Source organism: Lonchura striata, chromosome 19 (genome assembly GCF_046129695.1).
Source record: "Lonchura striata isolate bLonStr1 chromosome 19, bLonStr1.mat, whole genome shotgun sequence".
Taxonomy (NCBI): Eukaryota; Metazoa; Chordata; class Aves; order Passeriformes; family Estrildidae; genus Lonchura; species Lonchura striata.
In genome coordinates, this window is record NC_134621.1 from 11294478 (window position 1) to 11415548 (window position 121071).

Genomic DNA, 121071 nt, shown 5'->3' on the forward strand with positions numbered 1-121071 from the left:
CCTGCCGCCTGTCCCCTGCGTGTCCCCCGTGCCCTGCGGGTTCCGGGCTCAGCGAGCGCGGCCGCAGCAGCCTCGGCTCTCCCGGGAGGCTGCCGGGGAGCGCAGGCACAGGGAGGAGCCGGAATGACGGAGGAAACGAGGAGTGGGTGGGAGAACAAAGCGCTGCGGACGCTGTGCCGGGCCTGGGAAGATGGAGGCGCCGAGTGGGAATGAGGGATGCAGGGAGGCTCCGGCTGCTGCACGAGGGGAAGGGGCAGCGGGGCTGGCACTGGCACTGACACATCCCTGCTGCCATCCCGGGGACTAGGGAGGGCTCCGCAGCAAACCCAACCTCTGCCGTGCCCCATGGGGCATGGGGGAGCAGAGCTGTGTGTGCTGGGGGAGCCCCAAAACGCGCCGGGTCCCCCTCGCTGCCGGGCTGGGCACAGCCCGAGCCCTGTCCCTCCTCACCTGCCCCAGCGCCTGTTTCACGAGTGAGTAATGCTGAATTACAGCGCTAAGGAGCTCTCTGGGGATCCTTCGGAATAACAGGAATAGTTTATGCGATTTGCATAATTGGTATGATGGGATTTTGCATCACGTTGCTGAGCTCGGGGAAGCGTCCGGGGCAGAGCCGAGGAGCTGCTGGGGGCTCTGGGCACCCCGGGGGGCTGTGGGCACCGTCGGGTGCTGCCTCCCCCCAGCCCAGCCCTGCCTGGGAAGGACCAGCGAGTCACAGAGAGGTGGCAGAAGTGACAGGTTCGTGTCCCGCTGCCATCCCCTGCCCGTGTCACCCCTTCTGTCCCTCAAGCTGGCACTGGGCTGGTCACAGCCCCACAGCCCCCTCGGGCACGTTTGCCTGTCCCATTGCCACTTCTGATGGCCTTGGCTGCCCATCCCAGCTCCGGGAAGCAGCAAAACGCCGGATCTCGGGCCTGAAGGATGCGGTGCCAAATTTCCCCCTGCTCCTGTTCAGTCCCAAGGCCACCCAGCTCCCTGCAAGGCATCTCCAGCCTTTCCGCGGGGACGCGGCTCCTCCTGCTTCAAAGCACAGCCCAGCCCGGGGAGTGCTCTGCTCTCATTTCCTCTCTCGCTAATTAATCACGGAGCCAGCCCCGGAGCAGCCTGGCACGGCTCTGCCGAGCTGCCTGAGTGGCAGCCAGGGGCAGGGGACACAGGCTGGGGACACCCATCACGCGGCAGCGCTGGCCCTCGGGGACACCGGCGTGGCCACGGCTTCACCCACGACTTGAGGAGCCGCATTCCACGGCAGGGCAGGGCAGGGCAGCAAAACGGTGACACAGGGACAAGTGCCACCTCCCAGTGCTCCTTCCACCCACCCAGCGCGGGTCCCGCGTCCCCCAAGAGGAGGAATTCTGGCTCCAGCGTCACAGCTGGCCCTGCCGAGCATCCCGGCCCTGCCGAGCATCCCAGCCCTGCCGAGGCATCCCAGCCCTGCCGAGCAGCGGCAGCTCCCGTCTGGCACCGGGAGCCACCAAAGGTCACATTCCCGGCCGCGGCCGCGCCGCGCTCGGACAGACCCGCTTTGTTCCCAGCGCTGCTCTAATTAGGGAATTGCGCTGATTTTTTTTTCCCCCCTCACAGTTGAACTATCAAAACTTGGGTTTGTTCCCTGCCAAAGCCTCTTCTACTCTGCTGGTGACTCAGCGTGACACCCGGGCACTGAAAGTACAGAGAGGGAAAGGGAAGGAGGCAGGGGTTGGCTCCCAGGGTGTCCCAGTGGGCAGCTGGGATGGGGAGTTGGCACGGCAGGGTTTGGGTGCAGAATGCAGCACCCCGGCAGTGCCCCCAAATGTGGGAAGCACCTGAACCCCTGGAACCCCACACAGGGCAGGGCAAGCTCAGGGTGTGGATAATGAAGAGGAGGAAGATGAAAGATCCACCAAACTGTGCCTGGTTCTGAGTCAGGGTTTGCCAGGGAGGGTGGGGGACAAGGGACACTGTGAGTTCATTCCCCTGGGGTGGGAGCTGAGGGCTGCTGAGGGGGGACAGCGAGAGCCCCCAGGGCCTCTGAGCCCCTCGTGCCAAAAAGCAGCAGGGCCCAGATGAGAGGTCACAGATCCAACAGCTCCGGGGTTCTCAGCTCTGTTTTGTTTTTCCACGGGTGTTCCAGGAAACATCGGAGGCAGCGGAGCATGACAGCGTGTCAGGGTGCAGCCGTGTCGGGGTGCAGCTGTTTTGGGGCTGTGCAGCTGTCCTGGGGTGGGCTGGCAGCCCCCCTCCCTCCCCGGCAGCGCTGCCATCCAGCTGTGTTGGCATAGAAACTGCCAGGGCTCTGCCACCACCTCTGGTTACACAATTCCCTGAAAGCCCAGGGAAGAGGCTGCTGAGGAGGGGAGGCAGCTGCCGGCCTTTGCCCCAATCCAGCTTCGTGTCAGCTGTGGGCACACCGAGGGGGTGGGGGTGGCCGGGCAGAGCTCAGCCCCAGGGAGCAGTGCTGGTGCCCAGCTGCCTCCTGGACAGCAGGGAGAGGAGTCTGTGTAAAGGCACTGCTGCTTGCATAACGCTGGCTGGAATCCCTGCTCCCCCAGTCTCAGACCTCGCTCGGGGTGGGGGACGAAGGCTCTGCAGGCAGCGCTGCCAGCTGGGCACATCCCATGGGATGGGGCAGTGTCCCCACGGAACAGGGACCGTCCCTCTGTGGGGAGCAGGGAAGGGGCAACAACATCTCCCAGCAGAGCTCCTCGTTTCTCCTTCCCCCTGCACGGGAATCCCACAGTGCCACAGCAACTGCTGGGAATAGCACTGAGATCCAGGAGGAGTGACTGCTCCTGGGAATGCTGCGTTCCCTGTCACTGTCATGCATGCTGTGCCTGCCCTGGCAGGTTTGCCCTGGACATTGTCCAGTGGCCAGAACTTCTCCAGAGCCTCAGCACAGGGGCCAGGGCCGTGCCAGGGCTGTGCCAGGGCCGTGCCAGGGCCGTGCCAGGTCTGGGGCTCCGGGGAGGGCTCCGGGCGCTGCAGGGGCAGCCGAGGCAGGAGCCTGAGGTTTGTTCCTCTTCTCCAGGGTTTAATTAACAACGAGCAGCGCTGCCTCCACGCTCCTCTCACTCAACATCTGGCCAACTCAAACACAGCTGGAAGAGCTCTGTGCGCAGCCCTCCCGGCAGGAGCTGGCTCCCACCCCGCTGCCACAGCTGAGGGGCACGGGGAGTGCTAATTAAACACTCCCAGCTCGGCACAGCTGCTTTCCCAGGGCCCAGCAGCACGGGCTGGGGGGGCTGAGCCACCCGAGGGTCCGGCTGGTGCAGGCAGGGGGGTCGGGGGCATCCCGCTGCTCCCAGCAGCAGGAGAGAGGTAAATCCAGAGTAAATCCAGAATAACGAGGGAGCAGCTGCTGTCCAGAGGCTCAGGAACAGCCCAGGTGGGGCCTCAGCCTGCACCAGGTGGAGCAGGGGGTGTCCCCAGTCCCTGTGCCCATTCCAAAGCAGGGACAGTCACACACAGGGGCTCGGTGGTGGCTGGACAACTCCACAGGGATGGAAGCACCAAGTCCTACAGAGGGAGGCAAAATGGGATGGGACAGTGTGGTCCCTCAGGAGGGAGCCACTGGTCCATGTGAGCCCTGAGTCTGGGCATGGATCAGCTTGACAATTCCAGAGTAATTCTTACAAATCCCCTAATTTGGCCTTGCGGTAAACCCAGGGAGAGGAGGGAAGTGGCCGAGGCTCTCAAGAATCCCAGCTACACCAGGGCCGTGCCAGGACTGTCCCAGCACTGTCACCTCCCGGGGCCATCCAGGCAAACAGTGCCAAACAGGGCTCTGTGTGTCACACACGGAGCCAGCTCTGACATTTCCTGCCCACATCTCTCCCAGGAGCAGGGAGCAAGGAGGGCAGGGAGGAGGAAGGCAACTCCTGCTCATCTAAAACACTCCCTGTGCAAACACGAGGCTGGAAGAGAGTCGGAGGAGCCACTGGAGCCACTTTATTGTCACAGCCCAGCACAGAGGTCACAGCCCACTCCCGGCCCTTCCTCCCGAGGAGACCCGGCAGGAGCTGTTGGGGCAGGGATTAGCAGAGGAAGCTGCGGCCCGATCTGCTCCCAACTTTCCTGCTGGATCACTAAATGGCTTCTCCACTGTGGCAGCAACGAATGGAAGGAGCTGCATTAACCCCTTCAGCACCAGCCCCGCTCCCTGCAGCCCCCGGGACCCGGCCTGGCACAGCATCCCTGGGGAGGGCTGGCTCATCTCTCCTGCTGCCAGGACGTTCAGCAGAGGGGAAACCTGAGCACAGGGACTGCAGCACACCCTCCTCAGGCCTCTCCCGTGGCGATGCCAAGCCCAGGGAAGGGTTTTCTCAAAGCAGCAGCAGTGGAAGCTGCACTCCTAGGACAGATCCCTTCCTGGGTGTGCCCCCCAGATAAACCAGGGGCACGTTCAGCAGCCCAGCACCGGCTGGCACCGGGCTGAAGGGGCCCTGAAGGAAAAGCACTGCCCAGAAATGCTCCTGCCAGCGCGGCACCGGTGAATCCAAGGCTCTCTCTGGTGGGAACAGGCTGCGTTGCAGCACAGCCGGGCTGAGCAGAGACAATGAACCGCCGGAAGAAGAGCAGGACCCTGTCCTGGGAGGGCTGGGAGCAGGAGCTGGCTGTCCCCACGGCAGCTGGGGTGACCAGAGACACGGCCCTGGGACCATCCAATGCCCTGGCCAGCTCCAGAGGCAGCAGCTGCTTTGCCAGCACTGTGCTGGTGTCAAACACAGGGCCAGGCACTGTGGGGTTGGTATGGAACATTAGTGAGGGCACAGCAGTGGGAGTGGAAATGGGGTGCTTCCAAAGCACTCACTGCCTTGGGGACACATGAGGAGGACGAGGATGCCCTGGCCAGTCTTTGGAGCACAACAGAGAGGACATGGAGCACACAACTCCACCCAGAGCTGCTGCTGGCCCAGCAGCACGGGGGAGCTCCCCAGTCCCTGGGATTGCTTTTTGTCTAGCACCAGATCCCACAAACCCAACGACAGCCCCACAAAGTCTCCAAAGGACCCTCTGGTCCTTCTGCTGTTGCAGAAATGCAGATTGAGGGTTGTGGCTTCAAGAACATAAAAAGTAAAGATCTGCAGTGTCCTGAAGAGCATCTGCAAGCTGGTGGGTGAGCTCGTTCCAAGAGCACCCAAATCTGCCACCACCTGGCTGCCAGCAGCGTTCCAGACCCTTCAGCATCCGAGTGAGTCCTCAGAGGGGTTGGGGCTCCCTGGAGCTGCTCCCAGAGCACTTTGGAGTGGCAATTTCTGGAGCTTCAGTCCCCGTGTCTGGAGCAGCACGAGCCCAAGGAAACGTGTCCGAGTCCCCGAGGAAATGTCCGGCAGGAGCTCTGGAGCAGAGTCCGTGGGATCCATCCATCCATCCCAGGCAGAGGAGAACTCTGATGCTGGAGCAGAGCCCACGAGGGACCAATCCTGGCTCCTGACACAGGCAGGAGCTCCGTGCTGGCATGGCAGGAGATTTCTGCAGCCCAGGGCCGCTCGGCTCTGCAGGGCTCCGGGGCCAGGGCTGAACCATGCCCAGCCCCTCAGCTCACAGCAGGTCAGGCTTTGCTGGGCCACAGCCACTGCAGCAGGAGCAGGGCTGAGCAGCCAGGCTGAGCCTGGCCCAAACCAAACCCCCTGGGGCTGGTTCTGCACGAGCCAGAGCTCCAGCCCAAGTGCAGCAGGACAGGGACACAGCAACCCCTGCACAGATGGAACCAGGAGAGAGAAGGGACAGAGGGACACGGACACCACAGTGCTTCACAGGGCTTGTGCTCACCCAGCCCATGCCCAGCACAAACATGGTCACTCTGAGCATGGCATTTCCTGGGATTTGGCCAGAGCAAAGGCAGACTGACCACCAGAATCAAACCTACAGAGAAAAATTTGGCTTTGGATGATTTAGAGTTGCTGTTTAATCCCGAGACAGCGCAGCTGAGTGAGTTTGGAATTTAAGTTACAAAAAAAGAAAGCACTAGAAAACAATCTTGATACAAGAGCGATAATCAGCTGAGGTTCCCCACCCTGTGCAGGGAATCCTGCTCCACAATCCACCCAGCACAGCTGGGATGCTGCCAAGGCATTGCCTGTTCCCAGCACACTGGGAGGCAAAACTGTCCAGGGTGAAAGTTTGGTGGGGGAATCCCCAGCACTGGGAATTAAGATGCTGCCACCAGCTCTGGCTTTGGCCTGTTCTTGATGGGTGACACTTCTGTGGAAGGAAAAGAAACTTGTTACAGAATCAGAGAATACAAATATCATGCAGCCTGAGGAGGATCCAGGGCTCAGAGTCCATTCTGCAGGGCAGCAAATGCTTGCACAGATAAGAGAAATTGGTTATAAATAATCCCACATTCCCATGAGGAAATGCTCCTTTTTCACAGCACTGAAGGACTACAGACTTTCTGAACATGCCCAGCCCAGGGCAGGAGCAGGGCCAGCTCTGCCCTCACCCCTGGGCTGTGTTTTGTTTGGCCTCAGTGCTGACATCTGAGCCCTGTTTAGGAGTAAACAAGCTCCAAGGAAACCCACATCCAAGATTGCTCCTGGGCAGATTCCACACAGGGAAATGGCTTCTTCCAGCTCCTCTTTGCACAAGCAGGGAGGTTCAGCTCCTGTGAGTGACAGCTCAGGGCTCTGCTGTCCTGGGAGAGGAGTCATCACCAGTCTGAGTTTTCAGCTCCTTATCACAAGACACCTAATGAATCCCAGTGGGCTCCTTCCCTGCCAGGCAGGGCCACCAGGGCCTGCTAGGTCACCTTCTTGGTCAGCTCTCCCACTTCCCAGCTCCATTCCCACACAAATCCATCCACTGAGGCTTCAGATCACTCAGGAACACCCAGGGAGCTTCAGCTGTGGAGCTCATGCTCTGTCAATCCTGGAACTGTGTGACTCCAGTGATGCTCATCCAGCTGCTTCCAAATCACTGGGAAGTGAGGTGGGAAGAGCTCCAAGTCATTTCCCAAGGAAATCCAGTGTTGTCAGGGTGAATCCAGCATCCACAAAATACCCGTCCCTGTGCTGTGACAACGGGACCAGCTGGGGCTGTAGGAGGAAGCCTTGCCTGGCTCAGGCAAGGGAGGAATTCCTCATGGAGGTGTCTCAGGGCAGGAGGTTGCCTCAGAGCAGGTACAGGATGTGACAAGAACAGCAGGGGCTGCACAGGGAGCTCCCCAAGGCAATGACCAGATGCCAATGGAACAGTGAGCGGAGCCTTGGGTCCTCCTGGAACGAGGGCTCAGCTGGGCCTGTCCCCACTCCAGGAGCTGCTGTCCCCTCCCATTTCCCAAGGCACTGACACTGGGAGAGGGCCTCAGAGCCCTGCATGGCACAGGAGCACCAGAGGCCAAAGCTGTGCAAGGAGAACATACCTGGGATCTTCTCCGGGAGCGGCTCCGAAGGAACTTCTGGAAGCTCCAACTGTTCCTGCGAGGACATTAAAGACAAAGTGTCACACGTGCCACAGAGCACAGCTGTGGGCAAACACCAGGGTGGCAATGTCCCAGATTTGCCCCCAGACTGAGCTCTGAGAGTAGCAAAAAGGCACTTTAACTGCTATTAAAAACAGCTTCCTAAGAATGTGGATTTTAACCACAAGAACATCAACCCCACCTGAGTAATAGCATTTAATTCTTCTAGAATGGCATCTTCATCCTCCTCAGTCAGGCTGCCAGCCAGGAGCTCGTCTATTTGCTGTGGGAGAGAGGGAAGGACATTACATCCCAGCCTGGTGGCTCTGGGATGCAGCACCCACCCCAGCAGCTCTGTGGTGCTGCTCCCAGCTCCTCGTGCACGCACCCTCTGGTACTCCACAGCATCCTGGGTTTCTCCTATTATTCTTTCCACTTCTTCTATGGACATAACCTGAAGGGCAGAGCCAAAATCCAGGTGTGGGAGGGGGCAGGGAGGCAGCTCCAGCCAGGCCCCTCTGAAGTGCCCCAGCCACAGGTACCTGGTGCATTTTGTTCAGACACTCATTGCCTATTTTCAGGCCCTCGATGACCTTCATTTCAATCTGGGTGAATTCAATGTCCTGGACCTGCAGTGGCAAGGAGAAGGAGAAAAGCCTGTCACACTTTGGCCAGGCACTGGCACAGGCTGCCCTGTGAACCCTGCAGGGATTTAACAGAAATAGGGGACAGTGGGAGTGATGGGGAGCAACTGGGCTCAGAGGGCTCTTCCCACCTCAATAATTCCATGGCTGCCATTCTTAGGCAGACACAGGCTGCCAGCACCACCAGAGAAGCTGCAAGGAGGAATCAGTGGAGCCCTTGCTGTCCTGTCAGTGGCACCAGCAGCAGAAAACATCCACACAAAAAGCTCAGCACAGGCAGCTGCACCAGCAGGTCCGACAGCCCCTGAGGTGATTTCACCGGATCTTCCAGCTGCCAGTGCCAGCCGAGACCTCCCCAAACCTAAACACATCCAGTTCTGAAATGACAGGGCTGACACAAGGCAGTGCAGCCATCCCCAGTGTGAGTAACATTCCAGCAATTTCCAAACCACACCTTTAGCAGGAAACCTGCAGGTTCCAGACACACCACTCCATGTCTCCAGGGAAAATCGTGGCACATGCACAATTTTGGAGATGTTTGCCCTTGGACAGAGGGCTGAACACCTGCCAGAACCTGCCAGCTGGAATGGAATGGAATTCCAGGACATCCCAGGGGAGCCCCAGCCCAGAACACCCCCAGGCCTGGCTCACCATCCGCTCCAGGTTGCTGATCTGGTTCTCTGTTTTATCCAGCAGCTGCTCCTGGTACCGTTTCTTCTTCAGCAGGAGCATGGCTTTCCTGAGGGACACACACAGGGATGAAGTAACTGAAGCCTAAAGGAGCCCCATCAAAGCCACACTTGTCCTGTGCTTCTGCTAAAAGGGGACAACTTGTGTGCAGCTGAACTGAGCCAGGACCTGCTCCTGTGAAGAGCAAGGATGAGCAAACTGGGAATTGGGAATAAATGCTGCCCTGGGAGGCGCTGAGGCCCTGGCACAGGGTGCCCAGAGCAGCTGTGGCTGCCCCTGGATCCCTGGCAGTGCCCAAGGCCAGGCTGGACAGGGCTGGGAGCAGCCTGGGACAGTGGAGGGGTCCCTGCCATGGCAGGGGTGGAATGGGATGGGCTTTAAGGTCCCTCCCAACCCAAAGCATTCCGGGATTCCGATCCGCACAGTGCAGCGGCGTTTCCCTCCCGGTGACACCCTGGCACTGCCGCCCCGCTCGGCCCCGGCTGACCCCTGCCCCTCACTCTTTCTTGCCGTCCCGGAGCAGCTGCCGGGCCAGCGCCCGCTCCCGCTCCAGCCCCAGGCTCAGCCGCTTCTGGTACTGCCGGAGCTTGTCCCGCTGCTGCTTCAGTTGCTGCGGGACAGACGGACACGGGGACAGAGAAGGGGACGGACAGGGGGACAGGCAAGGGTCACAGCTCAGCCCTGACAGCTCCAGCGGCCCTCAAGCAGCGCCGCTCCCCCGCCCGCTCTGTCCCCGCCGTGTCACCGGCGGCACCGGGGGTCGCTCAGCCCCAGCACGGCCGGTCCGTCCCCCCGGCTCCCCGGCACGGCCCGGTCCGGTCCGCCCTCACCAGCACGGCCCGGTACCGCTCACCAGCCCGGTCCGTCCCGCTCACCAGCCCGGTCCGGTCCGCCCTCACCAGCCCGGCCCGGTCCCGCTCACCAGCCCGGCCCGGTCCCGCTCACCAGCCCGGTCCGGTCCGCCCTCACCAGCCCGGCCCGGTCCCGCTCCCCGGCACGGTCCGTCCCGCTCACCAGCACGGCCCGGTCCCGCTCACCAGCCCGGTCCGGTCCGCCCTCACCAGCCCGGTCCGGTCCGCCCTCACCAGCCCGGTCCGTCCCGCTCACCAGCACGGTCCCGCTCACCCCTCACCAGCCCGGCCCGGTCCCGCTCACCAGCCCGGTCCGTCCCGCTCCCCCCTCACCAGCACGGCCCGGTCCTGCTCCGTGACGCGGCTCCGCCGTTTCCGCCCGAACAGGTTCCCCATGGCCGCTCCAGCCCGGCCCGGCCCGGCCCGGCCCGCCCCCGACGGCGGCCGCGAGGGGCCCGGCCCCGCACCGCGCGCAGCGAGCGCGGCAGCGCCGCTGGGGGGCGCGCTGGGGACGGGAATAGCGGGAATGGGAACGCATGAAAATACCGGGAATGGCGATAAAAATATCGGGAATGGGGTTAATAATACCGGCAGTGGGGTTAATAATACCGGCAATGGAGATAAAAGTATCGGGAATAGGGGTAATTACATCGGAAATAGGGATAATGATATCGGGAATGGGAATTAAAATATCGGGAATGGGGATAATAATGTCGGGAATGGAAATAAAAATATCGGGAAGAGGGTTAATGATATCGGGAATGGGAATAAAAATATCGGGAATGGGGATAATAATATCGGGAATGAGGATAATAATATTGGGAATGGGAATAAAAATATCGGGAATGGGGATAATAATATCGGGAATAAAGATAAAATAGGGAATGGGGATAATAATATCGGGAATGGGAATGACATAGGGAATAGGAATAACTGGGAATGGGGATAATAATACAGGGAATAGGAATAACTGGGAATGGGGATAATCTGGAATGGGAATGATAATAGAGGGTATGGGGATAACGCAGGCAGTGGGATACAGGGAATAGGGAATGGCAGGTATGGCAGGGAGGCTGTAGGGGTTGGGGGTTACGGGGACATCACCGATTCATTCCCAGAGGGATGGAATCGTCCGGGGTGGAAGAGCCCCCAGGCCTGGCAGTGCCAGGATCCACGGATCCATCGGGGCTGCAGCCAGAGCTCCAGGGCTGCACCTGCCCCTCGGGATTGGCATTCCTGCTGCTCCACCGGGCTGGCATCTGTCACCAACACCCCCTGGGACCGGCCAGACCCCGAGCCCTGCACCCCAAATCCCCCCTGGCTCCTCCCCGGGCCACAGCTGCCCCCGGCCCCACAGAAGGATCCTCACACCAGGAAGTGTTTCTGCATTTATTATTAACCATTTATTTGTCTGTAATCGTTTTACTCTCACATTACAATCATGTGGGGGGGTTTTATATATTTTTGTTTTAAACTTTATTTTTGTAAAATAAATAGAGCTAAGTGAACTTTTAAGGTAGGACGCTCTCCAGATCCTTGGTTAAACTCTGTGATCCCATGATTGAATCTCTGCATCAGACCTGTGGAAGCACAGCCCACACACGCTCAGGTGAAAGCCCAACAGCCCAAATTCCTTAAAATCCCCCGTCCTCGACGCGGGGCTGCACTGGAGCCAGGCAGGAGCAGCAGCTCCCACCACGCCAGGAATGTCCTGTTCCTTTCACAAACTCACTGATACGAGTTAAAAATCTATTGTTTTTGAAGCTGTGAGTGTTAAGGGGTTATGTGAGATCCCAACCTTTGGTTCCACCCCAACGGGCAGCCTGGGAGTGGGTCGGGAAGAGGCACAGCTCTGTTAGACCATAATTAACTTTGGGTAACTTAGAAGTGGGTTTTTAGGTAGTTTTTAAGTTTAAAGCCTTTGATTCATTATCCTGGGATGTGATCCCTGACAGGGACGGTGCTTAGGGCACCCGACATGGGCTCCACCACCGTGGCTTGGGGACCTCCCAGGGCAGGGTCCCCACCAGCTGTGGCACCTCGGGGTGGCCCCGGTGCCTCAGCACAGGGGAACAGGGTGCCAGGGGCAGCAGCAGCAGGGTGGGCACGGGGCAGAGGTGCAGCCACGGCCAGCACAGGGACAGGGGGGCTCTGAGCCCTTCCCTCATCGTGCTCTTTGCTGGAGCCTGCAGAGCCCGTGGCACAGGCTGGAGGAACACTGGGAATTCCTGCAGTGAGTTCTGCACCTCTAGAAGGAAGCCTGTCCTTCGGCTGTGCTCTCCCTTCCCACACCCATCTCCAGCCCCAGAATGGCTCCCAGGGGACAAAACATTCATTATTCAGATGTGGAAGGTGCAGAAGATGGAGCAGGAGAGCTGGGATGAGGGTGCTTTGCTCAGAGCTGCCTTCCTCCTCCTCCTCCTCCTCCTCAGCCACTCTCCGTGCCCAGGTGCTTCCGTGCCTGGTTCCACAGGGGCAGCTCCAAGTCCCAAATCCTGGCCTCTCCTGGGTGCACAGCAGCTGTGGGGAGCACCCAGAGCCCGGGCTGGGCCCTGGGCAGAGCTCCGTGCCTCGAGCTCCCGGTGGCACAGGGACAGTGGCAGCAGGAGGGGCAGTGCCTGAGGTGCCCCCAGCTCCCCACTGGCACTGTGGGCTTGGGTGGAACGTGGTGACACCAGTGACGTGCTCCAGGCTGGTTGGAGATCTTCGTTCTCTTTCTTCCCTTGCCTTCCTCACACGCAGCTCTGTGGTGTGGGACATCCTGCCCTGTTTTTGTCATCTCCCTGAGCCCCTTCACACAGGATCCCTGCCTGCCCAGGCCACCAGCTCCCCGTCTGTCCTTGTTTCCAGTGGAGAGGAGGCTGCAGGGAGGGAGGAGGAGGAGGTTCATGCAGAGGAGACGCTGCCCTGCCTCTCTGGCAGCCACACTCGGGTCATGCTGCCCTGGCCCAGGAATTGGGTTTGGCACAGGGGTGGCAGCAGCTGGAGGGTCCCGTGGAGCTGTTGGTGAGTCCTGACAGTCCTTGAAGAACCCACACTGCAGCAAAACAAGGAACAAAGACTAAAACAAGACCCTTCTCAAGGGCGTTACCTCATCCAAGTCCTTCCAAGCTCAGGAGCCGTGTTTCTGACAGAGAAGCCAACCACTGGAAACAAAAATAAGTGTTCCTTTTCTGTAGCTTTTAGAGGATATAGCTGGAAAACAAAACAAAACAAAACCAGGAGATTGTCTCTTCCCCTTGTCAAACCCATCAGTAGCTAAGTCAGAAGAACAAATGTTCAAGTTATGGGGTGCAGCAGCAGCCAACACGAAACATTCAAGTCGATGATTTCTCTATGTACAGGGAGGCCCTGCCCTGAGCCGCTCCGGGCGGGCGCCGTCATCTGATCCTCTTCTCCACCGAGTACACCGAGATGTAGAAGTCATTGCTGCCGACGGCCAGGTGGGGCTGCGGGAGAGCACAGCGACAAACAGGCACAGTCACACTCAGCCGGGCTGGGACAGCCCCCTGAGGCCACCCACAACCACCTGTGACCATCCCCACCGGCTCTGTCCAGCCCTTCCTTGGACACCTCCAGGGATGGGCGCTCCCTGGGCAGTTCCAAGGCCTGAGCTCCCTTTCCATGGGGAAATTCCTGCTGCTGCCCACCCTGAGCTCCCCTGGCCCAGCCTGAGGCCATTCCCTCTCCTCCTGTCCCTGTTCCCTGGAGCAGACCCTGACCCCCCGGCTGTCCCCTCCTGTCACAGGTTGTGCAGAGGCACAAGGTCCCCCTGAGCCTCCTTTGCTCCAGGCTCAGCCCCTTCCCAGCTCCCTCAGGAGTTCTCCAGCCCCTTCCCAGCTCCCTCAGCCGCTGCTCCTGTGACCAGCTCCAAAGTCCAGGTGTGGAGCAGTGACAGGCACAGGTGACAGTGACATTCAGCAGGGACACCCAGCTGCTCCACAGCTCTGCAGGAGTTATAGGCCCATTTCAGCTACAGGGAAAAATTATGGGCACTATTAGTTGCCAACTGCCAACATAATTTCTCTAAATGACTGCAATTCTTCTCGTTAGGAGCCATGCCTGGGCTGAAAATGAGCATTTCCTGCAGTGAGGGGACCTGGCCCCATGGACAGGGCTTTGCTTTGCTTGTTTAAAGAACAAACTACTCTTCCCATTACATATTAAATACCTGTCAGCTGATCTGCAGGTTTCTTAAATAACTCTTGTAACTCCCTCCAGTTTTCCCATCCATTCATTGTTTTCTCAGGCTTTCCATCTCCTCCATTTATTCTCCTCCCTGGGTGAGCAAAGTCCACTACCCAGATGGGACCTCCCTCCTCCCTGAGCAACAACCAGATTCCCTGTGTAACCACTGCAGAGCCCCTCAGCTGTGACAGACTCCAAAATCTCCTTTTGCTCTGCCTCATTCCAGCTGTGACAGACTCCAAAATCTCCCTTTGCTTCTCCTCATTCCAGCTGTGACAGACTCCAAAATCTCCTTTTGCTCTGCCTCATTCCAGCTGTGACAGACTCCAAAATCTCCCTTTGCTTCTCCTCATTCCAGCTGTGACAGACTCCAAAATCTCCTTTTGCTCTGCCTCATTCCAGCTGTAACAGACTCCAAAATCTCCTTTTGTTCTGCCTTATTCCAGCTGTGAAAGAACTCCAAAATCTCCTTTTGCTCTGCCTCATTCCAGCCTGTATCAACTCGTGCCTTTAATTTTTGCAGCTCTCCCATTTTCCTGGCGTGCACTTTTTGCCTGCACAGCACCAGCCTGATGTGAGAGCAGCCCCAGCGAGCCACGGCTGGGAGTGAAGAAGCACAGGAATTTTGGGAGTGTGAGCCTGCAGCGCTCCTGGCACCAAGGCCAGCTCCTGTGCCGGGGAAGGGCTGGGAGGATGGAGCTGCAGCTCAGCTGGAAGGGCTCAGGAGCCGGAACCCTGCGGAGCTGGGCTGGGACTCAGCTCGGAGCACCGGGCTGGGACCGCTCCCCTCCGCCCTGGGGGGGTCTCTGTGGCAGCCCCAGTGCAGCAGGGATACAGACCCAGTGAGGATGGAAGGCCAGGCAGCTGATGGCTCCCACTCGCTGTCCCATGAAGCCGTCGTAGTATTTGATGTTGTTGATCAGCTCCCCGTTCCCATTGTAGATGGCAGTGAACTGGTTCATGGAGCCACTGGAAGGGAAGGGGCAGAACATGGAGTCACTGGGAATGCTGGGAGGGGACAAAATTGCTGCTGCAGCCCCTGGCTGAGCTGTGTGTGAGTGCAGCCACATCACACAGTGGGAGAGCATTAACTGGTGGCCAGAACCATATGGGTCTCAGATTCAGTCAAAGAAAGAAACTGAGAATTTCTAGCCTGGGAAAGAGTTGGAAAAGAATGTAAATAATTCTTTATCTCTCTTGTTTTTCACATTGTTTATAGTTAAGTTCTATCACTGTGCATCAAGCACTGTACACCAATGCTGTGGCTTGTTTTCACTTCAGGACCAACTCCATTGGTCCTCATGAAGCTCTGTATAAAAGAGCGGTGTATTTTGAATAAACTGGACTTTTACTCTCAGCAGCTTCTGATCAGAGTCTCTTCATTCCCGTCCTGCCTCGACAGCGACAGAACCACAGTGAGCTGTGGTCACCTGGGACAGGGAGACACGGAGAGCTGATGCCCAAACACACCCAGTGCACCCCAAACAAGCTCCAGCCCATGTGGCTGTGGAGCAGCTCCTAGTCCCCACACAGATCCCAGAAACACAGACACTGAACAGGGACCCAGTGTCCAGGGCTCACTGATGGATAAAAAAGGGATAGAGCTCCTGAGCAGCAAACACAGGAAAGAAGTTGCACTGCTGGGGTGGGGTAAAAACAGTAGAGTCAACACCACCCCATGAATGATGTCTGTGGAGACAAATCATCCTCTCCAGGGATCATGGAATCATGGAATGGTTGGGGTTGAGAGAGACCCTAAAGCCCAGCTTGTTCCACCCCCTGCCATGGCAGGGACACCTTCCATTCTCCCAGGCTGCTCCAAGCCACAACCAACCTGGCCTGGAACACTTCCAGGGATCCAGGGGCAGCCACAGCTTCTCTGGGCACCTGTGCCACGGCTTCCCCACCCTCCCAGGAAGAATTTCTCCCCAGTCTCCCATGTAATCCTGCCCTCTGGCAGTGGGAAGCCGTTCCCCCTCATCCCGGCATGCCAGGCCCTGCTCCCTCCCTCTGATGCCCCTGGTGCCTCCTGCGGGCTCACTCCAGAGCCCCCTGTGCTGCAGGGAGGGCAGCAGGACTCACCATGCAAAGAGGTTGGCCTGGGGGTGGATGTCGAGGGCCGTGAGCCCCTTGACGATCTGCAGCACCTTCATGGACTCGGGCATGCGGGGGTCGAAGAACCGCACGTCACCGTTGACGCTGCCAAAACAGAGCCACGGGCTCAGCCCCACCCCAGAGCCCAGGAAATGCAGCTGTAGGGCTGCCCAGGAGCCAGCCCCTCCATGGGCACTGGGACAGGGAGCACACACGGCTGAGCTCCCACCAGCACCACGATTTCGTCCCACCCACAGCACGTTCTGTGGTGAGGGAACAGCTGGGAGTGATCCCACACTGCTGATCAATCACTGCTGATCCCAAATTTCTGATCCCTCACTGCTGATCTCACAGTGTGGATCCCACAGTGTTGATCAATCACTGCTGATCCCAAATTTCTGATCCCTCACTGCTGATCTCACACAGCCTCTCACGCCCAGCCCATTGCTGAGTGTGCCCTTCCAGTCCTGGCACACCCAATACACCCAGCCCCAAATTCCTGCTGCTTTGCACAGTAGGAAATGGCCTTGGAAACCCGCAAGCAGAGGGGATGTGCTGGTGCCATCCTTTACCCCAGGTGTCTGGACACCAGGATCTCACTGTGTCCTGTCATTTGTTTTCCTTGAATTTTGCTGCCAGCTGAAACAGAGGGAACTGGGATAAACTGGGAGTTCCTCAGCTCCACAGCCTGAGCTCCTCTAGAAAGAACCCAGACCTTTTGAAGCCCAAAATTCCCTCAGAGCTGAGCAGCCCCCAGGCTGGAAGGGCTCTGAGGAGAGGGCACTACCCTGAGGAGAGGGCCCTCAGCTCTGGGCACAGGGACCTGACCCCTGGAGCTGCTTATGGAGAGGAAGATTAAAAACTCCAATATGGGAGCTCGACAAATCTGGCAGCTGTATCACATAATCCTCTGTTTGAAAATCTTAATACATTTTTGCTGGCCCATCCCCCGTCTCAGGAATGTTCTGAATCCTAGAAAATTATGTTTTGTTTCCATTTTCTAATCAAGAGAAAGAGGCTCTTTGTGTGCAAACGGTGGCTTTGTGACAATAAATTCTGTTCTGCTGTTCCTTAATGGCCAAACAGTACCTGCTGCTCTGGCTGCAGTATTTACCAGGCAGCAGGGATGGATTTAGGGAATTGCACAGGAATCCTGCCCAGGAACGTGCCTGCCACATGCACCATCCACCTTCCTCCTCTCGCTGTCTCCCAGATGTTCCCAGGGAGATGTTGGCAGTGAAACCCCCACCAGAGGATATTCCACAGGCAGCTCCTGCTCGCCTCCCTTCCCCTCACACACCTGGGGATCCCAGCACCTTGTTCAGCCCAAACCACACCAGCAGCCTTCCAAGGAGAGCTCCTCATCCCTTCTGCCTCCTCTCCACCGAGTCTGGAGCAGGAGTTAATTACCGAAGCAAGTGTCAAACTCCAGAGCTTTGCTGAACAGCAGGGCCAGAATTTGGAGGGGAAATCAAACTGTGAGCGTGGCAAGCAGCCCCAGGAGAGCAAACCCCTGTACCTGACGCTCATGATGTTGCCCTCGGGGTGCTTCTGCAGGTAGGCCTTCACCACCCAGGCCGTGTGCTCCCGGTAGGTCATGACGCGGCTGGGGACAAAGGGGACAAAGGGGACAAAGGGCCACGGGTGAGGCGAGGTGAGCAGCACAGGCAGGCCCCGGGCCGGGCAGGACGGGAGTTACCATTCACTGAGGGCCATCCTCCTGTCGAAGACGCGGATGGAGCCGTCGCCCAGCCCCGCCACGATCAGCGAGCGGTGGGAGTCGCAGGACAGGCTGGTGACACAGCTGTCAGCTCCCGTGGGAATGTCCTGGGGGACACACACACACACACACACCCCACCAGTGCCGTGCTGCTCACAGCTCTGCTGAGATTGGGTGACAACAGGCAGTGGTTATTGAGGGACACCTCCTTTTATAGGGGTTTTATAGTGCTGGAACACTCGATCGGTCGGGTTTCTAACACTGCTTGGCTCACTGGCTGCTACATGCCTGCATGAACGGGACTGGCTGGGCCTTCTTGCTTGACTTCCAACCTAACCTATCATCGTCTTACCTGGGGACTCGTTTGCTTCTATTTTTTAATGAACTAGGCTGGGAGTTGGGGTCTGTCGTGGCCAATTTTATCTGTTCAGCTTACAGTCCAGCTGTAGCTGTGACACACCATGGCCTGGCTTCAAGGGCACTTCACTCAGGGCCCTGAACCACGGTCCTGCCCCAGCCTCATCCCCATCCCCATCCTCACACCGAGCAGGGTGAGGCAGCTCCCATGCCCCTGGTCCCTACCAGGGACACTCTGGCTCCTGGCACAGCCCCAGAGCAGGCCAGGCAGTGCTGTGCCTCCTCCTGTCCCTGCTGTGGCATGTGTGACAGGGACACCCAGAGCCTCTCATGAGAGACGTGTGCAGGGAAAGGGACATGGAAAAGGCAGCTGGAGCTGCAGGGACAGCTGTACTGGGAACACACTGGGCAGCCACACTGCCACTTCCCCCCTTTTACTTCTGGAGGCAAAGGAATTGCTCAGAATAATCCCTGTGCCTGCTGGGAGGAGAAGCACTTTGTTAAAACCAGCAAAAAGAGCTGAGCAGCGCTGCAAAAGCAGGAGTGACAGTGATGGAATGGTCTGGGTTGGGAGGGACCCCAAAGCCCTCCTCATTGCAGCCCTGCCGTGGGCACCTCCCACAGCCCAGGCTGCTCCAGGCCCTGTGCAGGAGCTGCAGGAGCTCATTCCACACCTCGGTCCTGCTTTTGCCTCGGTGCAGGTCCAACCCTGGAGCTGCTGCTCCAGCCTGAGCTGAGCAGGGAGAGGCACCAGGCCTGGGGCTGCTGCAGCCTCTGCCCACCCCCAGCTCCTCCTTTGAAGCAGCAACACTCGGCAGAAGTGCAAATGAGGCACTTGTTCCTCCAGCTCCAGCCCAGAGGTGTGGGTTTCTGTAGTTCAAAGAGGGAGGCACCTTTATCTGCCTCGATTATTGCTGCTCTTTGTGCTGATTCTCACTTTCCCAGTTACTGAGTCAGGAAGTTCCAATCACTTGAATTTCAACACCCAATCTTTGCAATTAAAAAAAGAAACAACATGTTTTTAGATACTTTCGGTGCAATCATTAATCATCATCATTTAAAAAGATTTTCGCCTCCTGAATTTTGCCGCTCCCTAATTTGCATAGAAAAAATAATATGTGAAAGTAATTAAGATGAACAGAGGCTTAATTATCCTGCATCGCAGGGTCAAAGTGTCGCAATTAATGTTCATCCAAGGGTAATTAATTTCGAGAAGCTTTGAAAACTCCGCTTCCTTTTTATTCCAGCATGGTGCCTCCCTTCTCACCGACCACCTGCTTCTCCTTGGAATTTCTGAGAAACTCCCACGTGATTGTGGCTGACATGGGCTCTGGCAGGGCCTTTCCCCCTCCCACGGCACAGGGAGGTGTGTGTGCTTTCACAGCCTTTACAGTGCTCCAGTTACCTGTTAAAGTGAAATCCAACTGTGTCCCGGAGCCTGTCCCTGCATCCCGGAGCCCTCCTCTGCATCCCAGAGCCTGTCCCTGCATCCCGGAGCCTGTCTCTGCATCCCAGAGCCTGCCCCTGCATCCCAGAACCTGCCCCTGCATCCCAGAGCCTCCCTTTGCATCCCAGAGCCTGCCCCTGCATCCCGGAGCCCTCCTCTGCATCCCAGAGCCTGCCCCTGCATCCCAGAGCCTGCCCCTGCATCCCAGAGTCTGTCCCTGCATCCCAGAGTCTGTCCCTGCATCCCAGAGCCTGTCCCTGCATCCCAGAGGCTGCCCCTGCATCCCAGAGCCTGTCCCTGCATCCCAGTCTGCCTTCACATCCCAGAGGCTGCCCCTGCATCCCAGAGCCTGTCTCTGCATCCCAGAGCCTGCCTGCACATCCCAGAGCCTGCCCCTGCATCCCAGAGCCTGTCCCTGCATCCCAGAGCCTGTCTCTGCATCCCAGAGCCTGTCTCTGCATCCCAGAGCCTGCCCCTGCATCCCAGAGCCTGCCTTCACATCCCAGAGTCTGTCCCTGCATCCCAGGGGCTGCCCCTGCATCCCAGAGCCTGTCGCTGCATCCCAGTCTGCCTTCACATCCCAGAGCCTGCCCCTGCATCCCAGAGCCTGCCTGCACATCCCAGAGCCTCCCTCTGCATCCCAGAGCCTGCCCCTGCATCCCAGAGCCTGCCCCTGCATCCCAGAGCCTGCCTTCACATCCCAGAGCCTGCCTTCACATCCCAGAGCCTGCCTGCACATCCCAGAGCCTCCCTCTGCATCCCAGAGCCTGCCTTCACATCCCAGAGCCTGCCCCTGCATCCCAGAGCCTGCCCCTGCATCCCAGAGCCTGCCTGCACATCCCAGAGCCTGCCTCTGCATCCCAGTTCCCACCTTTGGATCCCACAGCCTCAGCTTCCCCAAACATTGGTGCCCACCCAGAACAGCACAGCAGCTCGCAGCAGAGCCCTGACACACTCCCTGAGTGTCTGCATGGTTTTATTGGCCTGGGAACGTGACCTGGGCCAGGGAAGCAGGGAAGCAGGGGCCCCAGGAGCTGGCAGCTCCTCACACAGCAGTCCCAGGTGCTTTGGGGCTCTGGAGGGAAAGGTGCTGGGACAAGCAGGCAGGTGTTACCTGTACTTTCATCTCCCGATCCGTGTCCCAGATCCGGATTATCCTCACGTCTCCCGAGGTCATCAGGAGCCCAGTTTCTTGTTCCCAGTCCACCACCATCCCTGCTCCTGAGACACACCAAGGCAGGGGTGCCAATCAGTGCCAGCACGGGCAGAGCTGCACTCCTTGGAGCATCAGCTCTCCTGACTTTGTGTTCCAGACACTGTCAGCGCCAGAGGAAATGTAAAATTACACACACAGCCTCCAGGTGGGACTGAATCAGCTGCTCCTGGATCTGAGTCCAAACACTGCTTTGCCCCCTGGTGTGAGTGCTGAGAGAAGCCAGCACAGCAGGTCCCTGTGGGAGGGGAGCACAACTTCCAGGAACTGTCAGGGGCCACAGCAGTGCCCAGCACATCATGAGAACATTAAATGCTGACTGAAGAGACCCAGCTGGTGCCACCTCATGCAGCAAGACCTGAGAGCTCCTGGACTGATTCCTCCTTCTGAGAGAAGGATGTGGGAGATGTTCCTGGGCAAGGAACAGCCAAGTCAGGGCTGCAATAGAGTGAATTTAACAGCTGGTGGGAGCACAAACCAGTTTGCTGCATGACTGTGATGAGGGGAACACCCTGCAGTGACAGCAGCTCAAAGAGCTGCTCACCCTCACAAGAGCTTCTGCTCCTCATCCCTGAGGGCACAGACCAGTCTCCAGGGGAAGTTCAGCACAAGGTCCCATCCACGCTGCTTTAAAAATACAAAAAAAACCCCGGGGGCACCACAGGAGGGAACCAGAGAAGAACTCCAGGCTTGGTGTCTGCTTCCAGGAGGGCAGGGACAGCAGCAGAATTCCTGTCTCAGAGCAGCATCCCAGCCTCTCAGAGCAGTTGTCCAGTGTCTCCTCCATGCCAGACCGAGTCTCTGGTGCTGAGCAGTGTTTCATAACCACACAGAACTGGAGTCAGAGCCCTCTGCAATGCATCAGGACTGCAGCTCCTGCCCCGAGCACTCTCAGTGCCTTCAGCACCATCCCTGTGTCTCCACTCCAAGCACAATGTGCTTGTCCACGAGGTAAAAACGTGCATTTGTCTGGATTTGCTGCCAGGAATCATCCCCAGCAGGAAATCTAAGTCTGCCCCAACATCTCTTTTGTCACCAAAGGGCCACAAGTACCTTGTACCAGAACATCCACGGTTACAGAGCACAAAGGAAGCAGCAGACACATCCTATCAACACCGAGTTCTCCCCCTGCATGATGGAATGACCTTGTTTTGCACAGCTGCAGAGGAAACATTCTGCCCCTCTCCCCTTCCTGAGCATCACATCCGAGCTGATTCCTGGTCCTGCCACGTCCATGGAGGAGGTCACTGATGTTTACTGACAGTCCCTCACCTCACTGCAGGAAACTGGGAACCCTGGGCTGACCTGGGAGCCTGGATCCTTAGTCAGACAGATTGTTCCTTCAGACTGGCAGCTCGTAGGGCTGGAGAGCCAGGCAAACAAGCAGGCAGAGATGGAGATGATAAACAGCACTGAAGTGTTTGCATTTGTCATCTCTTTAGGGCCCCTGTGACAGGATAAACCTGGCAGCTGAGATGGATCTGGCCATTTCCATCCCCCATGGAGCTCAGCAGGCAAAGAGCTCCCAGGCAGCTCCAAAGCTCCCAGTTTCCCAGGAACATTCCCCAGCTTGAAGAAAAGGTTTCTTTCTGACCAGCACCAAGTCCTGTCCAGCTGTGGTTCCAGGGGCTGTTCTGTGGAGGGGCACAGGGAAGGTGAGTTTGGGGGCAGAGCTGGCATTCTTGGTGCGCCCATCAGGAGTTTGTCACTGAGGATATTCAGCAAGGACACCTAGATGGGCAGGGAAAGTCTCACTGAGGGAAGAGGCTCCAGAGGGATTACACAAAGGTTGCCACAAGAGACAAGCAGATAGAAAGGACAAGGGCTCACTCCCAGCCAGGCTAGAAAAAAAGAGGGAGATGATCACAGAATCCTGGAATGGTTTGGGCTGGAAGGGACCTGAAGAACCACCTCATTCCACCCCTGCCATGGCAGGGACACCTCCCACTACCCCAGGTAGCTCCAACCTATCCACCCTGGCCTTGGACACTTCCAGGGATGGTGCTGGCTATGGTGTGACTCGAGACCTTGCAGTTCCTGCCTTTCTTATTAAAAACCTGCATAGTTCAGCTCAGGGATTACTGCTGCTCCCTGGAAGAGGCAAGAGCAGGATCTGGATCATCCCAAAGCAAGGATCTGACCGGAGGTGGTGGGTCCTGGCTGCAAAGGTGCCTGTGCTGAGCCCTGGGCTAGGGCTCTGCTCCTGCTGCACCCCTGCATCCCCTGGCCAAAAAGGGGATGCAACTGGGAGTGCTGAACCAGGATTTCAGAATTCCAACCTGTCTGAAGAGCAGAAAAGCCCTCATACATAAATGTCAGTCACTTGGAAGTGTGTGAGGGGAAGGAAAGCTTCCTCTGACTGCGAAATGTTCCATCCAGAGCTGGCACTCACAGTATGGAATGAGACAGAAATAGCTGAACTATTTCTATGTACAAGCATGGCAGAGATGATCCAAGATTGGCTCATGTTTCCATGCTCAACTCAGAGCATTTTGGGATGAGGAGTGAACGTGGGATTGAATACTAATGATCATTTCCTTTTTAATTAACAGAGGTCCTACTCCAGGATGTTACAACTGAGCCTTGCAGCCCACCCACAGGGCTTTGGCTCCTGGGCTTGGCACCTGAGCTGCTCCCCAGCCCCTCCTGCCCCCAGGTGCTGCTCTGAGCACCTGAGCTGCTCCTCACTCAGCCCCTCCTGCCCCCAGGTGCTGCTCTGAGCACCTGCACAGCCCCAGAGCTGGCTCTGCCTGACCTGTCACACCTCCTGAGAGGAGCACACAGGGACAGAGCTGGCACAGCCCCTGGCACAGGGCAGTGCTGGAATGCTGGGGCTCCCAGAATCCATGAGCTGCAGGAACCAGCCCTGCACTGCTGCAATGCATCAGGAGCTAAGAGCACAATTTTCCCCTAAGAGATATTATGTTCTTAGATAATGAGCAGCAAATCTTCCACAGCTCAGGGAAAGGAATTTTTAAATGTCTGTGGTGGAGGTGCCGTTTTTTGGTTTGGAGTAGTTTTTTTTTGTTTGTTTTTGAGACTTTTAAAGCCAGCACTGGCACATCTGTATGGCTGAGTTTATCCACACCAGCAGCTGCTCCTGAAGGTAGAACTTTCCCCGGCTGTTCCCTCAGGATTGCCTCTGAGCCAGAGATATTTGCCTGGATGGGACAATTGCATGGATGGACAAATTCCAGTACTGCTGTGGTGAGAGCAGCTGCATTCCCAACATCTGCCTTGCCCTGTAATGCCATGGAAGGTGGCCAGGCTGTCCTTGGCATTTCAGTGGAATCAGGAATACCTCCATGGAACACAATACAAAAGCATCCTGGACTCCGACTGATCATTTTTTAATCATGGGCCCTCCTGGTTGAGCAGTGAAGCACATCCCTGCTTTAATTTCCAGGAAGCAGTGGGAGGGTTGGATGACCTCACTCATCATTAATTTCTACAACATCCTCTCAAAAAGTGTCACCCTCCTCCTGCCAAGGACTCTGCAGTGAGGGACAGCAGGAGCTGGGATGCTGGGAATTCAATTAAAAGAACACAAACCCCTGGAGCTGCCATTTCTCCAGTGACTTTATTGCCATCAGATAATCTGACCAGAGCTGATGTGGGCTCCTGGGAGGTGTGGGAAGCCTCCCTGCCCTTGCCTCTGGCCCTTGCTCTCCAGGATGAGCCTGAGGCTGGAGCCTGGAGCAGCTCCTGGTGCAGGCTGGAGCTGTCCCCTGCTCCAAGCCCCATCCAGCCCAGCCTGGGACACTTCCAGGGCTGGGGCAGTATCCAAGCACTGCTGATGTGCTTTGCTGCCAGGAGAGCACCAGTTCCATACATTTTTTACAGCTCTCCAGAGGGAAGGGGGAATGCTGGTGCTGCCTTTGTCACCAGGAGAGCAGAGGCAGCTGGAGAAGGTTTTCACGGACCTGCCCTGCCCTGAGCAGGGGCTGCTCTGGCCTGACAAGCAGCAGCATCAATCAGCACTGGGATTCCCTGAAGCTGCTCCTGCCCAGGGATTCCCTGCAGCCAAGCCCTGCTAATTTTAGCCTTGGCTGGGGGATTCCACAGCCAGGCAGCAGCAGCAGCCACACATCAGCTCTGCTCGCTCCTGCCCCAGCTCCCACAGCCACAGGGATCTGCTGAACTCCACTAACGAGCTCTGAATCAGCCCCTGCCAGGAGCCTGGGTGATTAATCAGTACAGACACAGCCAGCTCTGATCAGTCAGCAAATATCAATAATTGATGAACATCCTGAGGTGACACCTCCACCACGAGCAGCCCAGATGGGCCCCGGGATGCCCTGACACATCAACCATCTGCTCCCCACCCCCGTGGGACAGGAGTCAGGATCCAGAGCCTCACAGACCCTGCAGATCCTCTGGGAGAAGCCTGGGGACTTCCTTCAGCTCCCCTCCATGCAGCAGAGTGGAATTTGTGACATTTATTAGAGTCCCAGAATCCCAGAAGGATTTGGGTTGGGCACAGCCCATCCAGTGCCACCCCTGCTGTGGCAGGGACACCTTCCCCTGTCCCAGGCTGCTCCCAGCCGTGCCCAGCCTGGCCTTGGGCATTTCCAGGGATCCAGGGGCAGCCACAGCTGCTCTGGGCACCCTGTGCCAGGGCCTCACACCCTCACAGAGAAGAATTACCCCCATGGATCCAACCTACATTTCCCCTCTTTCCTCTCTGGCTTATCTCTGCCAAGAGCCCACGATTCTGAGCCTGCTGGGAAAGAGTCCCCAGCGTCTCCTTTCCACAGGATCTCTACAGCCCAGGTGTGTTACAAAGAAACCCCAGCCAAACCCACAGCTTTATGCTGCCTCCATTTGGAACCTCCCTCTCAAACCCTTCTGCCCAGGGATGCTTTGAAATGCCCCTGGAAAAGAAAGACTCCCAAATGCCCCACCTCCTGTGGCTGAGGGAGCTCTGAGAGGCTGACAGGAAGATTCCCTTAGCCCAGCAGAGCCTGTGCCTGCCCAGGGAGCACAGATCCCTCCCTGCACTCCTCACGGCTGTGCCGGGCACAGACAGGGCATGGCAGAGCTGGAGGCAAAGCTTCCCAGGAGCCACAGGGACCCAGAGATCCCTCAAACCACACCAAACCCCCAACCAACCACCCCGAGGAGCTCCTGCCCACCCCCCTGGGCACGGGGAACAGGAGCAGCACTCACCTCCCTGCTTGCTTCTGTCCAGATAGATGGACACCCTTCGGGCCAGACCTGTGGGGAGACAGGGATCAGGGTGTGCTGCTCAGGGTCAGTGGCCAGCCACAGCAAAACCCAGCTTAAAGCAGGGACTAGAAGCAGCAACTCCAATGGAGAGATGTGAAAGAAGCAGCAGCACCCAGAGCAGCACATGCCTCCCTCAGTCACTGCTGCACAGCATTTTTGGGAGGGCAGCAGCCTGTGTGCAGCACAGGGTTGACAGCTCTGCAGGGACCAGGAGCCCTCCTGTCCCAGCTGGGCCCTGCTCTCAGCACAGCCAGGACAGACAGACAGACAGACATCCAAGGAGCTCCTGGGATCTGCACAAATCCGTGGGAGCTCGGGGCTCCTGCCACGGATCGGGGTTTGTGTGCCCACAGCTGGGAGGGCAGGCAGGGAACCAGCTGTGCCAGCTGTGCCAGCTGAGCTCTGCCCTCCCAGTGGAAATGTGCAAGCTCTGAGCCTGCCCTGGGCTGCTCCCCCTCCCAGGCAGCTCCTGAGGAGTCACTGTCCATCTCAGACAACCCAGGGCTGCTTCCTAAGCTTCCCAAGGATGTGTTTAGGTATTACATATTCCTCTCTCCTTCCCTAAGTGTGGAAATGGCCCTGAAAGTCAAGTTCTGGCTGTTCTCAAGTGCAGTTCAGAGGTGAGTGTGACATTATGACACAGGGGAAAAGCTGGGAGAGGAGGGAAGGAAATCAATAGTGGGAGCAAACAAACTCCAGTAAAACTCCTGAGCTCTGCAGCTTCAAAATGCATCCTCAGTTCTGTGAGCCAGTGCTGGACCACAGCTGTGGTCTTGGCAGCAGATGACTCTGAAGACTCTCATCTCCACGGGGACTTGCTCCACTTAGCTCTTTTGAAGTGGCTACATTTATTTCTCTCTCCACAAACAGATCTGTCCTTCTCTGCTGCCCAATCTGCTGGGAAGGTGGAAGGCAAAGAAAACAGCCCCCAGACTGCTTCAGTCCACAAGGGAAAGAAAAGGCCAAGGGGAAAAAAAAAAATCGCAATCCTAAAGAGAACAGATTTGAAAATTTCCCCAGTCCTGTTTTGGCAAATGGAACCACCCAGCTCTCAGAGCTCTCTCAGCTGTGTCAGACACTGAAAATCCTTTCTGGGTGTTAAGTCCTGTCCAGAGTGAGGCACGAGCAGCAGAGGCTCTGCCCTGGCACAGTGCACATGGAAGGGAAGGCAGGACAGTGGGACTGGGCTGGGGGAGTTCCAGTCCAGCACCCTCCCTGCCCAGGACCAGAGCCACGGCAGCCTGGGGTCATTCCCAGCTCCAAGGAACCAGATCCTGAATCCAGGGATGGGAAACATCACCCAGCAGCCAGGAAAGCTGCTGTCTGCTGCACAGACCTACAGAGTGACAGCACGAAGGGCGACTTGTCACCACTCCTGGGCTCGTTGTGCCCAAGCAGGGCCAGGCCCTGCCTGCTCACAGCAGCCCCTCCTGCTCCTGCTGCCACCTTGGAAAGGGCAGGTTCTGCCATTTGCACAGCAGGCTCTGAATTCCAGCAGCTCCTCATCAGTCCTGGGCAGAGCCTCAAACACAGCCCCTATTCCCTGAGACACGGGGAGGGGTTAGGGGAAAGCAACACCCACGAGGCAGCCCCAGGAAATCCAATGAATAGCTGAAAGAGCTGTGTCAGGCTCCTGGGATGAGCCACATCAGCTCAGAAATGAGAACTGTCAGCTTTTAAGGTCAGGATGAATGATGATGGTCATCTCATCTGACCTCCTGCACAGCACGGGCCAGGCAGCCTCATCCAGCACTTCCTCATCAATCCCACAAAGTGCTGATTGAGCCACAGCACACACAGGAAAACCTGCAGCCTTGATTAGAAATATTCAAGTGACAGAGAATTGCCATTAGAGCATTAGCACCTGATGGGGTCTGGGAAGGAGGGAACATCCACCTCCTGGAATGCTGCAAACCTCCTCTAATATCCTAAAACCTCCCTTAATATCCCAAAACCTCCTTTAACATCCCAAAACCTCCTTTAACATCCCAAAACCTCCTTTAACATCCCAAAACCTCCTTTAACATCCTAAAACTTCCTGTAATGGCCTAAAACAGATTTCAGGGTTACACAAACTGGTTTTCTGGCTTCATCCCATGTGTGGCTGAATGCCAATGCTCCTTTTTACACCCTTTTCTGCCCAGCTTTCCTAACATTCCAAGCAGGCCAATGTCTCACTGTGCTGTCCTTCTGCATGTGCCAGGTTTAGACCACATGTTCCTCTGCCACCTCCTGACCCACAATAAACAGGGAAGAACAAGAGCCAAAATTGGAACTGGGGCTAAAGGAGGTCACAGGTGCCACCCACAACGCTGCTCAAAGGCTGATTTTCACCTTCCCCATAAAAACCTCAGTGGAACCCACCTCGTGTGGTTGGTAGCATGTCTGACAGCCCCTGCCAGGCTGTCACCATCTCCGGGTTCTTCTCCAGGTCTGCAAAGTTCTTCCACACTCTGATGGCACCATCGTCTTGGGGAGCACAGAGAGAGAACACAAAGCAAAGTCACTGCTGGTGCAGCTCCTGCAGCTCCTTGTGCACGAGGAACAAGAGGAGAAGCAGAACTGAAATCACACAGACCCCAAATCCCAGAATGTCACTTGAACACTTTCTGTTGGAGTTGTTTTCCCTCTCTAATTTACATCCATGAAACCTAAGGCTTTGTTCTACTGGAGCTGTTCGGGAAGAGCTTTTCTCCTTCCTTGAACAACAGCTGACATTCAATGTCTCTCCATTTCCTTGACATTAATTTTCTCCAGGATTCATCTCTGGATTGGTGCCGAGGGCCACACAAGTACCCACTCAACACAAAACAGCCCCACGGAGGCAGCAGCATCAAAGCCCAGCCCATCAGCAGCAAACCTTTCAAGAACATTGTGTATTTTTTTCAATTTGCTCCCCATCTGTGAAACTTTTGTGCTAAGAATCAATAAATTGAAAGAAATATGTCCTAAAGGCTTTCTCAGCTCCCCTTCCCCCTCCCTTAATTACACCCAACCTGTACAGTTGAGCAGGAAGCTGGAGAAGCTGTTGAAAACACTCTGAGTGCCAGGTTTGGAATGGTTCCTTGGGAGAGGAGCAGATCTGACTCACAGCTTTACAGACCAGAGACTGGGCAAGATCTCCTCATGCGGGCCCCTGCTCAGGTGAGATATGGACTAAAGAGAAATTCAGAACCACCTGAGGGGTTTGGTGCTGAGGCTGAGCCCTGCCTGCTCTACGTGGACACAGCACAAGGAGCAGAACTGCAGCTCCTGTATTTTGGCTGCTGCACAATTTCAGCTCTGGAAGCAGCTTTACCCAACTGAAATCACCTTTCCCCAGGTGTGCCACAGGAGGGGGTGACCACAACCTTGCAATGACAAGCAAAGACTCAGATGGGAATAGCTTCAGCAAGTGTTGGGCTGGTCAGTCCTTGGAAAGTCTACCTCAGAGATTTCAGTATTGCCAGGTAGAAGCTGCAAGGCTGAGCCTGGAAATGCCTCCTGAGCTGAGAGCAGGCAGCTCAGTGCAGGGGGGGAGATTGGGCTGGGACCAATCCATGGAGGGGAGAGAACAGGGTCCAGATCAGCTCACCTGGACTGGCACTGTGCCCAGGCTCCCCTGGTGGGACAAAGTGTCCTTTACCTGTGGCAGTGAGCAGCAGGGAGCAGTCCTGGCCGTTCAGGTACTCCATGGCCGTGATCCGCGTGTACCGAGGGTTCCCGTTGTGGAAATAGTCCAGCTTTTCCCCTTTCTCCCAGTCCCAAAAACTGTGGGAGGAAGAAACAGCATGTGAGCTTTCAGTTCTCTGTGCCAGCTGTACAGAGAGGCACTCGTTACCCAGTTTGGGATTTCTCCTTTGGAGCCTGGCATCATTTGATTAATAACACATCATGGAATCATGGAATGGTTTGGATTACAACGACCTCAAAGCCCATCCAGTGCCACCCCTGCTATGGCAGGGACACCTCCACTGTCCCAGAGTGTTCCCAGCCCTGTCCAGCCGGCCTTGGGCATGGCCAGGGATCCAGGGGCAGCCACAGCTGCTCTGGGCACCTGTGCCAGCGCCTGCCCACCCTCACAGGGCAGGATTTCAACACCTCCACCTGCTGAGAGAGAGCCACGACAGGGGCCCAACTGTCCTGCTGTGAGCCCCAGGTCCCCAGCCCTCACCAGACACTGTCCCTGAGCCCCAGGTCCCCAGCCCTCACCAGACACTGTCCCTGAGCCCCAGGTCCCCATCCCTCACCAGATGTTGTCCTGCTGTGAGCCCCAGGTCCCCATCCCTCACCAGATGCTGTCCTTGTCAGCCACGGCGATGCAGGGGGTGAAGGGGTGGAACTTCACCACGGAGGGCACGCCCGGGTTCCTGTTGAGGAAGATCTGATCGTCCAGCCGGGAAATGCCTGCGGGGACAGCAGCCAGCTCAGCCCACACCCGATGTCCCCAGGGATGGACAGCCCCGGCTTCCCAGTGCCACCAGCTCCCACCAGGACAGCCCAGCCCTTCCCTCCTTCCAGGGGTTTCTCAGACCCCCGCAGCTGTCTCAGGTCTTGAGGTACAAACCAAAAACTGTGGAGACAAACCCTTCATCCTTCACACTGGCAAGCAAGGAGAGCAAGCCCAGCCACACCCAGGGAATTGCCAGTTTGTATCGAGGGAAAACACAACACTATTTCTTCAAAATATAAAAATGCCTTATTTTTCCAGTTTAAAATACAGTGTTTCACTATAGCCTGTGGATTATTTATTTAACCTTCCATTTGAGTTCCCTTAAATTTTAGGTTAATTTGCAAATGAAAAGTGTATTTTCCATGGAGACCTTAAAATGATAGGTAAAGACTTTTTCCATCTTGTCTTCAGAGCAGTTTGCTATTCACAAACTGTGTTGGGACCCCAACACTGCTGGGTTCTGGCACTCTCTGAATTCATCACACAAACCCCTAAACCCAGGAGACATCCATTCAACCCGAGCTTGTTTTAGAATGCATCCACTGAATCTAATTTTCATTAAAAGCTTGTAAGTCTATTTTAATTCTTTTTAATATTTCACGTTTTCATTATTTTTTTAATGAATAGTGGCATTTCAGTCACTCGGGTCAAGCAACCAAATATGAACACTGTCTAGAAAGAGATTTAACTTCTCCAGGCAAGCATGAAAAATCCGCTTCTTTGTATTCCATCAGATCTCCCAGGCCATCTCCTGGGCTCCAGGATCATTTCTGTACTTCTCTGGTTGATGACATTCTGCAGTGTCCCAGCGTGAAGCTCCACACTGCACTGACAAGAGCAGCATCCCCGTGACAGGGCTGAGCCCTGGGCACTTTTCCTTCAGCACACTGGGATCTCCAGCCCTGTGTACCTCCAAAAGCATCCCTGGGAGGAGCAGCCCCCACCCCTGGCCTGCTCCTGGGAATGCCACGGGGAGGACACCAGGAGCTCCTGGAACTTTGGCTCCCCAGCCTCTGCTGCCAACGAGCAGGGAAAAACTGGGGAATGCAAATTCCTTGGGAAGCTTCATTAGGTTCCACTTTATTCGAATAAATTCCTGTGCTGAGAGAATTCCAGCCCCAAGCTGCCTCGGAGAGCCCCAGAGATTCAACTCTAGGTTCCTGGGGAGCTCCCACTGATGCAGCACAGACCTGAGGCACGCTGGGAGCAGCACACACAACCCACAGGCACAAATATCCTAAATAGATGGGGTACAAGGAGTAAACCAGAACGTGAGAGACCTCCCGGAGGTGTCTGCTGAGCTGGGGGGACAGGTCCAGCAGCTCCATGGTCTGCCATGACCACGGGTGTCCCACAAACTCTGAGCCTGCAGCTCTGGATTTGACCCTCCAGCATTCCACCTTCCATTCCCTTAAAAGTACAGGCTGAGCAGGTGACCACAGCCAGCAGCTGAGAGCAGAGAGGTGGGGGAGCAGCAGGGAAACACCTGCAACTGCAGGGAAGCACTTGCAGCAGCAGCAGCAGCAGTGAAACTGCAGCAGGGAAACACCTGCAGCAGCTGCAACAGGGAAACACCTGCAGTAGCAGCAGGGAAGCACTTGCAGCAGCAGGGAAACACTTGCAGCAGCAGGGAAATGTCTGCAGCTGCAGCAGGGAAGCACCTGCCCTGCACTAGCAGGGAACAGATACCAGTGTGAAGGGCAGCCCGGGGTCACCACTAATTGGGGTCATGGCTAATTGGGGCTCCACAGCACGGTGCAGAGCATGGGCAGCACTCACCCTTCTGGATGATCTTCTGGGCCTGTTTCCTGACACGGGCGTTGCGCAGGAAGCGCCACTCCCGCTCCTTGCGGATCTGGCTCTCCAGGTCGTGCTCCTCAGGGATCTGCCAGGACAGGAACACACACAAACAGGACCAGTGACCCCCAGAAGTGCAGGAGTTGGCCGAGTGATGCCCCAGTGTCCGTGGCTCCTGTCCCCTGTGCACGCTGCGGGCCTGATCTCGGTACAACACAGATTTCTCTCTTTGCTCTCCTCAGCTGAGAAGCATCACGTAGCAACTGAGATCAAAGAGGGAGCACAGCCCTGGTACAGCCAGCTCAGAAATCTTTCTTTTCCTGCTAATCAAGGCCTGCTGGCCGAGCAGGGCATGGCTACATTCCCAGATCCCTGGGATGGTCAGGTTTCCACCACCGTTTACCAGGAACAGCCTTGTTTTGGTTCCCTGGTCTGAAAATGATGCCCCTGTGTCACCTGGCTTTGATTATACAAAAAATTCACCCTGAAATTGGAGAGTGGCCCTGCAATCACAGCCACTCTGAGCCATTTGATGATATTTATTCACACCCCACAGCTCCAGGTTTCAGCACACCATGGCTCCCCTACAAAACCTGTGCTCCAGGCACAAGGCCAACCCCAGAGCTGCTCCCACCATGGCTATTCCCACCTTATTCAGAACACAGGATCAAAAGGAATAAACTCCTGAGATCTCACCCCAAACCATAGCAGGAGCTATATATGAGGTGTTTTTCATACTTAAAAAATTATCCAAGGCTCCCTTGATGCAGAACCATCCTTGGATCAATTAAAGATCTGAACTACAAGGAAACTGAGCTACAGCTTCCTTCAATGCTTATTGTTCTAAAGAGCAACTCTTGGAGAAGGAAGACAAATTCCCCACAAAAAACCCCTGTTTTTCCCTGAATAAGAAAGCCCTTAAATCATCTGTTACTATTACAAACACTGCCTTCAAACATTGCTATCATTTGGAAAATAGCTGTTACTGAGTTGGACTTCTGCTTCTGTAAAATAAATAAAAAAATAAGAGGCCCACCCTCCACCTTTCCTCCTAGCAAAGAAAAAAGCACTTTATTTCAGCACAACACCTATTAGACAAGCAATGACAAACGACCCCTAATGAAAAGCAATAAACAAACCTGAGCTAAAATACATCAGAGGAATTTGTGAGGGGAGAGATGACACCTACACCTTAATGAAAACCCAGCTTCTCTGGGAAGAAATTAAAGAAAGCCCAAGGAAGAGCCCTTGGACCACCAGTGCAGGGTCAGACCAGGCAGGTAAAGGCTGTCCTGGCCCTCACACCCACCCACCTGTGTGGCTCTGGGGATCATCCTGCCAGGAGGGAGGGAGGATCTATGAAAACACAAAGCCCAGCTCTGCTCCCTCCCTTGCAGGATGGGGACCATGACAGGTCCTTCCAGGGTTTCTCCCAGCCAGGGAGCAGCTGAACCCTCCCAGCAGAGTTTTCCTTCTCTGACCTGGGTCTCTCCCTCTCCCCGTGGTGGTGGGTGCCAGGAGGGGAGCAGGGCGCCCTTGGCACGAGGCTCCAGAGGTGAATCCAGCTCTCCCTGGTTACCTGCAGCACCTGCAGGGCCCCACTCCTCTCCCAGGACTTCAACCCAGGGCCAAGGCACAGCGCAGCAGCCCCAGCAGGGATTTATCAGGGAGGGCTGCTTATGTAATTCTCACCTTCCAGGATCCTTCCCAGCTCCTGCCTGCATGTTCTGCCAGCCCTGGAAACAACAGATGCTGGCTCCCGCTCTCCTTGACTCAGGACTTCCTGACAGCTGGCACCGAGGCTTTCCTGCGCCCCGTGGCTCCCAGAACAGCCCTGAGCCACGAGGGACTGCAGGAAGAGGAAAAGCTTCTGCAGAGACCAGAGCTGGGCTGGGGAGCTGCTTCTCCTGGCACACGGAGAATTTACAGTGCAGTGTTTTTCTTTCTCCGTTTATTTGATTAGATAATCAATAAATCAAACCTGGAGTGATGGCTTGAAACGGAACCCCTGATTTACACTGAAAATTAATCCCTCAGTCTTTCCAGTGAAAGCATTCTCAGGGCAAGGTCCATGAAGCAAAACTAAATTCATAAATTAAATATGACTAAGATGCACTCACAGTCATTTTATGTTTATTCATTACAGGAACAGTTGTCTTGTCTTTCCCTGTTTATGAAGGCAGGCAGCAGCTCCAAAGGAACGGCTGGAATTAAGCACCAATGTCATTTTTCCATCAGTACTTGGTACACTTCACTCTTTGCCTTTTTCATGAGGCTGAAGCTCCCAAAAGGCAGCCACCACCAGCCAGGACTGTTCCCTGTTGCTGCAGGAACAGGGACTCCATGGAAACTCAGGCAGCACCCGAGCTGTCAGTCCTGACTTCCAGCCAAGAAACCTCAGAGAAAGTTCTCACAGAGACTTCTCCAGTCCCCTGCACAAACACCAGCCAGCCCAATCCCAAAGTCACCTACAATTCCCTGTTAGGACAGGATAACACCTGCAGAAAACTCCCTCTCCTTGGCCTTCCAATGCTGCTTTGCAGAAGTATCAGGGAGATCAATTCTCTCCCTCGTGTGATCAGAAAACACAGATTTTGTTCTCTTCAAGCTTCACCCAGGAATTCACCAGCTGGAATTCCCAGCCCCAGGTGATCAGGGAGCTCCTCCAGATCCGGGGCTGTGCCCTTCTCCTGCTCCCTGGGACACACAGAGCACCCTGGGACTGCAGAAACCCCCCCTCCCCATGCCTCCCCTCCCTGGCTCTGTGAATTAGTACAGGAATGTTCCACGTTTATTTATTGCCTCTCCTCAAGCAAATTAGTCTATTTTATGTGCAGGAAGTAGTAGTAAAGCCACTCCCCCACAAAGCTCCCCGTGTCCCCACGGCTCCTGCCCGTGCCTGGCTGCCTACTCTGATTTATTTTATTAATAAAGGCCCCCCTCTTCCCTGGGAAGAGGTTTTCTTAGGGAGCAGACAAATGATTTTAATAAGAACTAAGAGCTCAAACATCATCTTCCTCCTCTTGTGCTCTGGTCTGGGCTTGAATCAAGACTCTGAAGCTCATCTTGAGGAGAAAAAGCCCTGGTGGAAGCTTGGCCAGGCAGCCCTGCTCCACATCCCAGATGTGCCCTAAGGAATTGCTCGGTGGTTTCAGCAGCAAGGGAATTTCACAGCAGCTGAGAAAGTGTCAGGCAATGGTTCACTGGTGATTCCCTCTGGAAATCAAGAGCCTGCCCTGCTCTGATATCCTCAAGCTTGGGCAATTATCTCACCCCAGCACCTGAACATTCCATGATGAGGCAGCACTAAAACCACACCATTTCCTCATTATCTCAGCAGCAGGGCTTGAACACAAACATCCCTTGTTAACGGAGCCTGGGCATCGTCCCTGCCCTCCAAGAGATGGAGCTCTGTGTCCTGACACCTTTGGGCTCTCTGAGACTCCCAGAGCACCTGAAAGCTGCCTTTAATGAGGGAGATTTACTGCTCCTTCTGTTTCATACTTAAACATGAAACCTGAGCTTTGGCTAAAACATTCTGGGAATTTAACGGCTAAAACATTCTGGGAATTTAACAGCTTCTCTTTCCAGTCACTGATATCTTTGCCCATCTCTTAAGAGCTCTGGCTTGAGTTTTTCCTGGAAGGAGGTTTCAGTTTCTTTCTCACTTCACATAGAGACAATTGTTACCCAAACAAGTCACTTCTGAAGAGACCTGGAGGCAAATTTGTCATTACCACCCTTATTGTTCGCTGTAACACAACTTCTTAATTTTTTTTAAACTTTTAACCCCAACAATAATGCTTCGAGACTCTGTAAGTTAAAGGTGTCTGTGCTGGAAGCAGAGCACAGCTCCCAAATCCCACCTGAGGCCAGCGGGGCAGAGGGTCTGTCCTGCTGGCCTTCCCCAGGGCAGCCTCCCCCCACCACCTCTCTGCCTCTTTTACCACAGCCAAGAGATTCAGCTGGAATGTCAGAAAGAAAATAGCATCCCTCTTTCTCCAGCCTCTCACTGCCCTTTCTGGGAAAAAGGGCCTTCATTATTCCATTGATTTATTTAAAAAACCAATTCATTTTGGCTAAAATGCAATTTGCTATATGCAGAGAAGCATAACATTTCAGGTAGAATAACTCTGTGATGCAACCAGGCAAAACTGGGGGGATCTGATACAGAACCTCTCCTCATTCCTTTTTTTTGTGGCTTGTGCTCCATGGGGAGCTGAGCTTTTCCCCTGGGCTCTGCCTGTCCCACCCTTACTGACCCTTGTGCTCCCTCTGGTCACTCTTAGTGACAGCAGCAGCACGATGTAGGGATTTGCCTCCCCAGGGAAGGAAGGGAGGAAGGGCTGGCAGGGCTCAGCCCAGCTGGGTTACCTTCATGACGGGTTGGGCGAAGTACTTGGCGCTCCAGTCGCAGAAGCCGGTCTGCACCGCGGCCGAGATGAAGCTCTTGTGTCCCACAGCATCATCACCATCATCAGCTGTCTGTGGGGAAGGGACAGGGGTCACCCTGCAGGTCCAGGGACACCCCAGGGACACCCCCAAACCCTCAACCACGCTGCTCAGGACAGGGAACGCCGCGCACCCGCCTTTGGGATCGGGGTTATGGTTGCTCCTTGGAAAGGTGCACGTTCCCTCAGCTGCAGGGATCTGGGCTGGGGCAGCCCCATGGCACCTCAGAGAGGTGCCAGCAGGAGTTTTGTCCCGAGGATGTGGTGTGGGGAGCAGTGAGGATGACTCAGGATCCAGACACAGCTCGTGCCAAGGTGGATGAGTGTCTGTCACACAGCACAGGACACCCCAAGGGAAAAGGGAAAAGCTGCTCCACTCCCTCAGCTTTCAGAAATGCAATCCTGGTGCTGCCAAACCCCAGAGAAGGGAAGGTGTCCTCCTTGTGATCACAGCTGTCCCTTGTCCCTGCTCTGCTAGGGCTGGAGAGCAGCCCCAAGGGTCACGGATCTGACTCTGCGTTGTCACTCAGGCACACAAATCTTTACAGAGGAGTAAGCCATGGATCTGATTAGACACATTGCTTAGTGGCAGAAGTGAATAATGCCCTATCAAAAGCTGTAAAACACAATTTATCCTGAAGAAAATAAATTAATCAATTTTTATTTGGCTGGTTAGAGGCAGCCAAATCTGGATTAGCAGCAGCTGGAAGCAAACGAGGGATGCACAGAAATAAACCACAACCAACAGAAAGTGGGACAAACCCCAGTGGGGAGAAGCTGTCAGAGCAGCCTCCTTACCTGTTCTGGGCCTTTGTCAAACATTTTCCTTGTCCTGGGGAACTGGTGGGAGTGGGGGGTGTACTGGACCCCCACGCTGGTGGCGCTGGGGCGCACGGACGCCAGGTCCCGGCTCACCGGCTGCTTGGGCACCTCGTTGGTCAGGCTGGAGCTGCTCGTGCTCGTGGTTGGAGGGGAGCCTCTGAGGGACAGAACAGGGGACAGGCTTTGGGCATCGCTGCACGTGAGATTTGCTGTGCATTATGTTCTTTTCACTTTGTTTCTTTCTCACAAGATTTGTGCTCTGCTGTGGTGCCTCCTCTGCAGAAACATCACAGTTCCCATGTCCCCTCCAAAGGCCAAACCCACCCCAAACCAAGTTACTGAAGTCTGACTGTGCCAACTCCAGGCTGAGGGGATGAACCTCAATGTTCTGGGAATCTGTGATGCTGACCTAAGTCACTCTGACCAGGGACTGCATTCACGGGGGGACTGAAGCTTCAAACCGTTTGAATTTCAACTGTTCCAACTTGGAATCTTCCTGGTGCACACTGGGTATGGGAGCAGCAGATCTAACATGTGGTATTTGCTCTTGCAGAGCTGTTTTGGGAAATAATCCCATTTTCAGCCCCCAGCTTTGCCCCCAGCACTCTCTGTTTCCCTGCTGTTCAGGTAGGGTGTTTTGTCCATCAGTTAACCCCAGCTTTTATCAGCTCAAAGTGCAGCAGGCACAGCTCTGACGTCAGTGGGAATTTGGGCATCACAGCTCAAGAAAGGTAAAAGCAGCCAAGCACCAGCTCTTCCTCTGAGTTCAGCTGGATACCCAGTGGGCTTGTTACTCTTTGCCCTAAAGGAACACAGGAAGAAACTCCCCACCTCTTCCCAGAGCTTTCCTTCCTGGACACCTCACCGCTGCAGACAGCCACATTCCCCATCCCGCAGTTCCCTGGACTGCGGCCGGGCAGGGAGCACCCACCCCACCCACAGAAGGTGCTGGAAGGCCGGGCTGCACTTACCCCACTTGGTGGATGTGCATCCCCTTGTTGGTGGGGCTGGCAGGGGCCGACTGGGTCAGCGAGGAGGTGTCCAGGATGCGCTGGGGGCGAGCGTTGACCGTGGCCTGGGGAGAACACAGGGAGCCTGAGCAGCTGGCACGGCCCTGCAGGGCCAGCCAGGGCAGGGAGGGAGCTCTCTAGGGCTGGGGGGCAAAACAAAGCCCCCGGGCTGCTCCCAACACCAGCTGCTTCCACTGCTGGCTCCGGCAGGAGCACTTACCCCAGAGAGCCTTTGCTGCCTGCAGGGAGGTGGCTGCTGCCAGGACCTGCCCCAGCACCCCAAACACAGGGCAGGGGGCCAGGCTGGGCTCCCCTCAGTGCTCCCCACAGCCACCAGCCTTTCCCTCACACCTCACGACCGAGTCCTGCAGCTCCCACCATGACCACAAATGATAAAGTACATTCTGAGCCAGGAGGAAAGGAGGCTCAGGAGGAACCTGGCTCTGCTCAACCCCCGGACAGGAGGGAGCAGCTGGGCTCTGCTCCCAGGAGACAACAGGACAAGAGGAAATGGCCTCAAGTTGTGCCAGGGGAGGGTCAGGTTGGATATTGGGGAGAAATTCTTCATGGAAAGGGCTGTCAGACATCGGTACAGGCTACCCAGGGCAGTGGTGGAGTACCCAGCCCTGGAGGGATTTAACAGCCACATGGATGTGGCACTTGGGGACATGGGTCAGTGGTGGCCCTGGCAGTGCTGGGGGAATGGTTGGACTGGATGGGCACACAGGGCTTTTCCAGCCTGAATGATTCTGTGATTCAGCCTCAAGCCTTCCATTAAAAACACCTGGACAAAGCAACCTGGGCTGAAGCAAACTTTCCCCTTTAAGACTTTGATTTCAGGAAGTCTCTAGAGGCCAACACTGAACGCTGGGTCCTTGCTGTTTGTTTTGGTGCTCACAAAAAGCAGGTCTGGGCATTTTCCAAGGCTCAGGCCGGGAAGGAGAACTGCACCATTGCCATCTGCATCATAAACATCAATCCCAAGGCAGCCGCAGCCTGGGTGAGGCCCAGCAGTGCCTAATGAGCCCAGGGAACAGAGCAGCAGCAGATTCCCTGCAGGAAGGCTGCACGCCTGGGCAGCCCACACACCGGCTGCTCACACCCAGCACAGCCCCAGAGCCCTTCTGGAGAAACAGATCCACAGCCCTGGCTCCAGAAAAAAAACCCAAGCAGGACACTCTGGTCTCGTTTGATAACAGCAATCACAGAATCACAGAACACTGGGCTTGGAAGGGACCTCTGGAGATCACCCAGGTCAACCCCTCTGCCAAGGCAGGGCCACCTGGAGCAAGTGACACAGGAACGTGTCCAGGGGCTTTGGAATATCTCCAGAGGGGCTGGGTCGGATGGGACATTGAGAAGAAATTCTCCTCTGTGAGGGTGGGCAGGCCCTGGCACAGCGTGCCCAGAGCAGTTGTGGCTGCCCCTGGATCCCTGGCAGTGCCCAAGGCCAGGTTGGAGACTGGGGCTTGGAGCAGCCTGGGACAGTGGAAGGTGTCCCTGCCATGGCAGGGGTGGAATGGGATGAGCTTTAAGGTCCCTTCCCACCCAAGCCATTCCATGGTTCTGCAATCTTTAGTCCCCCAGCACCCTCCAGATGTGGAAGCCCATGGGTTTGCCCAGCTGTTCCCACTGAAGCCCCCAGCCCCAGCCAGGTCCCCCAGACCTGAGCTGTGTTCTGCTCGGCTCTGCCAATGGAAGAAAACCTCAGCTGGCTCAGCTCCAAAATGAAGCCTCTCCTTCACTGAATTTTACAGTAATCAAACCAAAATATTAAACCCCTGGAACATTTGAGTGTTTTACATCACCTGAGGCAGTATTTTTGTTTAAGCAAGAAAAACAATTTTTGTTTGCATTCACTGATAAAATTCAGCCTGAGTGAGCAGTGCTTGCACACAGCGGGGAGGAGCAGTGCCCACGTCCAGTGCCCCTTTCTACATCCAACAAGCTCCAGCAGCACGAAGGAAAGGTCTCAGGACACAGTTAGCAAGGATTTACTTGTCACTGATTAGCATCAGACACTGCCAGCTCCTGCCTGAGCTCCCACAGAGCCTCGAGCTCTCGTGGTCCTGCGGCAGCGCCCACAGCACGGCCGGAACGGGACTAGGAATGACCAGAGCAGGATCTGAGCCTTACAGCCCACTGTGCTGGCCAATTCACAGGCTGGGGGATTTGTGTTTTGGGGGTTTTCTTTTCATCAGAAAGCCTTGTTAGAAGCCACCCAAGGCACCCAAGGCAGGTGGTGCTGGCCAAAGCAAAGCCTCCAGACATGCGCAGCAAGGCACGACCACAGGAGTGAACGCTTTCCTTGTGGGTCTCGGGGCTAAGGCAAAGAAGAACAAATCACTTTTGTTCACTGAAGCATCCCCAGATCAATGTTCCTCGTCAATGGGAATGCTTCCTGTTTTCCAAACCTGTTGGAAGAGCTGTTGCCTTAGGAAGCAGGGGCAGAGCAGCTGGCCCAGCTGTGCAGTGTGAGATGCATGAGACCCATAGCCTGAGCTTTGGGACTCGGGTCAGCACCAGCACAGCCAGGCCCAAACTTGTGAGAGTCAACACAGAATTCCCACCACCAGCCCCAGCATTCCCTAGGGATGTGACAACAGAATGATCACAGCTCCTGTTGGCAGAGCAGCCTCGATACCAATATCAACACCAACCCACCTCCCCACTGGCCAGGGAGCAATTCTTGAAAACACATTTCTGCCAGGAAAAACAGATCTGGTTCCTCCTTATATCCCTTTTAACAGTAGGAGCAACATTCATTTTGCAAAGAACCTTCCAAACACAGAACTGAAACAGTTTCATGCATCTAGAGCAGAGAGAGGGAAATCTTCCACCTTTTCCTTTCCTTCTTGCCCTCATTTGGCATCTCCAGCCTGTCATTTGTTGTATCCCTGTCTCAGCAGGGAAGGGCTGAGCTTGCTGCCCCCATTGCCAAGAGAATTCTCTGTCCCAAACCCAGCTCCTACCACTCACAGGCATGTGCACTTCGAACAAATCAGAGTTCAAGTCAGTAACTATGGTCTCAAGAGAAAGTGTGATTTCAAAGCAGAGATCTCTGAGGCATTAAGATGGCAGTGCACAATGCTGGCATCTCTTACTGCAGCTCCAGCTCCGCAGCCCCAGGCTGAGGATCTGGGATTATTCCCTGGAAAGGCCCAGTAAGAGTTCCCATTGCAATGGCTCATGGTCTGGATGCTTGAGAGGCCAGAAAGGTTCACACAGAGCTTTCTGTGCCCAGCCAGGGGACGCACGGGGTGAGAAGATGCCCTGGGGTGGCCTGGCCCGGGCAGGGGGAAGCTGCTGCCCCAGGGTGGCACCTCCAGGGACATCTTGTCACCCCCAGGATGAGATGGGATGAGGATGGAGGTTTAGGCACCCAGCCTGGGCTGGGGTGAGGAGTGGCAGGGGTCTGCATGCTGACTCACATGTACTAGTTCACCTGGGTTGGAGAGCCGTTGTGGCTTCAGTCTGCAGGCCAGTCCCACTTGCATTATCTAAATCAGTTTGCAAACGGATAATTTAATGAAGGATACTTAAGGTTTATCCCAGGGACTGATCTAGACAAGTAGACCTCTAAACTGGACCTACTGTCCAAGGTCTGCACCTCATTTATAACCTTAAAACAATCCCGGCCCCTCCCCCATTTATTCATTTTACCTGATCAGAGTTCAGAGCAGAGTTTATCATCGTGAAGCATTAAAAGCTCCTTCTGCAAAAGGCAGAGCCCTCCAACAGACCCATCCAGGTCAGTCTGCCTAAGCCTTGCCTAAGCATGAAAAAATCCACACCTGCACACCTGGCAGGCACAGGTGAGCAGGGACAGGCACATACCTTGTAGGCAATGCTGTTGAGAACCTTCATGGCCAGGTCGGACACGTCGGGATAGGGGTCAGCAGCCAGATGAAGGAGGACTCTCCAAATTTGGGTATAAACACTGTTGAAACTCACACCTAGAAAAATAAAAACCACAACAAACCCAAAGCCCTGCAGCACATGACAATCCATCAACTCCGATTCTTTGATCTGATGTGAGAAAATTCATTAGAACTCCAAACAACCTGATGACATCTCAGGGAACATCAAGAGAGGAGCTCAAAAACATCCCACATGGGCATTTTGTCTCCCTTTTGCCTGTCTGTGAACTCTGCAAGGGCTTGTGAAATCAAAGTGGGAGGAAGCAAAATAAATTAAAGACGCCCTAAATCATCTCCAGTCAAACTTCTGCTTTTCCAGGCTCCTGAAGCAAATCACCTGGAAAAGCCAAGTGGATAATGTCTGGGTTTCCTAAGCTGAAATACTTAATGGTATAAACCCACAGTTACTGCCCTATACTGTTGTGGTTATTTTGATTGGATTGTCCAGGGGTTTGTACACTCTACAAGTTTACTAAATGTTTAAAGCAAAGCTTTAGGAGTTGAGCCCTTAGGAAGCAGCGAGTCCAACTCAGTCTTTCCTATTGACATTTGTATCAATTCCTCCAATTTGTTATTTAATGAGCACATCAGCTGTTCGGTATTTCGGCAGAAGGGACTGACAGATTCAAAGTACTAATCAAATTAATAAGCATTTGCAACAACTGACAAAATTCTGTGAACATTTTATTTTGCTGCTTTTGGGCGAGAATTTGTTATTCTGCCTCCGAGCCCTGCCGGTGTCTGTTCGTGCAACGCCCGGTTGGGAGTGGAGCCATTTGGACAATGTTAAAGTGGTTGCACTAACAACAAAAAAAGAGCTAAAATAGAGATTTCAGATGAGTCACAATCAGTGCTAAATGACAGATCAAGCTGTTACTTCTTTCTCTCCTGTGTTTCTGGAGGCATCTAAATATAAAGTTGGGAGGAAAGGGCCCCTTGGTCACCAAGCAGCTCCTCACCTGGCAGAGCTACACCTGATCTCTAAACCAGCAGAGCAGGCTGGGACAGAGCAGTTCTGAGCTCTGGCTGAGGGCAGCAAGGAGCTCCAGGAGCCTGCAGGCTGCCCTTGGGGTGCTGGGCTGAAAGGAGAACCTTCTCCTGCCCCAAGTGCCCAGAGTGTGACAAATCACTGCACAGGGCCAAGGCAGCCCCCATTCCCCAACCCCTCCCTCTCACCCCACCTGCAATAACAGAGGGTCTCTCTCTCTCCTGGCAACCAGAGGATGTTCCAAGTGATGTCTGCTTAAATTTGCACCTGGGAATCTCACAAGGGAACACCTGGACCGTGCTGTTCGTGTGCTGGGGGTGACCCATGCAGATGCTGCAGCTGATCCCAACCTTCCCAAGGCAGGCCAGGGACAAACCAGAGAATCCCACAGTGCTTGGGCTGGACCCTAAAGTCCCTCCTGTTCCACACCCTGCCATGGGCAGGGACACCTTCCACTGTCCCAGGTTATTCCAACCTGGCCTTGGACACTTCCAAAGATCCAGGGGCAGCCACAGCTGCTCTGGGCCCCCTGTGCTAGGGCCTTACACCCTCACAGGGAAGAATTCCTCCCCAGTATCCAATGTAACCCTGTCCTCTGGCAGTAGGAAGCCATTCCCCCTTGTCCTGGCACTCCAGGTCCTTGTGTAAATCCCCTCCCCAGTTCTCCTGGAGCCTCTTTAAGCACTGGCAAGGCTGTAAAACCTCTAACAACATAAATTGTTATAAGACTGTAAATTGTAAAGCGTGTAAACATATGTTTATGTAATATTGTATTATATTTATATAATACTGCAAATTTGCAAAGGCTGTAAATATATAACAATGTTAAATCCTGGAAGCTTGTATTACCAAGGAAAGAAAAACTGGAGGGGGAAGGATAAAGAAAAAAAGGAGAGAGGCAAAGTGCTACAAGATGTGGGAGGAAAAAAACTCTCAGCTCGTGAAGCAGCAGCCAGGTAATGTCTGAGGTGTGCCCAGAGCTGTGCCCAGAGCTCTGCCTCCCACACTCCAGCCTGTTACATAAGGGCCGGTGGGAAATCTGGATGCCTTCAATTCTTTAAAACCCTTGAAAGAGAGTAAAAGGAAAGGGAGAGGAGGAAGAGTGAGGGGGGCACTCAGCTGATTTCCCAGGGGCCCTGACAACCACCTCAATCACGAAGGAAGAAACCCAATGACATTTTTATACATCTAAGTGTCAGGGAAAAACCAAATTCTAAGCAGAACTGTGCCAGTGCAATTCCCCCTTCACCTGGCAGCCTTTGAGGAGAACACAGGGAATTTCTCCAAAGGCACCTGGGGCTCTGGGCTGGTGCTTCCAGGGCTGCTCTTTCCTGCTGCCACTGCCCCACTCTCAGTGCAGGAGTGACACAACTGACACAGCTCTCTGTCAGACCCTGAGCTCCAGTCCCTGGGATAAGGGGAGCACAGGGGTGGCAGGAGGAGCAGCAGCTCCATTTCACCTTTAGGGCTGCAGTGCCCAAACTGTCCCCAAGATGCAAACCAGGAGCCGAGCAGGGGCTGGGCACTAATGGAAGCAGACAGATCTGTAATTAGTCATGGACTCCCAGTCAGTTCAGTGCACCTTGCAGGGTGGACTCATGCTTACAAAACAATCCCTGCCTGCTAAGAATGTCAAAAATAAATTGCCTGCCTTTCCCCGAGTTTGGTTTTCCCTGCTCACATGGTGGTCAGCTCACCTGTGAGCCCTGAGGATGGGCCAGGCTCCAGCAGCTCCAGGGAGAGCCACAGTGGATGCAAACCCAACTGCTGGTGGCTTTATTTATTCCCTTTGATTTGCCAGGCTGGGACAGGGTTTCTTTCCAATCCCCTGGAAAAATCACTGCAGTGATTTGAAGCCCCACAGATGGGGCAGTTCCACTTCCCACTGGCACCACAGCAAAACCAGAGCAAGGGCTGCTCCCTGCTCCCCTGGCCCTGAGCCAGCTCCTGGGGAGGGACTGAGACCTCAGATGGGCACGGAGGGACAGGCAGTGGGACCCTCACGCAGGGCACACAGGGACAGGGAATGCAGCTGAAATATTCCAGGCTGAACAGCCCCAAGGACTTGGGGAGCTGCCTCCGCTCAGTGCCAACCACAGCTGCTCAATGTGCATGCCACAAACCTCTCCTCCTGCCAGAAGGAACCCTGGGTGAAGGGGACACCCCAAATCCCCACAGCTCCCTGAGCCCTCCTGGGGCCCTGCAGGGCTCACCCCAACCCCTCGGGAGAGCTGGAGCTCCCTGTCCTTCCACACGAGCCAGGAGCAGCTCAGCAGAAGGAATTCCTCAGGGCAGGCACCTCTGGGCCACAGCTGCCACCACCACCAGGGACATTGCCCCCTCTGAGCAGCCCTTGCAGCAAGTTCCCATTCCCAAACCCCACCCAAATCCCTGGATTTTGCTGCTGTGCCTGTTCCCAGTTACACACACTGCTGCTGACCACCTCTTTCTCATTATCTCGGTGCATTAACACAGAGTAGGAGGCTCCCCAGCCCCAGAGCTCTGCTTCCTGCACCTCACTGTCCACCTCCACCTCTGCTCTCCTCACCCTGGCTGCAGCAACCTCCGCCATCACTGGGACTCTGAGGCACATCCTGGGAAATGGCAAACAGTTCTCCACCCCCTGCCTCTCCTGCTGGAAAAGACAACAATTCCCCAGCATATCATCGCTCAAAGATTTATTTTCCTCCTTCTTTGATCACTCCTTAAGATAATCTTTCCAGCGAAGCTCTCTGTAGGACAAAGGCTTTCATCGTGCAGTTTGGATATGAATAATCAGCCTCGAGGTATGCAAACCCCCATCTTAATTCCATCCCTTTTTCCTATCTTAAAACTGAACATTTCCAGGACACCAAGATTAATGAGTGGCTGTATGGAAAAGCAGCAAGGCTCAGCTTCCCTTCCAAAATGATGTCTTTGTTGACTAACCACAAACTGCCTCTTGCCAGCTGGAAAAGTGGGCCAGAAATAAATGTCTCTCCTGGTACTGGCCTGTCTGGCCAAGGAGCAGCTGCCAGAGAACACAGAGATCAGCTGAGAGCGTGTGTTGTTGCATTTGGGGAGCCATAATGGGGACATTTGGCCCACAGCTAGCTAAGGAACTGCTTGTAAAATGGGAGGAGGAGGAATGGAGAGGTTCTCCTCAAGTTTTTGGGAAGAAGTACATTGTATGATGCCTCAGTGCCAATGTAGAGACTGATCCAGAACAACCCCTCACATGCCAAGTTCCTAAAACTGCCAGAGAGGAACAAAGACCTGAGCACCAGCAAGTTGTGACTGCCCCTGGATCCCTGGAAGTGCCCAAGTACCCACACTGGAGCACCCTGGGGTAGTGGAAGGTGTCCCTGCCCATGGCAGGGGTGGCACTGGATGGGCTTTAGGGTCCCTCCCAACCCAAACATTCTGGAATTCTGTGATCAGTGAATCAGCTTAGGACAGGATGCAGAGCACAGAACACAAACTGTGGCTGAAAATTTCTCCTTTCCCTCTTACAGACCAGATTTCTGCTTCACTTGGAATCTCCCCACATGCCCCAAACACCTTTTCCATTGCTCTGGCTGTCTCAGGTGCTTAGCAGAGGCGTTACTGCAGAGCCAGAGCCCCATTTCCTCTTTCAGAAGACACAGCAGAGCACAGCATTCCCTCAGCCACAGGTCTCTGCCCCACTGGGCTCCCTCAGTTCCCCTGCTGCAGCAGCTTAAGGCACGTCAGGACATGAAGGAACAGGGTGAGCCCGGGCTGCAGAGCTCTGGGGGTGGCTGGGGCTGGTGCCATCTCTCCTGGGGGAGCAGGAGACAGGTCTGGAGGATGGTGATGCTTCAGAAGGAATGAGAAAAGCCTGGCTTGCAGCAGGCAAATGGGGAGGTAATGGGATTCTGTGCGAGTCATGAATTTTAAACACTTCTCTAAGCTCTGCATTTCCAGCTGGGTCTGAGCTCTTTGATGGATCAGGAATGAGGGAAGCCTTGGAGAGCTGATCTTTCTTTCCAAAGTTCCCCTCACCACCTCCAGCTCCTCTCCAGAGCCTTTTCCAGCTGTGCTGCACAGCTCTTGTGAGACACATACCAGCCATCAAGCAGACACCAGTGGAATTAGGAAAACTCAAGTCCTAGCTCAAGATGGAGAGAAATTTCCTAACATCCCTGCCATGCTTCAGAAGATTCAATGTCATTACTGATAATCAAAAGCAAATTAACTGATCAAGTTCCTAATGAACTCATGATTTTAAACTGCCACAGGGGCTCAGTAATTACAATCCCTGAATCTTTCAACTTGGGAGAGCCAAATCACCATTAATTCTCCTAGAAAACAGAGCAGAGAAAATGTTTCTTTGGTCAAGGCAGTTCTATCACCCAGGTGATTCCTCCCTCTTTGCACTGATTTGTGAAAATATGGGCCCATTTACTGACTACAGAGGAAATACAGAGACTTCCCCCAGCATTTCCCCATGCATGCTGCTTTCCCTGGAAGGAGGCCATTCCAAAAGCCAGGTCCTTCTGCATGGTGCCTGTGATGCTGTGCCAAAATGGCTCAGATTGTTTGAAAAGCTACTGGTAGTTTAAAGCCAAGCTGTTGTGGCCCCCACATTTTTGTGCCTGAATTCCTAACAGGATTTCAGTGCAGCTTAGACCTGGAGCCAGCAGCTCCCACTGCCATCCCTCCGCTGGAGTGACCCAGCCACACACAGCAGGGAGAGCAATCTGTCAGAGCCAGGATCCCAACCTTCCCCACAGGCAAGAGGGGCCCCAGGGCAGGGCAGGAGGGCTGTGCTCACCTATGAGGGAGTTGAGGGAGGAGTAGGAGCTGACTCGTCTCATCTTGTCGATGGTCTCAAAGGACAGGATGTACTCCTCGTTCTCGGGGCTGCCCAGAGTGCTGCTGGCACTGCTGCTTGTGCTCAGGTTCCCAGGGGAAAAAGCCACAGAGCTTCCAGCTGCCAGGACACAAAAGCAGATGCTGGAACAAGGACTGGCGAGAGAACAATTTTCACCCAGAAAAAAACACCCCTTTTCTAAATCCTGACACACTCAGGGAAGGAAACCCTCTTACCCAGGGGGCAAAGCCACAATTCCCCTTTTTAATACTGAATGATTAAACACAGAACAAGCAAAAGATTGAGTTCAAAATCCACTTATGCTTGGAAGCTGGAAGGCACATTTTTAGTCCCCAAACACTCAGAAAAATCAATGCTAATGACCAGAAAATTGCAACTAATTATGAGGGGGCTCCTCATCCAAGCTCCTCCTTGGAGCTGGACAATTTGGGCTGGAGCCCCAGTTCCAGCCTGTGCAGTGGCGTTTCCTGGCTGGCACAAGGGACATGAAGTGTCTTACACTCCTCGTTGAGGCTGAGGTTCTGCAGGGACTTGTTGAGGCTCCTGGCGGTGGTGACGGCGCGGATGTTGCCGTAGGAGCTGACGGAGCGCAGCCGCGGCGTGCAGGGCCCGTCCCGCACCGGGGTCAGGCTCCCGCCCTCTGCCAGGCAAGAGGCAGCAGTCATGGCTGGGGCCAAACCCAGCCACAGCGCCTGGGTTATGGCCCAGCAAACGAGTCATTAAAACACCAGCGACATGAACTGAGCCTGCCATTCTCTGTCAGCCTAAAAGGGGACACGCTACAGCAGCGGATCCGGCATGGATCCCGTGGCTCTGCTGTCCACGTCAGGAGTTTGGGACATCCAACAAGGCCAGGTGAGCCCGGCCTTGCCAGTGCCTCCCAGGGGCCCTGGTGACTCCTCTGTGCAGGTGGTGCTGGGCCACTGCCCAGCCCCAGTGCCAGGACAGCCTGAGGCAGCGTTGGCCAGCTCCTCTCTGCTGCTGCAGCTTGTCAAATCCTCCTGGATTTGCTCATCATCAGGAGCTATGAAAATTCTGGTTTCCTGACCAAATTTCAGGCCTGATTTCAAGTCATATTTCACCCTGAGCACACACAGTCCCACAGGCTCAGAAGAGCTGCTGTTTCCCAGCAGAGTGGCTGCACTGTGGTGGGGGGCCAATGCTTCCAGAGCGTCCCACTTCAGGGTTCTTTTGGATCAGGAAAAGCCCTGTAGAACTGCATGCAGTGTTTATTTCCTGCAGCAAATGGGGAACAGCTCATTTTCCAATATGATTCAGTTATTCAGAGGACAAGGAGACCAAACCACTCTGTGCAGAGACAGCACATGGTCTTGTCTCCAAGATCCTCCTGTTATCCTTCAAGATCTCCACTGCAGTTTACATCTAAAGAAAAGGTGAGGTCAGAGACATCTTCACCAGGACATTTCATTCCTCACATAAAGCCACAGACACAACAAAAGGGATGGGGCCACAGGCTCAGAGCACACAGCTCTTCCCTTCCTTGTCTGGCCCTCACAGCAGCAGGGCTGGTTCACGGTGTGCTGGAGCTCTCACCAGGTCAACGTGACACTGAACATTCACGTGTGATTCCAGACGGGAGAAAGACAATGAGCTTGTGGGCTGCCTGGACCTTCAGCCTCAAGCTGAAGGGAATCCCTCTGAATGGGCAGGAGGCTCCTGGTGAGCTGCAGCCAAGGCTTAGGTGGAGACTCAGTGCAGGATGGATTTCTCCAGTGTAACATCTCACAGGGCTGAACAGACACCAGATGTCCCCTCCTTGTCACCCACCATGCCACAACAGGGCTCTTTAATAAATCCCCACCAGCGAGAAGCTCACTGCATTGGGAAAACTCCTTAAATAATTCCCAAGTACTTTCAGGCCCTCCATCTCCTGCCCAGCCAAAGCCAAGCCCCCACCTGGAGCAGCTGGAGAAGGGAGAGGGTAATTCTTCTCCTCTTCTATGAACTGCAAGGCCACGGTGCAGAAATTGCTCTCGTACTGAACCACTAGGTGACTCAGGGCCACCACCAGCTCCTGGGGAAAGAGCACAAGAAACATCTCATGGGTACACAGTGAGAAACAAGGGACTGAAGGCAAGCACTGACCAATATTACTGGGTGGCCATACAGGGTGGTAATTCTCCCTCAATTTAAGGGGTGAACTGCAGAAAGCCAGAGGTCTCTGTCTCACACTTAATTCCTCACAAGCCTTTCCTACCTGGAAAGGCTTCCTCCCTTTGGAGCAGCCTGCTCTAGTGAGAGGTGTCCCTGCCTAAGACATCAGGGGCTGGAATGAGATGAGCTTTAAGGTCCCTTCCAACCCATCTTGGGGTTCTGTGGCTGATTCTGACAGTCTGTCAGACTGATGCAGTGCCACAGGCAGCCCTGACCTGGCCCAGCCCACAGGATATGTGTAGTTCCCCAAGAGCCAGGGGCTGTGCCAGGGCTGGGGGCTCTCAGCCCCCCGTGGCACAGTTGGACCCTCCTGGCACTGCCCAGCCCCGCACAGAGCTCAGCCCCTCCAGGAGACACCTCCTGCCTGGCCCCTGGGAGCTCAGACAGGAGACAGAGCTGCCTTTGGCTGCCGTCTCTGCTCAGGGACTGATCTCCCAAGGAGAGATTTATGAATCTCACAGAGCATTCCGTGTGACACGCAGCTCTCTCCTGAATTAAACTGATTAAATGCTGGAACGAGACAACAGAAATGAATCTTCGCAATGCCGGTGACAACTGCCAGGGTGTTGATGTTCCAGTAAAGTAAACACAAACATTAGGACACTTCAGAACAGCACTCAAAAACAATCCAGAATGTCAAAAACCATTTAATGTACTATTGATGTACGACAGTGCCTCAGAAACTGTAACTCTCCCAAAGCTGAAGAGCTACTCTGGAGCAGCCTGCGGGGTTCTAAAGGCAGGGAGGCCTTTTCACGGAGCAGAGCTCCCTCACTCCCTGCACAGGCTGTGGCTCAGGGCAGCAGGGACAGGCCCAGAGCACAGCCCAGCCCCTCACCTTGCGCACCATGGGGCTGCCATCGTTGATGAGCTGGGCCAGCATCATGGCCACGTTGTGGTCGATGGTGGTCGAGTGGTCCGTGCGCTCCGCCGAGTTGCCCACGAAGGTGCCCAGAGCAAAGACTGCAGCACAGCGAACCTGGGGACACAAACAGCCCTGGCTGTCCCCTCTGCTGCCACGGGGGAGTCATTTATCATTTATCCCCACAAACAGCAGTGCTGCAAACCTGAGCTGCTGGGTCAGGTGAGCCCGTGGGGAGCAACAACCCCAGCAGCCTCAGCAAACTGAGTTCCAAGCATTCACAGATGCAGGATATGTTAAATTTCCCAGAATACTCAGTGACCTTCCCATGGGTGACTCTTCCAGTTGGTGTTGCCTTGAATATTAATTAACAGGAATAGGGTACATGCAGCTCCTGTTGGCATGTGGATCTTTTACAGGAGTGATGACTACAGTCTTCAGGCTTATGGGATGGTAGTTGATGGAAAAAACGAGAAAAATGAGGCAAAACTTTGGAAAGCCACCCCACCTCTGCAGAAACATTCATCAAAAAATTGGGAGGATGGGGCCAGGGACAACAAGAGGAGGATGCAGGACAGAGACCGGATGTGGAGGGGGATCTCATCTCTAATCTCTGCACGTTATCAGAGCTGTTTATGTCAGCTCAATTCTCCCAGGGTGTGTGCTGGGTCTGATGGGCTCTGTCAGTCACTGCCAGGCCCTGCACAATCCCTCCTCTCCTGGGAGTGTCAGCACAGCCAATTAAAGATATGTTTTCTCAATGAGCAGGGGGAGTGGAGTTTTCATACTTGGACAAAACGATTAGAGGGTTTTTTTGCAAAACACAGTGAGTTTTGAGACCACATTTTTAACAACTTCTGATATATGCAAGGGAAGTAAAAGCTGTGGCACTGCAGTGCCCAGGTCCCAGGGGCTCGGGGTTCTATGAACTCCCTCTGCATTTCTTTGGAAGCTCCCCTTGTAGGGTTTGTTTCATTTGCATCACCTTGAAGAAACAGCAGCAAGATCTTTCTCTGAACCAGACACAAACACAAAGCTCTAGAAAGCCCTGCTCTGCAGGAACTTCAGTCCTCCTGCCAATCTGAGTGGCGTTCACCAAAAGAGTTGGAGCTTTACCTCTGGGATTGGATCTGAGAGGAGGCTGTAGAGCTTCTCATGGGCGCTGTCTCTCACTCCACACCACCTGGCTGAGTCGAAGTTCTGCCAGATCCTCCCCAGACAAATGGCCACCCACTGCCTGAGGAGAGGGTGGGGATCGTTCAGCTGCTCCAGGCAGATTGCTATCAGGTTCCCCTGCAGACAGGCTTCCTGCAACACAAACCAAGCCTTTTGTTTGGGATGACAGCTTCCCACCTCATCCCCACAGAAGGAGACTATTTCTGAAGGAGTCAGGAAGCCAAGAGAAAATAATCGTTCTGTGGTTCCAGACTGATTTCGTTACAGAATACCGGCAGCATGAAGGGAAAGGCAGCTAGAGTTGATAAAGCAGTTGAGCATTAGAATGCTTTCTGTAATGCATAAAGCTTAGTTTTCCCTCTTTGGAAACACTCCTTGCACCTGTCAGAACCCCAAGGTTTATGGCTCAAGCCACAGACCATTCCCAGCCATCAGGCTCCCACTGGACAGCACCAGGAACTCTTTCTGTGCCAGTGGCTGTGAAGGGACCCTTGTCCTTGTCCCCCACTGCCAGGTGCTGGGTACAGAATGTCTCTCACATCTCCAGGACAATTCTTCTCTTAATCCACACAGAAATAACAAAAACCAGTATCCCAGTTCTGTTTCCAAGTCCAGTTTTGGGCTTAGTGCAAGCCAGGGCACTTGCACCAAAGCAAAGGCACGAGGCAGAGAGAGGTGGAGAGGATGAAGGGAAAGGACTGCTGGGACTCACCTGCCCAGTGTTGTAGTTGTTGACAATCACGGCCAGGATGAACGCTGTCATTGTCCTGTGCTCAGCCTGAAAACAACACAGACTGAGGTTACCTGGCAACAGGGCAGGGAACAGCCACAGCCCACCCTGAAACAGGGCATCATCCCCAGAGCAGGTTGTGCCATGGTGAAAGAATGAGAAAATTCCCACTTTCTTTCCCCTTTCTTGGCACCAGGCCTGTTACACCTCAGGCACTTCCCCAGCTCCCAAGCAGTTCTGGGGAGACCCCCAAACACCCTTATGGGAACCCAGCTGCTGCAGAGAGAATTGCCAAAGCTGTGGGGCAATTCCCTGCTCCAGCAGCCATCCTGGAGCCCGAGCTCCCACCCTCAGAGACTGCTTTCAGAACCCCAAAGGAGTTGTAAAGCCTTGGCTGTGTGGCTGCTGTGTCACACAGCTCAGCAGGGGCTCTGCCCAGCACAGCACCGGGTGCCACTGCAGGGGGAGGCACCCAACAGCAGCACACCAGCAAAAACAAGGCAAGCAAATGCTAGAGTCTGAATAAATGTGACTTGTCCTTACTGGCATGTAAGGATCTGCCAGGACTGAGAGGAAATACTTGTGCCCATTGTCCTTCACCAGGTCAGCCTGGCACGACTGAAAAAGACAAGAAAACCACAATGAGAACCACAACACACACATTTGTCCCTCCAGTGACATAGAAACCTTTCATTTCTTAACCATTTTTCTCCCACCTGGTTTTCATTTGAGAAGCCAAATAAAGCTCAAGCCCTTCCTGGGGGCTGAAACCAGACAGCCCCAAGGGCCAGGGCAGGGAAGCCTCTGCCACTCCCACAGTGCCACAAACAGCAGGAAATGTGAGCTCCTGCTGTGGGGAAGAGTCAAAGGAGCCACCTCTGTGCACATTAAACCTCCCCAGTAATTTCTGTCTCCTACTAGAGCCAGCCCAGGCTGCAGAGCTCTGGGGAGCTCAGGGCAGGCTCCTGGGCTGGCCTCAGTGGGGAGCTCAGGGCTCTGCTGACACACCAGCCCAGGCTCCAGGCTGATGTTCTGGGGTCACTCCGAGAGGATCCACGTGGAGAAAGTGAAAATGGAAGAGAGGAAACCCCGAGTTGGCATCAGCTCCCTGTGGCACGGGACAGAATCATACATTTTTGATCAAGAGGAGAAGGTGAAGGAGGGAACTAATTGCTGAAAGGGGAGGGGGGGATGGCAAGGCAGAGATGCAAGGGAATATTTTAGTGCTGAAGAGAGTGAGGCTGCTGCTTTTGGCAGAGCCAGGAGCAGAGGGCCTGGATGGCTGCCAGGCTGCAGCTACAAGAGAGAGGCTTCCCTGACTCCTGCTCACCCCAGGCTCCTCTCAGAGCCTTCCAGTGTCAGCACTTTGTGTTCCCCACGCAGGACCAGCCCCTGGACAGCAGCACAGGGACTGCCCAGGCCACCCTGCTGCTCTGCCTCTGCTGCCAGCTCCTGGGGCTCAGGAGGGAGGGAGGGTCACAGAGCCTCCCCTGAGCCCCTCCCAGCAGGGAACACACGGGAACCCAGCAGCACTGACACCTCCTCCTCCTCCTCAGGGAATAAACAGCTCCTCTGGGAGTAGGAACACAGCGTGACCCAGCCATGCTGCAGGCTTGGTGTGCAAGTTCAGAGTAACAGAAAATATTCTGTTTGCAAGGAGCTGCTGCCCGTTCCCTCCCTCAGCAGCGTCCACAGCACTTCCCCCTCCTCCCTCCCACTCCCACCATGTGCTGGTGGAATGAGTGAGTGAAACAGCACAAAGAAACCCAAACCCACCATTTGAGAGGTTTTTTTTTGTTTTGTTTTGCTGTAAAGCTCAGCCTGCAAACAAGTGAGGCAATGCCAGAGCATGGGAGGAAAGGTGTGAGGGGCATGACACCACATGGGAGTCACACCTGAGCCCCTGGCACACACCTGGGGCTGAGGCACCAGCCTCGGGTGCACCACAAATGAGCTTTTCCAGAGGAGCTCCAAGATGAATAGTTTTCATTTTCTTTGCTTTCCCAAATCCTCTTAGGCTTGTTAATGAAAATTCTTGTTAATGAAAATATTGTTATAAAACTAAACCTGACAGTGCTAGATCAACATAAGGAAAACCTTCATGAATTCAGTGCTATGCTCCATACTGAAATGCAGGAGAGATACAAAAATAAACCCCAAAGAGGAAAGATCCAACATCCGCAGCAGTTCAGACAGTCTACATGGACTTGCAATTGTGCCTGAATTAATGTGTGCACCTCTCCTAATAATTTTACAGTGCTCAACTAATTGCACCCACAAACCACTGAGTCAGAGATACGACTCTACAAATTTATCTGCAATTACTTACCAGCTTCATTATTTATTTGAAAGCCCAGCAAGCAGAGCTCTGGCTGAGGCAGTGCCCTGCTGGGGCAGGAATACTCACACTGTCCACTGCCAGGATCTTGGCCCAGATGAACACAAGGAGAGGTCTCAGCTCACGGGCTGAGCTCTGCAGGAGCTTCAGCACATAGGGGAAAATGCCAACAGAAAGGGCCTGGGAGGGAGAGAACAAATCCTTGTCAGTAAAACCCTGGGAGCAAACCCCCCAAGGCAGCTGAGTCCCCCAGCAGGGCCCAGGATGCAGCATTTTTACAGGCACAGCTGAGAAATCTGGTAGGAAATAATTTCCCATGTTTTCAGTAAAGAGGGGATCCCTGTGTGTTTGTTGTTATTTTAATCTTGAATGGCACCAGGTATTTCCAGACTCATTTGGTCCATGGAGAGCCTGAGTTAATCCAGCACCAGCTTCCTCTCCTCACAGCCTGGGGCAGTTTTATGCTCCATATCCTCACTTCCCTCAGCTCAGCTGGCTCTCCCAGCTAAACACGTCACAAAGTTCAGGAATTCCAGCCTTCCCACTAGAAATTAACAGGTCTCTCCAGGAAGAGGTAAAGCAAACCACTACAAAGTCCCATCATTGAGCTGCTCCACAACCAGCTGGTGCTTCATCTTCATCACTTATCATCAAACAGCTTCATTTATGGGACTGCTTTAAACTGCTCCTCTGTTTAATTCTTATTTATGCTCCACACTGTGCTGCCACTTTCCAAACTGCAGAATGCAGCTGCTGCTTGCTCAGAAGAGCTTGTAAAATCCAAACACCAAACGGATAAAGGAGAAGAAAATGATGCAGCCAGTAAGCTCAAAGAACACATAATAAATGCATATGCTTTTTTGGGCTATTTATTTTATATGACAAACCTTCTTACCTGCCCCAGATATTTCCTCCTGGTTTGTCCCTTGCATTATTTCACACTTAACTATTGGCAAGGAGCTCCCTTTGGTGTACTGGGAAGGAACAGGGGGATGGATGTGACAAACACAAACCCGTGTGACAGCGCTCACACGAGCGCACCACCCCGGTCACCTGTCAGATGTGTGGCTGATCCTCCCCAGCTCCCTGCCCTCAGCCACCAGCTGCATTTACCACCCCTGCCGAGGCAGGAGGGAGGCTTGGAGCCCACGTGCAGCCCCCACGCACCAGACTGACAGCCCAGGGCCCCAGGTCCAGGAACCTCCCCAGCAGATCCAGCGCTCGCAGCCGGTGCACCTGGCTCAGCAGCACCTGCAGGGCAGAGGGATGGCGTTACTGGGGTTTCTGGAGCTACTGGGGCTAATGGGGTTTCTGGGGCTACTGGGGTTACTGGAGTTTCTGGGGCTACTGGGGTTTCTGGGGCTACTGGGGTTACTGGAGTTTCTGGGGCTACTGGGGTTTCTGGGGCTACTGGGGTTTCTGGGGCTACTGGGGCTACTAGAATTTCTGGGGTTACTGGGGTTCCTGGGGCTACTGGGGCTACTAGAATTTCTGGGGCTACTGGGGTTCCTGGGGCTACTGGGGTTTCTGGGGCTACTGGCCAGGGAAAACTCCTCCTGTGCTTGCAGGGCCACTGCCAAAGCCTGGCAGCTGGGAATGCTCTTTGTGGAGCAATCCCCAAGGATCCCAGCTGCCTTTCCCAGCCCGGCTGGCGGTGGTTCCTGCAGCAGGACCCAAAGGACAGCGCCAGCCCAGCCTCCCACTGCTCCCAACAGCTCAGGAGCACAGGAAGAGGCTTTGCTTTCCTTGGCAAATCAATAGCAGACACTTAAGAGGGAGCAAAAGGTCATGTTGGTCGTTAATAAAAATCTCATTAAAATGGAGTCTGACAACGCTAATGAGGTGGTGCTTTACTGGCTTATACCTACCCTGGTGTGAAATATTAACAGATAGACTTGCAGTTCTTAATCTCCTTAACAGATGTAAGATATTGGAATGCAACGTTTAATCCTCAGTTTAAATTGAGGAACATCCTTCAGTGTGGATCTTGGGGAAAGAGACTCCTTGATTTACCTCCCCATTTCCATCCCCTTCTCAGTGTGTTTGCATGCTGCATATTGAAATTAGATTATTTTTCATGTTTAATAATGAAGAATAACTAAATTACTTGGCTCACATCTCACACTCCGGATGACTGGTACTGGATACTGAGGTGGTGCAGGAAAAGTCCAGAAGAAAGCAGGGGGATGTGATAACTACTGCTATGGGTTCACTCTGAATATCAGAGCTCAGATCTCAGGACAGATCATAAGATAAAGGATTTTGGTCATCCTGCCCTAGTTGGCACCAGCCTATTCCATCAACCAGCCCAGGAATAACAAGGGCAGCTATTTGGGATTACAGCAGGAGCAGAGAGCAGGGCAGGTGAGGCTGGAGCAGGGCTGGGGCAGAGCAGGAGCTGGCAGAGGCAAGAGGCACAGATGTGGCACAGCTGGGACCCGCCAGCCTGCAGAGAAACCAAGGAACTCCAAACTCTGCCAAGAAAGGGAACTAATTGGAAAGGCTGTCTGGGTGAAGATCAACCCCAGCTCCTCACTTCGCCCTCCCACAGCACATTCCCCTAAAGCACTCTGTGTCTGACTGGGAAAGCTCTGGTTTGCCATTGTCCACCCCAAACAAAGCCCTTGGTCTCGCAGGATTTCCCACTCCCAGCTCCCCACTGGATCTGCACAACACCCTGGGCCCAGGCTGAGACATGTTCCAGAGCCTGGGGTGAGGATGGGGGGCAGTTCCTTTATTCCTTCATTCCATTATTCCTCCTGGTGGAATGACGGAGGTGCTCGTGTGCCACCCCACGCACGCAGCCCTGCGTCACCAGCTGCGTCCCTCACCATTCCCAGGCAGAAAATGGGCAGTTAATTACATCCACACATGCAAATTGGGGATGAGCCAGGACACAGGGGGATCACTGACATGTCACAGTCTGTATTTTAGCAGGCAGCTCCTCACAAAGGCAGGATGAGGTCAGGGCCTGCAGTGATCTGTGCACAGGAGATCCCACAGAGTGAGTCTGACAGGGATCAAGGCTGGCCAGGCTGTGTGTGCTGCTGCTTTCTGATGGCTTCTCTCCCTGGGGTCTGAAAACAGACCAGAGAGGGTCTGAAACTCCCTCCCTTCCTGCCCTGGATCATCTGGGCTTGGATTCTCAGGATGCTCAGACCTGTTACCAACCCATCTTATTCCACTGTACAATTAATATGCTATAATTATAACAACAATTACGCTGTCCCGGCTCGGATTTGCTCCAGGCAGGAACACAGGTTCCTTTGCCAGGTGACCTCTCAGTTCCACTGCAGTCACGCTTCTGCAGAGCCTGCTGGTGCCAAACAATCCATTGGAAAGCAGCAAAGTTGGAGCTGGAGCAAAATCCTGCCTGCTTCCATGGCAGTGACAGAGACAAACCACACATCTGCTTATCCACCTCATCTCTCAAGGCTTGGGAGACTCAGGAAATTAAAATCTGGTCTTGCAGAGATGGATGGTGCTGTCAGTCACACACCCAGCTGACAGGGAAGGGGAGTCTCCTCACAAATCCCTGTACAAGAGACATTCCTTAAAAAAAAAGGCTTTAAATTGTGCTACCCACAGGTCCCTGGGCTGGGGTTTGTATTTCTGTCAGCACAAACTGCAGGGGAGGGGAGGCCAGAGCAGGCTCCAGATGACAGCTGCAATCCTGGCCCTGCCATAGAACACTGCCTGAAACACCAAGTTCTGCTTCCCCTGGATTTCCTCTCCTTCCAACACGAGACCTCTGCCTCGTCTGAGCAGTGCCTGCAGAACCCCCACCCTGCAGGTCTGCAGAGACCTGGCTGTGAGTTCCTGCAGCAAGACTTCAGCCCCACATTAAAGGGAGCACTTCCCAGGCTGTACCAGACGGATAAAAGACATTTCCAAACAATTTATGCTGCAGTAACTTCCCCTTTCTGAAAATGTGAAGATAAAAGTCTCTGCCTGACAGAGCTGGGACACAGAAGAGATGTCAGAGGAGGGACAATGAAGATGTGCTGCTCTCAGAGTGGCAGCAGAGCCACACATGGACCAGAGCCATGGGATGGGGCAGGAAAAGCACTTTGGGTTCATCCACGTGGGTCTGGTGAACACACAACCAGCTCTCATTTATCCTGGAGAAGCCCCTGGTATTTATGTTCCCAAAGGCCATCGGGGTGGCAGCTCGAGGCTGAGGGGGCAGGAGACATGGACATATGGCAGGGAGAGGCAGGGACGCCCCTGGAAGGGACACAGAGAGGCATGGACCCTCCTGACATGGGCAGGGACAGGCAGGAACACCCCTGACACAGACAGGGACACCCTGGCATTGGCAGGGAGAGGCAGGGACACACCTGGAAGGAACACAGAAAGGCATGGACCCTCCTGGCATGGACAGGGAGAGGCAGGGACACCCCTGGCAGGGACAGGGAGAGGCAGGGACACCCCTGGCAGGGACAGGGACCCCCCTGGCAGGGACAGGAGCCAGCACTGACCTGCAGGACGATGGGCAGCTGCTCCGGGGGGTTGCGGTTCTCCACGCCCATGGTCAGCCACACCTGGAAGGCCGTGAGCTGCTCGGCGAAGAAGGGGCTGTGCTGGGGGAGCAAAGTGGGAATGCAGGCATGGCTTTAGCACCAAGGAGTGAAGGCAGGAGTTCTGACACCTATGGACCTCACTGTTCCCTGAAGCCGTGGTTTGTAACTGATACATGTTAGCTTGGGGTTTTCTGCATGCACAAAAACTTCCCAAAGGCTGGGCAGACACATGTTCCTTTAAATGTGTTGGGAAGAAAAGAAGGAAAGAGCAGAGAAAGAGGAAAAGTGAGCACAGAAGGTCTTAGGGAAGTGTGACTGCTCTGCCCAGAGCAGCAGATGGAGCAGCAGTGGATTTATCAGCTCTGCAGAGGCCATTTCACTCCTGCAGCAGCGCTTGGAGCTGCCTCTGCCCTGTCCAGAGACACAACCCAGGTGCAATGAAAGTCAATCCCTCGTGTCATCCATCACCCTGAGGATATGCTGCCAACTCAGGGTGAGAATGCACTGACCAAAGCACACGGCAGCTTCCAGGTAGAAATCCACAGAGAAACAGAAATCAGTGGAGAAGGAGGAGGGAAGGGATGGAGGAGGGAGAGAGACCCAGCCCAAACCCATCCCTGCAGGAGCAGCGGGAGCCCCCAGGCCCTCCTCCATCAGGTTACTGTGCTTTCCAGCTCCGAGCAGGCAAGAACACCTGGGAGTAGCCAGGAGAGGTTTGTGATGTGCTGCTGAGACCCCCCCAGCCCCGAGGGTGTGCCCAGGGCTGTGCCCAGGGCAGGCTGCACTGCCAGCCCCCAGCAGGTCCCTGTGCCTCACCCGGGTGCTCCCCAGCCCTGCCAAGCTGCCAGTGGCCACAGTGACCACAGGGACTGTCCCCTGTCCCTTTCCTGCCTCCCTGGCCAGCACCAGCCAACCCCCACCCAGGCAGGAATCTGGCTGTACTCTAGCTCCCAGCCCCAGCTGTACACTGAGGCTCAACCTGCCTCCATTGCAGCCCAAATCCTCAATAAACCACATTTGTCAGGCTTGAAAACCAGCCTGTAAATTGTTCCCAGCCTAGCCTGAATCGATCTCCAGCTGAGAATGGTCACTCTTCTTCGCTGACCTCCTGTCTGATCCCAGCAAGTCTGTGCCTCCTCCCACCCCAAAACACTCAGAAATCTCCTGAATTTCAGCTCACTTGACAGAGAATGCCCAGCTGAGGGTTAACACTAATAAAAAAATCCTCCAATGACATTGTTAGAGACTGAAAGTAAAAATGAACGTAAGCCAGGAGAGAAAAATAGTATTTTTTACGTTCTAAAGCAGAGCACAGAGTGAGGAAAGCAAGGGGTGGGAGGATAAAGGCCTCAGGGCATCCTGATCAACACCCAGTCTGGCAGGAGCCCACAGTTCTCCTCCTGCACTCAGGGCTTTGGAGACAACCTGTAATTACAGCCAGAAAACCTTGGGAAGTTTTGGAAATTAATATAAATAAACTGCAAGAATGCTACTGAAAAGTAGAAAGACATCAGGGTGGAACAGGGACATGAGCTTGTACAGTAATTATTATTTAAAGGTTTCACATCATGAAATGTCAAAGGAATATTAAGAAAAATCCATTCTGAATAAAGGAATTTAAACTAAATATAATATTAAATTTTTTTCTTTTTTGCTCTCCGAGATTAAATAAAGCAGAAAACCCCCCAGTGACTCCTATTAACAACACTAAGCTTAAGAGAACTCTCTGGACACACCCTCAAACTCTATTTTAAATTTGAACAGAACTCTAATAAGAGATAACTTTCACATTGAGGCTTTTAATTTCAAAAACTGTGCTGCATGTTGGGCCCTTTTGGGTAACAGCACCTGGTCAAGTTTGAGTGCTGTGGAACGTTCTGAGTTCTCAGGCACTGCTTCTAAGTGCCAGGAGCTTCCTGCTCACCCCACCTGGGGGCTGGAACATGCAGCAGGGAAGAGCTTAAACTTGATTTTTGTCTGTTCCTCTAAGGGAGAATCACAGAATTCCAGACTGGTTTGGCTTGGAAGGGGCCTTAAAGCCCATCCAGTGCCACCCCTGCCATGGGCAGGGACACCTTCCACTGTCCCTGGGTGCTCCAGCCTCCAGGGATCCAGGGGCAGCCACAGCTTCTCTGGGCACCCTGTGCCAGCCACTTACAGTTTTTCCCAAACATAAACTCTCAAACTGCACCAGCAGAAGTGGTGAGCTGAACTGGGGTGTCAGAGAATGGCTGGAGCTGGGCCCACGTGTCAGGACAGCCCCCAACTCACCCTGAAGGCGGTTCCTTCCTCGATGATGGTGGGTAGCTGGGAGAGGCAAATGTCAACAGCAAGGTCCCAGGCTTGCCTGCAAGAAGGGAGAGAGGGAAGAGAAGGCTTTACAAGTTGGCATAAGGAACAGCAAGGGAAATTGAAATCCTGACCATCCAGGAATGTGGACAGTGTTGTCTGGTTTAGAAGTGCTCGATATTCCCTGGTTCCAGGGAGAAATGGGAAAAACACCTAAAGAAATTTCTGCAGCACTGGAGAATGTCAGCCCACAGGGCCTTTGAGGTATGTTTTACTATGCAGAAGTAGAATGGTTCAGAGACCAGAGACAACTGCTCTGATTTTGGCTGCCCACAAAAGGATTCTGAGGGTCACTCACTGCAGCAGCACACAGGGAAGATGCTGAGCTCTACACAGTAATTTCAGATAAGCAGCACTAATACTGCTACAAAAATGCCCAAAGCAGCCCTGCGAGGTCAGCTCTCAAAGGGTTTAAGTGTTATCAGAAAGAACAAACAAAAAATTTTAAAAGAGATTTGAGTAGATTAAAATGAAATCTCTTTTTGACGCTTCTAAAGACAGGCTGTTGGAAACCACCAGAGCCAACGTCACCCAAACCATTCAAACCTCTGCCAACCTTCTCAGCCTTCCAAAACAAAAACCACCAACATGAAACCTTAACCTTCCTGCTCTCCACAACCAAGGGCTGTTCATTAATGTCAGCTGTGGAAGAGGCTCTGCTCAAGCCAAATACTTCAAATGCTTCTCCAACCATTCCAAAGCAGCCCTGAAACGATTCTCCAGCCTTTCCAAACCACCCAAAATGCTGCTTCTGCTGTGTCTGTGGAAAACACAAATCCTCCAGCCAATAGGACATCAGCAACCTAAGTAAAACTCCTCTACTTCCAATCACTGCAGCAGCTGCTCCCTCCTTAGAGCCTCGGGGTTACACACAGGTTACACACAGGTAACTCACTGTGCTGGCTGAACAGACAATGGCATTAAACTCGTGTTAAAATAAATACAAGATTCAAACCAAGCCACAAATGAATGGGAAAGGAATAAACCCTGGAGGGTGGGGAGAGGGAGAGCAGGGAAAACACTGTCACAGTGCTGGTGACAGTGATGGCTGGGAGGAGGAGGAGCAGTGATTGACAGCTTTAATATCCCAAAGGGAACGGGAAAGGTGGGCACACCATGGATGTGCTGCCGAAATCCCATCACACAAACAAGAGATAAATCTGGGAGCAGCAGGGACCCAGGATGGGAGGAGCTGCATCCCACCAGTGATTTATGAAAGCCAAGCCAGAGATCAGTGCACCCCCTCAGCAGAGACTGCTGCCTGCAAAATGCTCTGCAAGATTTGTGTTCACTGCATTTGGGACACAAAGGGCTCAACATCTTTCTTCCCTCCCTCCTCACTGCTCTATTCCCATAACTCCAGGCCCTCCACCCTGACAGGGTGACACAGTGATGTATCCACAGGGTGACAACCCTGTGAAACACCCCAGGACTTCAGCTGAGTTATGCTATGAAAGAAGGTGTTAAAGAGGATTATTTTTTAATATTACCTTGAACTAATTGCACAAAGTTAAAAGCTCTCCTTAGCAGGAAGACTGACAGGAAGTTTAAAAAAAGGGATTTTCTTTATCCCAAAGCCAAGACAGCACCACAAAAGGAATGGTCTGTGGAGGGAACCCCCCCTCAGCCCAATACCCTTTCATTACACCAGGACTGTCTGAATGTTTAATAATTTAACACAAACTCATCAGCTGCCTCTTTGCTTCCCGGAGGTGCTGCAAAGTTTGGACTTCAAGCAAAGAACAGAAGGCAGAGTCCCAGCCCTGCTCAGGGACTGGTTTATTGCCCAAACCCACGAAGTGCCAGGCAGTGGAAGCCCCCAGAACCACTGAGAGAGCAGAAACTCAGCCCAGTTAGAGCCTGTCTGTCTGCACCCACGGGTACCCATTAGCTGGCAGCTCGTGGAGGCTGATTTTCTTACACTCAAATTTCTGGGGCTGACTCAATGTCTAATGCTTTTAACTCTGTCCTTTTTTTAAAAAAAAAATGTATTCTTGACATCTTTCAATGCTCTCTTTCCCCCTGGGAGTAGTGGGTATTACCTGGCACCACACAAGTACAGGAACAGGAGTGTCCCTGCCTGGAGGAGCAGCTGGAGGGAGGCTGAAGCCCCCGCTCAGTCCTGGGGCAGCTCCTCCTTCTGAACCTCATTTCTGGGGCCACTAAATATTTCCCAGCCCCTGGGGTCTGTTGGCCAAGACATTCCCCATTAGCTCTGGCAGTCCAGTGCCAGCCATGCCCTGTGTGAGCACATCCCCAGATGCCAGCCCCAGCCCACCTGTGTGGCAGCCACCCTGTCACCTCCCTAAGCTGCTTTAGGGCACAGTTGGGAAGCTGCTCAGACACAGCTATTTTTAAAAACTAGTTATTGCTATGAATATGTGACAAAGTCTGAAATCCTTTTCTTCTCCCAGCACGTCCCCCTGGTCCAGCCACAAGTTAGGGCACAGGCTTTGCTATTTCTGTCCCACAGCAAAGTCGCCTAGTCCGATAATGGGACTTGGAGATGGTAAGACTAACACATAGACACAAAAAATATCTGGTTACTGTGTAATCTGACCTAATCTAATCCTTCAAACGTCAAACAGCTCCAAATACCTCTTCAAACAATCACTTTCTTCTTGCAGAGCCCCTGAGTGCTTGGGTGCAGCTCCAGCAGCCTCATTTCCCCGAGGGATGGCTGGGCAGCCCTGATCCATCCTGCACCCTCCTGTGCTGCTCCACCTGGAATTGCCTTGCTGCATTATGGTTTTGTTTCCAGCTCCAATCTCCAGCTCCCTGTATTTGCAGTACATTATGACTCCTTTCAACCCAAATTTCATGGCCTGCAAACACACCACAGTGTTTCTATTAGGGATGGGTTGTAGCTCTTCCAAAGCATAATTAAGGCTCTTGGGGTTTAATATATGACCTGTGTTAGGAAATATTTCCAAACACATTATGAGGTCTTTTCAGAGGCCGTGAATAAAAGCAGCTGGCACCAGCAGTAATGCACAAACCCTAATCCATCACAGCAGAGATCAAGGTGCTGACAGAGCTCTGTGCTCAGGCACAATAGACAGAGCCACTCGCAGCTGAACAGCACAGCCAATCAATGGATATTAATATTAATGTTAATATTAATCCTGCATTAGAGCACTGCCTGCAGCAGCCAAGACCTTGCAGAGAGAGGCACCACACAGACACAGACAGCCCCTGCCCCAGGGGAAGGGGCTGAGCAGGCAGAACTCAGCAAGCCAATAAAAGTAGGAAAGCCAGAAATAACCTGTCAGATCCTCTCCAAGGGACACGGCCACAGAGATCAGCTCTCCTGACTCCAAACCACATTTCCCTGCTTGGTGAAGGGAGAAGACTGACAGCTCCTGGGTTAAATATCCCCTCAAAAAATGGAAATTCTCACTTTTCTTCAAGTTCCAGCTAAAATCTGTAAAATACTGTAATCTCCCAAAGGAATTGGCCAGAACACCAACTTGAAAGGTTAAGTTTTAAAAAAGGCAGAGCAGCTCCTACCTCTAGCAGCCTCAGCACTTGTGTTACACCTGTGCCAGATCCCAGCTAAGAGGCAGCCCAGTGTGGCCTGGGGAACTCTCCACAGCAGAGATGGGGCAAGCAGAGGAGACAGAGCACAGGTTGATTTTGTGCTCCAGAAGGGGCAGTGGGAATCATCCAGGAGGCAAAAATTGGTGCTCAAGGTGAGGGACTGTTTGCAGGGCTGCTCCCACCACGTGCAGATCTTGCCACAGCAGCCAGACTCACTCCCCAAAACACTGTCTGGGGATCAAAAATCTGGGAAAAGTCTGCATAAATCACCCATCAGAAAACTCAGCTGGGTCAGCCAGAGCCACAGACCTTGGTTCCACAGGAGCCCCACAACCCCCTGGCTGGAGTTTCATCCTTTCCAGCACGCTGTGGCCAAATCCCCTGCCCTTATCTCATCACCCAGCTCATCTGAACTGGAAAATGGGTCTGCAGGTTTCAGAAAAGGCATCCATTAGAAATTCCTGAGTGAAAGGTGACAGACAAGTAATTATTTTTAGAAAAAATTTAAACGAGCCCTAAATTAGTTTCTAAATCTGTCATTACTAAAAGTTTCTAATAACCACTGAGCCACCTCGGACAAAAGTGGAATTTTCCCCTTTGCTGGATTTGCTGCAAACTGCACGTTTTTTGGAGGGCACTGAATAAAGTGTGTCAATTCCCTGCTCCCTTGCTCTCTACCTCACCAATGTTTAGGATTCACATGGAAAAGATCTCCTTGTGTGCCTGTTCTTATGGAATTTCTTCTGGTATATCCTAAAAAGCAGCAGCAAAGGTGCTGTGCTTTGAGGGGCTTCACAAAGGTGTCTCCAGCACCATCCTGCAGCTTCCCAAAGGAATTTCCAGCACCACTCTGCTCCAGAACCACAATATGAGCACAGAAAATGTGTTTCTAGACCCCGTTGTACTGCCATGTGAGTCTGAGAGGGATAAAAAGTGGGATCCAGGAGTTCCCAGTTTCATTCCTGTGGCTCAACCCAGGGATGGCAGCACCAACTCCAGGTCACATTCCCATAGGAAACCAGAAACACAGGCTTTTAATAGGCTGGCAATAAGAATGAATAATGTCCCTGTAAGGAACAGAAAATATAGATTTTTAATATGCTGGCAAAAAAACAAGCCATAAATAACTCCAGAAATTTACTTGTTTAATTCTGAAGCTCTTGCAACACCGTGTCCTACCCTCCTGCACTTGCAAAGTGCAGCTGATGTCTGGAGCTCTGCCATGGCCAGCAGCAGCTCAGAGTCACCACGGGTGGCTTTTCCAGCTCTGCCCTGACAAGTGTCCCAGCCCTGGGTGACACTGACAGAACAGATCATCCCATTCACAAATGCCCAAAGCAGTTTTCCTCAGAAGCTGCTGATCCAAAGCACTCAGGGTCACTGTTTGCCATGTCCCAGCACTCAGAATGTTCAGCTGCTGGCAGCTCCAGCCAAAGGCTCCCCAGTTTCCTCCAGGATTTTCAATAATTAAAGCAGCTTTGTGGGACCAGCAAATGCCTCCTCATTGTTTGCCTGCACATGCAAAGGCTCCTGGGCCTCCCTGTTGCCAGCCTGGCCCCTATGCCTGCAGAAACCATGCCATGGAATCATAGAATGTTTGGTTGGAAGGGACCTTAAAGCTCAGCTGATGCTCCCACTGTCCCAGGCTGCTCTGAGAATCTGAGCTCATCAGTGCTGCTGTCAGTGCTACACTCATTCATCATCACCCTCTACGTTCACCTTCCTCCACATTTTTATGGAGCAAACCCATTAAAAAGCTCCTGGAAATGCAGGCAGGCTGAGCCCCCTCAGCTGCCTTTACCTGTCACTCCCTCAGCCTTTGGCAAGGCTCTGTTCTGTCCCCCAGGAGCCCCCTCAGTGTCACTGCCCCCCTCTGTACTTGGCCTCATTTGCTGCTGCTCTATTAATCACAGTGAGCAAGAAAATAAAAGCCAGAATTTTTGTTATTACTGTTATTATTATTTTTTTACTATAATTGTTCGTGGGACATTGGTTTGATAGGCAGAACTGCATTTAAGAGCTTTTTGATAACTGTTCCCCCTCCATTGCCATTAATCATCTTAAAAGCGACAGTAAAAGTAGAGGAACTCTACAGCAGGAATTTCTTCTACTTCAGCAACACAAGTTAAGGATCTTTCCCCACTCCACAAAATCCCTGGGAAGCAGCTTTGCCCTGGGAAAACAAAGGCAGCAGATGACCCATTTCTCTGGTATTTGGAGTGAAAGGTGCCAGGGCTGGTGTGGAGCTGCTGCACCACAGAATTACAGGAAAATTGTGAGTGCCCAGAGCAGAAGCAGCTTTGGGGATGGGCTTTAGGCTGCCACAAGCTGTTCCATTCTGATCCACTGACTGGAGCAGGGAAGCTCTGCACAGATTCCATGGAACCGTGGCACGGCTGGGGCTGGAGGGGACCCTAAAGCATCACCACCCCCACCACGGGCAGGGACACTGCCACCATCCCAGGGTGCTGCAGACCCCTGGGGACACCTCCAGGGACCCAGGGAAGTCCCAGCAGCCCAGGGGACCCAGCATGGCAGCCCTGGGGCTCCCAGCACTCACCACATGGCGTGCATGTAGGTGGGGGGCAGCCGGGGACTGCTGACGGGGGTGCAGTTGTAGGACCTCATGATCCTCTCTGCCAGCAGAAAGTTCCGGAACAAGCTGGCCACCAGCAGGTCCTGCCGGAAGAGCTTCTGGAAAAGATCTGCCAAGACATTGCAGGAGTCACCACGGGCACGTTTCAGCACCTCAGGTATTGTGAAAAGGGTTTAGGACATAAAACCATGTTAACATTTTGTTCCACTGACGAGGAATTCCCAGCAGCTCTGCAGGGACGTGATGACAACCAGGAAAGGGAAATTCTGCCTGCAGAGCTCCCTCAGACACCATGGCTGCTCCATTCTACCTTAACACAGTTAAACACTTTCTACCTTGGGCTCTTTTTTGCCTTTTCTGGATCAAACCTCCCTTTTGGTGTCTCATTTCAGCTCATCCTGACTAAGTTTTTGGAAAATTATGGAGGGAGAACAGGACCTCTGTGTACTGTTTAATCAAGAACTATCCATCTGTTAACTGGCAGTGTGATGTGCTCATGAGAAGCCAAAATGAATCCTAAAAGATAGCAAATGTGCTCTCTTCTACAGGGCAGAGAAGAATTGATGCTGTGTGAGCATTAGGAAGAGCTGGGCTGGAGAACTGTTTACAAATTTGGCTGCTTGTGCTCCAGAAGTACCAATTCAGAGCACAACAGGGGTAGAAAAATGAGGGATGAAGTTACTCATGGGAAACAAAACTGCCTCACCAGCAAAGAGGGGAAAATAAGCCTTTATTCATGCTACTAACCAAGGCTGGAAGAAAACTGATTGCTCTGTACAAATACAGTAAGAAAGAGAATTATTCAAGCTATGACAATTGTGTTAGCACAGAAAAACCCTTTATGGGTTCTAATGATCAGATCTCTGCAATGCTCTGCTAAGAAAGAACAAATAAAAAACAAACTAGCTTTCAGCTCCATCCTGTTCTGTTCTTCCAGTTTCAGGGTTTAATTTTCTCCTCATTTCAGCATCTCATGGATCTGACTCCCCATCCCCCTGCCCTGCCCCAGCCTCACCTCTGGGCAGGACGTTCCAGGCAATGGTGTCTGTGATGGCTGTGAAGATCCAGTTCAGCTCCCCCAGGGGAGTTCTCCTGTCGTTCAGCCTCCCAGGAATCCTACAAGTGGGGGAAATAAAACCCTTAATAAGACCCCTGTTATTTTGCCTTTCTCCTCAGGAGAAACTATCAGCAACAGGATGAGGAGGTTTCAGAAGAGTGCAGCAACCTGCTAAGATATCCCATGGATTTATTCTTAATTTATCCCAACTGCCTTTCTGTGGCAAGTTTTTAAATATCAGAAGTATCAGCACCAACACAGGGAGCCTTTCCATGGCCACTCACTCCTCTGACATGTGCAGCAGCACCATTTCCATGTATAAATACAGTTCTAAAGCAGCTAGAAATTAACATCTTATGAAAAATTCCTGTCTGTCTTGGTATCAGAGGAAAAGTACACATCTCTGAAGCAGTGTTTGCTAATGGATCCCCCGCAGCGAGCACGGGGAACACGAGGCCACAGAGGCTCTGCTGAGGATTCCCTGTCAATATTTGCATTGCACAACACCCTCTGCAGCAGAGCTCAGCTCCCCAAGCCAGGGGGCTTTCCTGGGAACCAAGGGGATCCTTGCTGAGCCTCCCCAGCAAGCCAGACACTCGCCTTGCAGCATGTGATGGCAACTTTCACAGCAGGCTTTAGTCTCCAGGAGGAATTTCCCCATGGAAAGGGTGCCCAGGCCTTGGCAGGGGCTGCCCAGGGAGGTTTGGAGTGCCCATCCCTGGAGGTGCCCAAGGAAGGGCTGGAGGTGACACTCAGAGCTCTGGGCTGGGGACAAGGTGGGGATCAGGCACAGCTCAGAGGTCTCTTCCAGCCTCAAAGGTTCCCTGTGAAACCTGCTGGCCTGGCCAGAGCTGCTCAGACAGGACCCACAGAGCTCCTGTGCTCAGAGAGGTGCCCAGCTCCAAACCCCAGGGCTGATCCACGTGTGCCATGGCCAGGCTGGGAAACCTGGGCAAGCTCTGAGGAGGAGAAAGGCTGGGAGGCTGCGCTGCAGAGCGAGGATGTGAGCACAGCGTTGCCATGAAAACCATCCCTGGGAGCAGCCTCCTCACTCTGCACTCACAACTGCTGTGCCTGCCCTGCTTGAGCCCCCCTGACAGCAGGGACAAAGGAGCCACTCCAGCACAGCCCAGCGGAGTGAGAGCAGAGGGAAACTGAGGCACAGCAGCCCCTGACACCAGGGCCAGGAGCACCCAGTGAGACACAGAAATCACCTCCGACATCTTCCACTGAGCTTTCCATGAGAAAACCAAGGGGCTGAAAGCTGCCAAACCCAGGTGCAAGGGCAAACCATGAATTATCATGTTCCACTATAAATAATAAGCAGACATTAAAACATGAGCAATTTCCAGCCCCTGACATTTGATAATTCTTCAAGTAGAAACAAACATTAATTTTAGTCTCACATTTGTTATTTGTGGTGATTTTTATGGATGTGGTGCTGGTGCACAACAGCCTGGAGCGGGCTCTGCTCCAGCCCAGACCAGCAGGACCTCCCCCCACATGGTGACATCCAGAGGGGTCCTTTGTCACCAGCCTTTACACGAGGAACCAGAGGGACCCAGCTCCTCTCCAGGGACAGAGACACTGAGCTGGGGGCCCAGGCACAGCCATTTCCTCAGACTGCCACAGACCCTCTTCTATGCAGCCCCACCAGGAGCAGGAACAGCTCTCAAGGCTTTGTTTGCTTCCCCCTTCTCAGGGGACTTTTGTTTAGAATTCCCTCCTTCTGCACAACAGACCCAAGCTGAAAATCCCAGGAATGCCATATACCATTCCTGGTCCCCTGAGAGTGGAATTTTGGGAGAGGGAGCCCAATGCAGCAACAGAGATTAAAGCATCCCTCTACGTCCCCAATTCTTGGCACTCAGTTTTGGATTCTCATTACCACGGATTTATTCCCATAAACCATTCCTTAGATTTTTTTCCAAACTTTTTGAAAAGCAGAACAAAGCCCAGTTGATGTCACTCAGCAGCCACACCTCCAGCACAGATGATCTGAAGTCTTGGAATCAAACAGAAAAGCGCCCCCAAGGCAGGAGGAACATGGACAGAGATGCTGCCAACAAAAGGTCTCAAAGGCAGCCAGAAGTTCCCAAATTCCCAACACTCCACCAAAATCCCTTTATATTTTGCTGTCTGGCTCCAGCAAAGATCTTTATTTCTAAGCCAAGGCATTGTTTTGGCTTCATCTCAGAAGATCTGTGATGTAAGTGCACATCAGGATCCACCCCACGTTCCCTCATCAGGACGTGGGCTGAGCCTGGATAATTGGAAATTGGAGCCCTTCAGAGTAGGTGCAGCTTCATTTAGCCTCAAAGTCTGCAGCTTAATTGCAATATAAACTCCTTCCCCACTTTTAAAGACAACTGAATTATAAATTACAATATACACATAGGCAATCCAGGAATTATTCCAGCTCTGTCTCGAGACTGTAATAAAAATCTGTGTTTTCACTAACTGATATAAGGAGCAGATGAAGATTATGAGGTTTAAATATTTGATATCCACAGGAAGCTGCTGCTGGCACACCCGTGTGCTGTGGCACAGCACAGACCAAGAGCCTGAACAAAAACCCATTTCTGCCAGGAAACCTTTATTCAAAGAGGATTTAAGATCCACGTGCTCTGTGAGGCTGAGTCAGAACTGCCTGCCTCAGACCTTCAGTGACCTCACCCCGTCTTTGATTAGACACACTCTTGTAGCAATTGTTTATTAATTAACATACCACAGCCCTTGTTTATGCAGTGGCCTGAGTCTCCTCCTCATCCCCAAAACTTGCACACCTCTGGCACTCAGCCCCAGGAAGGTTTCCTTCCTGCTCTCATCTCCTCGAGGCCACAAGAAACCCAAAGCCCAGCACATTTTCCCCAGGGCTTTCAGAGGAAGCAACACCCAGTGGTGAATTCTTTCCCTCAAAACCACTCTGACACCTCCTCTGAGAGACAGGGTTTGTCTCTGCTCTGTCAGTTGTAAACTGTATTTTTATTCTGGTCCAATGAGTGGTCCTGAAACACAGCTTTATACAAATTATCACTCCCTCTCCCCATCTGAGAGGAGATAATCAATTTTTCCCATATAAAATCAACACAATTAAAAACCTTAACACTGCTGATGAACCTGGCTAACCCAACACACCTGCATGGAAGGGCTAGCAGCACTGAGAGGCTTTTTGAACCTCAGCTGATTGCAAACATGCAAAAATGGCCCAGGAAATTGGAGCTGCTGTGATCTTACCCCATTAGTGAGAATGTGCCATTGGCAGCTCCACTCCCCCACATCGTGCAGCCCCTCACTGAACACCAGGGAGCCGTGGGAACACCTTCAGGTTAAGAATTTACACTTCTTACATCCAGACTCCTGTTCTCCTGACCCCTTTCAGGACACACCAATACATATAAAATGTGACTTACTTCTCTATTAAATCCAGCGTGACTCCTGGCACCAGCCTGACACTCTTCTGCATGCAGAACCTGGGGAGAGACAGTAAAACAGAGCACACTAATTGAGTGTTTAATGACGAGGCTCTGTGGAGAGGATGCAGGAGGAGGGCTCTTTAATGCACTGTTTCTGTTTTTAAAATGGTGTTTGGGTAGGAAACTTCAGCACAGCGAGATCAGAGCCAAAGGAGGCGCTCAGCATTTGTCACCCTCGTGATTCTGGGGCCATTTCCATCGTCAGGTGTCACAACTGGGCCACTGTAGCTGTCAGGGTGACAAGTGTTCCAGCACAGCGTGGGGGGAAAGGACTCCCAGCATCCAGCACAGCCTCTGGGGAGCAGCATGCCAGGGCAGGGAGGACTGTGCTGCTGGAATAATGATCAGCCTTGCCTGGGCTTCCCTGGGAGATCTGGCATGGCAGGTAGGGAAGGCAGAAGGAGGCGATGGGAGGAACGCGTCAGGTTCAGACACCTCCGTTGTTTAATTAAAAAAACTGCTGACTCCATTTCCTCAGCCTTACAAATCCCACTACTCCAGGAGCAGCAGCCCTGCAAACGCCGAGTCCTGTCGGCAGTGCCTGGAAAATCCCAAAGCTGCTAAAGCAGGAGTGTGTGGGAAGGGGGGAGCTGCCTCCCTCCTCCAGCCCTGCCGGGAGCACAGGGCAGCAGTGGGAACCCAGCAAATCCAGCTTGGAATGACTTCCTCTGACAGCTCCACATCCCCAGCCCAGTGTCCCAGCCCCTCAGGAACCCACTGGCTGCTGTTTAAGGAGGAACCTACCCCCCCAGTGCATCTCAGCTGACATTTGCCCTGACTCTGGGGACACCCAGGGCTCAGCTGCCCAGCAATCCATCTCCCACATCTCTCCTCACCAGAGCCACAGTACCCATGTCCAAAGGGTTTATCCCCAGATAAAACGAACATTACTTCTTAAAAACAAGACATGCAGAGCTCATTTCTGAGAGCCTGAGCTCCAGTTTTCCTGTGGCATCCTCTGCCTGAAGGGCATTGGAGCCCAGGACTGGGACAGGCTCTGGAAAGCTCATGGTCCCCAGGCTGTTCTCCTGACGTGTGTCATCCAGCAGAAAGAGAAGGCATAAAGATCCCAGGAACCTGCAGTGGGATCTCTGTGCAATCTGCCGAAACATAAAATTCTTATGACAGTGCATTACAGAACTACGCAGGGAAATTCCCTCCTAAACAGCCCCAGGCAGACTCAGGCTGGCAGAGCCAGGTCCCTGGGATGAGGCTGGAGAGTTTGTGACATCTGCTGCCTCCAAAGCAGAGTGGCCCTGGAAGTGTCCCAGACCAGCTTTGACAAAACTTGGAGCGCCCTGGGATAGTGGAAGGTGTTAATATTCTCAGATTACAGAAGATAAAGGGAAGACCTCAACGACCAGGTTGGACAGGACTTGGAGCACCCTGGGACAGTGGGAGGTGCCCATGGCAGGGGGTGGTACTGGATGGGCTTTGAGGTCCCTCCCAACCCAAACCCAGAAATGCAGGAAATGGTGCTCAGTATCACAGGAATATTTTGAAACTCAGTGTAGTTTGTCTAAACCAATGTGGGACAGAGGATTGGCTGAGTTAACCTCAAAATCTCAAGCACAAATGCAAAAGAAATACATTAGGGAAAACCCCTAAAACACCTTAAACAGAGCAGCAGCAGGCACAGCTCTGGTCCTTTCCCGTTCCCTGCCCGTGCTGCCTGTGCCTTCTGGAGGACACAGTGCACATCTCAAACTCCCCAGGCAGAGCAGCTCCCCAGCATTCTGCCCCTTGCTGTTTGGGGGTTTTGCAGCCCTTTTCAGGATCCCTACCCCTCTGTAGGGACCAGACTTCACAGCTGCAATCCCCAAGGCCCTGAAGTCAGCTCAGGCCAGTTCCAGCTGTGTGACTGCAGCTCCTTTGCACCTTCCAGGAGTGATGGCACAGCAGGCACATGAGTCAGCCCTGAGCTCAGCTTCCAGGGGAGCTGCCTGTGCTTTGGAGCCCGTGAGGCACCAGGATCTGCGTAAAGCAGGGCTCCAAACACTCCTCAACATCCTTGCCTGCCTCCCGACAGCCAGATCTGTCAGGATTAACAATCCCTGCAGCTTAGCTCCCAATTTGCCTCACCCGGAGCTTTATATAGCTACAGGATCTGTCTGGAACACGTCAGCTCTCAGCACACACAAGGACAATCAGCATCCACACAGCCAAGTCACACTCCAGGGTCCTGGAACTGCAGGTTGGCATCAGGAGTTCCATGCCCCACATCCCAAGGGCTTGGCTGACCTGTGTTTCTCTTCCCAGCATCAATTTCACTTCCCCTGGAATTAGGCAGAAGTGGCTGCAGCTGCAGCCCCAGCCGATGAGGGATTTTGTCCTTCAGTGACTTTGCTACAGAGAACAACATGGGATGGATAAACATTTATCCAAACTTTCATTTGCCCATAAATTCCCCGTATGAAACCTCATTAGAGCACCAGTCTGGAACTGTACAAATGCTGTATTTCAAAAGCAGTTCCACAGGGTTCTGGGTCAGCTTTAGGAAAAGGGCTGAGATGAAAGAAAAGGGAGGTTTTAATGGCAAAGGTCTCTGTGCTGGTTTTTGGTTAACACCTTTAGGACATCAACACAGCTTGGATCAAACTCTCAGAATGCAGCAGAGGTTCTGTTTTTGCATTTGCTGTGTTTAACATCAGTAAAAAACAGTGATCCACAGCGGCACTTATTATTTACAGGATTGCATGGATAAAACCACACCTGCAACAATGCCAATCAACTGGGAACACAAAAGGAGCATAGTCTTCATCAGACAACTAAATCCCTGAGAGTGCAGTGAACACCACACAATCACTGGGTTGGAAGTGGGAGGAAGTTCTTCACTACCCAGGAGCTCCCATGGCACCCTCCAGCATCAGCCAGCTGAGACTGAGGTCTTTAAACCCTTCCCCTGAGCAGTTTTACAAACACCTTTCCTGTCAAACACCCTGAGACACAGCTCAGAGAATCTCCCATGCTTGTGCAGGTGTAGCCTGTGGAGAACCTGCCCTGCTCAGCCTCTCAGCCATGTTCCCATGGAGATGAGGAACAGGAAATTCCTGAACAGATCACAGTATCCCCAAAAAACCTTTCTTAGTATATCTAATTAATAAAACCCACCAAAAAACCTCTCCTACAGAACTTCACATACCCAAACCAGAGCCTGGCCACAGGAGCTCGCTCAGTTTGCTGCTAATGTGAAACAGAAAGAGTTTAAAGAATCATCATTTATTACAAATATCCCCAAAGGGCAGTGAGTAACTCTTGGAGTTCTGGTGACAATTTCTCACCACCACCTGCAGTGTCCGTGGGCTTCTGCCTCTTCAAAGCAAATCCAGCAAATGCCAGCACAGTATTTCCATTCTGGACCAGGCACCAACTTGAGAGGAGCAGCTGGAAGAGCCTCTGGGAATGGAGCCTCTGAGCTCTGGGGGCTCCACACTCAGGTCCCTGGTGCTGGGTAAAACACTGCTCTTGGAAAGCTCCTGCTCTCTTGGAGCAGCCTTTTCTAACTTTCTGCCTAATTAACTTGGGCTGTCATTCCAGAACATCTTTCCCTGGTATATCACTCCCTTCCTCTCACTCCAGCACTGTTTACAGCTACTGCATTATTTACAGCAACTGCAATATTTGGAATGTGATTTGTGCAAAGGACAGTTTGCAGAAAGCTGTATTGCACTATGTACCATTCCTGCTCCCTGGGGAAGCAGATATTTCATTCCCAGATCAGTAAACTCCTTAATCTGAGCAAACCTAGATATTGAGCTGGAAACTAAAACGCAGTAAGTAGCAGATAACAATATTTTCACCTTTCTAGCTCTCATTAATAAGCCTCTGTCCCCAGTGCCCAGTTCAAAGCCTGCTATTCAATATTGCAGGGTTGCTCTGGGTCAGGAGCAGCATTTGGGTTCCCAAACCCCTGCTGTGCCCCAGGCAGGGGGGCCTCACTCACCAGCGCAGCGCGATCTTGATGGGGGTGGTGAGGCAGGAGGTGAACAGGTCTGCAGGCAGGTCTGGGATCATGGGCAGCAGCTCGTTGGCCTCACAGGCTGCCAGCTGGATGCAGTTCTTCATGGAGGGGGGCAGAGGCATCTGGGCAAGGGGGTGGTTGGGGTTAATGGCAGCCACCTGTGGAGAACAAGGCAATTCCCCGGGGGGAGTCAGGGACAGTCAGGAAACATCCCAGGGAGAGCTGCCAGTGCTCCCTGGAGCTCTTGGTGACTGTGGCAGCACCAGCACAGCTTTAACTCACATCTAATTAACAGCACTCAACTAAGTCCAGAGTCAGTCCAGAAATACCCTGTAGACCAAACCTCAGTCTATAAAGTCAAAATACCCTACAGACCAACATTCCCATTTTCCAAATGCACAGGTATTCTCCTATTTGAGATTTTGACTAAGGATATGATATTTGAGACTAATAATTCAGGGAGTGAATACCTAAATATTTTTCCCAGCACCTTTCTGAACCAGGTAAACAAAGTAAACTTCAGCCACCAAAGTTTCTTTCCAACATTTTGCATTTTTTTCATTAGGACAAGATACGGAATCAGAGAGTGAGAATCCCTCTGGCAGATTAAAGGAAGAGCAAACTCCTCTGATCTACTAGCAGGGAAATGGGGAACAATTATCCTGATCACTCTGGCAGCCCCTCTGGAGCACCAGTTGCAGCTTTGCTTCACTTTTCATGAATTTGAACAATTGGATAATTTATAATTTTCCAAATGAATTCCCCTCCACGCTCTCATGATGCCGTGAGCACTCTGCTCTGTCTTTTAGCAGGGCTCTGCTTTCAATTCCCCACGAGCAGGAGTCTCAGTCAGGCACCAGGAGTTAATGAAATCTAAGGACAGAATGAAAAGCAGACACATAACCCTGGAAGTATTTTCATAGCCAAATTAATGGCGGTGTTAACCTGTGCTGCAAGAGCAGCAATACTAAAGCAGCTGTCCCATGTAGCCTCACACATTCCACGAGATGAAAAATCCCAGAGAAGATGAAATGGAATGTTTGTTGAAATAAAGACTTTATCACTTGTGCTCATCCTCCTCCCTTGGCTGGACTTGGCAGAGGTTTTCCTGCACAAACTCCACCTGAGCAGTGGTTCTGCCTCACAGCAGAGGTCCCCTGGGGCTGCTCCCCTCCACAGCAGCCTCCAAGTCCTTCTGGAGCTCAGCACCAGCCAAGGGGAAGAGGAAATTGCTGAAGAAAGCAGGGAAAGGGAAGGTGAAGTCAGACCTGTTCAACCTACTTGGGAGCAGAACGAGAAACCAAAACAAAAGTGCTGAAGATAGCATTGTATAAACAAAGGAGAAAAGCCCCAGAAATATCCCAGTGGAAGTCCTAGGCTGTTAGGGAAACTTGGGGAAGGATATTCAGATCACCTTTCTCTGACTTCTACTACCAATTCTATTGATCCCTGTCTGGCAGATTCATGTTCTTCCCAAGCCACTGACTATGGGAAGTTCCTCATTGTTACAAAATATGGAATTATTTTACGGAAGAGCAGGAATAATGAAATGATCTGCATATCCCAGCCTATCAGGCTGTCTCCTTCAGTACACTGGAATTTCTACTTGCCAAAAAGCCCCTGCTAAAAGCACCTCCAAAAACTGGAATTCCAATGGAAAGGACTGATAGGCAGGGACAGCTAACATCTGTTTGGAGGTTGTATTTGTGACACTCAGTTGCCTGATTAATTGATATTCATTCCTTGAAGTTCTGGGGTTTCTAATCTAGTAAGAAGTGAACCTTTACGAATGTCCTTTCCCTGGGAGCTACAGGCAGCAGGGAGAGGCTGCACAGAACATTCCAACTTCTTCCCTTCCACTTTGCAGCTCAGATTTGCTTCAGTAAATTTATTACTGATTCTATTTGCAACCAAAGACAGCTTTTCGTTGGGAACACATTCCACACTCTGCAGAACCAGAACCACCAGGACAATCCCCCCTGTGTGGATCAGGTTTTTGTAGTTTCACATTTTCACATTCACTTCAACAGCATAAAACCACAACTTGCATCAAAATACGGCCCCAGATACCAGAGTTTTGCAACCAAAATAATGATGTCTTGTTCACCTCAGCAAATATTTCAGCAGAAAAGACCATTAGGGCCCAAATTGATTCTATTAACATTAACATTTCATTAATGCTTGTATTAAAAATCATTCCAAGTTCAATGGGATAGCACACTGAACCAGAAAGATCAGAATGGCAAAGTTATTTGCCAATTAATTTGCCTTCCAACACAGTTTGAAACCCATTTTTCAGTGTATACAGCAAAGCAAGCTTAAACTTCATTTGGGTTCAGTAAAGCCCAGCAGCCTGAGCTCTCACCTCCAGCTCCTGCTCTCTCTGTAGTGCAAATTGCTTGAAGGACTTGACAATCAGGCCAGCGTTGGAGCAGTCGTAGACGAAGATGGAAGGGCTCCCCATCCAGGTCTGCAGGTCGTAGATGGACAGGGGGATGTACTGGGTGTAGTTCTGCAGGAGAAAAACACCACCACACTCACCACGGGCCATGGAAGGAGCAGGACCTGAACTGGCTGAGGTCATAAAACAACACCCACAAAACCCAACTCTGAAAGCACAAAGTAAAGCCCAGATTGGACATATTAATGAATACAAATCTCACTCAGTATCTACCAATAGTGAGGATGTGAACCCAAGTCAGCACAAGCGATGAGCAGATTTTATTGTGGCATTATTTGAAACACCCAACTCTTAAAAAAAAAAAAAAAAAAGCCCAAAACTTTGCTGCCAAGAGTTTTCAGTATCAGATATTTAGAGCTCTGATATGTGCTAACAACTCCAAACAGCATTTAATAGTCCAATTTTATCCCAAATTTCTGCAACACTGATAAAGGATGCAAACCAGCTGTCTTTAATTTAACATCAAACATCTTAAACTGAAAACCCCATCAATAAATCAGGATGGATAATTAAGCCCCTGCAGCCCATCAGCACTACCCCGCCTGAGCCTAACGAGATGCTTCATAATTTTATTACAGCTTTAGCTTCTGTGCAACTTTCCAAATTATCCATTAAAATTAAAACCAACAAAGCTGCCTTCAACAGAGTGAGGTGCCCACAGTTCCCTTTCTGTAAATAAGAAGGATTTTGTTCCTTGTCTTCCATGTTAACGAACGCCCCCAAATAACTGGAGGCAAGAGGATAAAAATCAGCCACTTAAAACCAGCTCTGAGGAGCCTATCCTGAACCAAGAGAGCTGAAAATATAAACCACAGATTCCTGCCTGCAAAGAGTCACCACCAAACACCCAGTGGCTGCCAGCAGGATCCTTTTCAGCTGCAAGCAGAGAGCAACCTGGTGTTCCTCCAACCCTGAGCTCAGCCCAAAATCCTCAGGAAAAGCTGTGATGTTCCTATTAACATCAGCAGGATGATGGATGGGATCATAACTCTCATTTAAATTCAAGAGACTTAAAATAGCTGTAATAAAACCAGTAAACTTTTTACAAAAATCAAATTTTCAAGGACACGTATCAGCATCCATAAAGACAGGAGGTATCATAAACCATGTGTTATGCAAGGCAGGGAGGGGTAAGGCATTTCCAAACCCAGTTTTGCCCATCTATAACAGTTTGGGTTGTTTCATTAAAATTAATAGGGAAATTTGTTGATGAAAGCCGAAGTTTTAGGGAGCTGGAGCTCTGCAAATCACTGCAGGGTGGGATGAGGCACACACAGCCTTTCTTAAGGTCACCACTCACATGAAGCACATTGCAAGCCCAAGAAGTTCCATATAAAAAAACCTGCTCTGACACATCTCATCAATGACATTTTATGGGCAGTCATTGTTTTACCTTTATATTTCCAAGGCATCTTGCTCCAGCTAAAATGGGATTATAGCTCTGATTAATATTGTGGTATTTCCAAGCAGAATTTTATGTTCCAACTCTACTGTGGGGGTCACATAAAACATCAAATTTGCTAATGATATGTAAATGAGGCAGTTTGAAGCAAGAAGGAGTGTTAAAGCAGAGTGAAAGGGTGATGCTTTGGTGCTGCTGCCACGCTGGGCTGGACACACAGTTTGTTCCCCAGCTTGGGAATGGAGAAGTCCCTGCTCCAATACTCCAATACTGCTCCCACCGTCCCTCTGTGCCCCTTCCCACAACCACAGCTCAACTGGAAACTGCTGGTGAACAGATTTCATCCCCACTTGTTTGAAGAACAACTCAGAGATATTTTAAATTTTCAGAGAAGCTCCTCAAAATGTCAGATGAAACATGTCTGAAGTTGGAGCATGTTGATTTTTCTCCTTTTGAAGCCACGTTGAGATGTGCTCAGGAAACAGCAATTAAACTAGAACATGACTCCTTACTGATACAACAATACCTGCAAAAACAAGAAATCTGTCCCATGTGAATCTGTGAAGAAAATATGTAAACACATCTAGAAAGAGAAAATTTGATAGATATGTACAATAGCCCTTACCAACCAATAAACTGAGTTTCACTGCATTGCTAACCAATGAAGTTTAATATGGTAGCTTCTAAAATTTCCTTTAAATTTATTACAGCTTTAGTTTCTGTGCAACTTTCCAAATTATCCATTAAAATTAAAACCCATGAAGCTGCCTTCAACAAAGTGCCCACAGTTCCCCTTCCGTAAATAAGAAGGATCTTGTTCCTTGTCTTCCATCTTAATGAACACCCCCAAATAACTTATATTTATAAATATAAACAATGTTAATATAAAATGGGCTTTTCCTTCATGAAGAAACTGAGTCCTGTCTGCCTATTACTACAAGTGAGGGTGTGAGGCCCTGGCACAGGGTGCCCAGAGCAGCTGTGGCTGCCCCTGGATCCCTGGAGGTGCCCAAGGCCAGGCTGGACACTGGGATTCGGACACCCTGGGACAGTGGAAGGTGTCCCTGCCATGGCAGGGGTGGCACTGGGTGGGCTTTGAGATCCCTCCAGCCCAGAGCAGTGTGTGACTCAAAGCCAGCTGTGCTCCCCAGAGCCTGGCAGGGCTGTGCCAGCCCAGACCCACCTTGTTGAAGACCCAGATCTCGCCGTTGACCGTGGGCCGGGGCACGCCGTGCCCGTTGTAGTGGAACAGCACGCGCTCCTCCTTGGCGTTGCGGCGCAGCGACGTGCACAGCTTCTTCACCTCGTCCACCGTGGGGTCCAGGCTCTGCTTGTACCTGGCCTGGGCACAGCAGGGGACACAGTCACTGCACACAGCACTGCTACTGCTGCCTTCAGTCTGAGCTGTTCTATTCCCCACATTCTGCACTGCATTGGGAAATAACTCTGAACTCCATGGAAAGTGTCAGCAGCTCTCCTCACAGCCCAGGCACACTGAACAATCCTTCTCCAGCCCAGAACCAGCCCAGCACACTGAACAATCCTGAACCAGCCCAGAACCAGCTCAGGCACACTGAACAATCCTGAACCAGCCCAGAACCAGCTCAGCACACTGAACAATCCTGAACCAGCCCAGAACCAGCTCAGCACACTGAACAATCCTGAACCAGCCCAGAACCAGCTCAGCACACTGAACAATCCTTCTCCAGCCCAGAACCAGCTCAGCACACTGAACAATCCTGAACCAGCCCAGAACCAGCTCAGGCACACTGAACAATCCTGAAACAGCCCAGAACCAGCTCAGCACACTGAACAATCCTTTTCCAGCCCAGAACCAGCTCAGCACACTGAACAATCCTTTTCCAGCCCAGAACCAGCTCAGCACACTGAACAATCCTTTTCCAGCCCAGAACCAAGGACACCGCTGCAGCTCCAGCCCCGAAAAGTGCAAACAGCAGGAAATGGAGGAGAGCAAACTGGGAGAATGGGACTGCACAACCTGGAGCTGGACTTGGACAATGAACCCAACATGGAAATGGACCAAAACTTGTAAAAGTGTGAAAACTCATGACCCATCACCCATCTTGGGTGTAGCCCTGGCCAGGCTCTTGTGCTGCCCAAGGTGAATCCTTTGAGGCCTTTTAATAAATCCCCACTTTATTCTTTAACTCTGTCCAGCCTCTGTTCCAGGTACCCCCTCCAGGCATCAATTCCAGTGCGGATAGGAACTGGCTGCTTTGGGAAAGGAAACACAAAACAGTGGCAGTGGGGCTGGATAAACAAAGTGTGTCTGGTGCTGTGTGGGACTCACACACACCAACAGCACAGGCTGGAGGGAGCTTAGTACAGCTCCCAAATCCCACCCAGCTCACTCACTTTTCAATTATTAATATTCAAAAAGCCTTGGGAAGGGGAAATCTGTTTCAACATTAGCCAGTCTCACAAGTAATCCCTGACTTAATCCTCCAGTTCAGATTCTCTACACCTCCAACTGTACAAATTCCCTCTGATGAAGAGAAAAAATGGTATAGGTCGACACAATTCTCAAGACAAAAGGACACAAAAGGATCAGGAATTTGACCTTCAAGCAGTTGGGTAGGGAGGGGGGAAAGTGATGGAGAGCCCTTGGAAATTGCCCTTTGCCTTGGGAAAAATGGATGGATTTCCCCAGTGTGCCTGTGGACACCCTGTTACTGCTCCTATGAGCACCAAACTCAGGGCACATTGGGGGATGGAGGAAAAATCAAACTGGCAAAAGCCCCAGTGCTTCAAACCCCCTTTAGCTTGGCTGAGTTCAAGACATCCAGGTAGAAACTGGTTTGTCACGCTCAAAAGTGCATTTTTTTGAAGTAAGGCCAAATAATAACAGAAAATCTTTCAACTGTCCTTTGAAAGACAAAAGCCTGTCTCTTTCTCTCTTCTCCAGAGCTGCAGAGACTGAAACCCCAGAATCACAATAAAAATCTTCAATCTGATGTACTTAAATAAAGACCCAAGTTTAAGAGCAGGATAAACACACCCCTCCAAGAGCTGCCATTGGGATCCTGTTTATAAACCAAACCAAGGCTGCAGAATTTTGGGCTTTTTAGGTTTTTCTTTGCGACAGCCAAAGCTGAGAAAGTCTTAAAATGTCACAGTAAAAGAGGATGAAGGACTTAAATTGTTTATCTGAGAAGCCTGAAGAGCAGATACAGTGCTGCTCTATTAACAGTCAGAGTCTCCAGCCAGCAGGGGAGAGAGAACAATGAATGGCAGCATTTAATGACGGCAACACCCAAGAAAAGCAAGCAAAAGGAGAAAAAATATGAAGCAAGAAGCAGTGATGTGACACCCTCATCCTTTCTGGGAACCTCAGCACTCAGGAAAGCCAAGAGGCTGCATTAATCTTCCCACAGAGCCCCCCCCCCCCCCCTCTCTCCACTCAGAGTAGTGATGAAGACACTGATTTGCAAAAATGTGCCCCTTAAATCCCAGCCTGGCTGCTGGCAGCTTCACCAGCCAGCCAAACCAGAGTGCTGGGGAATTTCAGGGCTTTTTTTCACAGGAGAACAGGCTCATTCCATCCCTCCTCACGTCCCTGGAGCATCAATATTAAACACACCTCCACAGTTAATGGAGGTGGATTCAAACTCTAAAACTAAAGTCTGTAGATCTCAATTTCCAAACTGCAAACAGATCATTTGGGCCTGGAGAAACACAAGGACAAGGGAATGGAAAGGAGGAGAGGGAGCTGTGAATAAGCACAGAGCCCAGCTCAGGTCTCAGGTGGGAGTTTTAGCTATGACAAGAACCAGGTACATGAGTAACACACCAGCCCAGGTGGTGCCTTTTCTTTTTCTTTCCTCCCATCCTTATTCCTCTACCTTCCCTGTCAAGGTGCTGATTCCTTCCCCTCCAGCTCCCAGCAGGGGCTTTCCAGCACTAATGAGTGCAAAAGGTAACAGAGCCCAACCAGAACCCGAGAGCTCTGTGGGGCTTCACCTCAACAGCTCCTGGTGGTGCCACAGCCCAGACTTGGGGCTGTTTTCCCCTGTTTTTATCAGCCACTGCCCTGAACACCAGGCTGCCCTCCTGCTTTCCCTCAGGTGCTGCTGACAGGTAGTTCCTGCTGCTTGGCAAGGAATTTCCTGCTGCTGTGCTCCCCGTTTCCATTACAGCCAGGACACTGCAGCCTTCACCTGGATGGTGCAGCTGGAGCAGCAGAGCTGTCCCAGCCTGGCCAGAGCACCCTGATGGGGATGGCAGCTGCTCTTCTCTGGGAGTGTGAGCTCCTGATCACCTCCTGCCTCACTGGAAAGCTCCTGTCCAAAGCAGTAACATGGCCTGATCCAGGAGATTCTCATTATTCTGCTCACACAGGCAAAATTAAAAGTTTTGCTTGTTTATTGCCACACTTGTGTATGAAACACACAGCAGTCTATCCAGCCTGCTAACTTGTGACAGGTAGGATGTCCATTTTTAAGACATTTCACCTTTCAGTGTTGGAACTTCAGGACTGATAAAACACTCTACTGACAGATTTGCAGGAAATGGGAGGAGTTTCAATAGAAAGGAGTTCTGGCATCCAGACCAGGAAAAGAAACCAGTCTGGGGGTAGCATCAAGTGGTTTTCCTGTGGATATTTCTCATGTTTAATGCTGAAATGGGAAGTGAGATGGTGCCACTCGAAGCTGTGGTGCCAATCCTCCCCTGACATCCCACGGAATGACCTCCCAGATTACTGTCTGTTTGTTTCCCAAGGGATTTACTTCTTTCAAAGGGAAAATAAACCAGCCAGGTGTTCACTGCCTAGCAGGGCACAGCAGTGACCTCCCCAACACAAGTCTGTCTAGAGGGGAAAAGCCCCTTCAGTGGATTCATCAACTTCTACCCCACTGGAATGTCAGGATGCACTGGCTGCAGAAATTCTCACAGACCTCTGGATTCTGAGCACCAATTACTGGCTCTGCTTTGGAAACTTCACACCTAATTACTACACATTTTCCTTTAATTGTTACTGGGGCCAAGACACATGTGCAGCACTGAGGAGCCCCAGGCAGAGACCCCTTTCCTGAGGAGCCAGGGCTGCAGCAGCTCCACGGCTGTGCCAAAGGGCTTGGCTGTCACCTGAGCCACCAGAACTGGCTTGTCACCACCTCCCAAACTCAGCTCTGCTCACCCTGCCAGCTGCTGAGTCCAGGAAACTCAGCTTAGGATCAGGTCCCGTGAAAAGGAAGGAATGCAGAGTGCCAGAGGTGACAGAGTGCCAGAGGTGACAGAACAGGGGACTGAAGTTGCTGATGTTGCTCAACTCTCAGTGGCAATGGAAGTTCTGGAAGCCAGGCCAGGTGCCCATGACCACTGGCACTGCCCAGCCCAGCAGGCAGGAGGCACTGCTGGAGCTCCACGGCTCTTTCAGCAGGGAGATGGATTTTTTTTCCCTTAAGAAAACACGAGGATAAACCTATTTTCTCATCAAAGTTATAAAACTCAAATCTTCCTCTTTCATTCTTCTGCAGCCCAAGACCTCAGTGTTTGTTGCAGAAGGACTCCACAAGACTCAGACCACAGTGTGTGTGTGATCCCACGCCAAAACCTCAGCCCCAGCACAGGGGATACAAAGTCTATGAAAAATGTATGACAAATGTCTCTGCTGGCATCCAGAGCCTCTGCTTTTCACAAGCTATAACATCATCCATCCTCTTCTCATTCAGCAGAACAAATCCTGAAGTCACTCCCCTTTTATCCCTAAGATACCTTACTGAATGTGTTCCAAATTTATCCACAGAAGAAACTACTCCAACATTCAGTATTTTATACTGAAACTGCCTTTTACACCTCCTTGCAGAAGAAGGATGCTCCTACCCAGAATCTATAATGAGATATAAAAGCTTTATTTGGCTGGAGATTGGGTTTTTTTAAACAGCTTCTGGGTGACAAAGAATCCCAAATGTAAGTGGCACACACAAGGCACTGCATGTGGTGAGTAAAAGAAATAAAACAGAGGCAATTCAGCTGCAGTGTTTGAGGTTCTAATGTTCCCTCTTGAACTGCTGCTCTGGGTGGTCTGTAAGGTCCCCTCCAACTCAATTCCATGATTCCATACCTGCAAGACATGGACAGCCCCTGGGGCTGGAAGGGTTCCTGCCCTGTGGAACCTCTGAGAGCAGGGCTGGGTGGGATTTCCTGGAGGAACCAGTCCCACCCCAGTCACCCCAGTGCAGAACCCATCACCTCCACATCCCAGGCTGTCAGCAAAGCCTCCCCAGGGTGGATCCCAAACTCTGAGATGCAGCTTTCCCTTATCCTCAGCAATGCTTCTTCCTATCCAAATCCCAAGGACCAGCCCAGGGTGCAGCTGCCTCTTGGAGCAGATCTGCATCCCAGTTTCCAAAAGCAGAGAAGACATCAAACCTGTGACTTTGCCATGCACACAGCCAGCCTACTCCACATGATTTAATTAAAAGGAATCAAAGCAAGCTAATTATTCCAAGAGAGAGGCTTTTGGAACAATGCCCAAATTGGAAAAACTCCACTATAAGAAGCCTTACAAAGAAATGTGACTAAAACCCAAGAGAAGTGACACCAGCAGCTTCCAGGGCAAGGGTGGGCAGGTTCCACACCAGCTCTCCTGGCTGTGTGCACAAACCCATCCCTGCTGTTCATGGGAAATTCAGCCACACTAAGGCAAAGGATAAAACCACCCCAGACAGAGATGCTTCTCAGATGCTTGAAGACCTGTGAAAGATGAACACTAAAAATCCTGAATTAAGTTTTCTTTAAAGTGAAGAGAATAAAATTGAATTAATTCATATTCCACTTTATATGAGCAGCTGCCAGTTCGATGCAACGTGTTCCTGAGAGTGTCTGGAACAAAGTGGGGCTCAGACACATAAAACAGGCACATATATGTCAAAAATTCACAGCCAGGATGAACATGTGGTGCGCACAGCAAAGCAGCACCATTATATTTTACTTTTTAAATCTCCTGAACACATTGGAGCATTCAAGCAATGCACAGGAATGTGGCCAAAAAGAAGAAAAAAAAAAAAAAGGAAAATCCAAGATAGGACCAGACAATTTAATCAAGCTGAGAAGCCCAGAGCTGGTGCAGCCATCCCCAGCCACTGTGGGTGACACAGTGAGACACCCCCCCCCCCCCCAGTTCCAATAACCCCATCCCATCTCCAGGAACCAAAAAGTATAAACTGAGTTATCTCAAGTATTGAATTACTGAGCATCACCTGTAGATGATAAAATCCCTCTGAAACCACCTGGGTACCAGGAAAGGGGAAAGCAGGAAAGCAGGAAGAATGACATCATTTTCTAAAGGAATCCAGAGGAAATCCAGGCTGAGCTCTGTGCTGGGCACGTTGGTGGAATAATAATAAACAAACAGAACCATGAACAAACACTTTGGGGAAGAGCCCATTCAGCATCTCAAATGAGAAGTCAGACTTTTCAAATCGAACTCTTATCTTGTAGAGTTTCCTAAAGAAATCAAAGAGCACAGAGATGAGAGGAAGTATCTTTTTGATATAAACCCATTTGGATTCCCAGAGGATGTTTAGCAAGATCTCAACACAGATTTGGAGGAAAGTCCATATATAAAGACTTGCTAATAAAATAGGCAGGTGGAGGAGAATCCCTAATTTTGTCCAGGGAAGGAAGTCTCTGGGAAGCTCCAAGAGGATCTGTTTTGCAGGCTGACTTATCCAGCACAGCCACAAACATCCCTGGCAGGGAGGGGCAGGAACACTGCCTGCTGCTGGCAGGGCTGATTCAGAGGTACTGCAGGCAGCCCCTGCCACGGGCAGGGCTGAGCAGAGCTCTGGAAAAGGATTTTCAGTGCCACTTGTTCTGTACTCTCCAATTTCCTTTCCCTAACTCCACTACTACAGGCTTCTCCCAGAGTTTGCCTCCATGTGCTGCCAGGCTGGCCTGTTTCCAGGCCTGCTGAGGGGGAAGCTGCTCTAGTGAAAAACTACAGGCTTCACTCACAAACAAAAATACTTTGTTCTTTGGTTCATCCAAAACGGTGATTAATAACCCAAGCCTGCAACTCACCGTGATTTCATTTTAATACTGACTAAACCACAGCTCTTTTCTTGCATCAAAGGAAGATTTAGGATCCTGCATTTACGCTGGCTTTGGAGACACATCAAAGGACAGACAAATTTAGAGCTGCACATGAACACTTTTGGGTTTGCACAATTCCACAATAAACATCCCAACCCAGCATCCAGCAGTGCCAGGCAGAATCCCAGGGCAGGATCCCAGGGCAGGATCCAGCAGTGCCAGGGCAAGATTCTAGGACCCAGCAGTGCCAGGCAGGATCCCAGGACCCAGCAGTGCCAGGGCAAGATCCCAGGACCCAGCAGTGCCAGGCAGGATCCCAGGACCCAGCAGTGCCAGGGCAAGATCCCAGGACCCAGCAGTGCCAGGCAGGATCCCAGGACCCAGCAGTGCCAGGCAAGATCCCAGCCCAGCCTGCAGAGCCTGTTGTGATAAGCTCAGAGATAACTCAGCCCTGTAAGAAGTGACTCCATTACCCATCAGTCACAAACCAATCACCTCAAGCCCACACTGATATGGCCACAATAACTCTTGGGTTGGACACATCATGCAAATACAAATTATTCTGAACCATATCCACAGACTCTGAGCTTCTTAATTTTATATTAAAAAAAAAAAAAAACACCTCTTTTTAGGTATTTTAATTTTAGGCTGTGGGCACATAAAATTACCCTGATGCAAATTCATGAGGATTAAGCCAAGATAATAAAAACTGCATATTTAAGTACAAGGGATGTGCTGGAAATCCCAATTTGACGTTAGAGGCAGCAGCTTAACCTGGTTAACACAGGCCAGGAGAAAACATCACTGATAAAATTATTAGTCATTGCTAACTTGAAAAATATTCATTACAGTGAAGACAAACCATAACTTAGAGATGCTTTAATTTAAATACTAAGCTAAGCCAAAGGGAGACTCTTGCCAGTCTGAGGCAAGTCCTCTGCAGATATTTGGGTGCATTTCAAACCCCTCTCCATCTCCCCCATGCTAATTCCCTCTGGAGCAGCCCAAGGCTGCTGGACCTGCTGATGCCAGGACAAGAAGGTGGCTGGAGCCAGCTGTGAGTGTGGCACATCCCCTCCTGTGCCTGGAGCCAGCAGTGGGGACTTTACCTGCCCTTTGCAGAGTCTCTGACCTTGCTTTCAAGTCCAGTGTGAAATGAATTCCAAAGTACCTAATCCTCACAGTGCAGGCTCGGGATCCAATAACGCTTCCAAAAAAAATGCCTCTGAGCAGTTTGTTCATGAGAACTGATGTTGACAGGGAAGACAAAAATCAGGACAACCAACCTTGAGTTGCTGCTAGAGTACATCCACAAGACAGGTGTGTTCCTCAGCAGTTACAAGCTGCTTCACGCTGCAGGTTTGTGCCAAAGTTCACAGAAATTCCACCCACCAGCCTCCTGTGTTTGGTACAAATCCTTCCCTCTCTGCTCAAATAACCATTCTGAGAGGGCTGTGTAAATAATTGCTTGCTTTTAAAGAAAGGGAATGATAAAAGAATTCAAATCTGCTTCTCATATGCCAGATCTGCACCCTCAGCCTGGTGACAGCTCGATGGGTCACACCACAAGGTGCCCTAACAGGATTTTAAGTAGGCCCCAGGTCACATCTTTCAAACCTGCTTAGTCAAACAACATAACTCCTAAGCATCAGTGTCAGCTCCATTCCTTCTCCAGAACCTCAGTTTTAAGAGCTCTTTAAAGTTTCAGGCTCTGCATCTTGTTTCTTAAATAGAATCCTGGATCTTACTGGGAGCCCAGTTTAGGCTGCAGGAGTACAAACTGGTAACTTCTCAGACTGGCAGTCTTTATACCCTGGCCCGAGTGCATCATGCCCCAGGGAGGAGCTGCAAGGCTGGGGCCCTGCAGAGCAAGAACTTCATCTTCTCATACTAAATAATTGTTTAGTAATTTCAGTTATCCTCTGATTGCAAAGTAATTGCTTAATGAAGCAATTTTCTGATTAAAAACACCTTAATGAGTCAGGAGAAGGAAAGCCAATCATTCCAAGGCTTATGCTTTGCTAATCTCCACAGGAAAGGAGTTCAAACCAAAGCACCTCAGGATTTCCTCATTCTGCCTTAGAGAGGAGCAGGAATATAAATAAAAATGTCAATAGTTTCCTCTGTTAATCTCTAGTTTTGCACAAAACTGGTGGTGTCTGTTAGCAAGAAGCTCCTAATGCAGCATCCTTTGCATGTGCCAGTCTGCAGCCCTGCATCCCTGCCCAGTGGATCCAGGTGGATTTATTGGACACAGAGCACCAGGATGCTGCCAAGGGATCTGCAGGAGGCTCCTCCCTGTTTCCCATCCCAGAGATTCTGCACTCCCCACCCAACACAAAGACAAGGTGTTTTTAAATAGGCCACCCAGAGCTGGGTGGTAATTACAGAAACACGTTAATCAGCTTTGCCGGGCAGAGCTGCTTTTCTCTCCAAGAGCCTTTCCCTGTCAGCTCTTCCCATCTCTGACAAGCCGACATCAATGGTCACAGGAAAAGACTCTCAAAAGCACAAACCTTCCTCCCTGCCAGTTCTGGCCCCATTTTGACAGAGCACAAACCAAAACAGACATGAAGAATAAAACATGGGAAATGAAGCTATTGCCAGAAGGAAAGCAAAGGCTTTGAGCACGAGCTCAGAGTTGCCAGGAGTTCAGATGCTGGGTGAGCTCTTTCCTTCCAGCACATCCTGCCCACAGAACTCCAGCCTTGCAGCAGGTGCAAAGACCCACAGGATTTCAGGATTTTCCCACTAAAGTGACTTTGCAAGTCTGTTGGCTTAGCTCCAGAATGCCAGCCCCTGCAGTGCATGGCCAGCTCAGCTCCCAGAACAGCTTAATGCCACTGCCTGCTCTCTGCAGCTTCTGAACACACTTCCACACAGCACTCCATGCCTGCAATATTATTTTTTCCTTTTTCTGACTCATTTTTCCAGGAGAATCTCTGAAAAATCAGTATTAAGTACACTACTGCTGCAATTTCCCAGTTTCCACTTTCAGTGGTGTGTTAAAGATTTATCTTTTTTTTTTTTTTTCCCTCACTATCAAAAGCATTCAAACATAAGCTGTACCCAGAGCTGCAGCAGGGAGCTCCCCCCTTGCACAGGCAATTCCCAAATGCTCAGTTACCCCTACTCCAGGAGCCCTTCCACGTGCAGCTGCTCCCAGCACAGCAGGAGTGCCCCAAATGAGGGGTTCCAGCCCCAGGAGCAGCTGCCCTGCCAGGGGAGCTCCAGCTCTCCCCAGCCAGGCCGTGCTGAGGCAGGGTTGGGATGCACATCACCTGGAGAGCCACCAAGGGGAAAACTACAACCTCTGACTCATTTCTCCTCATTTTCTCCATATTCCCAAGGCATTAAAGAGTAGGTTCATCCTTTACCACACTTGAAATCTGTGCTTTTCTGGCCCAGGGGTATTCAGTGAGGCAGGCCCTGGCTGACAGTGACACTCTGACCACAACAGGTTTTTTAGACAGAAGGAGAACAGCAATAATTTGGTTTCACAATTAGACTTGTTGACTCCACTGCTGTGGCAGACTTTTTTGGTTTTTTTCCCCCTAAAAAAAACCCCAAAAAAAACCCTGCTTGTTTATGCTGAAGACAGTTGATCTTTAACAAGACAGCAAAGGATTGATACAGCAGAATTTTGCAGAGCCTGAAATAGCTGCCAAATTCAAGAGGCTGTTGGGAAACGAAAACCAACAAACATAGTCCTCTAAGGAAAACCTGGTTTTGTTAAACAAGGTCACACTGTCTTTTTGGTTTTTTCCTTCCTATTAATTTTTTTCTTACATGTTCCTACATCTGCAGATATCTCCTACTGGAGACCAAGTACCAGTTTTTCCATGCTCCCCTTTGGAATGCTACAGTATTTCGTCTGCAGGAGCAATTAGTATTTGCTGTTGTTTTAAAAGAAGAACCCTACAGATATAAAGGAAAAGTATGACTCACTGAGAGACCAATAATTAGGTCATGTGTTCAATTAGTTTTCATGCTTAAGTAGTTACTCTTTAGGAAATGCTCCCCCTTTGATGTGCAGCAGCAACTTCCCAATTAATTAGGCAGAAAAAAGCAATGAAGGAATGAAACCTCAGACACCGAATCAAAGCCCAGAGATCTCTAATGAGGGGAACAACAGCATCAACAACAGACAACATGCACTAAAAGGTAGAGGCTTTCAATGATCCACTTCAAGTATCTTGGCTTTACTTCCTTTGAAATTAAGAGAAAACTGTTGGGAAGCAGACTAGAAGAGAGGGAGAAGCAGCCCGTTTGATCAGAAAATCACTGTTTCCTTGAAGGCCTGCCACAAAAGAGATAATTTCTCCATGTTGTGGGAGCTGTGCCCTCAGAGACCATCACTCACTGCTGCAGGCAAGAGGCAGCACACAATGGGTGAGACTGGTTCAGAGAGCAATGGGAAACCCCTTTCTTCACAACCTGCCCAAGGAACAGCAGCAGAACTGCCACGTTCCAGTGCCCAGGCCACCCTCAGCAAGGATGCTCCAGCTGCAGGCTTTCCCAATCACCAGGACTTGCTTTCAACCAGCCTTCCCAAAGGCTTCCTAAAAGTTTATTTAATCTTGTCTTCTAGATTTCCCCAGGCAGGCCTTTCCCCATGCAGGATTTCATCCCCCTTCATAGCTCACAGATCTCCCTCACCCCAGGGATGCCCATTCAGGTATAATCCATTCAGCTCTAATGAAATCAGCTCCTTCCAGGAGACAATTAAAAGAAGCCCAAACTACTCTCTTAGCGAAAAAGAAGGAAGCTGAGAGAAGAAAAAAGGGAGGCAAAACTGTAGCACTTGAATTAAAAAATCAATACAGTAATTGACTTTGTTTTATGTGGGCAAGTGGGTGTAAGGGGAAGGGTTCTCTGGGATGTGATGGTTCAGTCCCTTGGCCTCACTGGTGATGGTTGGTGCAGAGGGGAGTGCTGATGGCAAATCAGTGCTTTGGGGTCAATCTTACAGAGCTACAAACCCCTCACACTCCATTCAGCTACTTCCCAGAGGATGTCATAAACCCCATATTCCACAGAAGAAGTGCCCTTCATCTGGAAGGTCTCTGTACAGAAGATCCCAGTGCAACAGTTCAGCAGGAGCTCAGAATAGCTGGTGCCGTGCAGGAGCTGAGTGTCTGCAGCCTTCTCACCTCTCCTAGGAATGGACTGCAGATTTTGGCCTTCCTGGCAGAACTGGGAAAGCTCATCAGATGATAAAGGGCAGGATTGCAAAAAGCAGCTGGTGTAGGAGTGCCACTGGGATCTGTGCACCAGTGAAATCCCAACAGAAGCAGCAAAATGACTGAGGAAGGAGGAAAACTTCCTGTGAGTGCTCTGGACAGTCTGAAGTTAAAAGGAGAACCTGGCCAAAAGCCAGACCTAACAAAGAGGAAAAAAAATCTATAATTTCATGCAAATTTAATAAGCATATGGCCCAGACTACTTCATAGAAGGGCCTGAATTATGTAAACTGTGCCTTATCCAAGCCCAGCCTTTGGCTCCACTGCACACCACAGAGATGGAGGCACAGGGCACTGGGCTGGGCTGGGAAGGAGATATCCAGCAGGAGAACAGGGGAACAAAGCCAGGCAGCAATTCCATCCCTGGCTCATCCCTCAGGTTCTGTACAGGGATCAGTGCCCACACACGGGGTAGTTCACATACAGCTCTGACAATTCCAGCCTGGAGGGTGCAGAGAACTCAAGTGCCCCACACAGCAGAACACCTCCATCCTCCCCAGCCAGCCCTGCAGGGCTGCAGCACAGGGCCCAGCTCCACTGACAAACTGGGGCTTGCAGAGCAGTAACTCCTGCTCATAAAAATCCCCACGAGCTCCTGCATCTCCATAAACCATCCCACTGCAGCAGCACTTGCAGCTCACAGTCCAGTACCCGGTTTGCAAAGCTCCTGACTCTCCAGCTAAGGCTAGTCCCTGCCTTTGCACTGGCACAACATGCAGTGCTGCCTGGAAAACTGAATTTACATGCCAACAACAGGGAAATATTTGTTGCTCCCTGCCAGCACAGCAAAGCTGAGCTCTGGCTGGGCACCTGCTACAGGGCTGCACCTCAGCCAGGCAGGGTTCTGCAGGGGTATTCAGTGGGGTCAGCAGCTGAGAAATCCCATTTCAACATGATCAATTCCTTATCTAAATATTTCAAATACAGTGCTGCACCTCACCCAGGCAGGGGTACTGAATGGGGGTCAGCAGCTGAGAAATCCCATTTCAACATGATCAATACCTTATCTAAATATTTCAAATACAGAGCATGCGAGCAGCCTCCCACAGAAACTCCAATTATTTTATTCTGGGCAATTCTGTCTCCTTTCCTGGTGCTGCCAGCAGCAAGCCCCAGTTCCAGCCAGCCCCTGCAGCCATTCCCTCCTTTCCCTCCCCACTGCTCGCAGGTTCCCGGAGCAGAGGAGCAGTCCCAGGGAAGTTTCCCCTCTGTCAGGCATTACCGGGTCCTGGGCTCTTCACTTTCACTCCCTGCCCTCCTTCCATTCTCAGCTGCTTAAGCAGCCCCTTTGATCCCTGTAATTGAGCCTCTTCCCAGATTACCCTCAGGTTTAACCCCTTCCCTGCCCAGTAAAACTTAAGCCCAAAACCCAAGGGAGAGTTATTGTAGAGCTGTCTCGGTTTTCCTCACACTTTTTCACCAGCACCTCAATTATATCTGCACGGAATTGCAAGAACTCTGTACTTGTTCAGAGAACTCTTTATCAAGACAGATCGAGCCCACAGCTCTGTCATCTCCTACCCTCTCCCCCAGTACAATCTTCATTTGAGAACTGCATGAAATGACTGAATATTGCTTAACTGCAGGATTTTGCAGAGGAAACAACAGCTGAAGTAGTTTCTACTCCCGCAGCACACAAATTTATGTAGCTACACAACAATAAAGCAAAGTCTTAAATTTAATCAGAACAAATACTTCAAGCAATGGCAAGCTGATAAATTATTTAGAAAGGGGCTCAATAAGACCTGGAAAGAAATATCCATCAGCTGTGCAGCCGGGGAGCTTCCAGAAACAAGGAACTTTCATGCTTTACCCCTTGTGCAGTTTTCTTTCAGAAAAGCTGTTTGCATTGAGCAAAAAGGGGGATGTTTGAACAGAAGGACTGGCTGGCAGCGATGGCACAGGACTGGTCACACAGTGGTCACCACTGCCACCATCCAGTGCCAGCAATTAGCACCACTTGTGCATTCCCAACAAGGTGCTGATGGCAGCAGCTCCAGGCAGGGAATATCAGCTGTTTCAGAACATTGTTATGATTTGCTCTGTCTTCCAGACTGCCTGGTTTTCCCCAAATTGTCTTCCTTCCATCCACTCCTCAACCATTCTAAGCCCCCAAGAAACAGACAAAACTGGATGTATTAGTATTTATATGAAAGCTCTAGGAAATTCAATAATGTTCCTATTGTTTTATTGCAGATGGCACAGCAACTTCTCTTTATTACTGCAGAAAGCTCCAGAGCCCTGTGGAGTGCAATAAACCAGGACGTGTTTGGCTTTGCAATGTGTCAGGGGCTGTGATTTCCTGCAGGAAGCAGGGAACCAGCCCAGCTCTGGGATTGCCTCCACCAGGCCCACGCAGGGAACCTGCTGCTCCTGAGCTGGCCCTCCTCCCCCAGCACAGGGACTCTGCCACAGAGCACAGAAAAAGGGCCATTTTCACCTTTGCTCCATGATGCTTTTTCTCCTAGTTGATTCCAGGCACTTTTTGAATTTTCTGCTAAATTCTCGGGCTGTTGAGATTTAAAAATTGTCCACAGTGCCATGAAGAAAAACACAAAAAGGAACTTGTCTTGTGTTAACTGCACACAAATATCTGCCATAAAAGCTCCAAGACGTAAATACCCTTGGAAACCCTCGAGAAAAAAGCCCCAGGCTCGGTGGAGGAGAGGCTCCAGCCCTGGAGCAGTGAGAGCCCAGGCCCCCAGGCAGGGGAGCCCCAGGAAAAGCCAACACTCACCCTGGGCTGCCAGTTCTCATACTGCTTCTGCAGGTTGGCCCCGATGGTCTCCAGAGCTTTCTGAGGCCCCATGGACAGAGGATCTGGGAACAGAACACACAGCAGCATTTTCAGCCCAGCTGCACCACTCAGGTCACTCAGGGACATTTTCATGTAGATTCTTTTCATTACCAAACTCACTAACATCTCGTTCCTCCTGGAATTTACTCGGGGGCAACACCCAAAAATTACCTCCAAACTCCTCAGTCCAACAAAAATCCAGTTCCATTACAGACTGCCAAATGTGGAAGATTTCTCTCACCGAGGTGTTAAACACAATCTTGTTTTGAAAGACAGGAGAGGCACTGCATTTATTTCTTTTAATAATGAAATAAGGTTTCTATTGTAAATAATGACTAGAACTCAAATTGGTTAAATATTTGATGACAAACATTTTCTGTTGATGAATGCAAAATCCTGCTTCATTTACTTCCTTTGCTTCCTGCTGCAGAGATTGTGTACCATTTGTAATATTTAAGAAGTTAATTTTATTGCTAGATAATTACCACAATCCATACATAGCAATAAAATTCCAGGCCATGTGCTTTATTCAAACACCATGGACATATAATTAAACAATTAACAAGTTTTCTTAAAAAAAAAAAAAAAGCCCTACAAGCTAATATTTTCCTATTTAATATCAATTATTTTAAAAGCACTAAACCAGATCAGTGAAGGGTTTTTTTTCAAGTTTTTGCAAATATACTTTTATTAGAAACAAAATGTAATAAATCAGGATGAAAGCAGGATTTTGAGAGTTATTTCTCTCTAATGAATAAAAGCACGTGGAAGGTGCAGCAGGACCTGCACGTGACTCTGCTCAGTGGCCATTTGTCACCAAAGGTGACCAGCTGTGACCCCAGCTCAGGTGTGAAAAGCAGCAGTTGAACCCCAGAGAGTTCCCCAGACTCTGCACATGAGGCACAGACATTTCTGCACCCCCCACTCCCTGCTCCTGAAACTGATGGCACAAAAACCATCAGATATTTCCCCAATTACCTTTTTCAGAAATTTCAAGTTGGCTGGAAGTGGAAGGAACACTTGTGTACATAAACAAACTGAAAATTTAATTACAAAACTGCATTCAAAATTCTCTTAGCTAATGCTAGGCACTAATGACTTTATTTAAATGACTGCAATGCTCCTCTGCTCGTGCATCAATGAGGCATCAGGGCTGTTTTCTGCACTGCTCCCAGGCACCTGCTTGTGTCTGCTCAGGGCTTTCATCAGCATTTCCAGGTTAAAAACCTGAGGTGCGGTGATTCACAAAGCAGGTAAGGCAAGGTTAGAAAATCTGCTGGAAGTTTTTAAGGAAATTCTGTTTGTGCAGTGATCAGTTTGCCCCTGGGGCTGTCTAAACCCCGAGCTGAGGATTACGGTGCCCAGCATGGGACATGCTGGAGGCTGAGCATTCCCAGTTCCTAGATGAAAACCAAATCTGAGAAAGCTTCTGTACACAAGATATTTCCTTCTAATATTACTTCAGAATTGTCTCATCTTGATAATTAAGATTTTTTTTTTTTTCCAAAACCAAGGGAACTTTTAATTTCTTCACAAAAAAAAACTAGGAATTTAGTGCAATGCTGCATGAAAGTAGCAAACCCAGGTGTTGGAACTGCTGGCAAGACATCCTTGGGAATAATTCCAGGTCTTCTGAATGATTCCAATTAAAACAGCCCTGGAGCAGCCACCTCAAAACACAGTAAGGTGTTTCACAAAGCTCATTGCTCTGCTGGGTGAGGCAGGGAAGGGGGATTGAAAGCTCTGCAGATCCCAGCACTCTGAAGGGGTCTCTGCTCAGAGATTTCCTTTAGGTATTAATAAATCAGAAACAATTACAAGAAAGCCAAACAGCTCATTAACAGCTGTTTTTCTCTGTGGTATCTCATTTCAGAACACTGCAGGAGAGATGACCCATGGCTGCAGTTGGAGCTGGACTCTTCATTAACCCAGAGAAAAATCAGATCCCACATTTCCTTTTGCTCGACCCAGTTTCAAGCCCTAGGAATGCAGTTTTGGGATGAACTCTGTGCTGTGCTCAGTGTCTGAGAGCCAGGAGAGCCTGGGGCTCTGGGGACTCACCAATCCAGCACTCCAGGCGGGCACAGGGAGTTGTTTTCACCACGTCTGGGGGGTCCACGCCAACGTTGAGGCACAAAACTAAGGCAACACTTACAGTCTTCATCTGCAAAGACAACAGTACAGCCTTAGAGCAGGGACAGCAACACCCTGGGCTCCAAACTTCACCCTCCCAGAACTTCTGCAGGGCTTTAACCACCCTCTCCTACCTGCTCTTTCACATGGACTATTTTAAGCAAGGCCTGACTGATGAAATTTTTCATATTTTTTATTAGAACAGTACTTAGACTCCATGTTACTATTTTTGTTATTATTTCCAGAGCCCATTCTTCTCTTTCTGAGCATGGAAATGGATACCAATGAACTTCTGCTACTCATCTTAAATTAGCCATTGTCCAACTGAAACACATTATTAAAACATGAGGCAATGCTATTCAGGGCCCCTGACCAATATTATAATGCAGTGTGTGATCTCTAATATTGAAACTAAAATAATTACAATGGAAAAAAAACCCCAAGTGACAAACAAAACTGTGAGAAAAATAAACAAATAAACACACACCAAAACAAACATATTTAGTGCATTTTAAATTTTGTTTTCATCCTGTGTTGGGTTTTCTTGGAGAGCCCTAAAAGGAGGAATCCTGGCATGGCTCCAGCTGCTGCTCCACATTGGCTTATCCCACCCAGGCACCACAAATGTACCCAACCCAAACCCACCCAGCCTCACCTGGGACCCAAAACCTGCATTAAACCAATGACAAACCACCTTGGCCAGCTAAACATACTGCCTGAAAATTATCACTTCACATCCTCATGGGCTTTTTTTCCTAGACTCCCTCATGCCAACACCTAAACCAGAGGAGGAAAACAGAAGCAGTGATGAGGCTCTCAGTGATTCCAGGCATTCAGGGCTTGCCTGCAGCAAGGCCACCCACATCCCCACCTCCCCAGGATGCTTCATGCAATCCACAACAGTAGGGAAAAGAAAATCCCAAAATTCACACTTAGAGGAAACCCTAGAGCCACATAAATGTGTAATTTATACAGAAACTGGAGCAGCCAGACACCATTCACAGGCTCTACACCAGGACAGAAATCCTGCAGCGTTTCCTCACTCCCATGGCCATGATGGGAACATGGAATAAAAAATCAGCAAGAACTGTGGTTTTTGGCTTCATCCCAAACCCTGCTCTGGCTAACAAAGCCTGCAATCCTGTAGGAGTTCCTCATGCCAGGAATCACCCAGGACTAAGGAGCACTCTGCAGCCCAGAGATGGAAACAGGAGCCTGGGCAGGAATTCCCTGATCAGGATTTGTCCATGGATGGGGTGGAGAGCCCAGAGCTGCAGTTCAGCACTCAGGACACGTGCCTTAGAGCACTTTGTCACCCCCAGGGACATCCCAGAAAAAGCAGAGCTATTGGCAGAACCAGGGGCAGCTGCAAGGTGCAGCCCAGTCCTGCAGACCCTTGACTGGCCCGAGCAGCTCAGTGTCACAGACCACCCAAAATCACCACCCAAAAGCACCTGGGCACTGCACAACCCCTGCCCTGCCCTCAGGGACACCTCCCCAGCCAGCCCTGGCACTGCCAGCTCCCCAGGGAAGCCAGGGAGCTGCAGGAGGGCATGAACACTGCCAGAACCATCCCACACTGCCACACACACGCTCAACAGCCCAGGGAAACACAGAAAACTACACATAAAATGACTTATTAGACATGGAAACACATAAATCATTCTTGCAAGAGAAAGTATCCTGCCAAGCAATCTTCTCCATCTCATTTATTTATTGTTTCCCATTTGCAGTCTAATACTGACTTATTTTTCAGTAGTTTGCTGGTAATGTCTGATTGGTGGCTTACACTGAACAGGCTGATATTTATTTTTCATTCCCAGGTTCAGAGTTTTAAATAAGTGTTTCTCCTGGAAAACTGACAGCAAACCCATGAGAGGAACAGGAATTGATCCCAGAGACAAATGGGGTGATTTCCCCTCTGCCACCGCCCCTGAAGGATGAAAAGCCTTGCACTCCACACCGTCAGCTCTGCTAACAGGAGCACACCCTGAGAGCTACAGCTCATCCCTCTCCCCTCAGACCTCCCTCACAGGCAGGATTTTTTTCTCAATATCCCATCCATCCCTGCCCTCTGGCAGTGGGAAGCCATCCCCTCTGTCCTGGCACTGCAGCCCTTGGAAATTGTCTCTCTCCACGTTTTTTGTCAGCTCCTTCAGGCCCTGCAAGGCCACCCCAAGCTCACCCCAAAGCTTCTCCTGCCCAGGTGAGCGATGCCAGCTGTGCCAGCCTTTCCTGCCAGCAGAGCTGCTCCATCCTCTGCTCATCCTGGAGCCTCCTCTGGGCTCCTCCAGCTCCTGCCTGAGCCGGGGCAGCTCTGCAGGTGGGGTCTCACCTGAGGGACAATCCCTGTCCCTGCTGCCCACGCTGGGGCTCAGCCCAAGCTCAGCAAGGAAAAAAAACAAAAAAAAAAAAAAAAAACAAAAACAAAAAAAAAACCACAAAAAAAAAAAAAAAAAACACAAAAAAAAAAAAAACCCCAATAATGCTCTTCCCATTTCTAAACTATTTTGGAATATATCAGAAATTTCACTGCATATTTAAAGGTTCCTAATACAAGAAGTACGAGGACATTCTCATCTGTCATTAAGACAGTGGAAATTTTCTTTCCCCCATTTCAGAAGTATATCCATCAGAATGCATTTCCATGGATTTTTGTTGGAATTTAAAAATGAAGCAGGAGAACATTTGGCAAGTTTGTAAGAAAACCAATATCCAAAATGCTTTGTCAGCAAAGGCTCAAGATCAAACCACAGCAGTTCTTATTGTGGGCTCTGCACTTTGGAGTGTCATTTGTATGTTAAAAAATGGGATACAACTCCCCAGCTTGTACTGCATCCGATTCCAAGTGATTTAATAACGCTGGGTCAGAACCTGCAATACTTAAATGGCAAAACTCACTTGGTCAAAATGCTCTTGCTGAGAAGTGATGGCAGAGAATTCATCCCAAAGGCATCAGAAATGGGACTCAGGGAGCAGAGGGAGCTCTGTGTCTGCTCAGGGGAGAAGCTGCTTATCAAAGCATTTGACACTAAAATTTACATCTTATGCTGAAGGCCTTTTAAAATATTCCTAATTCACCTCATTTCATTTAGAGACCAAACAGATCTGCAGGTGAGTACAGTGCAATATCTGCAGGTATTTTCAGCTGGGAAAAAACCATTATGTTCTGGGTTTGATAGATAATGTAAAGTTTTATCATCCCAGGGAACCCACCTGATCCCACTGAAGCATCCCTGGGAGTGAGTCCAGGCCAGGCTGAAACCAAGACACTCATTTATTTCAGCCTGAGTGAGAACAGGTTTGGAATTCAGAGCCATAGAACTGCTTTATTTTCTAGTTCAAGTAATACCAAGAACAAATCAGTGCATCCATGAGAAATTTTGCATTTTGTGGTACATCTCAGACTGGATGTTTTAGACTCCATTAATATTTGATTTTTACACTGCAATTTGCAAGTTGAAAACTTTCTGCTTAAACATTACCCAGATGAACACTCAAGTGTTAGAAACCTGACTGGGTTTATGCCAGTGAGTTCAAATTGCTTCTGGGAGTTAATACAAACACAAGATTAAGTCAGCATTAAACATGAAATATATGCAGCTACATTATTTTAGAGAGGATGAAATTATCAGCATTAAACACAGATCCTGGGACAAATTTCCAAATTCCAAATCCTCGTGTGAGTCTCATTTAAAAACCCTCCCTGGCCAGGAAGCTCAATTTCTTGCTTGTGCAGGAAATTCAATTCCCTCCTTGAAGCCTTTTTTTCCCACATTTTTCTCCACCCACATTTACAGATTTAAGAGAAATCTCTTCCCCATCAGGTGTTCCTCAGGTTGGAGACCTGCCATGAAACGTTCCATCAAGGAGGTCCCCAGAAAGAGCAAGGAACAGCAACATTTAACACGAGGAAACATTGTTCTCCCTCGAGCTCAGTTCACTCTGCAACACCAGAGGTTCCTGTTGGCTCTTTGCCAACCTGACTTTTCTTTTTTTCGGGCTCCCAGCTGAGAGGCGACAAGTGGTGACATCGGTCCTGCATCCTCCCCAGGGCTCTGGCACCACCTTCCACTGAGGAACAGTGGAAATCAGCCTGAGATCAGTCTGAAATCAGAAAGGACTGAAGGTATTGAACAGGCAAAGCAAGCCTTGACCTGGCACTCCATCACCCAGCTGCACACAGAAGCAAGGCCAGGCTCCTGAAGGAATGATTCCCTCCATACCCCACCTGGACACGACTTTCCCCCACCCAGGGGAACAGAGCTCCCTGCTGCCCCTTCAGCTCCACTTGCAAGGTAAGGCATCTTAAAAGAAGAGCTTTCAGTTTCAAGGAAATTTTTTTTAATGTAAAGTTTAAGATAAATAAATAGTTACGTAAAAAAAAAAAAAACCTCCATGTGCTCCTCCACAGCAAGAGAAGCAGTAGAATGCAAATAACTCCTTCAAGTTAGCATTAATAATTCAACAGCTCTGCAGGTTGTCTCCAGGCGTCTGCAGCCCAGAGTCAGTTCCTGGTGTGCCAGCCTGCTCCAGATTCCTCGATCAACTCCTCCTGAGGGCTTGGTTTCCTTCTCTAACCTCGGAATTCAGCACCACCACTCTGAATTTTCTTCAGGGGTTTATTGTGCCCAGCGAAGGCAGGTCCCACCCATGGCTCCAGCTCCTCAGAGAGGAACGAAGCCCACTCTGAGCTGCTGCCCTCAGTGTGCCGTGAAGCACTGCTGAGCCCGTGGCTGAGCTACTGCTGGCACTCACTGCCCAGGTACCCACAGGCAGTGCCCAGTGCCCTGCTCTGGGAACGGCATGCAGCTGCTCCGTGTGACAGCAGTGACATCCACAGACACGCTCAGGGACCCAAGGTGTCACCCCCTGTGTCCGAGGTTAAAACTCCAGCCTGGAGCAGGCTGAGCAGCCTGTCACAGCACAGCAGCCAAGCACTGCTTTCCAACCACTCTGGCATGCTTAGAGCCAAAGCGGGGTTTCCTTCCCTGTCAATCACTTAAAAATAACGAAAATAATAGAAAGCAAACATTTTACTCCTATGATCTTTGCTTTCTTTATACAGCCTGCAAAGAGCCGACAGGAGGCGTCTCCCAGATGTCACTCTCCATTTATCTGTGACAGGGGTTTCCTCCTCGCCTGGCTTTGCATTCCTGCAGGCTTCTCCTCCCCGCTCCACGGCATTCCCAGTCCTGTCCAGCACTGCCTTCAGGAGGTGCCCGTCTTCCCAGGCACCGACTGACGCAGCTTCAGCTCTTCCCTGCAAACTGTTCCTTCCAACCATCCCCGGACAGCCCCCTCGGATCTCCCGGGAGTCGGGATGCACTCGGAGCGTTTGATCAGGAGCCGCCTGTCCTGGAGGAATCCCAGAGCCAAGTGCTCCACATGTAAATGACTTCCTGCACCAGGAACCTTCCCCAGCTCCCAGGAGAGCCGGGGAAACCACCAGGCCCGGCCCATCAGCTCACCTGCAGGGCCGGGCGGTGCTGAAGGCACGGAACGCTGGCCCTGTCCGGTCAGGCTCAGCCCCTCCAGCCCTCTGAGCTCCCAGCTCCTTCCTGTGCCTGTGCCATGGGCAGGAGGGCACGAACCTCACTATGCCATGGGCAGGAGGGCACAAACCTCACTGTGCCATGGGCAAGAGGGCACAAACCTCACTGTGCCACGGGCAGGAGGGCACAAACCTCACTGTGCCATGGGCAGGAGGGCACAAACCTCACTGTGCCATGGGCAGGAGAGAGCACAAACCTCACTGTGCCATGGGCAGGAGGGCACGAACCTCACTGTGCCATGGGCAGGACAGAGCACAAACCTCACTGTGCCATGGGCAGGAGGGCACAAAGCTGGCTGTGCCATGGGCAGGAGAGGGCACAAAGCTGGCTGCAGCCTGAGCTCCTGCTGCAGACTCTGCCAAGCTGCAGGAAACCCAGAACAGCAACACAGGGCTGCATCCACACCTGCAGAGGATTGGCCTGACCCACCCCTGGCTGTTCCCACAGCCTCCTCCCCTGGGCACTACCCCTGCCCTGCCCAGCACCCCTGCTCTGCCCAGCACTGCACTAATTACACTAATTACCCTCCGCTCCATCCCTATCCAACAAGAGCTGGAGGTCACCCTGTCCCAGATCAGCAAGATCAGTCAATAAATGCAAACACAGAAATAAAAATACTGCTGAGGGTGCTGCTGGCAGCCTCTGGGACACGGAGACCAGAAGGAACCCCTGAGCCCCCAAGCCTGCCATCCCTCACACCCCACACCACGGCCTGGGACTGAAGGGTGCCATTAACACAAACCTGGCCTTGAGTAACTCATTAGCTAATCCACTGAAAGAGGCTAGAGGAGAAGAATAGAGGAACAAGACAAACATCAAATGTACCAATGGGTTTATCAGCTCTGGCAGTGCCAGGAAAGCTCCAGTGCCAGAGGGATCAGTAACCCCTCTGGGCAGGCAGGGGGAGGTCAGCACAGCACTGAGCCCTGAGCAGCAGCTCTGAGACAAAGCATGGCCCAGCTCCCCAGAAACTACAGGCCCTGGACACTTCCCTGGGTGTCCTGTGCAGGCAGGTAAACTCTGCTTCTCTGAATCAAGCATATTTGGATGCAGCCCTTCTTAAATCTGCATTTCCAGAGAAACCTAATTGTGGATTCCTCTTCTCATAAAAACAGGATTTAATTCTCACTCAGCAAGTTATGAGGCAGCAGGAAAAAAATACGTTGAGGTGAAACTATTACAATCAGCTTTGTTGCTCTCTGCTTATCTTAGAAATCAATATAAATACAGCAAATCTTAATTTAAATATTCCGAATTTAATAGCAACTTGTCAGTAAAACCTGGTGTACTTGGAGCCTTTTTCTTTAAATCAAGTTATATGCTTTGGTTGCTACCGAGGCTGGGAGATTTAATTCAATACACAAAGCATAATTCCAACCCTCTTGTGTTAAAAATATTCTTTAAATAAATAATAGATCAAAGCAGTGTCACTTTGATGGCATATGCAGTCCATGGAAGGGGGAGAGGAAGGATTAAATGTTTTCAGAGCAGCCCTCATGGAGGAAGGGGCGGGGGACACCAGTGAATTCTCACTTATTTTCTCTGTATTTACCACTCATTACTCTGCTGATTTGATTCTCCCCTTATCAGAGCTCTGCCTTCTAAAGAACCTTCAACTTCACATAAACTCTGGGGTTTTTAGAGCAACAAAGCAAGATGAAAAGAAGTCATTCCACTCCCAAATGTGTGAATCACTTTCCCACAAGCTCGGATCACTCCCCGTGACTCCTCGATGAATAAGGCAAAATGTGCCACTGCTCGGGGCTTCCACGTTCCCCGGGGGAGGGAAAAGGCACAGCTTTACCTGCCCTGGGACTGCAGAGCTTCTCTGGGCTCACCTTTGAGCACCTCTTCGTTCAGAGACAGGCTGGGGTGTTTAATGAACAGGCATGGCCCAGCCCGGGCTGGGAGGAGTTCGTTTTTCAGACTGAAGGCACTGCAAGGTTTCCACACTCAGCTCACAGCCAGAGGCACATCCCCTCCAGCCCTCAGGGAACCTCCTGCAGCAGCAGCAGCAGCCCAGAGAGAACAGCACACCTCGGGTCCATCAGCCCTGGCTTGTGGGAAAGGGAGCCAAGAGACAACAGGAGCTGCAGAGAATTGGGGATGGGGACAGAGGCTCCCCCTGGGCCTGCAGGGAAGGAAGGGGCTGAGCTGGAGGGGCAGAGGGACACCAGGGGCTGTGGGCACTGACAGAGCTGCAGCAGCACCCTGGAGACAGAGCTGGAAAGCAAGGAAAGAGGAAGAGAAGAAACTTCCTGAAGACAGCTGAAACTAGAAGTAATTAATTTATGGTGCCAGAGAACAAAACAAAGCAGTTCAGGAACAAAAAGGGGGAAAATCAACAACCCATCAGTTTTCACCCTGATAGCACAGGCTGCCCTCACACCACCACTGCCTCACAGGAAAACCCCACAAACACCAAGCTCCTGGGGTTTTCTCCAGGTGCTCCATTCCCTGGACAAACCTGTCACACCCAGCTGGACCATGGGAAAACAGCAGCATGAGTGAGCTGCCCTCCCTCCACCTTCTGATCATGGACACGAGGTCAAACCAGATTAGATTTTATGAACTATTTTGCAGGATTAGCCAAACTCAAGCTCACTGGGTGGAAATATTTACCGGACATCACCCCTGCAGCAATCCAAGCCCCATCCCCTTCCCTCCCCAGCTGAGGTTCTGTGGTTGTTACCTCTCATTAAGCACTGGGGAGACAGCTAGTGATAGCTGAAAAGGGGAATAAAACACAAGACATGACAAACAGCTGCTGAGATTTAAAAGTAATGAGGTTGAGCATTCTCAAATCAGCTGCTCTTCCTCTCTCAGGTGTCTTTACATGCTTTTGGTATCTTCCTATGTACCTGCTCTTCAACAAAAACGTAATTATACACAACAGCAAGTTTGTCCAAAGGATCCCTGATCCAACTGCCCAGATACAAACGACACCCGAGCCACACCACTGGCCCTGGTGTGAAGTCATTTGGCTCCAGCTGACAGCAAAAATAGGACTAAACTGAAAAGTCGAGCTTTGCTTCTATTTTCTTCTTTCACAAGAGTCAGATTCAGCATCTTGCAGAGTGACCCAGGGCCCAGCCCCACCGAGCAGCAGCAGCAACAACCACGACGTTTCTGGCACGGAAAGTCCCACAGGAGGGAAATGCAGCTCCATGGACTCGGGCAGCAGGAGCTGGGTTGGGATTGCCACTGATGGTGGCAAGCACATGAAACATTTCACAGCAGCCAAAGAGAACCCCTGAGCACCCCCTGAACTTGTGCTGCTGCTGCTGCTGCTGCACAACCTATGATCAGCACAACCAGGGCAAAGTCATTCCTGAATTAGAAAGAGGCAACTCTGCAGATCAGGGATGAAGGAACAGGAAACATCTCAGGAAGGCAGAGGCACCTAAAATAGACCAGCAAGCTCATCACACCTCCACAGTCTACTGGAGAAAGTCTCCTGTGTGCCAGAACGCTTTGGAGCACAGCACCCAACGTGGTGCCTTGTGCTGCCTTGTGCTGCCTTTAAATCACACCCAAAGTGCTCAGTTCAACCCAGCAATGAGCTGCCAAGTCCCACCTGCAGTCCACGGTTCAGAACTTCTGAGAAATGCAACCACCACTCTGGGAACACTGAGACTCAGGGATAGCCTGGGCAAAGAGCTCACAGCCTGCAGTTTCAGTAAGTTATTCCATCCTGTTACAAGAGGATCATAAACGTACTGGAAAACTGGTCACCAGAAAAACCCATAAATACCTAGAAACACAAAGTTATGGGTTTGAGAGCTGGGAAAGCCAGCAAGGCTCCAAGAACAGAATGAGGGCAGATGATGGTCCAGGACATTTCTTAGGTGCTTTGTTTGCTCTTTACTGAGACATCCCACAGAGGCAGCAGAGGATCCCAGACTCCCAGCTGGGACGTGTCTCTGTCACTCCCAGTGCTCTCAGGAACACACAACATGTCCCCAGACACCCCAGGAGCTCCTGCTGTAACACAGCCAGAGTTCTGTCTGAAAACTGTGTCCTGCCTCCAAAATCCCACAAGCTGTTTGTGCACAGGACACCCTCACTGGACACTGCACACAGCACCCTGCTGGCACAGCAAACCCACCCAGCTCCTGTGCAGCTGCAATTCCTGCACCTGCTGCTCCTCCTGACCTCGGGTGCTTCACTGCCTTGCCCAGAACACACCAAGCTGCATTTAAAGCGCCAAAGTGGTGGAGCTGCTCCAAATGCCCAGGGCTGTAAACATCACAGCAGTGCCTCTGGGCCAGCTGCAGGTTTGCTGCCCCAGTCCCGCAGCACTGGGACACAAACTGTGGCATCCACAGGCAGCGTTTCACCTGACAACAGCTCAGCCCCCTCTGAGCTCCGACTCCTTTTCCACATGTCCCCCGACTGCTCCTGCTCCAAACCCCACGGTGCCCTGGAGCATTACCCGGTCCTTCATCCTCCAGCTCTGAGCCAAAGACTTGGAGCCTTCGATCTTCTCGCAGTGCCTTTTCTTCATAAAGGCCAGGGGCAAGTTCCAGTCCGTCAGGTCGGACTCATCCTCCTCCCCGAGCCCCAGGAGAGGCGACTGCAGCATCTCAGACTCCATGGGCGGGGAGGCGCCGGGCAGCACGTGGGCAGCGATGTCCAGCCCGGCACCCAGCGGGGCCGGGGGTCCCTCCGGCCGGAGGGGGAGGCCGGGGCAAGGGCAGCGGGGGCAGCGCTCCCCGGTGCGCGGGTACGGACGGACCAGGGGCACGCAGCGCCTTCACCTGGCGCAGGCAGCGGCCCCGGCCGGGCTCGGGGGCGCGGCCCGGGGAGCACCGAGGGACCGGCGGGGACCGGGCCCGGGGCCTCCCTCGCACCTCTACCCCCGCGGGCCCCGCGCTCCCTGCGGCGGGCACCGCGCCCGGCCCATCGCGGCTCCCTCGCACACCGTCGGGCCGAGGGCGGCTCGGCGAGCTGCGCTGCGGGGGCGGGCGGCGGCGGACGGGACGCGCGTCCCGGGGCGCCGGCGAGCGCGGCTGGGCTCAGCACCGCGGCACGGGGGCGGCCATCTTGGCCGGCCCACAATGCCCCGCGGTACGGGCCGCCGCGCGGGACACGCCGCGCCGCCGCGGGGACGGCCGTTGCCACGGGGACGGCGCGGCCGGCGCGGGAATCCCGGGATCCCAAACCCCGAGGCTGGAAAAGCTCTCCCGGCCCATGGAGTCCCAGCTGTGCCCCGTGCCCACCTTGTCCCCAGCCCGGAGCGCTGGGTGCCACATGCAGGGATGCCCTGGACGCCTGCAGGGATGGGCGCTCCAAACCGCCCTGGGCAGCCCCTGCCGAGGCCTGAGCGCCCTCTCCATCGCTCCTGGTGTCCCTGTGTGGCACTGCTGTCCCTGTTCTCCCCGAGGAGACTCAGCTCAAACCCAGCTGAAAACCAATCCCCGATGCCGAGCTGCTGGCTGGGAGCAGTGCCGGCCTCACCCTGGCGTGTCCTGGTGCTCCAACACAGCCAGGCACAGGTGCCAGCGCAGCCATGCCTGATCTTGGGCTTCACTTCGCTTTGTTCTGTGTGCTCGTTTACTCTGGGGCAAAAGAGCAGGAGAGTGCTGAAACCGGGCACAGCCCCCTGCAGATGTGTCTGGTGCATGGTCACTGCACACACCAGGAAAGGCAGGTGAAGCATTTCAGGCATAGATCCTCCTTGCCATTCAGCTGAAGGTTAATGGATAGCAAATATTGCTGCTAAGGAAGTTCCTCAGTGTTTGCTCCTGGTGGTAGTCGAGCCCTGCCACATTCACATTTGTAATACTCAAATGTGTAAACATTATTTCAAAGTAGAAATTAAAGAATATACGTGTGTAATTTGATTTACAGAACCATTAATTTTCATATACTTTCAGTGTGTTTACACTCATGGAATATTTCCAATGCAATGACCTTTCTTTACAAGAGATTGGGAGATTGGCAAATGATGTTTCTTGGGGTGGCCAACTTCTGCTTTTTCTCCTTCCCTTTCCTGAGGAGCTGATTCATTGCCTCATGGTGCTTTGTGCTGATGGCTGATGATAGCTGCATGATTGTTATCAGAACGAACTGCCTGGCTGCAGAAAATGCTTATGGCCTCGTTTCTGCTAGCCTTTAATGAATTCCTCAACAGCAGCCACACAAAACCAGAGAATTGCAGAATTCTGGCACGCTTTGGGTGGGACGGCAGCTTAAAGATCTTTATTTCCAACCTGCTGCTGTTGCACTACAACACAAAATAACTCACACATGCACGCTAAGATCAAAAGAGCAAAAGAAAGCAAGTTTGATTTCTGACCTCGCAATATACAGAATTCCAAAAGTGACAGTGGATTTGAGGAAGAAATTGCCACCTCTCCAACCACACTGGTCAAACCAAGTCCATCAACTCTCTCCTCCCACAAAAAAGAATTCAAAACAATCATTATTTACATGAAAAATGTGTGAGAAACTCCAGTAGAAATATATAAACATCAGAAGGCATAGAAAACTTTTAAAAGAACTTTAAAACCTTCAAAAGAACAGGGTGACATGCTGCCATGGAGGGCTCAGAGAAACAACCCCAACAGCGCACCTGAAGGAATCCCAGTCCCTGGGGCTGCACAGATGGATCCCCCTAATCCCTCTGGGCAGCGAGGGCCCGGCCTGGCTGAGCGTGCCGCAGAAATCCCCGCCGAGGGCACAGCTGGCAGCGGGCACAGCTGGCAGCGGGCACAGCTGGCAGAGCCGCGTGCCCCATGCCCTTCCCTCGGGCTGCCCGTCCCCTCTGGGCTGCCTGGGACACTGCCCTGCTTCTCTGGGGTGAGCTGGGCTCTGCTGGCCGGGCTCCAGGGCACGGGGATGGGCACGGGGACAGCAATGGGGACGGAGGGCTCAGCGGTGCTGCCTTGGCTGTGGGCTGGGAGCCACCAGCCTGGCTGCTGGGCACGCACAGCGCTCCCACGGGATCTCAGCTTGGCCTCTCCACTGCACGGCTCCCACTGCGGGTTCCACCCTCTCCTGTTCACTCCCGGCACTGCTGGCCAGCCTTCCCTGCTGCCAAAGCTCCGTGCCAGGGCAGAGGTGGTGCCAGTGCTGCCCTCAGGAGCGCCCTTTCCATGCACAAGCAAGCCTTCAGCCCCAGGTTCTGGACAGAATAACAGATTAAATTACCCCCTTGCTCCCAGGGAATCCGAGGAGTGGAAGTATCATGTCAGGTAAGGCACCGTGAGTGATGCCCTTAAACCCAAAATGCAGGATTATCTTCCAGAGACACATTTGGACACATTCTCCCACCTGTCACTCTTTTTAATGAAAAATCCTCCTATCTCAGGCTCTGTCGATGTCCTTTGTTTTGCCTTATTCAGCCATCTAATTCTAATTCCACTTTTGGGCAGGAAGAAATACAGATATGGAAAGAAGAATGTTGCTCATAAATATCATGAGAGATCTTATATTTTGATTCCATTACTCAAACCCACAGGTCACCAAGTGAGTCAGTTGGATGCAAAGCTCTGTTCTCAATGCCCACAGGCCAGCAGGCCACCTTCCCTGAGGCTCTAAGCGCAGGTGTTGGAGTGCAGGTGGCCACGTTCCTTCCCCAGGGCAACCCCTCAGCCCAGCACTGCCTGTTTGGGGCATTTAGGGGCAAACAAACGAGGTTCGTTTTAACATTTCAGTCGGGGCAGCTTTACAGCCTAAAGACAGTAGGTAAAATATTTATCGGGAAGAATATCTATTTTTAAGCAAGCCGGGTTTCAGCGGTGTTATTTATGCATGCGCGGCACACAGATTTCCTTCCCTGCTTCCCAGCAGATGTGAGTCGGGGCTGGGAGCCCGGGGAGGCAGGTGAGAAGGGGGCGGGCGGGCTCTGGGCCAAAGCCGATACGCATCAAAACATGATTCACACACTGACTCCCGGCTCGGGAAGCCTCCCGGTGACCTCCCCGGCCAGACCGAGCAGCCGCGGCCGCTCCCGGCGCTGCCCCCTCGCTGCAGGCGAGCAATCCTCACACAGGCACCGGTGCTCCCCAGAACCCCGAATCCCTTGCCGGGGGGGTCTGGTGCTGTGTCTCCTCCCCGCAGCTGCTCCTGCAGCAGCTCCTGCTGCAGCTCCGCCTTTCCGAGCACAGGCACCGGGGCAGGGATGGAAAGCTGAGGCTTTCCCTGCCCAGACAGGAACCACAGAATCTTCTGGGTTGGAAAAGTCCTCAGAGACGATCAAGCCCAACCACTGGCCATGTCCCCAGGTGCCACATCTGCAAGGCCTTTAAATCCCCCCAGGGATGGAGACTCCGCCACTGCCCTGGGCAGCTGTGCCAGGGCTGGACAATCCTTTTGGAGCAAGAAATTTTCCCCAATATCCAACCTGAAGCTCTCCTGGGACAGCCTGAAGCTATTTCCTGTCCTGTTGTTCCCTGGGAGCAGAGCCTGAACCCCCCCAGCTGCCCCCTCCTGCCAGGGAGTTTTAGAGAGTGAGGAGGTGCCCCCTGAGCCTCTTCCCACACCCGTTGTTCTGCAGTGCCCCAGCCCCCGATGTGAAGGGATGTGCTCTTCTGAGCACAGTCAAACTGCCTCAAAAATATGGGAGACATAAAAAGGGTGTAAAGTGGCATCTCAGTCAGCAGCACCCGTTGGGAATATGCAGGGATTCATGTTCTCGTCTCACGCTGAAAAGGCCAGAATAAATACTAGGTCAAAAATCTCTCCTTGCTCTTTTAATGGAAGAAACACTTTGGCATCAGGGGAAATTTTTCACCAAGGAAGAAAAGAGAGGGAAAAAGGAAAGGTGATGCAGATTTTGGAAGCAGAAGATTTATCTGAGAGTTTTATCTGTTGGCTTTGCCTCCCCTGAGCTATAAAAGGGCGAGTTTCCGGATGAATCAGAGGCTGTAGAGTTTCGTTAATGAGTGCATTTGACATCCTCGGATTCCAGGTAGTACACAAGTTGGAAGTCATTTAGACCGTGAAGCAGCCGCCGCGTTTGACCCCAAAGGCGACTTCAGTTCACGGCAAATGTAAAGATTTCTGTGTTCCCGGCGGCGCAGGGGAGACTCAAGCGACCCCTGCGCACACTGACAACAATCGGCTGCTTAATGGAGCTGTTTTTCTCATAAAGCCTGAGCGAGGCTGCACTCGATAGTCGGGGATGCGATAGATCGGAGGGCTTGGAGGAGCTGTTAATAGAGTTCTCCAGCCCCGGCATCCATCTCCGAGCCGCTCATCCGTTATCATTATCTCCCTCTGTCTCCTCCAGGCCGGGCAATTTGCGAGGTGACGGCGCTATGCGTGTTTTAACAGCACGTGATCGATGTCACCTCGGCAGATATCCTCTGGTTTCCTCGTTATAAGCGCAGAAATGTTTCCTTCAACACCACGTCGCTGTTGTAGATCGGTATCAGCTCTGACAAAACCGCCCCACATCACCGGGAGCTCCGCTGGTTCCTCCCATGTCTGGCAAAAGCCTTCAGCCCAAAAGCCTTCAGCTTCTTTTTGCAGCCCACGTTCCCACGGGACAGGCAGGACCTGACATTTCCCTTTGGCTGATAAGAAATAATTCAGCATTTTACAGGGATTTCTCATCCTGTCCTCACTTGAGACCTGGGAATCTGGAAGCTGTTTCATGGAGCTGCCTTTGGAAATGCCAGCCCAAAGATGGGGAGGGAGGTTGCTTTGGAATCGGAACCAGAACTAGAACCGGTTTGGTTTGATGATCTGTGATAAGAGGGGCAACCGCCAAGAGATTGGGATCCCACCAAAAGAGTCCCAGAATGGAGAAATCCAGCCTGGCTCGCCTGTGGAAGGTAAACCAGTAACGTTGGTTTTGACAGAGGAACTCAAAAATCTCCTCCTCCATTTGGGAAATGCAATTACCTGTGGAACCAGCATGAATACACCATGGAATACATGAGCTGAAACCTTATCCAAACCCAGATTCCTGATGCAGAGTGACACCCTGACCACCATCTATTTCCTAAGAGCTGGTGGGCTTCATGGCCCATGTGTTTGCTGAAACCCTGTGGCTTTGTGAGGCACAGGGTGAGCAGCCTGGCTAATTGCAGCGGGATGAACAGCCACACAAACTTCTGTCACTTACCCCGGGGAGGATCTGCCCCACAGGGGAGTAAAGGTTTACACGGTGTATAAATCTAAATAAATGCTGTGTAAATCTAAAGTGTGGATTTCCAGAAGGCTGAGGACTTCCCATTGCCCTGCTGATGGAACAGGGGGGCTGTGACACAGACAACAGGCGTACTCCACTTCCCCAGCCCCTGCCAGGAGTTCCTGTCCCTGGAAACACTGCAGCAGCCCCAGCAGCTTCTGGATCCACGACTCATTTCTTTTGCATTTCCCAAGCAGAAGAGCCCTAAGAAGGCACAGGATGAGGCATTTCCCTCCAGAGCCCCCCTGACAACATCATCAGTGCACAGCTGGATAGTGCCAGCCCCCAGGAGCGGGGATGGAGTTGCAATTCCAGTGTGAAAAACCATGAACCAAATGTGCTCCCGCCAGGTGTGCAGGAGCCCAGAGCTTTGCCTGACCATGAAGAGCCATGCCGAGGCTCCCACTGCCACCCTGAGGGGGTCAGAGCCAGCTGAGCCCCTGCCATCCCCTGCATCTCCAGCTCAGGAAATGCCAGCTGCACAGCAGCCAAAGCATTTCCAGCTTCACTCAGGGCCTGGAAGCTCCTGGGCCTTTCCAGTCACCCTCAGTCTCTCTGCAGCTTCTGGAGCCTTGACCTTGTACAGGACTTGATGCCCCCCAGCCCTAATGCAGCCTCTCTGCAGAGACTCAGCATCCTGAGAACCCTTTCCCCACTAAAAGCCACCCTCGAGCTCGGGGTCAGCGCTCACAGCAGCAAGCACAAGGAATCCCTGTTGCCTTGGCGTGGTTTTCATCATCCTGGCTTTAAAACCTTCTGTGTGTTAACCCCAAACCTTCCAACATGAATTGGCTCTGGCACCTCAGATCCCCCACCCAGCACCCAGGACCCCACCAAACCTCCCTGTCCCTGCTCCCACTGCTCCCTGTTTGGGAGCAGATCCAGCTCAGCTCCCTGATCCCTGTCCCTGTGCTTGCACTCCCACCTGTCCCAGCCCAGGCTGGGATCTGTGTGCCCCGTATGGACCTTCCAGGCTTGTCCTGCCACAGATCCAACCATCCAACCATCCATCCATCCCTCATCCCTTATCCATCATCCATCCATCCATCCATCATCCATCCATCCATCCATCCATCCATCCATCATCCATCCATCATCCATCCATCCATCCATCCATCCATCATCCATCATCCATCCATCCATCCATCCATCATCCATCCATCCATCCATCCATCATTCATTATCCATCCATCCATCCATCCATCCATCCATCCACCCATCTATCCATCATGCATTATCATCCATCCATCCACCCATCATCCATCCATCCACCCATCATCCATCCATCCATCATCCATCCATCCATCCATCCATCCATCCATCCATCATCCATCCATTCATCCATCCATCCATCCATCATCCATCATCCATCCATCCATCCACCCATCCATCCATCCATCCATCCATCCATCCATCCATCCATCCACCCATCTATCCATCTATCCATCATCCATTATCATCCATCCATCCATCCATCCATCCATCCATCCATCATCCATCCATTCATCCATCCATCCATCCATCCATCCATCCATCCATCCATCCACCCATCTATCCATCTATCCATCATCCATTATCATCCATCCATCCATCCATCCATCCATCCATCCATCATCCATCATCCATCCATCCATCCACCCATCCATCCATCCATCCATCCATCCATCATCCATCATCCATCCATCCATCCATCATCCATCCATCCATCCATCCATCCATCATCCATCCATCCATCCATCCATCATCCATCCATTCATCCATCCATCCATCCATCCATCCATCATCCATCCATCCATCCATCCATCCATCCATCCATCCATCCATCCATCCCAAAGCTGGCCATGGAAGCATTCCCAGTCTCCACAGATGTGTTTGGGGTTTGTGTGACCAGGTTCATGCAGGAGGGGGGTACCAGGGAGCCCAGGCTGCAGCAGGGGCGGAGCACTGACCACATGGACTGACCACATGAACTGACCACATGAACTGACCACATGAACTGACCACAGCTCTGCTCCTCACCCCTCCGCATTGCTGCAGGAGAGGAGGGAGAGGCTTCAGGAGTGAAGATGATCCTGGGGAGAAGGGAAGGGTGAGGGGAAGCTGTTTAAATATTTCGGTTTTATTTCTCATTATCCTACTCTGATTTGATTGGTAACAAACTAATTTCCCCAAGTCCAGACTGTTTGCCCGTGGTGCTGATTGCTGAGGGATTTCTCCCTGCCCTTATCTTGCTCCCACGAGGCTTTTGCTCTATTTTCTCTCCCCCTCAGTTGAGGACGGAGCTCTGGGGGCACCCGGTGTGCAGCCTGGGTCACCCCAGCTCAGCACAGTAACAGAACACGACAGAGGGCGTGGGAGAAAAGGAGCAGGAGACTGCAAAATAATAAATAATCATGGAAAAAACTAGGGCACAGCAGTGTCACCGGCTTTTGATGTTTCCCTCTCATCCTGCCCTGCCTCTTCTCCCACAAAAAGGGAACACTGCAAGGTGGGAAGAAGCTCCAGAGCAACAGGGACACAGAGCTGTGTCTGTTCAGAAGCACCAGAAGGATTACAGATAAATATTGAAGCTATCAAAGAAGCTTAAAGGATTTAGGAACCCACTCCCCATTATTATCCTCACTGGGGGAGGGGAAGTGATCTCTGCAGCCCTACAGCAAACACCAGAACCGTGCTGGCTTCTGAAAGCCCCCGATTCCCCCTCGTTTGCTGGGCAGGGGAGAAGTGGCCAGTGGGGGTTTGTAGCTCACGGAGGCACCGCTTGTCACTGGGGGTGCTGCGGGGAGCCGAGCTCGGTGACACCCCAGAGCAGCCCTGGGGCAGAGCGGGGCGGCAGGGCCAGTCCCGGAGCAGCCCTGGGAGCACTGGGCTGGCATCCATCCCTCAGCTTTCCGTACTGCAGGGAAATCCAGACAGCGCTGAAAAACGACCTGAGCGATGGTCCGGGAGGAAAAGCTGGCGGCTCTTGTGACGTGCGTGTGTGCAGACGGGGGGGAATTCCCGCACAAATCAATTCGGAGGCGGATGTGGGGTGTGGGGAGCTGCCTCCATTCAGCTCCGCTGCCGAGGCGTCACCGCAAACCTCATTACCCGAACGCGACACGGCCCCGCTCCGCCGCCTCCCGGCGCCGCTGCCGGCCACCGAGAGCTCCGTTCCCACCGGAGAGCGGTGACGGGCGGGTCTGCCATGGGCAGAGCAGCGCCCTGGCCCCGGGGCTCTCGGCTCCGGCCGCCCGGCCCCGCGCACGCAGCTCGGGCATCGCCTCCGTGCCCCGGAGCCACCCCGGGCGGGCACAGCGGGGATGGGCTCGGGCCGCTCTGGGCAGGCTCAGGCACAGCGTAAAGCTTCACTCCCTGCTCAAAAAGGCACCGCAGGGGACGGGAACGCAACGGGACCGGCCCAGCCCGATGGCAGCTCCCCCTGCGCCAGCCCAGCTCTGCCTCCCCGTGAACGTCTCGTCCACCCCAGGCCCCTCTGCAGACCCCCTGCAATTCTGGCTGCTGCCTGCTCCGTCCTCCGGCACCCGGAATGGTTTCTCTGCTACACTTTTAAGGGGATGCTGCAGTTTTAAACCATAAATTAAATTTTTAATGAAACTTCATAACCGTAGTACCCAAATGTAATGTAATATTGATAGGAACTGTGCATCCAGCTAGCATGAGACTGCCCTAGAAAGCTTTTTAGGATGTTATGCAATACAGAGCTAAATTAATTATTTGTAATGAAAGGATCTGTGTCCCTATAGCATCACAGAGACCTACTGGTACAGAGACCACACTCCCGAGCCTCACTGAGTGTAAATGTCAGGCAATTTAGGAAGAGACTGGTTTGTGAGATGGGAACAATGAAAGCAAGGGAAGGGAAACAGGGAAGAGAGTGAATGTGCGAGAGAGGGGGAGAGAGAGAGGGAGAGAAACAGAGAGGGAGAGATCTGCAAAGAAAGACTGCAGCAAAATGCAGCAAAATTCCCAACTCCTGTCCACAGTGTGTCTGTCACAGAAGGGAATACTCCGTCTCACACACGGAGTCTGCACTGGCTGCACCCTGTGCCTCAGCTGCTCTAGTGACAGCTGCACCCTTTAGAAGGCACCAAAAACCCCAATTTTGCATATACAGCATTGTCAACAGAACCATGGAGCAGCTGGGGGCTGCTCCCCTGTGCCTGGTCCAGCTGCAGGAGGAAAAGGCTTTGGAGGTGATATTGCCCCCCTCACATCTGGGCTCTGCCTAGGCAGTGGTGCTGTGTCCAGAGACCCTGTCCTTGCTGCAGTTTCCCCAAGAACAAGTACTTATATTAAAAATAAAAAGACAAAATAACCTGGCACCTGTGCCCTGTCCTGCTTTGAGCCTGCTGGGGATGGGGGTGTGGGGCTGGGGATGTGGCTGGAGGGGAAAGTCCTTCAGGAGCCTCAGTGACAACACGGACACAAGCAGCAGCTCCATGCCCAGACAAAGGGAGCTGAGCTTCTGGCAGTGTAGCCATTGCTGTTTCCCATTTCAAGCTGCCTTCATCCCATAATGGATCACATCATTCCCACTCCGCAGAGGAGACTTAAATGCGGAATCAGCATCACCCCACAGGAGATGGTTTATGTACAGCAGGCTGCACAAGCAGGAGAGAAAGCTTCCACTGCCTGCTCCCTGGGGCTCCAGCTCCTGGGATTAGAGAGATTTGTCCACTTTAAAAAACTGTCCTCTCTGCATTCGTGATTCTGCTGCTCCCACACAGAGGTTAGTATGGAGCAGACGGGAGATTGACACCCCTCACCTCTGCATGGGCAGAGGCCACGGTGCCGGCAGCACCCTGGGCTGTCCAAAACCATCCTCGTCCATCACCAGTACAAATGTGCCTGCTGGCTCCTGTTCAGAGCTAAATCATCTGCGAGGGTCCTTGAGAGCTGTGCTCAGCTCTTTTCAGCTACAGAGCCATAAATCAGCTGCTACCGAGCGCTTGGGAAGAGGCAAGAGAAGAGTTAAAAATAGGGGCTCCATTACTCCATTACAGCCACACAGCTCCTAAATCTACAGAAGCAATAACAGATCCTACTGCATGATTCAGTGATTCTGGGAAAGCTGAAATCCTGATCATGTTTTCCGGTTCTTTCTTTGCATTAGGAGCCACAGGGGTTATTTTGCTTATCTCTTGTAGAGCAGCTTTGTTGTTTTTTCCCATCCAGGCATTTCCTGGTCTCCATCACCATAGCATCCGAGTGTTTATTTTATTGCATTTGTCACCTTGGTCTCATCTCCGCATAATGTGCTATGGATGACAAAAGATTGCGAGGGAAATTGGTTCAGTGACACGCTCAGCTCTGTCAATGCTGTGCAGATGTGAGCAGGAGTGGGACCCGACTCCGCTGCCTCTCACACTGGTTTACACTGGTGTAATTCTATTGCCTGCAGTAACATTATTTTTGGGTTGTGTTCCCGCCTGTGGCAGAAGGATTAGACCTGCAGTCTTGTCAGCTTTTCCTTTTGCCAAAAAACCCCAAACCCAACCAGCACAGAAGGGAGATTGCTCTGCCCAGCAAACCCCAGGGGTCTGTCCCCTCCTTATCCCCCTCCCTCCCCGCTCCTGCTGCACTGGAACACTGCTCAGCACAGAGAGCAGCAGCAGGGACAGTAACCAGGGTGATAAACCAGAAGGAAGAGCCTGCTGGAAATGCGGATTTTCCCCCCAGATTTCCTGCAGGAAAGCACAACATCCCAGAGGAGAGCAGTGCCAGAGGTGTGGGCAGCCCTGCAGGTGAGCAGCACCACAGGTAGCTCTGAACCACAGAGGCAGGACCAGCAGTGAGACCCAGGAACCTCAGAAAGGCTCCAAAGGACACCCAGGTCTCTTCAGACCCCACAAGCATGGGGACAGGTCAGATGCACGCTGATGAAAGCACTACAGGATGCCCATGAAGGTACCCCAGTGGTGCTGATCACCCTGGCACAGCTTCTGACCTCTCAGCCACTTTGGTCAGCACTGCCCTGGGTCCCCTGGGCTGGCATAAATGCACAGCAGAGCATCAGAGGGTTTGCCAGCCTGCCCTCCTGCTCCTGATGAGAACTCCAGGCCCCTGAGTTTGGCCATGAAATGTTGCTTTAAATGTACCAGAGCAGGGCTGGACGGGAAAAGAGGCTCCCAAGGGCAGCAGAGCTCCCTTTGAGGAGGAAACTCTCCCTGCCACTTCAGTGTGTCACAAACCTCCCGGGGCTGGAAAAAGACCCACTCCAGGAAAGGCATCAAGCCAGTCACAGGCACCACTGAGAGCAGCTCAGGGAGCTCCAGCCCCAGCCAGGGCTCCTCAGGCTGCTCCAGACAGATCAAAGGGAAAGGGCATGGAGCCGCTGTGTTTTATATTCTGCAGATCCATGGGATGAAAACCTTTGTATTTTATTGACCCACTTCACTAATCAAAATTAATTGCTTCATATTTC

At 52.1% G+C, this 121071-nt stretch overlaps 2 protein-coding genes across 3 annotated transcripts; both read right to left on the minus strand.

The window, feature by feature from the left end:
• Nucleotides 1-5857: 5857 nt before the first annotated feature.
• Nucleotides 5858-9993, minus strand: CHMP6 (charged multivesicular body protein 6). The gene is made up of 8 exons (XM_021534156.3): nucleotides 9900-9993; nucleotides 9216-9325; nucleotides 8677-8764; nucleotides 7924-8010; nucleotides 7770-7835; nucleotides 7584-7664; nucleotides 7343-7397; nucleotides 5858-6183 (listed from the first exon to the last, which is right to left on the minus strand). The coding sequence occupies exons 1-8, from the start codon at nucleotides 9960-9962 to the stop codon at nucleotides 6131-6133; spliced, it is 603 nt and encodes a 200-aa protein (XP_021389831.1). The 5' UTR covers nucleotides 9963-9993; the 3' UTR covers nucleotides 5858-6130.
• Nucleotides 9994-10953: 960 nt separating this feature from the next.
• On the minus strand, nucleotides 10954-109346 carry RPTOR (regulatory associated protein of MTOR complex 1). 2 transcript variants are annotated; one of them, XM_021534088.3, is made up of 36 exons: nucleotides 108936-109346; nucleotides 98874-98976; nucleotides 96753-96835; nucleotides 81898-82056; nucleotides 79217-79363; nucleotides 76834-77009; nucleotides 72828-72887; nucleotides 69373-69473; nucleotides 68322-68466; nucleotides 62144-62219; nucleotides 59831-59932; nucleotides 56517-56600; nucleotides 55419-55529; nucleotides 53555-53629; nucleotides 52994-53059; nucleotides 52222-52413; nucleotides 51082-51222; nucleotides 49986-50103; nucleotides 48568-48708; nucleotides 48009-48167; nucleotides 42164-42282; nucleotides 41758-41826; nucleotides 38288-38391; nucleotides 37293-37473; nucleotides 36418-36528; nucleotides 32026-32131; nucleotides 30086-30200; nucleotides 29440-29564; nucleotides 28179-28283; nucleotides 25755-25802; nucleotides 20487-20593; nucleotides 17548-17675; nucleotides 17368-17454; nucleotides 15837-15953; nucleotides 14594-14723; nucleotides 10954-13015 (listed from the first exon to the last, which is right to left on the minus strand). In XM_021534088.3, the coding sequence occupies exons 1-36, from the start codon at nucleotides 109095-109097 to the stop codon at nucleotides 12947-12949; spliced, it is 4122 nt and encodes a 1373-aa protein (XP_021389763.1). In that variant the 5' UTR covers nucleotides 109098-109346; the 3' UTR covers nucleotides 10954-12946. The 2 variants fall into 2 exon arrangements, with proteins under 2 accessions (XP_021389763.1, XP_077643535.1); XM_077787409.1 differs by lacking the exon at nucleotides 41758-41826 and having other exon boundaries at nucleotides 108936-109345.
• Between the last annotated feature and the right edge of the window lie 11725 nt (nucleotides 109347-121071).

Coding starts and splice junctions, on each gene's coding strand:
- RPTOR (XM_021534088.3), bottom strand. CDS start 109,097: ATGGAGTCTGAGATGCTGCAGTCGCCTCTCCTGGGGCTCGGGGAGGAG. Junction 69,474..72,827: donor ACGCTGGATTTAATAGAGAA/GTAAGTCACATT, acceptor CCCCACTTGTAG/GATTCCTGGGAGGCTGAACG. Junction 17,676..20,486: donor ATCGGGAGATGAAAGTACAG/GTAACACCTGCC, acceptor TGTGTCCCCCAG/GACATTCCCACGGGAGCTGA.
- CHMP6 (XM_021534156.3), bottom strand. CDS start 9,962: ATGGGGAACCTGTTCGGGCGGAAACGGCGGAGCCGCGTCACGGAGCAG. Junction 7,665..7,769: donor ATGCTGTGGAGTACCAGAGG/GTGCGTGCACGA, acceptor TCTCTCCCACAG/CAAATAGACGAGCTCCTGGC. Junction 7,398..7,583: donor AATTAAATGCTATTACTCAG/GTGGGGTTGATG, acceptor ATGTCCTCGCAG/GAACAGTTGGAGCTTCCAGA.